Here is a 138,214-nt window from a genome sequence, read left to right as displayed (position 1 = left end):
GTGTTTACAAACTGTCCTGCCCCTCAAGGATGGTGGAGGGGTATCCTGGCCTGGCTCTGTGACTGTCCCTTTGGACCCAGGTTTTTCTGAACCAAAGCCCCTTGATCCTTCTGCTGTGTGCTGCTCTGGGCAGCGTCTTGGGTGGAGAACTCAGGGCGGTGGTAAAAGCCGTGGCAGGGTCAAGGCCTCTGCCCAGAGGTGGAGGGAAGGACATGGGGGGAGGAGGGTACTGAGGGGTAGGGATGGGATGTGGCAATTACCAGGCCTCGGGGAATTTTCTTAAAGGCCTGTGCACATCCCTCACCTGGAGGGAGGTTCGGGGTCCCCTGTGGGACCTCAGATCCTGACTTAGGGGCCATCTGGCTGGACACTAGTGGTCAGGACAGGTCAACCTCAGGGGAAGACTTCCGTGAGACTCTGGGGCTCGGTGAATCCTCCTCTCAGTAGGACCCAGCCCCTTACAACATTTTACTGCCTTTGCCCACGTGTTTCATTGTAGGCACTTAAGAAAATAATAGTCTGAGTCTCCACTCCTACCCTAGCTGCTGCTGCCCGTGGGGATTTATGTCTGGCCACAGGGGCTTGCTGGCCGTCCCTCCAACCGGCAGGCACCCACGATACAGAACCCCAGGCCCAGAAGGCACGGCGGGGCTGAGTTCTACCTACAGTGATGTGGGTGATGCTTTGTCTCTCCTGCTGTTCCCACCCAGCCTCTCCTGGCCCAAACCCCAGGTGGGATATGGGACAGATAATTCTGGAGCATCAGGGTCAGATGGAGCTTAGAGCCCAGATGCTGGGAGCCCAGAACTGGAGGCCAGTGTCACACTGGAGTTGGTGAGTGAGGAAGCTGGGTTGGTGGCCCAGTGTCCTGTCTCCTGGTCATCTGTGCTTCCCTGAGCGCCCCTCTTCACCTCCCCAGGCCCAGGTGTCTACACAGCCACACCAGTCTCCTCTCTGCCTGTTCTCTGCCTTCTGCATCAATGGCCTTAAAAAACTACTTATATTTAGCTCTCCTCTGATTCTAAAAGTAGCAGAGGCTGAGTATAGAAAAATCAAGAAAATACCGAAAAGCGTAAGAGCCAATAAAAACCATCTGGATTCTATTTCCCAGAGATCAGTTTGGCGCATTTTCCTCTAGATGTTTTTCTGTCTTTACGCACACGTGTGCCCTCACAGCCTCGATTCCCGTTCACTCCCTCCTCATATGCTCACACCCACACGGCCCGTAACCTTGGCATCCCGGCTTTGAATGCAGCCTTTCTCACAGGATGAGCAAATGACATCGCTGTGTTGCTGTAATTCCTCGCGACCCTCGCCAGTGATGGCTGCATTCAGCCCTGCTCTGGGTCGCTTTCTTCAGGATCTAGGGCTACCGCCACACTGCTCTTGAAAGAGGCAGGAAGGCACGTGCCTCCTGTGCGCCCCCTCACGATGTACCGCTAACAGTCCGACAAAGGAACAGACATTTGTCTCCAGTGGAACAGAAACGTTTTCCCGGCCCGGCTGGCCTGAGGGGTCATGACCTCAATGGCAGACTGAGGGTGGGTGTCCTTCCACCAGCAGATGGGGCACGAGAGAGCACCGAGGGGCTTGGAGACAGCCTTGCCCTCAGAAAAGCCATCCTTGACCTTGTTTTCTGGCATCGCTTCCCTGTTTCACACTTGTTCAACACTTATTGAGCACCTGCGGTGTGCCAGGCACTGCCCTGGACACCGGGGACACCAGAATGAGGAACGCTCAGCCTCGGCCTACTGGGGACACAGACCACGCCTGTGTAGCGTGGATGCACCTTCTCATTAGTGTATCCAATAGATTCTCTTACTGAGCGCAAGGATTGGGCATCCAGGGGGAGGCAGGCGGAGCTCGTGGGACAGTGTGCAGATGCAGTGGGGACCAGGAGAAGCAATCTGAAGTGGCTTCCTGGGGGAGGGGGCCTTTAGCCCAGAGCCAGCCAGGACCTTTGTGTTTGCTGTCTGCTCTGGCTGAGAAGGGCTTCTGGCCCATCAAATGGCCTCTCCTTTATGCCCTCCTCAAATATCGCTTCAGGGCCTGGTACCCCTGGACTTTTTACCCACCCACCCCCCCCGCCCTGCTTTATTCTCACCACAGTACCCCCGCCCCCAGGGCAGGGCCGTGTCTATCTTGTTCCCACAGCTGGCCCCGTACTTGGTGCACAGCAGGCCTTGGATAACTGTTTGTCTACTATTAGCTCAAAGTCTATCTCAAAGTCTACCTACCAGGAGGTCCCCTGAGATTGCTCTCACCCTGGTTTTCTCTCCTCTGGGCCCGGGTGTCCCCTATTTGCTAGCCCTGGATGGACTGTGGAGCATCCCTCCCCAGTGACAGACCCTGTCTGTGAGCCCCAAGGGGCTGCTGGGAAGGAGCAGAGGACCGGGGCCTTGAGGTCCTGCCCGGTTCTGGTATCTGGGCTTCTTTCTGGATTCGATGCTGAGTGGATCCTGACTGAGGTCGGGGAGGGGAGGCAGGTCTTGGACTGGCTGGTGGTCAGTCAAGGGAAACTGCCGGGGCGAAGGCCTGGGAGTGGGGCAACGAGGAGAGTCTGGGAGCCAGGCTGGGGGTCTCGTTGTTCTGAAGGCCCGACCGAGGCCGGGTGTTCAGGGTGCCAAGTTCACCACGGACATGGCGCCCGCTGTGTCCTGGGCCGGGGAACGAAGTGCAGATGTGGAACGGCGTGTCGCCCACGTCCTGGACACGCACCACATCCATCACGTGTCCAGCACATGAGAGGCAGCCGGGGGCCCAGGGAGGGTGCATCTTTGCCCGGGGTCACCGGGCCCTTTCCTGTTGAGCGGTGCTGTCTGGGCTTTGTGACCTGTTTCCAGACCAGTGCCAGTGGGGGCGGTAGAGAGGGGGCCTTCCAGCAGAGAGAACAGCCAGGGAAGAAGCCCCAGGTGGGAACGAATTGGCATTTTTGGAGGCCAGTGTGGCTCAGTAGAGTGAACGGAAGGAGGGAGGGGCTGTGGGGAGAGACCCTAAGAGGCCAGTGACACGGGGCTTTTTTCTCTTGGGAATCCTGAAGGCATTTTAATAAAAGGTGCAACACAGTCTCACTGGTGTTTTGAAAAGCCCCCTCTGGCTGCCTAGTGGTGAGGGACTGTGGGGGCAGGAGTGGTTCTGGGAGACCGGGGTGAGGGCAGGCAGGCACCATGAGTGGCCTGGACGAGAGGGTGGCAGACTCTCATGGCCAGGAGCTGACTGTGGGAGCTTCTGAGTTGTGCAGGAGAGGAGCTCTGGGCTGCTCTGGGCTGCTTTTCCTTCAAAACCCTTTTCTCCCCCCTTTCGACTTCAAGAGCTTTTAAAAACTATCGTATTTCCTCAATTCTCAGACATAATTTTAAAATTGTATTAAAAACAAGGTTTTTAAGGTTTCAGAAGTTGGGATGTGTCTCATAATTCAATGATTTTTTTCCCCCCTTGGAAAGCTGGTATGACTTTGATAGGAACAAGGCGGTGAGGGCACGCCTGCTGGGGAGGGAGCGCCCCCTGGTGGAGCGAGATGCGGTTACAGCCCCCGGCCGGTTCAGAGGCGCGGAGGAGGGGATTCATTCTTTCTCTGGGAGAGGAGTCGGGCTAGTGGCGGGGAGTGAGGGAGGTGGGGAACCTGTAGTTCTCCTTGGAGGCTGTTGAAGGGATGCGACTGGGCGGGGAGGGGGGGGCGAAGTAACTTTACAATTTGCCAGATGTTTTACACACAGTTTCTCGCAAGGTTCCTATGTCGTAGATCATCTATCCCCATTATACAGATGAGAAAACGGAGGCTCACACAGGATGAGTTGCCCAGGGCCACCTAACCAGGAAACGTCACAGCTAGGTTTCCAACCAGGGATTTTAGGTGTTTCTGCCGCTTCTGGGCCAAGATGCTCAGGATTTGGGGGTGCTGCCTTTGGGTGGGGCATCCCTTGGACACTGGAGACAGAAAAGTGGTGGAAAGATTCCTTATGACAGGAGACCTCCACCTCCTGTGGCAGGCAACGTCAAAGGTCAGGAAAGGGAGTGTCCAACCCATCTGGCCCATCCAGCCTCAATGTTCTCCTTGCCCACTCCATCACAGAAGCCAGCAAAACTGGACAGAAACGTCATCTTCTCCCAACATTCTCTCAGTCGTTACTTCTTCACACACAGAATTAAGTCCCCTGGGACCTCTTGATTTTATTTGTTTCAGGGTGATGGGTGGGCATGAATAGGTGGCATGTGTTGTAGCCCCTCCCTCCCCCCTCTTGCCCTTGGAAGACAACCTCCTCCCAGCCCCACTCTTGCCCTTGGAAGAAACACCACTGGATCATGCACTTTCTTGCAGAGCCCGCATATGACTTCAAACTCCTTTCCTAGGCAGCCCCTTCCAATCGATCCCAGCTGGCACTTGAGATTCAACTCAGTTATCCCAGCTGCCCAATCCCCCTGCAAGAGGTTAGTTTTACTCTGAAGTCAGTTCATGGGTGTCTCTGTTTAGACAGACAGGAAGCCAGAAAATAAAGCACATTACCACTATGGGCAATTAGAATTCAGTCCCTGCTGAAGTAGGATAGAATGTGCCTCTGTAGTGGGAATTTGATGAGATTATCGCAGTGCCTGGCATGGAAGAGTAACAATTTTTTATTGAGTAGTTATTTTGTACCAGGCGTGATCACATTTAACCATTATGACAATAGGACTCATAGAAGTTGGGTAACTGACTAAGGTTACATAGCTAGGAAGTAGCCATACTCCTAACCAGCCCTCTATGCTGCATCTGTGGTAATAATGACACATTTATCAAGCACATACTATGTGCCAGGCACTGTTCAAAAGACTTTACATGTTCTAACGTCTTTACTTAAAATATTTTTTTTTTAGAGAAATGATAGCTTAAAAAAATTTTTTTCCCTATGTTTATTCCTTTTTGAAAGACAGAGAGCACAGGCAGGGGTGGGGCGGAGAGAGGGGGGCGGGGACATAGAATCCGAAGCAGGCTCCAGGCTCTGAGCTGTCAGCACAGGGCCCAACACGGGGCTCGAACTCACAAACCGCGAGATCATGACCCGAGCCGAAGTCGGATGCTCAACCAACTGAGCCACCCAGGCGCCCCTAAAATATTTTTTTTAATGTTTATTTTTGAGAGAGAGAGAGAGAGAGAGAGAGAGAGAGAGAGAGAATGTGAGCAGGAGAGGGGCAGAAAGAAAGGGAGACACAGAATCTGAAGCAGGCTCCAGGCTCTGAGCTGTCAGCACAGAGCCTGACGCGTGGCTCAAACCCATGAACTGCGAGATCATGACCTGAGCTGAAGTCGGACACTTAACTGAGCCACCCAGGCGCCCTAAAGACTTTACTTTTAATCTTCACAATTTAAACAAGTGGATACTGATATTATCCAAATCTGCTACATAAGGAAACTGAGGCATGGAGAGGCACAGAGAAATGTGCCTGGTTAGTGGTGAGGTTGGGGTTCGAACCTGGGAAAAAGCCTGGCCGCAGAGCCTGCTTTGTGTTTTGTTTTGTTTTGTTTTGTTTTGTTTTCCTTTTCTGTTCTTTTTAAATAGGCTGTGTTTTTGATCAGCACATTATCTTGATTCTTTGAAGGTACTTACTGCCCCATAATTGTTTTATTGTGTTATTATTACTATCACTGTTATTACAGGTATAGGCTGGAGGCCTGGGGAGAGGGGCAAGTCGCCTGCAGGGCACCGACACGCTGAAAGAATCAGGTGTGTAGGCCGAAGATGGTTCCATGGTTCAGTGGGGAAGGGGTTAACAGCTCCTCTATGTGCCGGGAGGAGCCACGTCCTTTTTGGAAAGAATTCCATCAAGATAGAATAAACAGAGACGTGGCACCTGCCGGAGCTGGACCCTTGAGGGCAGGAAACTGACATGGAAATTCACATGGGTGACACCACCATGAAATGGTACCTGCCAACGCCCCTCCGATGTTTGTTGAGAACACTGTACCTCTTTACACGGCCTAATGGCTGCGGTCTTGTCTGAGCCTCAGAACAGCCCTTGCCAGGCAAAATGATTGCTCCATTTTATGGATTAGGAAACTGAGGCCCAGAGAGGAGTTTGACTTGTCCAATGGCACTCTGGCTTCCTGCACTGATTTCTACCCCCAGACTGGAATGCTCACACATGCAACGTGGGGCACAGCTACTCTGCTTTTACAGGAGACGGGTACGTAGAGGCCTGGGTCCTTGCCTCTGGTGTAGCTCCTGGTATTGAAGCCCACACAGGGTTTGACTGTTAGGCCCTCGCATGTCCAGTTTGCAGCTTCTTGAATCTTTATCCCAGCGATAGAATCACAGGAAGAAAAGGCTCAAGGAGGTCTGGCTTCATGTCCATTTTTGCCAGACATCCTGGGCGTCCTCAGGCGAGCCCTGGGCCTCTCTTAGCCTCAGTTTACCATGTGGGGCTTGAATTAGATTTGTGTTTCTCAAAGTGAGGACCTTGAACCATATATGGTACATGAGATGATTTTAGGTGGATGTGGGGTTAAATAACAGTCGATGTACACTTAGAACAAATATTTTGATTTTAGTTTTCTCATTTAAAAGATTTGCATAGATTGGTATTTCTTTTTTTATTAAGTTTTTTATTTTGATTCCAGTATAGTTACCATGCAGTGTTACATTAGTTTCAGGTGTACAATATGGTAATTCAACAATTGTATCCATTACTCAGTGCTCATCATGGTTAAGTATAGTTTTAATCCCCTTCACCCCGTTTCCCCCATCCTCCACCCACCTCCCCTCTGGTGACCACCAGTTGGTTCCCTGTAGTTGAGAGTCTGTTTCTTGGGTTGTCTCTTTTTTCTATTGCTCATTTGTTTTGTTTCTTTTTCTTAATTTTATTTTTTTTTAAATTTCCATCCAAATTAGTTAGCATCTAGTGCCAATGATTTCAGGAGTCGATTCCCCAGTGCCCCTTACCCACTTAGCCCATCCCCCCTCCCACAACCCCTCCAGCAACCCTCTGTTCATTCTCCACATTTATGAGTCTCTTGTGCTTTGTCCCCCTCCCTGTTTTTATATTCTTTTTGTTTCCCTTCCCTTATGTTCATCTGTTTTGTCTCTTAAAGTCCTCATATGAGTGAAGTCATCTGATTTTTGTCTTTCTCTGACTAATTTCACTTAGCATAATACCCTCCAGTTCCATCCACGTCGTTGCAAATGGCAAGATTTCATTCTTTTTGATGGCTGAGTAATAGTCCTGTGTGTGTGTGTGTGTGTGTGTGTGTGTGTGTGTATATACATGTATATATATGTGTGGTATATATATGTATATATATGCATGTATATATGAATATACATATATGAATATGAATATATATATGTATATATATGTATTATGAAAACATGAGACTCCATGTTTTCCAGAGTGGCTGCACCAGCTTGCATTCCCACATTTGTTTTGTTTCTTAAATTTCACATATGAGTGAGATCAAATGGTATTTGTATTTCTCTGACCAACTTATTTCACTTAGCATTGTACTCTCTAGCTCCATCCATGTTGTTGAAAATGCCAAGATTTCACTCTTTTCTCTGGCTGAATAATATTCCATTGTATACAGATACCATATCTTCTCTTTTTAAAAATAATTTATCTTTTGTTGGCGAGGATGCAGAGAAAGAGGAACCCTTTTATACTGCTGGTGGGAATGAAACTGGGGCAGCCACTCTGCAAAACGGTATGGAGCTTCCTCAAAAAACTAAAAATAGAACTACCCTACGACCCAGCAATTGCACTACTAGACATTTATCCACGGGATACAGGTGTGCCGTTTCGAAGGGACACATGCACCCCCATGTTTATAGCAGCACTATCAACAATAGCCAAAGGATGGAAAGAGCCCAAATGCCAAATGTCCATCAGTAGATGAATGGATAAAGAAGATATGATTGATATATATATATATATATATATATATATATAATACTCCATTGTGTATATGTATACACACACACATATACACAATGGAGTATTACTCGGCAATCAAGAAGAATGAAATCTTGCCATTTGCAACTACATGGATGGAACTGGAGGGTATTATGCTAAGTGAAATTAGTCAGAGAAAGACAAAAATCATATGACTTCACTCATATGAGGACTTTACGAGACAAAACAGATGAACATAAGGGAAGGGAAACAAAAAGAATATAAAAACAGGGAGGGGGACAAAACAGAAGAGACTCATAAATATGGAGAACAAACAGAGGGTTACAGGAAGGGTTGTGGGAGGCAGGATGGGCTAAATGGGTAAGGGGCATTAAGGAATTTACTCTTGAAATTATTGTTTCACTATATGCTAACTAACTTGGATGTAAATTAAAAATAAATAAATAAATAAGATATATTTTTTAAAGTTTATTTATTTATTTTTAATAATCTCTACACCCAAAATGGGGCTTCAACTCATGACCCTGAGATCAAGAGTCACATGCTCGGGGTACCTGGGTGGCTCAGTTGGTTGAGCAACTGACTGACTCTTGGTTTTGGCTCAGGTCATGATCTCATGGTTTTGTGAGTTCGAGCCCTGCGTAAGACTCTGCTCTGCCAGTGTGGAGCCTGATTGGGATTCTCTCTCTCCCCCTCACTCTCTGTCCTTCCCTCTGTCTCTCTCAAAGTAAATAAATAAACTTAAAAAAGAAGTCACATGTTCTTCTGACTGAGCTGGCCAGCGGCCTTGATACATCTTCTTTTTTTTTTTTTTTAAGTTTTTAACAAAATTATATTTTCAATTTTTAAAAAATATTTGTTTATTTTTGAGAGAGAGTTAGAGCACAAGGTGGGTAGGGCAGAGAGAGGGAAATATAGAATCTGAAGCAGGCTTCAGGCTCTGAGCTGTCCAAACAGAGCCCGACGCAGGGCTCAAACTCAGAAACTGTGAGATCATGACCTGGGATGAAGTTGGATGCCCAACTGACTGAGCCACCCAGGCGCCCCTAAAATTTATTTATTTTGAGAGAAAAAGAGAGAGTGGGGAAGAGGAAGAGAGAGGGAGAGAGAGAATCCCAATCAGGCTCTGCACAGTCAGTGTGGATCCCGATGTGGGGCTCAAACCCACAAACTGCGAGATCATGACCTGAGCTGAAACCAAGAGCCAGATGCTTAACTGACTGAGCCGCCCAGGTGTCCCATATCATATCTTTATCCATTTATCTATCGATGGACACTTTGGTTGCTTCCATAATTTGGCTGTTGTAATATGCTGCAACAAACACAGGGGTGCATGTATCCCTCTGAATTAGTGTGTTTTTAAGTTTTATTTTGAGGTAAATACCCAGTAGTACAATTACTGGTCATAGAATAGTTCTATGTTCAACTTTTTGAGGAACCTCCTTTTTCTCCTCGCCAACGCTTGTCTCTTGTGTTATTTATTTTAGCCATTTTGACAAGTGTGAGGTGATACCTCATTGCAGTTTTGACCTCTTCCCCTGATGATGAGTGATGTTGAGCATCTTTTCATGTGTCTGTTGGCCATCTGTACATCTTCTTTGGAGAAATGTATGTTCAAGTGTTCTGCCCATTTTTAAATTGGCTTATTTGTTTTTTTTGGGTGTTGGGTTGTATAAGTTCTTGATGTATTTTGAATACTAGCCCTTTATCGGATATGTCGTTGGCAAATATCTTCTCCCATTTGTCTTTTAGTTTTGCTGACTGTTTCCTTTGCCGTGCAGAAGTTTTTTATTTTGATGTAGTCCCAATAGGTTATTTTTGCTTTTGTTTCCCTTGCCTCAGGAGACATGTCTAGAAAGACGTTGCTATGGCCGATGTCAGAGAAATTACTGCCTGTGCTCTCTTCTAGAATTTTTATGGTTTCAGGTCTTACGTTTAGGTCTTCAAACCATTTTGAGTTTATTTTTGCGTATGGTGAAAGAAAGTGGTCCAGTTTCATTCTTTTGCATGTAGCTGTCCAGTTTTTCCAACACCATTTGTTAAAGAGACTCTTTTTCCCATTGCATATTCTTGCCTCAAAGATTAATTGACCATATAATTGCGGCTTTATTTCTGGGTTTTCTATTCTGTTGCATTGATCTATGTGTCTATTTTTATGCCAATACCATATTGTTTTTATTACCATAGCTTTGTAATATAACTTGAAGTCTGGGAATTGTCACACCTCTAGTTTTGTTGTTGTTGTTGTTGTTGTTTTTCAATATTGTTTTGACTTTTCAGGGTCTTTTGTGGTTCCCTAAAATTTTTAGGATTATTTGTTCTAGTTCTGTGAAAGATGCTATTGGTATTTTGATAGGGATTGCATTAAATCTGTAGCTTGCTTTGAGTAGTGTAGACATTTTACCAGTATTTGTTTTTCCAACCCATGAGCATGAAGTATCTTTCCATTTCTTTGTGTCGTCTTGAATTTCTTTCATCGGTGTTTTATAGTTTTCACCTGTTTGGTTAAGTTTATTCCTAGATATTTTATTGTTTTTGGGGCAATCATAAATGGGATTGTTTTCTTAATTTCACTTTCTGCTGCTTCATTATTAGTGTGTAGGAATACAACAGATTTCTGTACATTGATTTTGTATACTGCAACTTTACTGAATTCATTTATAAGTTCTAGTAGTTTTTTGGTGGAGTCTTTAGGATTTTCTATATATAGTATCATGTCATCTGCAAGTAGTGTGAGTTTTACTTCTTTTTCTTCCTTACCAATTTGGATGCCTTTAATTTCTTTTTCTTGTCCAATTGCTGTGGCTAGAACTTCCAGTACTATGTTGAATTAAAGTGGTGAGAGTGGACATCCTTGTTTCGTTTCTGATTTTAATTTTCTACCATTGAGTGTGATGTTAGCTGTGGGTTTTCATACAAGGCCTTTATTATGTTGAGGTATGTTCCCTTAAACTTACTTTGTTGAGGGGTTTTCATCATGAGTGGATGTTGTCAGAACTGATATTTCTTCCTTAAATGTCTGATAGATTTCACCAGTGGAAACATTTGGACTTGAAATTTAATTTCTTTGATAAATGACCATTCATATTTTCTATTTCTTCTTGAGTTCGTTTTGGTTATTTATGTTGTTAAAGAAATTTGTCCATTTCATCTAAGTTGTTGAATTTATTGGCACAAAATTATTCATGATATTCCCTCATTTTCCTTTTAATGTTTGTAGGATAGGTAGTGATGTCCCATTTAAATTTTTATATTGGTAATTTGTATCTTCTCTTTTCCCCCCTTGATTAGAAGAGCTAGAGGCATCAGTTTTCAATTTTTCTTTAATCCTTCTCATGAAGCTGAAAAGGAAGTCTATGTGTGGTGCTGATAATACTTCAAAAATAGCTCTGATGTTCACTACTTGTCTTTTTTTTTAAACGTTTTTATTTATTTTTGAGACAGAGAGAGACAGAGCATGAACAGGGGAGGGGCAGAGAGAGAGGGAGACACAGAATCTGAAACAGGCTCCAAGCTGTCAGCACAGAGCCTGACGCGGGGCTCGAACTCACTAACTGTGAGATCATGACCTGAGCTGAAGTCGGACGCTTAACCGACTGAGCCACCCAGGCGCCCCACTATTCGTCTTTTTAAAGAGGTGGAGGGAGGCAGGAAGGGAAGGAGAGGGGGAGAAGGGGAGAGGGAGAGCAAGCAGGTCAGGGCCTTTAGCATCCACCTACAGTTTAATTACGTTTTGGGGAAAGTTTACTCACTCTTCAGTTTGCTTTGTATCTCTGGAGAATAATTCTGATTTTCCATTCATACTAGGCAGCTACAGTTCCCTTTAAAAACAAATTTATTTAAGTAAAAAGGGAAATAGTTAATGTAAAAAAAACCTATTGAGTTAGCAAGAAGAGAGATAGCTCACAGACTTGCCCAAAGGAATGGCTGCAGTGGGGGCCACTGAGTTAGCTGATCTCACTAGCCAGGGCTAGGAGTCCTTGCACTTGGGCACCCTATCTTCCTGTCTGGGAAAGGGTAGGACGTAGGTTTGCACCAGGAGGTCCTGGGCCCTGAAGACAGTGACACTGGCTTGTCCCCAACAGCACCCTGACTGTGACTCACTTAAGAAAGTTATCTTCTGATGTTCCCTGCCTTGGTAAGTGGCTCCTGGGGCTCTGCCTGAGAGGCTGGGAAGAGGTGAAAGGTTTGTGGGGGATGAAAGGTTTGTCTAGAGGGGAAGGCAGTGGTGGGAGAGGTAGTCTCAAGTGTGCGTGTGTGTTTGTGGGGGGAGGGTCCAGAAAGGGACATCATTAGGGGAGGAAAACCCACCTGTTATCCTTGACTGAGCATATTACATGGACTCCGCCTTCGTGGGCATTTTTATGCTAATTTTTAGATGAGGAAACTGAGGCTCTGAGGAGTTATGTAGTTTTGTCTGGCTCCCTAAGGCATTAGAGGTGCTGGGAGTGAGGGAGTGGGATGTGCCTAAGGACCCTGGAGCCGGTGGTGTCTTGGGATTGAGCTGATGCTCTGCAGAATGCGGGCTGCAGAGCCGGACCAACTCATGCTCAAATCTTAGCTTCTCTACTCCTTCCTGGAATGACCCGAGGCCAGTGACTAAACCTCCCAGAAGCTCAGTTTCCATATTTATACACTGAGGATAAATGTTTGGTGGCTGAACTCCCTGGAGGGAAGGAGAAGGGGACGTGGCCTGGCAACAGAGATTCTGGGTTTCCATAGAGCCTGAGGTCGGCAGTGGATGGCCCTCAGTGCCACCTGTGCCCTCCCCTGGGGCCCCTAGTGCTAGAGCAGAGAGTGTGGGAGGAGAGATGGGTGATTATGAAGATATGGCCCTTGGGAAGCCAGTGAGTGGCCAATGGCTCGCCGGTCCTACTGCTTAGACTCCAGGTGGTGAGGGCTGCACAGGGGCACCCTGTCTTCCTGCTCCTTCCCTCATCATCCCTGCCTCAGTGGCCCTTAGGAAAGGCTTTGCTGGACCCTTCCCCACTGAGGTGCGAGTGACTGAGAGCAGCACAGAGCAGGTTCAGGGAGCTGTACTTCTAGGCAGATCACAGGACATCCCACAGGAAACTGAGGCTGGGAGGGCCCTGGGGGGCGGGGCATCACTCGGCAGCCTCTCTTTGCCTTGCCCCACCCTCCTTTGCAGGACCCAGTCCTCCAAGTCAAGTGTATGGCTTCTGGGTGCAAACTCACGGTCACCGTGGACACATCAGCTTCCAGACCTACCTCCTGCCTGCCCTTTCATTGCCTGAGCCCCAGGAAGCTGGGACTTGGGAGAAGCCACATGTTCTTCCAAACCCGCTGAGACAGGGGATCCCTCCCTACCCACTGCAGGGTATAGACACCTTAGGAATGCAGGGTCCTGTCCTGATGCCACTCACAGGGTTTGGGGGGAGGTGAGCTTTGTGTCCCTTGGTGGCTTCAGAACACAGACTTTGGTGCCTGACTGATCTGGGTCCAAATCCTGAGTTGCTGTGTGTCACGGGCAGGTTACTGCCCTTCGGTGGCCTCATCTGTCAAGTGGAGGAAAGCAGAAGCACCGACTTCCTGTGGCGGGGAGATAAAGCAGGTGACAGGCGTGGCTTGTCGCAGGGGCGGCATCTCTTATGACTGCCAAGGCAGTGCCGGGCAGGCAGTGCAAGGCACCGCAGGGCAGCCGGTCCCGCCAGCACTTCTGCCTGGTGCCGGGGACCCTTCTGGCTCATGTCCTGGGTACCGAGATGGTGGCGTCACCATGAAGATTACCCAAGTGAGCCCCCTGGGCACGGGCACCCCCGACTCCTGGCCCACTTGCATGCAGGAGCTCGGGGCTGTCTTAGGGCCCTGGCCTGCGGTGCCTCAGTCCTCCTGGGTGACAAGTGACAGCACTCTGCCTCTCTAGAGGCCTTTCCTACCTCTCATCACCCGGAGGAGGCCGGAGGGCAGAAATCAGCATGTCCTTTGCAGGTGCAGCGACTGAGGTCCAGAGGGAGTTGTGGCTGGACCCCAGGCCTTCCACCTTCCAGACCTGTCTCCCTCCTGCCTGTTTGCAGTGAGCCCCACGTTCTCCAAGCAATGCTACTGGCAAGACCCTGGCCCTAGACTTGGTGAGGACCCTCAGGGAGTGTCCCCTTGAGACTTGGGGGAAACCAGGCTGTGCCAAACCTGCCCATCTTAATGGGCCTTGTGCTACCCCAGTGCTCTGTTGCAAGTGAATGCCTTTGTTTGTTCCCGGATTCCCAGAGTCTGAGCCTATGCTGTCCCCACCGCAGCTCAGTGGTGTCAGCACCCCTCCTGTGTGAGGTTCACCCAGCAGGCTTTGTTTCTGGAGCACCCACGTATAAAGGCTTTGTGCTAGCTCAAGGGAGACAGCAGGGATAAGACCAACTCGGGCCTCACACGCAGCAAACGAGGGAGAAGAGTAAAAATGATCAAATGATGTAGAAGCCGATAAAGCCGGGGGTAGGCAAGACAATGAGGAGGTGGGAGGTGACAGAGCGTGAACTTGGACACATGATCAGGGAAGGCCTCTCTGAGCAGCTGAGCAGCAACCTGCAGGACCCAGGAGCCCGCTGGGTGACGTTCAGGGGAAGAGAGTTTCGGGCGGGGCATAGCTGAGACCTCACAGTGCTGCGGGAGTGAGGCCAGTTTCAAGCAGCAGCAAGGCGGCTGATGCAGAGCGAGCAGGGGTGGGGGATGGGGGGTGGGGGGAAGCAGGTGGGGAGAGGAGGTCAGCCAGGCAGGCAGGGCGTTGCAGATAAAGAGGAGTCTGGAGGTCAATCCAAGTAAGAGGGGTTTGGTCAGATTGGAGCGGAGCCAGGGAGGTGGAGCCCTGTGGGGAGGGGAGGGGAGTGGGGAGGTATTCAGGAGGAGGAGGCCGGTTGTACCCCTTTGCAGGAGCGAAGTGTGGGGAAGGGAGGCATCTCACTCAAATTTCTGGTGTTTGTCCTGACGCCCTGTGCACCGTAAGGTCCCCTGAGCTCCTGGAGAGGTGGGTGGTCTTTCTCCCACTTTATAGAAGAGAGTGGAGGCTCAGAGAGGGGAAGTGACTTGCCAAGGCCACCCAGCACAGAAGCCAGAGTGGGATTTGCACCCAGGCCAGGCTGACCCCTACACCTGGCTCTGCCCCTAGCTGGCTAGGTGACCATGGGCCTAAATCCTATGGCTAAATCTCTTCCAGCTTCATCTGGAAAGTGAAGCAGCCCCTTCTGGTGATTCCAATAAGAAATGCCAACGTCCAAATGGGTGGCCCTCGACACACCATCCGGGGCTGAGGACCCTTCAGGGAGGAGGAAGAAGGAGCCACCTCTAAAACCAGGTCTGAGAATCCACAGAATTCTGGGCTCCGGAGTAACCCCACCCCACACAGGCGTGCACACCTCCTGGGACAGGGGGCTCAGTCCCTGCACGGTTGGATTGTTAGAAAGTCCTTCCTTGGGTGGCATCCACTTCTACCTCCTGCTCCGGCCCAGCTCTGCCCAGGAGGGCCATGTGGGGTGGGGGTGTTCCCTCAGTTCCTCACAGGGGCAGCGGGAGAGAACCAGCCGTGCCAGCTTTCGGGGGCCCCGGCGCCTCCTGCCTCCCCCTCCCTGTGGACCCACAGCCACGGACCCCGATCCCTCCCAGCGCCTCCAGCAGCGACTCCAGAGCTAGACAGCCAGCCTTGAATTCCGGCTCCGCAGCTTACAAGCTGTGTGACCACACGCGGGCCACTTTCTAGTCCATTCCTCCAACGGCACCTCCCTCACGTGGACGTGAAGATACGCAGCAGGCGCCCAGCTCCAGGCCCAGGAGGTCCAGCCCTCCATGAAGGGTGCTTGTCATTTGTCCTTTGCATCTCCACCCACCCTTGCAAAGCCCAGGGTCTCAGAGCCTCCTGGGAATGCCACCTGGCTTATCTGTGCTGTTTGGAAAGGACCATCTGGGAACTTCTGTCCCACCCGAGAGGGGCCTTCTGGACGTCCAGACCCTCCCTCAGACACATGGCTGGCTGGTGGCATTGATGGTGAACAGGCTGGCAAGGAAAGAAAGGAGAGGTCACTGGGGAGCTTTGCTATTCTGAGCCCAGGGGACGGACCAGGCCTCCCCCTCCTCTCCTCTCCCACCTCAGACCCACTGCAAAAGCCGAGGGGCTCAGCGGACTCAGGGCTGCATGTTGGGGGGCAGAAGCTTGCTGACCCTGGGCAGGAGGCTGGCCTGAACCCTCCTGGAGCCCAGCCCCTGGAACTGCCCCCGAGAACGGAACAGACCAGGAGGTGGTTTGCCACCATTGTGGTAAAGGGGCAGCTTCTGTGTGTCCACAGACCAGGAGGATGTAGGGGTGCTGGGGGCCCCAGAGTCTAGGCCGGCCTTCCAGGCCTCCCAGAGCTTCCCATAAACCCTTGGGCCCCGTGAGTGAGAAGAGGGGTAGATGGAGCGCTTCCTTCTCGGACCCTTGCCTGTGACCATGATGCATGGTGACTAGCAGTATTGACTCCTCCTTTTTGGGTTAAGTCATCCCCAGAGTCCTGACAGGGTGACAGTGACTGGAAAACTGTATGGGGGCTTGGAGCCAGATTTGACTTGAGGGTAATGTGCTACTTCCTTCACTTTGTATGTGAGGGGTTTACACCCACCACCGCGGTCAAGGAGGACCAGCATTTTGGGGGCCTCAGGCCATCTCTGGCTGGGATGAGGTGAGGACTAGCCTCTCCTGGGTCCATATGGGGAAACCGAGGCTAACAAGGTGACTTCATCCGGGTCACACAGTGAGGGAGCACAGGCAGGGGTGAGGGCAGAGCTTTGTGTCATCACTGGTCCAGGGGTTTCTGAGTCTTGGAGAAGCCGAGGCCCCTCCCATCTGCCCTACCTAGCCTGGCGTCCGGGTATTAGTGGGATTAGCTCAAATCCTGCGGCTTGAGCTAGGCTTATCGGAGGTGGAGGCGCCATTCTGGGGGCCTTAGCGGCGTGGTTTGGCACCCTATACCTCCGGTTCTGCCTTGGTTGCTGCAGAGAGCTGACTCTCACCCTGGCCGGCAGCCCACTCCTCTGCTCCAGTCCCGTGGGTGGGCCAAGTGGCGGGCAGGCAGCCAGCCTTGTGCATTGTGGACCTGGACTGAGGGTGGGGGGAATGAAGCCTAGGGGTGGCCTTTGTTCTCCTGCAGGATGCTGCCACAGCAAGGAGCCCCTCCAGGGAAGGGACAGCCCCTGCCCCCTGCTGGGCTTAATGGGTTTCTGTTGTGGGTCTTGGATGAGACTGGGTCCCTCTCAGGGCCTGTCCCCTTATCTGTGCATTTAAGTGCACTGTGGACTGTACCAACCCAGAGCCCATTGACCTTGGAGGATGGGCTGTGCAGCAGGGGAAGGGGAGACACAGGTGAATAAAGGGAAGCCTGATCATCCAGGCGGGGGGCTGGGCTGAAGCCATGGGTGCCCTCATGAAGAGCAAGGCTCCCCGTGGATCAAGCGTCTTAGGAACTGCCTTTCTGTGCCATCTGTGTCATTGCACGGGGGACCGGGGTGGGATGAGGCGACCAGGCAGCTCTCGGGGCCCAGCTGGGACAAAATGCAGGAATCCTGCCTCTACTCATGGTTCCACGGTCGGTACACCCGAAGGTGCTGGAATTTGAAATGACTGTGAGAAGGGTTGAAGGGAGAGTAAGGGCTCTGGGGCCTGAGGGCTGGGCTGGTGTCACAGCCCTGCCATAACTCATTGTGTGACCTGAGGCAGTGGCTCTGCCTCTCCTAGGCCCGGTTCCTCATCTGCAGGGGTGCTGTGGGGACGAGATGAGGTGGTGGGTATGAGCACACTTGGGCATCATGGAATGTTTGTGGGGGTGACATGAACGTCCCTCCAGAACACTGGGGAGAATCTACCGGAATCCTCCAGAGGGTGGGGACCATGGAGGAGAGGAGTGCCATGTGAATGTCAAACAGCAGGGGTTTCCTCCACAGCTGCCCTAACCATAGAAAACCTCCCCGAGGGTAAAGATCCCATTGGCAATCTCCCTACCACTGGTAAAACATCCAGGATTAAATCTGACCAAAAAAGCGCAGAATTCATACGAAGAAAGCAATGACACGTTGCTAAAGCCGCCGAAGGAAAATCTGAAGACACAGAGAGAAGATTCCATGTTCCAGGAAGCGAGGACCTGACGTGGGCAAGAGCTTTACTCTCCCAGAAAGAATGCCACTTGGCTGACAAGCTGATTGGAAAGTTTGCCTGGCAGAGAAAGAGTCTGAGAAACAGAAATAAAGAGCGGGGTGCTCATGAAAGCACACACACCAACGTGTGTTCCAAAGCTAGAGTAACTCAAAAGGTATGGTGTTGGTGCGGGTGAGGTGGGGGGTTCGGTGAAGAAGAGACCAGAAGTTGTGCATTGACTCTGTTTCCAAGCTACGGAAGAAAGATAGTCTATTCAATAATGATACCATACTGTGGCCTTTGGGTAGTAATTTAGCAAAAATTAAACTAGACCCCTACCTCACACCATGCACAAAAATAAATTCCAGATGCACTGAAGAGCTTTTATACATCTGAACCTTGTGTGTGTGCACCACAGAGCATATCCATCATCTATCTATCACATATCTATTCTTACATATGTAATATTTATAATAAGATTAGTAGAAGAAAGAGGAGGAGTATATTGTTAGAATCTTGGAACTGGGCAGGTCCTTCCTGACAATGCATACAACTAAGAATCTATAAAGGAAAACATGATTTAACTACATAAAATTTTCAAAAATCCCTGCTGAACAAAATACACTCTAAACAAAGTTAAAAGACAAATTACTGGAAGAAAACATGTAGAACATCAGAGTGAGGCTGGGAGGGGCATTTGGAGGAGGAAGTGGGGTGTCTATGGCTCTGCTTTTCATCAAATCTTGGTACGGTATAGCTTTTTAATAACAAGAATGGTTCTCATAAAATCTACAGAAATAATGCCAGGTTGGATACTTGTCTCTCCCTGGTCCGCTGATTGCTGGTAGCAGCCAGAGAGTGGCAGGATTATGAGGTGACCCCTGAAGCCCATCCCACCATGGAGACCATTGGATGGCAGGTCCTGGGGCCAGGTGCTAGTGAGGAGCCTGGCAGATGTCCAGAGGGATAGATTCTGGCACAGGGCATGTGCCAGTCCAGCATGCCCTCCCAGGAGACAAGCACATTTCCGATTCATCCATCCTTCTAATGCCCAGCTGGACCCTTGCCAGCCTTTACACCTGCCTGCCCCTTCTCGTATGAATTCCCTCCCTTGCAGACTCCAGTCCCTGTGCCCTTTCCGGTTTGGTTAGCCTGTCCCCTTCTGGGGCCCTGCTTAGGGGCAGTGTCACCCCCTCTCCCCCCAGAGGACTGGGCCTCCTATCACCTGCATGGGGATGGAGGTTGACAATTACCTTGGTGATCATTTACCCAGCACCTACTGTGTGCCATGCTCCGTGTGAGAGCTCTGTGGACAGAGTCACGGTAGGTACAGTTTTTAGCATTTCTTTTTTAAAAAAATTTTTTTAATGCTTTATTTTTGAGAGAGAGACAGAGTGTGAGCAGGGAGGGGCCGAGAGAGGGAGTCACAAATCTGAAGCAGGCTCCAGGCTCTGAGCCATCAGTACAGAGCCCGACTCAGGGCTCGAAATCATGAACCACGAGCTGAAGTCGGATGCTTAACTGAGTCACCCAGACGCCCCTGTGTTTAGCATTTCTGTAAGCTCTTGAGTAAATACTAAACAGGTGGGACTCAGCTAAGGCAAAGATATTGCATGCAAAATATGAGTGACGGCTTCAGGGAACAGCAACTTAAAAAAATTTACATCTGCGTTTCTAATAGTATACAGTAATGACAGAATGTGCTATCAGAATTTATAGGATTTTCTTATGTTTCTGAAGTATCTCAAATTTTTTCCATTAAAGGATTTAAGGTATTTCATAGATTTTTTTTTCAAATTTTTATTGTGGTAAAATACACGCAATATAAAATTTACCATCTTAACTTCTAAAATTTACAGTTCAGTGGTATTAACTATATTCATACTAAAGTGCATCCGTCTCTGCCAGCCATCTCCACAGCTCTTTCCATTTTGTACAACGGGAACTCTCTACCACTAGACAATTAACTCTCCATTCTCCCCTACCCCCAGCCCCTGGCAGCCGTTCTACTTCCTGTCTCTGTGAATTTGGCTAAGGATCTCATGTAAGTGGAATCACACCATGTCTGTCTTTTTGTGACTGCCTTATTTCATCTGGCATAATGTCCTCAAGGTTCATCCATGTTGTAGCATGTTCCAGAATGTCCTTCCTCTTGAAAGCTGAATAATATTCCGTTGTATGTATATGTCAAATTTTATCTGTTCACCTGCTTTTGGACGCTGGGGTTGCTTCCATGTTTTAGCTGTTGCGAACAATGCTGTGACGAACGCGGGTGTTCAAATACCTCTTTGAGACTCTGCTTTCAATTCCTTTGGGTATAAACCTAGAAGCAAGATTGCTGGATTGTATGGTAATTCTATTTTTTTTAAGTTTATTTTATTTATTTTGAGAAAGAGAAAGAGCGTGCAAGGGAGGAGCAGAGAGAGAGAGAGAGAGAGAGAGAGAATCTCTCCGCACTGTCAGCACAGAGCCCCACTCAGGGAGGGGCTTGAACTCACAAACCAAGAGATCATGACCTGAGCCAAGATAAAGGGTTGGACGCTTAACCGACTGAGCCACCCAGGCGCCCCTGATAATTCTGTTTTCCACAGCGACTGTATTCTTCTACATTCTCATCAACAGTGCACAAGGGTTCTGATTTCTCCACATCCTCATCAACAATAAGCATTGATTTTGTTTTGTTTTGTAGTATCCTATTGGGTGTGAGGTGGGATCTCACTGGAGTTCTGATGTGCATTTCACTAATGATTAGTGACGTTGCATGTGCTTATTGGCCATTGCATATTTCTTGGGAGAAATGTCTATTCAAGTCCTTTGCCCATTTTTTATAAGTTCATTTATATATTTTGAGAGAGGGTGGGGGGAGAGAGAACACGAGTGGGAGAGGGGCAGAGAGAGAGAGAAAGGGAGGGAGAGAATCCCCAGCAGGCTCCTTGCTGTCAGCGCAGAGCCTGATGTGGGGCTCGAACTCATGAAATGAGAGATCATGACCTGAGCCAAGAGAAAGGGTTGGACGCTTAACCAACTGAGCCACCCAGGCGCTCCCTTTGCCCATTTTTGAATTGATTTTTTTGTTGTGGTGGTGGTTGAGTTTTAGGAGTCTATATGTTCCGGATGTGAATCCCTTATATAATTTGAAATGTTTTCTACCATTCCGTGGGTTGTCTTTTTACTTTGTTTACATACTATCTTTGGAGGCACAACATGGAATAGATATGTGTATACCTGGAAAAACTGAGGTCCAGAGAGGGTGTGTGTCCTGTCTGATGCCACCCAGTAAATGGTCTGTGTGATGTTGAAACACTCTGTGCTGGGCAAGGGTGGGACCTCTCATCTCCCACCTCATCTAATACAACAGCCATAATCTTGTTCCTGTTGTACACCTGGAGAGTGAGGCCCCGAGAGGGCTGGGTCTTTCCCAAAGTCGCCCCTGGTCAGGGGCAGAGCGTGACTCGAAGCCAGGGAGATGACGTATGTACAAGGATGAGACTGGCTGGGTTTGAATCCTGGTGCTGCCCTTTGTGAGCTGTGACCTCTGGCAAGTTTTTGCTCAGTGCCTTCACTGTCCCCATCTGTGAAATGGGGCCTCATGGGGCTGTTGCGAGGGTGCCTGGACACCCAGGATGAGACTGAGAATCGCTAAGTGTGGCCTCAGACGTCACATGCTAGCCCACCCTCACTCTTTGGAGCCAAAAAGACATTCCAACTTGGGCTGGGCTGCGAAGAATAAACTTTAATCTCTCTCTGGGTAGGAGCTCTGAGCAGGCTGCTCTCTAGAGCTGTCGAGGTGGGGTCACGGAGCCGTGCACGCGCACTCGGTACAGGCAGGTGAAGCGTGGGTTCCCCCAGTTGCTTGAGATCTTCACCTTGACGGCACCAAAAGCTCGGACAGGCTGGTTCTGGAAGAGTCACAGACATGGGGCCATTGGCCTCCACTCTGCCTGTCCAGAGAGGTGTTTGGGAGTGGAAGGGAACCCTCCTATTTCACAGGTGGAGAAACTGAGGCTCAGAGAGTGGAATGAACTGTCCCGAAGCCACACAGGAAGTTGGTACTCAGGGGTTGGGATGGAAGGTACTGAGGTGAGAAAGACAGGTATACCATGATGGGGAAAGTGTCCCAGCCTCGGGACCCTGGACAGATGGCTGTGGGACCCCGGGGCAAGTCACTGCCCCTCTTGGGGCTTCAGTTTCCCCAATCTGTAAGATGGGCTGGGGGGGGGTGGTAATATCTTCCCATGAGACCAGGCCCTGGAGCTAGCTGGCCTGTAGGAGATGCTCGGTGAGCACGCCTCCTCCTTGAGAGGGGACAGAGCCCGGTGCAGAAGCTGGGGCTTGGCCTCTGAGATCTCTCTGGATGCTCTTAACCTTCCAGGGAATTATACAAAGAGAGACTGAGGTGCAGAGACGAAGGGAATGGCCCAAGATCATGTAGATTTGTGGTACCAGGATTTGGAGCAGTATCACTGATTCCCAAGTGTTGACATTCCACTGAGTCTCAGGGCCATTCTAGCAGCCACCCTGCTGTGTCCTGCTCCTGTCCCCGACTCCCTCCCCTTCAGGCCCCAGTTTGCCCTGCTGTGGTTAGATCAGGTGCTGACAACGGGGCCTCCCAGTATGGAGATGCTAAAGCAGTCCCCCTGTTCAAGAGTTCCTGTCCACGGGAGGAACTGCCACGGGAGGAACTGCCACAGGAGTGCTCCTGGGCAAGTCAGGAAGACAATGCACTGCTAGAAGCTGGATGGGTCTCCTCCGGGTCCTACTTTTGGCCCTGGGCAGTGGCTCCATACTCTGAGCCTCAGTTTCCTCGTTTGTCACGTGAGTTAGTGACAAGTGTGCACTGCGAGGCTGTCGGTGGATGAAATGGGGCTCCCGGGGAAAGCCCTGCACATGGTGCACGTTTGCTGTGTGCTCAACGTAGGCAGCCTTTCTCAGGTACCTGGAGCGGGAACATCTGGATGATGTTTTCCGGCTGAAACTGAAACGCCCCCAGGAACACCTCCTCCTTGGGAGAGCCTTCCATGCCCTGTGGAACCAGAACCGAGGCAAAAGGGTCAGATGCGGGCAGGGCCTTCAGAGGGTGTTGCCCCTCTCCAGCTGAGACTTGCATACCTCCCAGGATGGGGAACTCCCTACCTCTTTGGGCACCACTGCATCGCAGCACAGAGGAATAGATAGGAAAGAGCACTGGATTGGGAATCAAAAGGCTGAGGGTCCTCTTCTAATTATGCCACTGAGTTGTAGGTTTTGGGTGTTTCCCTGACCCTTTTCTGGACCTCAGTTTCCTTATCAGTGTCTCTGAAGACTAAATTGGCTCTGAAAAGCTTGGGTTGAAATAAAGTGGCTGTTTATCTCCTATCCTTAAAGGCTGTGATCAACGCCGAACCTGGCCATTCTCAGCCTTAACTAAGCCTCATCCAGCCCCTCTAGCCTGCTTGGGTTGTGCAGACAGAGTGCCTAGAATCCCGCCAGACGAGGCTGTCTCCTTAGTTAGGCATTGCTCCCTGTGGGGGCGTGCTCACGTAAATGACAAAGTCCTTGGGAGCAGTGTCCAGGTTGCCCGACAGTGAGATGGTCTTGGGGATGTGCTGCAGCGTCAGGTTGGACAGGTAGACCTTCTGGGCCATTCGGATGGTCACCTGGCCTCGGTCACCCGAGAAGGCCCAGCAGTTGCCGGGTGTCACGTTGGGCTGGAAGGGGCAGGTGCGATGGGGGCCATGCTGGGTGGGTGGGTTAAGGTGAATTCCTCATCCCACCCTGGTTCCCCTAGACCTCCTTTGCCTCCTGGGTGAGCCGGATCCCTCCATCTACAAGGCTTGGCTCCAGCGCCACCAACTCCAGGAAGCTCCCCTGATTGCTGACGGTAAGAATGAACCTTCCCCTCAGCCCAGTGCAGGGCAGGCAGGGGCCTGCTTGGGGCTGCGAGGGTTCCTTGACCCTCAAGTCCTGAAGGGCCCCCTTCCAGTGCCAAAGCAGACTGTCCCTGCCCGGCGCCCACCCCTGCTCCTGCCCAGTCCCCCCGTGGTTCCTGCTGTCTATTCTTGCCTCTTGCCCCTATCGCGTCTCTGTCTCCTGTTCCTATCCCTAGCCCCACACCGGGCCTCCACCCACTTTGTGCGCACCCCCAGTGTCTGCTTCCAGGTCCTGCCCCCAGGACCCTGACACTCCCCCCGCCAGTCCCCCCATTCCCCCTGCCTCGAGGATCACGTCCGGGGGCTGCCCGTAGTTCCATAGCCGGATCCAGTTCCAGCAGGAGCGAGCCTTGTCGTAGTTGTATGTGGCAGACGTTTGCTCAAAGTCGATGGAGGCCCCTGTGTGGGAGTGACGGTGTCAGATTGGGCACTGACCACGTGCCGGGCGAACACTTTAGGTGAGTCACTGGCCCTCTGTAAACTTCAGACGTTCCCTGGGTGATGGGAGTAATAACAGAAGCCATAATCGTGATAACAACCCCCTACCTCACGGGGCTGTTGTGAGGTTGAGGTGAGTCAATACAACAAAGTCCTTCCCGCCAGCCTCATTATTATTTCCGTGGCTCTTGCTGTACCTGCTTCACAGAGGAGGGCACTCTGGCTCTGAGAGGTCGAGTGAGGCCCCGAGAGCGTAAGCCAGTGCCCTCTGACCCCCCGTGCCCCTGGGCCTGGGTCAGCTGGTGCTGCCTGGCCGGCCCCACCTCTCCTCCTTCCGTGTATCCCCGACACACTCCTGCTGCGCTGTCACAGGAGGACCGTTCACATGGGTTCCCCTGGGTCTGGAAGACTTTTCCCTCCTCTCCAGGTCTCAACTCAAACATCCTTCCACACAGGCCTCTGCCCAGGTCCCCTCCATGCCAGTCACCTGCTTCGGTTTTCCGCAACACTGATTCCCAACTACAACTGGGCCTGCGTTGGTTTTTTTAGACGGTCAGTCTCCCCGGCTCTGCCGGCCTCTGGGTTTGGAGGGGGGGGGAGTGGACGGGCGGAGTGGGGGGGAGTAGATGCGGGGCGGGGCGGGGGGGGAGTAGAGGGCCTCCCCTCCCCACCTCAGCCCCCTTTAGAGAAAATAGAAAATTGTAGCAAAAAAAAAGCCGTCTGGGGGCAGAGGCTAGCTCTGAGCATGAACTTGCCAGGAGCAGAGGATACCAGACCAGAACTGAAATCCACCCACTGAAGAGTTTCTGAGGACCCTTGAGGCAGGCTGTTGGGTGGGGGCGGTGAGGGGGAGTCGCTTACCTATAGACTTTAGGGCAAAGTCTGGCTTTTCAATATAATCTCCTTGTATCATCTTCATTATTTTCTGGGCCATTTTTTGCTGAGAAGGCAGAAAACACAAACTGTGTGCCGGTATGTTCTTATAGATCCTGTCCACGTGCGGGTTCGCACCCGGTGACAGGTGGCTGCAGATATCCTCGTGTCCCTAACTGCTTACCCCTGCCTGTGGAGGCCGTGGCTGGTCCTGGCACAAGACCACCGGTCACTACACTGTGAGGAGGCCCGGGTGACACGGTGCCATCGCTACCCCACCCACCGGGTCTATGACAGGGTCACACGTGGGACCAGAGTCTCAGGGAAGTTAAGGGCAGGGCGTCTGGAGTCAGACAGACTTTTACCGCTGTGGGGCTTTGGGCTAGTTACCGCCTCTCTGAGTCTTGACCTTGTTGTCTGTAACATGGGGATGATAATTACATCCTCCTCCTGCCGCTGTGAGGACTAGAGCTAACGCTTGTAAGGCTGCTACCGTGTGCCAGGACTGTCCTCAGTGTCACATAAGTCCACTCTTATCCCCTCACAGCAGCCCCAGGAGGTATGTGCTGTTATCACTTCCATTTTAAAGATGAGAATACTGGGGCACAAAAGGGTAAGGTGTCCAAGGTCACACAGCTGGTAAGAGGCAGAGCCAGGCAGTTTGGTTCCAGTGTTTGGGCTCTGAGCTACTACACTCTCCTGCCAGATAAAGATTGCAAAGCACTTAGCATGCTTGGTACTCAGTAAATGCTGGCCACTATTTTTTTTTTAACATGTATTTATTTTTGAGAGACAGAGAGAAACAGAGCACGAGCGGCAGAGGGGCAGACGCAGAGAGGGAAACACAGAATCCGAAGCAGGCTCCATGCTCTGAGCTGTCAGCACAGCCTGAGGCGGGGCTCGAACCCACGAACCGTGGGATCATGACCTGACCCGAAGTCGGCGCTTAACCAACTGAGCCACCGAGGTGCCCCAATGCTGGCTATTATTTTTATTAGACTCTTCAAAACTGTGGCCACAACCAGGTCTCCCACTCCACACCCTTCTTTCAGTATGACTTTGACACTCTTCCCATTGAGAGGTGGGGCTAAGGTTCCCTCCCATAAGTCTGGGGGGCCTGAGGCTATGGCAGAGGTGATGCCGTGTGACTTCTGGGCTAAGCCTAAAAGGGGATACAGCTCTATTTCATGGGGAGGCTCATTCTTGGAGCTGCCAAGCTGTGAGGAAGCCCACACAACACTGAGCGCCCACCTATGGTTGCATTAGTCAACAGCCCTGAGTTCCCAGCTGATAGCCAATGTCAACTTCTAGACATGTGAGTGAAGATGCTTCCAGATGGGTCCAGACCCAGATGCCAAGTCACCCCCAGCCTTCAAGTCTTCCCAGGTGAGGCCTCAGACATTGTGGAACAGTGACAAACCATCCCCACTGCACTCCGTTTGGATCCCTGACCCACGGAATCTCTGCGCATAATAAAACAATTGTTTTGCACCACTAAGTTTTGGAGTGGTTTGCTATGTGGCAGCAGTAACTAGACCAGCCACGGTGCTACAGGGCAGGGATTTGTTGATATGGAAACTCAGAAAGGTTGATGACCTGCCTAAGCTCCAAACGGTAAGAAAAAATGTTGTATCCATAAAACAAGAATATGGATCTATGAAAAAGAACACACAGAGAGCAAAAATGAAGTTCTTAGGAATTCAGACTATGTTAGCAGAAATGAAAAACTCAATAGAAGTTTTGGAAGATAAAGCTGAGACTATTTTCTCATATCATAACAAATAGAAGAAAACAGGAAGAAATGGGAGAAAGAGGATTAGTTCAAGAATTTAACATCCAGATAATAGGAGTTTCAAAAATGAGAATAAACCAAATATGGCTGGGAGGGGATACATCCATTTAATCACACAATTAAAGAACACTTTTTAGGACTAAAGGGCATGAGTTTCCAGATTGAAAGGGCCCCAAGGGTAGCTAGCCCATAGGCAAATTATCATAACATTTAAGATGTAAGGTGAGATGTAGGGCTTCCAGGGAAGATATAGTAAGTTACAGAGGATCAATGTTCCCACTAAAAACAACTAGTAAAACCAGATAGTTTACGAAATCATATTGTAAAGCCACCACTGAGCTATGCGGGCAATGAGGACCAGATGTATTAAAATTCTAGAGAGGAGAGAACCATTCCGAAATTCATGAACAATTTTTTAATGCCTGGGGGCATTTGATGATTCTGGGCATGGGCTGAAGACATGGGTATAGGCTGGACAATGGCTACTATTGGTGAAAGAGAAAGCAGCAAAGATTTTAATAGACACACAGGACTAAAAGGACAAAATTGGAGACTTGATGAACCTCAAATCTGAACAGTTTTCCCCATAAGATGTTAACTGAAACCCAGAACTATTGAAGAGGCCAAAGAGCTAACTTGAAAGCTTCTGAAAGACATATTAAAACTTCCCAGTCTCATAATGCTTAGAAACCAAGCCCCTTTCTGTGAAGGGACCCCAAAACAAAATAAGCAAGAGATTAAAGCCTTACAAACATCTTCTTAGTATATATCAGAAACATTGGAGGGCTTGTTGAAACATACATGATTGGCTCCCATCCTCAGTAGGTCTGAGGGGGCCCATTAATTTGAATTTCTAACATCTTCCCAGGTAATGCTGATGTTCCTGATATGGGAGCCACACTTTGAGAACCGCTGCCCTAGAAGGAGTGGTGAATCAATACTGAGAGGCTGTAGCCACACCTGGAGGCACTAAACCAATTATGGGCACAATTAGAGGCCGAGAATCCAAGCTTGCCCCTGGCAGAGAAGGTTACCACTAGGGCTGCAGATTTTGCATTCATGCAGGGCTGGGAGACAAAATTGGAGACTTGAGAGGGGTGCCTGGGTGGCTCAGTCCATTAAGTGTCCAACTCTTGATTTCGGCTCAGGTTGTGATCTCAGAGTGCGTGAGTTCAAGCCCAGCATCAGGCTCTGTTGCTGACAGTGTGGAGCCTGTTTGGGATTCTCTCTTTCCTACTCTCTCTTCCCCTCCTCTGTTCGTGCTCACTCCCTTTCTCTCTCATATTAAATAAATAAATTTAAAACAAACAAAAACTTTTTAAATTTTTTTTTAATTGGAGACTTGAGAAGCCTCAGACATATGGTCAGTCTTTCCCATCAAGATATCTACCAAAAGTTTGAAGCTGCATGGGAAGGACACTAAAGGGTTAAGCTGAAAAAATCTGACTAAATCTTACACAAATTGCCACCCAGGTTTGAAACAGCTCAATGAACATCTACATAGAAGTGATAAGTGTACTCATCTTCCTTACAAAGAAAATGGGGAACTCTCTCTAGTTGAAGTTATACCTATCTGGAGCACAGAGTTCTTTTGTATACAATGTCCAGAAAAACACTAAAAAAGTACTGGACATGAAAAGACAATACCATATGACTGATACTCCAAAGAAAAACAACAATAGAAAAAGATCATAGATGATCCAGATATTGGACTTAGAAGATAAGGATATAAAAATTACTACAACAATATATTAAATAAAAGAAAGAAAAAATGGACGACATAGGTAAGATGTTGGAGAATTAATCTATGGTTAATTCACCATAGAATTAAAATTTATGAAAAAGAATCAAATATGTATTCTAAAACAATGCAATATATGAAATTAAGAACTTAATGGAAAAATTTAACAGTAGATTGGACAGAACAGAATACAGGATTAGTAGCAAACTTAAAGAAATGTGAATAGAAAATATCAAAACTCAAGCACATGGAGAAAAAGAATGAAAATCAAACACATCAGGTGATCAAATACATCACTCTAACAGTCTAGCATAGATGTAACTGGAGTTCTAGGAGAGGAGATAGATAATGGGGAAGAAACAATATTTTAAGAAACAATAGCTAAGCATTTTTAGCAACTATTGAAGAAATAAATCTGTAGATCCAATAAGCTCAGCAATCCAATCCCAAGCAGGTTAAATATGCAACACTGTGGATAAAAAGAACATCATACAAACTCCCAGAGATAAAAAAACAGATCACACTCAATGGACCAATAATAAGAGCACTAATAGACTTCTCAAAAGCAGCAGTATAACTAGAACACAACAGTGGAATTCTTTCAAAATGTTCAGGGGAATATTTCCTATCTAGAATTCTATACCCAGCCAAACTATCAATCAAATGCAAGGGTAGAATAAAGATATTTTCAAGTGTGCAAGTTCTAAGCAAATTAATATGCCTCTTATTTAACTCTTTCCCAGGAAATTATTGGGGGATGTGCTCCACCAAAAGTTGGGAAATAGGAAAAAGGGCATCAAACAAAGAAGTCAGATGTTTGGGAGCAGAATGGCCAGTATCTCACCTCATCTGACATGGCTTCCATCAACTGGAGCTTGGCAATGAGTTGGGTCATGTTACCTCGGAGGTCCTGGATTTCCCCAGAGTGATGCTGCACCTTCTCCTGGTACATTCTTACAAGAAAGGAGTGAGAACATGGAGTGACTGATTTGCAATGCTGCTATTGTCACCCTTAGCTTCTATCTGTGTCAGTCAACCTACAAAGAACTAGCTTCACATTTCCTCACTCTTCTGGGCCCATCCCTGGCCCTACCCAGCAGGTTCTTGTCTCTTCCTCCTACTTGGAATACCTTTAAATTTAACTCATTCCTTCCAAATATTCCTATTTTGTTTGCAATTAAGGATGATGCCACCAGGTGGTATACTGTTGGTTAAAATTTCTTCTCAGCTTCCACTTGCTGAGTGTGATTTATTCAGGACAGTTGACATCTTTAACGTTCATAATTACCCAGAGCAAGGTGGGTGTTATGTCTCATCTCATAAATGAGGAGTTGAAGGCCCAGAGAGGTGAAGTGACTTGCAAAAGTTTAGCCAAGTAGGAAGTATGGGAGCTGGGATTTAAACCTAGGTTTATCTGACTGTGGAGCCCACATTCTTAGCCAATACCTTACAGGTCCTGGATATAGTTCTGTTTTTTAGGTGATAGTAAGATTATTTAGCAGATTCTTCTTACCTCAAGCTCTGCAGTGGACTATCTATGCTGTCATCCTGGTAGGGTGTTGCAGAAACAAGGGATCTTTTTCAGATGGCCTCATCTGGGCCCAATAGAACTTCCTCCATTCAATCTTCCACAACCATAAATCCATCCATTCATCTGCCTTCCCATTTACTCTTCCATCCATCCACTCAACTACCATCTATCCAAAATCCAGTGTATCCTCCATTTTAAGTCGATCCATCCAAATCCACATTCATCCACCCTTCCACCTATCCACCAGCCCATCCAACCACCCTTTCTCACACATATACTCCTCCATTTATCCAACCTGCCTCATCCCTCTTATCCACCCTCCCATTCATATAACTTACCTTATATATTGACCTTTTCATCAATCAATTCATCCTCCCATCTATCTACCCTCCCATCTATCCAAACTCCCATTAACTGTCTGTCCATCCATCCATCCATCCATCCACCCATCCATCCATCCATTTATCCATCCATATATCTAATCTGCCCTCCTATCTGTCCATCTGTCCATTTTCTCATCCATTCAGTCTTCCATTCATCCACCCATCTATCCTCCCAGCCATTTTCCCACATCCCTACATCCACCACTTCTATCGTCTCATCCATTCTCCCTCCATTCCACATTTCCATCTGATCATCCAATTAACCAATACCGATAGTGGCAACTTTCTGCCCAGTCCTGAGGTGGACATCACTGGAGTGAATTAGACGTGGCTCTGCCTTCAAGAGCACCCAAAAAAGTTGGGAAAATGTCATGATTGCTTTCATGATTAGAGAAAATTGTGGGAGGAAAGGGGAATGTCATCACCTTCACCCGGTATTTCTGGGGGAAGTGACATTTTAGCTGGATCTTGAAGTATATGGAGTTTATACAGAGAAAAGAGTAGAGGGAAGGACAAGCTCATCAGATCTCTTTTCTCCTTAAGCATTCTGAGACTCTTTGTTGTCCTCTGACAGGGAGCAATAGCCATGATTTCCTCCTCCTTTCTCCCCAGGAACCACAAAGCAAATGATCTCATTTCATTTGAACAGAACAAACTGCCTTGAGTAGAGAGAATTGTGTTCCATTCTCACTATCATTCTCTAGGAGGGAGATTTGATAAAGGAAATATAGGTCACCTCTGGGAGGGAGAGGCAGGAGAGCCATTCTGTAGGATGGACTATTGAATCTGGTCTTTAAAGCCACATTTTGGTGGGAGAGATGGGTTCCAGGTGGGTGGCATCGCAAAGACAGAGATTTGGGGCTGGAATGAGTCAGGAACTGATCAGGTTCCAGATGTGATGAGAGTAAGAGAAGCTGATGTAGGCAGCATTGACTAGTTGGGGTGCGGCCAGTCAGTGCTGAGGCCTGAAGAGAGCACACACTTACCTGCCAGACTTCCATTTTAGAAGGTACGTGCATAGAAAATATCCAGAATCCTGTGGGGCCAGGAGAATGAGAGTGAGACATTTAAGATGAAAGGTTAAAAGCTTAGGCTCTGGAGTTAAGGCATCTAGATTCAAATCCCAGCTTTGGCACTTACTAACATTGTACAACTTTGGAAGAATTTACTTAATCTCTCTATACCTCAATTTCCTCCTCTGAGAATTTCCTCCTCCTAAAATGGGACCAACAGTAATATCCACTTCATGATCAAATGATATCATATATGTAGAGTGTCTCACATAAACCAAATAATCCATGTCCCCTCTCTCTCCCCGGCTCCAATTCTACTGGGGATAATCGATGAAGAGAAGAAAATGGGATGATGTTCCCTGTATTTCATAATCTCTGTGTTGCCTTAAATCCTACCATTCAAACCATTATTAAAGCTCTTTAAAACCTATTCATTGTTAATGATAAAGCAATCAACAAATCAGGAATAGAATGGAACTCCCACAATCTGATAAAGCCCATTTATGAAAATCCCCCAGCTAAAAAACACTTAATGGTAAAATATTGGATGAATTCTTCTGCCACCCCCACCCCACTGCCCTGCCTCCTTGGGCCAGTGTACTCGAGAGGAGGGAGGAGACTCCTTTGCTTGAGAAAGCAAAGCTGTGACCTGGGAGGTGACAGCAGTGGTTGGAAGGAATCCGCTGAAGCTCAGAAACAAGTAATAACGATCATACCACGGTTGGGGGAGAACTTGAGTTTTCAGCGCTTTTCTTAGTGTTCAAAACATGTTCTTGGTCATCAGTTAATTTAATCCTCACAGCAATACTCATTAATAGCCTTCACTCTTTTCCTCCCCAGGTTGGGCAAGAGCGCAGGGATACCTCCACCTGGGATGGGGCAGGGCCCTGGAGACTTACCAAAAGCACAGAGGATGAGAACACCTGTCTTTTCCATGAGCTTCTGGAAGAGCAGCCTGCATCTGGAAGAGAGAGAAGCAGAGGTCAAGGTGAAGTGGGGTTTTGCGTAGGCTAGCAAGTCCTGGCCTGGCCCTTGTCCTCTTCCAACCCTGAAGGGCAGGGCCCTCCCTGGGCAGTGATACCCCCTCCAAGATGCTGACCACGTTCTGTGACTGCACAGCCTCACGGAGGAAAGAAAGCTCTCACCCCAGCATTTGGGGCCATCAGAGATACACTGACCGTGGTCCACCACGTCCTTTTCACACCCGTCTCCAGCTACGTACTGTCTGTTCCCTCCCTTCTGTCCTGGTGAGCGCACCCTTCAGGGTTCAGCTCAAACAAATGTCCCCTCCTCCTACGACCTTCAGAGTCAACACTGCCCACCCTCACCCTTAACACCGGGTTTGGTGTCTGCCTGCCTTCCCCTATTGGGAGCTCAGGAGTGGTGAGGGTCAAGGCTGGGCCCAGAGTAGGCATTAAGATGTTTAGGATACAGGCTCTAAATGGATGAATGAGGGGGAAAGCTTTGCAGCACTTGGGAGGAGTTTGCGTGGGACAGGAGAGTGAAGGGAAAGGAAGGGACAGGCATGCCAGGAAGAAAAACAGCCTGCGCCTGGTGCTGAGGTGGGAGCAGGAACGGCGGGCCCAGGGGGTGAGAGCCCTAGTCTTGCTGGCCCAATGGGTCCACAACAGGATGCAGAATGAGAGCAGCATGGAAAGAAAGGGTGGGGCAGGATTCCAGAAGGTTGCGGGCTGAGGTGCTGGAGCCCTGGGGAGCCACAGTGGGTTCTGAGGTGAGAGAATATGCTAAAAGCCAGGTTTGGGATGGCTGGTCTGGTCCGGTGATCAAGGGATCATTCAGACCAGTGAGGGGGCTGCCATAGGAACGGGCTGCGTGTTCCCAGCCCCCATCACCCTCCCCTCACCTGCCCCCACTCACCTGCAGTTGTTGAACAGAATCTGGTGAGCCTGAGTCCTCAGGAAGCAGGCCAGGCAGGTGATCCAGGCTGCAAAGGAGGCAGGAGAGCAGGGAGTAGCCACACCCTTGTTTTTATCCCACCAACCCTTGCAGGAGGCGAGGTCCTACTGCTGAGAGACCCTCTCAATTTTGTAATCGAGCCCAGGGTAGCCCTGCTCTGCTCACAGGTAAGCACCCGCTCAGAGGGAGGATGGGCCCTAGAGGTGGGCACGGCTTGCGACCGGCAGTTAATAGGCACCTAGCATAGACTCAGGGGCACACGAAGCCTGGGATGTGCCGATGCCCATTCCCAGACACTGGGGGCTTCTCAAGGGCAGAGTCCTTGTCTGGTTTATCCCCAGGTGCCCAGTGTTGCCCACCATGGAGCCAGGTAAAAAGTTGGGGTTCAGGATGGATGAGTAGGTGGGAGACACGTGAACGGACAGGAGAATGGTAAGAGAATGGTTTGGAAGGTGGATGAAACGGAAGACGGTTGAGAGGAAGGGCGGACGGAAGGATGGATGGAAGGACGGATGGGTGGGTGACTGGATGGGTGTGAGTAGTAACAAATAAAGGTACGGGTGGCCGATGGCTGACGCAGTGAACCCAGGGGGTGCGTGGATATTACAGCAGATGGATACGAGGACAGATGGCTGGAGAAATGACTGAGTGATGAGGAAATGGAGGGGTGGGTGGGTGAACACTGGCATAGAAGGCTGATCTTTAGGGGGTGGTCAGACCCCGTGCCCGAAGGGAGGGCACACTGCGTCACACCATTCCGTGGCTTCATCAGTGGCCCCAGGGGCCAGGCTGGCGGGAGAGTAGTGGAGGGCCCACAGTCAGCCCCTCCAAACAGCAAGTCTGCCTCCTATCCCCTCTCCCCAACCACCAAAGAGACTCTGGCTGGAATGATGCCCCTGCCACCTTCGCTGGGAAGTCCTCCAGGGTTCCTTCCCTCCCCTGCAGCCCAGTGCAGGCCTTACCCCCACCCAGGCCCACGTTGACGGCCAGGGCATCTCTTCGTTGTATACGTACAGATACAGGCCAGCACGCACTGGGCCAGGCTCAGGGCCGGGGCGTTGATGCGGATGGGCAACACTATGGCATCACCTGCAGAGAGCACGGGGCCTGTCACGTCAGCGCCCACAGACACGGGAGCACCCAGAACGTGGCGCGGCCACACCTGCTCCCTAGCCCGCCCCTTGCTGGGTGACTCCAGGCTGCCCATCTGACATCTCTGAGCCTCGGGCCCTTGCTGTTCACGAAGACCCCAGGGCCCCTCTCGTCCCTCCCTGCTCACTCGCGTTTGGCAAGGCGTCCTGAGCCGTCCTGCAGGTGTTCCGGCCTCTTTGGGCGACCCTGGGGATAACAAGATTCACAATTTCATTTTATAATTTTTTCAAGAAACGTGGTGTCCCCGCGTTCCAGATTGAGAGACTGAGTGGCGGACAAGTTCGCCCAAGACCACCAGCCTGCGAATCAGGGACATACCAGGTCTGACTGACCCCAAATGCAAGTCTGTTTTGAGGAGAGGACTCGGTTTGCGGTGGCAGTCACAGGTGGTTATCCCCGCAAAGCCAATCGCTCCTGTCACTGGCAGGAGGCTGATTTTGGTCCCGTCCACTCCTACCCCGTGTGATTTTAGACAATCCCGATCACTCCAAGCCCTGCTGTCACACTCCCAGTGCCTTTGCTGTGACTGGCTCTAGTGGGGCGGGGCGGGGGGGGAGTTCCCACGGGGTGAGATGTGGGGCTGGGCTGGGTATAGAGGCCTTGGGGGAAAGGCTTTCTCCTTGCTAAAATGAGACCCACAGGAAGCAATGTCTGCTCTCCTTGCACCCTATACAGCCATTCTTCTCCGTGCTTCTGGAACCCTGGTGGCCTGTGACAGAGAGGAGGCCGACAGGAAGAGCAAAAAGGTGGCAGGGACCTGGATCTTAGGGGACATTGCAGAACCACAGAACTAACGTGCTCTGGAACCACACATGTCTTGGGACCTCTTGGCATGTGAGATAACAAATTGTCTTTATTTCTTAAGGCAAAGGTCTCCAAACATTTATTATCATACTCCCCTGATGTATTTATGTTTATTTATGAAGCAATTTTATATATATAATACCATATATACACATATATGTGCATAGCTCCAAGTGTGCTAACATATTATTTACTTTTTCAAATATTTATATGTTCTTGAAGACTATAAATTAAAAGAGGGTGGGCTAAAAATATACGCTGAAGTTCGGATGATTTGTCCCCTCACCCCAGCAGATTGTTTTGTATATCCTCTTTTTAAAATTTTTTTTTTTTTTTAATTTTTTTTTTAACGTTTTATTTTTGAGACAGAGACAGACAGAGCATGAACGGGGGAGGGGCAGAGAGAGAGGGAGACACAGAATCGGAAGCAGGCTCCAGGCTCTGAGCCATCAGGCCAGAGCCCGATGCGGGGCTCGAACTCACGGACCGCGAGATCATGACCTGAGCTGAAGTCGGCCGCTTAACCGACTGAGCCACCCAGGCGCCCCTCTTTTTAAAATATTTTTAAAAATGTTTTTATTTTATTTCTGAGTGAGACAGAGTGTGAGTGGGGGAGGGGCAGAGAGCGAGGGAGACGCAGAATCGGAAGAAGGCTCCAGGCTCCGAGCTGTCAGCACAGAGCCCGATGCGGGGCTCGAACTCACAAACTGTGAGATCATGACCTGGGCTGAAGTCGAAGCCTTAACCAACTGAACCACGCAGGCGCCCCTGGTTTGTATACCCTCTTGGGATATACACCCCTTTTGGGGGCGCAGAGGTGGGCAGACAGATGGCAGAGGTGCTTGTTTGCCCATTTACCGTCTCCCTCACTGGACTGTGACCTCCGTGGGGGCAGGAAGCACTTCCGCCTGGCGCGGCCCTGTGTCCCCAGCCCCCTGCTTAGTGCTTAGCAGGTGCTCAATAAACACATGTGGAAAGGGTCTCCCTTGGCTGGGAGACTTTAGGAAAGCCACAGTCAGACCTCTCTGACCTCAGTAGCTGCCTCTGTCAAGTGCGGCCGGTGACCGCCCGCTCACCTCCAAGGAGAGGGCAAAGGCAGTTTGTAAACCACAAAGAACTGGGCAGAGAGGGGGGCTGCCGTCCTCACCTCCTGGGTCTGGCATTCTCAGGCGGGTCACACGGGTCCCTGGGGTTCCTCAAGGACCGTGGCATCAATTTCCTTCTCTAGGAAATCTAGGGAAACGGTGCTGGGGCTCTCTGGGAGTCGGCAAGGGGGAAGAGACTACCACTGCTGCCACCTCCTAGTGTTCCCTGGAAGGTGCCATGTGGGATCTAGCCGGGTCAAGTGGAGTCGTGGGCACTGTGACCTCACAGAGCAGGGGGTGGGGGTGGGGGCTCTGCCCAGTCTCCAGCTTGGCCCCAGAACTTCCCCTTGGATGAGCCCATTCTGACTCCCTTTCTACTTATAAGATGAGGAAATTGAGGTCCCAGGACGGGAAGGGCCATGCTAGGATCTCAGGGCCTGGGCAGGGGCGAGAACCGAGGCTCCCATATCCAGGCCATGCTTTGTTCTTGCCCCCAGACCCCTCCCTGCCTCCAGCTTCCCGGACTTGCTACCTGCTTAGGCTGTCCGTGAAGGTTTATAATGCTTGTCTTCTCGCTAGTGGAGGTTTTGCATAACACAAAATAATGTATATGTGGTTGCTTTAATCAAGTTCTACTTCTGCAGAAAAATAAACGCATAGCAGAGTGGAAATGTCTGGCTATAGATATTTTTTTTCCGTCAGCCCTGCCAATGGAGAGCCAATTTGGATTGTGAAGCTTAAAGGAACTCACTTTTGCCCCTTGATGGTAGTTGAGCAAATTGTAGGCTAAGTTCCGGCAGTCTGCAGAAGAAGGGTCCCTCAGGGAGTCCAGAATACAAAACCAGAATGTGTTTGTGTGTTAGGTTACAGAACAAAGATGTGACGCTTGCCGATGGGATTGAGGTTGCTAGTCAGCTGACCATGAGGTAGGAGAATATCCTAGATCACCCAGGCAGGCCCAGTGTAATCAGGGTCCTGTACCTGGCAGAGAGAGACAGATGGGAGAGGGTGGCTGCACCAGCAGCCCTCAGCCCTACTTGCTGGTTTGAAGGTGGAGGAAGAGGCTTTAAGGCATGCAGTGAAAACAGCCTCTGGAAGCTGGAAAAGGCAGAGAAACAAATCCTCCCCTAGAGTTTCTGGAAAGGAACAAAGCTCTGCCAATACCTTGACTTCAGCCCAGCGAGATCCATTTTGGACTTCTTGGACTTTTGACTTCCAGCGATATAAGACAAGAAATTTGTGTTTAAAGTCACGTTTGTCGTCATTTGTTACAGCAGCAATAGGAAACTAATACAGTACTCTTAAGAATTTTCGGTGAAGGGGAAGCCCTGAAATGCTGCCACTATAATTGTTCCAAGGGTCTTCCAAGTGTACACACATGCATTCGTTCCACAAATATTTACTGAGCACCCGGTATGTTCCAGGCACCGGCTGCAGAGGTGAGCAGAACCAGCTCCCATCCCTGGGAAGGAAGGTCAAGGGGCTAGATCACCCAGGATGCTACACTGTGCATGTAGCAGGCGCCTGCCCACGCTTGCCATTGCTGAAGGGAGGAGGGGCTGGTGAGAATCTCCCTCCTTTGTATCCACTGGTCGTCAGTCAGTGTCCCCGGTGCTGGATGTGTCGAGGAAGAGGAAGTGTTTGTGCTGAGAGCAAACACTGAGAGTGGCTTTGGTCAATATTTGTGCCCCTCTCCACTGTCAGCTATTTGCCCCGGCTACCGCGAGGGCCGGGCGGCCAGGAGTCGGATGTTAGGGAGCTTGTGGCTGGCATAAGAATAGGGCAGGGGAGCTCCCGTCCTTTCAGGGGAGGGCTTGCTGATGTCCGTGGTCCCTGTCAGTTCTGGGGGCACTCGTGGGGATCCAGCACAGGGTGGGCTTGGGCCTGGTATTTGGGCTGGTGTGGAGTCAGCGGGAGCCATGAAGGGCTCTGGAGTGGGGGAAGGCTCCAAGTCCCCTTGTGCCTACACTCCAGCTAAGCCACGCAGAGGAACACAGGGGCGCCCTGCGGTTGTGCTGTCACTTCCCGTGCGTATGTGTGTGTACACGCACAAACACGTATACACCCTCCCAATGCCAGGAAACAGTCAACTACTCACCCATGCACACACACACACACACACACGCTTGCAACACACACACTTTCCTCTGATGCTAGTGATTATTACCTAATGCACATGTGTATGTGTGACTACATGCACACAACCACATACTACACACACAGCCCTCATACACACATATATACAAACTTCTTCACGTATACACACAGCTCCTCGGGCCCCAGATGGCCCAGGTGGGGCCTGGAGTTTGTAATGTGGAAAGAGATGACGGGCCACACCCATGGCGCATGAAATATGCGTTCAGAGAGAGCCTGAGGTATTAGGTAGCAGGGACTCGGTCATCCACGCACCCTCTCATCCGTTGCCCTTTGAGTTAGGGTTCAGGGTGTGGCCAGGAGCAGGGCTCAGTCAGTGACTGGGGTCAGGGATCAGGTAGCCTCCTGCTCCTCCCAAAAGGGCCACGTTTCTGAGAGAGCTTAGAGCCACCAGGCCTGAGAGGTCGGTGAGTCGTGTCCCTGACTTTGGGCCTGGCCAGGCCCGGCTAGAGTGCTGAGGGGGCCCTGCGAAGAGTGGTCCTCTTTCCAGAGATCTCCTGGCCTAGGAGGCCCCAGGGTGGCCCATCCCCAGGGTCCTGCGGCGCTCGGCAGCAGCCCGGTTACGTGGCCGCCCCACCACATATAGGATGAAACACTTTGGCACAGGCCGTGTTTGCAGGGAAAACACTCGCAACCACAAGCAAACCTGCCCCTCCCTGGGTCCCTTTGCAGTGGGCCCCACACACCTGGGAGCCTCATAAAACAGCTTCCACACCTGCTAGGGTGTGAGGGGCTGAGAATCCACCCGTCCCAGAAAACCACCTGAGGTAGGAATGGGAATGGGGCTGGCACCCCTCCGGGGAGGAGCCTCGACTTCCCCATCTGTTTAAGGGGAATACGACTTCCAAGCGCCTTCCACAGAAGGGTCCATCCCCGGTCTTGTGGTGGGACTTTGGGCAAGTGCCACCTCGCTGGGCCTCCATTAGCCCATCTCAGCAGCGGCCCCTCATTCCTAAGTCAGACACAGATCCATCCGCTTGGCTGGGCTGGGTCTGGAGGGGTTTGGGGGCCATGCTAGAGGCCTGCATTTAGGACAGTCCTCAGCTGGTACAGGATAAGGTGAGGACAGGAGCCACCCTGGCTGGGTTCGAACAGCTGGACACTAGGATAGGCTGTCACACTGGGCTGGACTCCTGGCATCAGGAAGAACAGCCTTGGGCTTGGGGGTGGTGGGCCCGGGCTCTCTCCTTGGGGCGGGAGGCTGCTCTCAGTCTCCCTAACCGGGAATCTCCTCCACCTCCTCTGGCATGGCGTGGGTCCCACCGCCGGGCCTAGTTTGCTGTGTGGCCTTAGGCAAAGCCATGTCTTCTCTGGGCCTTGGGGCCTGCTTCCAGTCCAGATCCCCCTGTGGCTCCTGAGGAAGCAGGCTGGGAAGATGATACCTCCCAATGCAGAGATGCAAAATGGACGTGTGAGGGTCTCGGGTAGGGCTGCGATCACCACCCAGGGCTTGCGACCTCCGGGCTGGGGTGGGGTTCAAACGGCCAGCGGGGTGGGAACTCATTCTGGGCAAGCTTTCTGATGCTCGTCCCCGCCCCAGCCCACAGATCTCGGGGAGGCAGTGGCCAGGACAGCCATGGCTCCGGCACGCAGGGTGGGCCTGCTGCTGTCCCTGCTGCTGCCTGTGGTCAGCGCCTCCATGCCGGGCACCGTGGTCAGACTCAACAGGGCCGTGCTGAGCTACGGTAAGAGGCGTGCTGCCAGGCTACCCCGTGTGACAGGGCACGAGCATGGGCACAGTCCCAAGCGTGCCTGCGGATCTGTGAACTCAAAAGCCGTACGGGGACCTGGGTTTTATCTCCTGGGCCGCTGTGTCCCTGGCCCCCAGATAATGGCTGACGAAGTGCGGCTCGGCAAACGCTTATTAAGTAAATGCCCGAGCGGGGGTATATGTCCTGTCTGCCACGCGTGTGCGCACGCACGGCTGTACTCGTGTGGCCCCGCGAGGTGGGCAAGGGTTGGTGTACGTGTCTGCTTTTGCTCGTGCGTGTCTGCGTGCAAGCCTGAGAGTTCATGGAGATGTATATGCCCATGTGTGCGCCTGAGTGTCAGCACGTGTACTGACTTGTACGCGTGCAAGCGTCATGCACGTGCCTGGGTGTGAGCATACAGGTGTGGCTGCCAGGCCTGCACATGTACATGCGTGCGTGCAGGGTGGGCTGTAGGTGCACACACGTGTGCTGGGGGAAGGCACGTCTGGCACAGAACCGGAGCTGGAGCTCTGTGGGGTTCACAGGAAGAAGACCAGCGCTGCTCTGGGCCCCTCTCGGGCAAGGTCTCTATCCTACGACTCTGTCCGTCCTTCGAAGACCTGCTTCATCCCCCCGGGGAGGGCACAATGAAAAGACGTAGGCCCAGGGAGGGACAAAAGCTACCTCCCAGTTGCCCCCGGGATCCCACCAGAGCTGGGTCAGGGGTGAGAAATCAGAAGCCGTTTCCCCCAAGTCCAGACCAAATTCAGATTACAGCATGGGGCACTCAGGTCAGACAATAGAAGGGACTTTCAGCGGCCCAGGCCACGAAGCACGGAGGCAGCAGCGCCCCTGGCACACATACAGCCTTCCGGGACCTTGTATCCGGGCAGATAGGCAGGCAGTGAAAGGGGTCAGTGACCCTTGTTAGTCTGTCACTGGGGCATGGAGACGTGCGTGGAAACTACAGGCAGGGACATGAGGCTTGCTGCCTTCCGCTGGCCGTCATCGCTCTGCCTGTCCTGTGTGAGCCTCCTTTGTCCCCGAGAGCCATCCCAGGTGTACCTGCGTGTGCTCTTGGTGGAAATCCAGCAGGAGGCTCAGACCGCACACACCTCTTTCTAAGGTGGCGCTGGGTGGCTTGTTAACAGTGTCGCTCCAATCCCGTCTTGCAAACCTGTGTCAGGCGAGCACTGTAGGTGGAGTCTAGGGGCCTGGGTGTGAGTCTTGGCTCAGCCACAGAAGGTCAGGCTGGAGAGGAGTATCGAGAACATAGAGGCCACTGGCCATCTGCTCCAGGTCTAAGGAACACCAAGGTCCAGAGGGGCGCAGTGGTTTCCTGGTTCCCACAGTGAGTCTGAGTGAAGTCCAGGCTTCTGGACTCTTCATCTGGTGCTCCCTTCCAGCACCATTACCTCTCGTTTTCATCCCACTCATGTTGGATGGTTTAATGAGCACCTCCCTCGCCTGGCCGCACAGGTGCATGAGGAAGTTCAAGGGCTTGGAGGCCAGACGCCTCAGCTGATCCAGCATCCCCTTGCCAGATGTCCTCACTCTCAGTAAACCGGGCACAATGTAGTACCTACGTCATGGAACTGTGAGGAGAGGCAAAGCCCTCAGAACAGTGCTGGGCACAAAAGAGGTGCTAGAGAAGTGACAGTCATTATTATTATACAAATAAATAGCAGTGAAAGCTAACATTTACTGTGCATTGAGGCTTTACAAGGACGCTGTGTGACAGGTACCTTTATAATCATTGCAAATTTACAGACGGGGAAATGGAGGCACAGAGCAGCCACAGTGGTGGTGATAGCAGAGCTGGGATTTGTACCCAGAATCTGAGGGACTCCAGAATCCTCAGCCTCTGGCCCCCCAAGGACAGCACCCCCACTCTCTGTCCCACTCTACTGGGAAATGCTCCTTCTGCTTGGGGACTTGGGGGAAAGCTCCAGAAGAGATGGGATTCGATCAGAGTCTTGCAGAAGGGCAAAGGATGTTCTTGTTTATGAGGAGTGGGGCAGACAAGATTTAGAAAGGCAGGGGGCACCCGGGTGGCTCAGTCAGTTGGGCGTCCGACTTCAGCTCAGGTCATGATCTCGCGGTCCGTGAGTTCGAGCCCCGCGTCAGGCTCTGTGCTGACAGCTCAGAGCCTGGAGCCTGCTTCGGATTCTGTGTCTCCCTCGCTCTCTCTGCCCCTCCCCCGCTCTCTGTTTCTGTCTCTCAAAACTAAATAAACATTAAAAAAAAAAAAAGATTTCGAAAGGCAGAAGCAAGAAGGGGAAAGGCATGCCTTGCAGGGCCTGGTGTGAGTAACACTCATGGGGACCCAACTGCCTCCCCCACCCCTTCCCTGCCCGTGAGCAAATGTGACACCCTTCCAGTCTCCAAGTCCCCTCTGCCCAAGATGTGGGGCAGGCGGTGGTGGGTGGTGCGGTCTTGCTCAGCAGCTCCCGAGGACAGTCTGACCTCACCTGCTCTGACCCTGCAGTGTCTGAAATTGGGAAAGCCCCGCTCCAGCAGGCCCTGAACGTCACAGTCCCGTATTTCCTGGACTGGAATGGAGAGGTGCATCAGCCCACAAGGTGAGTGCTCCCACCTCCTGGGAGAAATGCTTCAGTCCACTAGATGAGTGCCCCACATATTGGGGAGTGCTCCCTACCAGCTCGAGGGGGGCTTCCCCCATCAGGTACGCCCACCCTTCAGGTGAGTGGTCACAAGATGATTGAGGAGCTGGGACCAAGGTGGAGACATGGGGGTGGGGGTGGTCCTGGGGCCTCTAAATTAGCAGATTTCTGCCCCCAGGAGTCAAGACTGTAGCTCCTGGGTCCCCAGGGCTGGCAAGAGCCTTGGCTACTTCCTCCAAAAGCGAGACACTGAGTTGAGACACAAGTCTGAGCCTAAGTACCCCCACACTCCTGTAATGAATAGAGACTCAAAGGCAGAGGTGGATGGGGGCCATCTCAAGCTCAGACACCCCCAGGGGCTGAGCCATCTGTCCCCATCCATGTGGGAACAGATTGACTATTGCCAGATCTCTGGATACCCAAGAGAAGTCATATATATATATTTAAAATCTATCAATTTTGGAGGTGCCTGGGTGGCTCAGTGGGTTAAGCAGCTGACTTCAGCTCAGGTCATGATCTCGCGGTCTGTGAGTTTGAGCCCCGCATCGGGCTCTGTGCTGACAGCTCAGAGCCTGGAGCCTGCTTCAGATTCTGTGGCTCCCTCTTTCTCTCTGCCCCTCCCCTGCTCATGCTCTGTCTCTTTCTCTCTCTCAAGAATAAACATTAAAAAAAAATGATAAAAAAATCTATAGATTTTGAATGATGGCAACTTACCAAAAAACACTTAAAACTTTAAAACACGATAAAACCACAGCTGGTGTGGAGGCCCCCAGTTTGAGACTCTTAGGGTAGGCCTGGGGCACTTCTCTTGGCTTACAGTGGAGAACTGAGAACGACATAAATACCCAAGAGTCAAGGATTCCTTAATGTTTTATAGTTGGCCACACGTGTCCTTGTTTGTAGAAGCGGGAAGACAGCCAAGGCGGATGTCAAGTGAAAAGAAGCAGGTTCTAGGTCAGCCTGTGTCCGAAAGAGAGTCACAGAAAGATGTCAGCTAAGTGCTAACAGTGAGACTGTTCGAGGGTGGAGTTTTGATGTGACTTTTAAAATTTATGTCATTTTGTATTGTCTGAATTCCCACCTCCAACTGTGCAAGGGAAAACATGACTCATTTAGGAAAAAAAGGAAAAGATAGCTAGTGCTTAGAGGGGGCACGTGGGTGGCTCAGTCGGTTAAGCTTCTGACTCTTGATTTCGGCTCAGATCATGACCTCACGGTTGTGAGATCAAGTCCCTGGATCAAGTCCCAGGCTCTGCACTGGGTGTGGAGGCTGCTTGGGATTCTCTCTCTCCCTCTCTCTGGCCCTGACCCCTGCTCTCTCTCTCTCTCAAAAAAAAAAAAAAAAAAAAAAAAAGTGCTTAGCGATCAGAATAGGCAGCTTTGAAGGGAATGAGTTTCCCATTCCTGGAGGGCTACAAGCCAAAGCTGTTGACTAGAATGCCATGGAGGGGAGTTTCTGCCTTCTGGAGCCCACCTTCCAAGATTTCCCCACTTCTGTCAGAAACCAAAATCTCTCCAAGACCCGAACAATCATCCCACTCACTTCTTGCCCAAGGCTGGGAATCCTCTCTGCATCCTTTCCCCACCAGCTGGTTGTCCAATAGTGACTTGCATGCCCCCTAGGATGGAGAACTCACTACCTCTTCCTCATGCCATGGTTCCCACAGTCAGAAAGTCCTTCTTTATAACATCAGCAGCGTGGCTCAGAACACCCACCCCAGAGGTGATTCCAAGGTTTAATGAGGCCACCCCATCACCTCCACTCCCACCCTACAGGATCCAGACGTTGAACATCCGTGTGCCTCACTTCCACCTGAAATTCGTTGCCGACTTCGGGGTGCGATTGTTGGTAGCAGCTAATTTTACTTTCAAGGTCTTTCGGTGAGCGAATCTCCCTAGGGGCAGGGGTGGGCAGCAGGATTTTCAGGGAAGCTCCAAGGGGCAGAGTGAGGGGAGGGGAGTTAGCAAGTCCCAGGACCTGCACCCAAGCTTTCCACTTCCTGTCCAGTGCTCCTTCCCACCCTCCAGTGGGGGAGCGAGACGATGAGAGAATTTCTGAGAACCTGGACCCTGCTCAACAGCTGTGTCCCCGGGGAAGCCATTTCACTCCTGCAGCCCTCAGTTTCCTCCTCTGTGAAGTGGGATGAAACTCTGCAGGATGACTGTGAGGGACACAGTGAACGGATCTGTTGCCGTAATTAAAATCACGCCTCCTACAGGTGCTCAGTAGATGTAGCTATCAGAATTATCCCCGTGTCCCAGGCACTTTATGTGTGTTTGATTTCCAAACTATCAGCGTGGGCATCCAGAGGGATCTCTTATTTCAACCCCTCTGCGCTGACACGAACACTGTATGAGTGCTCGCTGTGGGCCAGGCTCCACGCAGGGTGTTTTCACATGGCCACCTCATAGAAAGCTCAGCACAGCCCTGAGAGATGGGCACCGTCACGCTTATGTCCATTTCACAGAAGAGGAAACTGGGGCTCAGTATGGGGAGTGACTGGCCCAGGGTCTCGCAGTGAGAGGGTATGGGGAACCAGAGTTCAAGCCCATCTGCTGCAATGGCTGTGACCTTGAGTGGAGTGTGGAGGGCTCTGAGCCTGCCCCAGGCGGGGCCATCTCACACCTGCCCGCGTCAAGTGGAGGGCGGGCTCGGGCCGTGGGTGGGGGGGTTTGTAGGGTAGGCTCCGCTGGGTGGTGCCGCTGGGGCTCAGGAATGGTGTCCCACAGAGTCCCAGAGCCCCTGGAGCTGATGCTGCCCGTGGTAGTGCTGGCCGATGCCCATGTGGCCCAGGGCTCCATCGGGACCCCCGTGGTCAGCATCTCTGCCTGCTTCCCGCTCTTCAGCAACGCCAGTGTGTCCCATGGTAGTTCCAGGTGAGTGCCTGGTGAGGGCGGGGCTGCAGAGTCCCAGCTGCCCAGCCTGTGGTACCATTTCTCGAGTTTCCTGCTCAAGCTTTCATCCGATTGCCCCAAGGGGCTTAAGAGACCCCCAGTATCACACCTGTTTTATGGCTGAGGACACTGAGGCTCAGGGAGGGGAAGGGACTTGCCCAAGGCCACACGGCGAGGCCATGTCCCCTCCACTGCGCTCCCCCCCCCCCGACCCACAGCACATGACGATGCACAGCCATTACCATACTGCTCAGGGAGGATGCTGGCCTGATGTGGCTCTTAGGGACCTCAGAGGTCTCTCCCTGCAGAGATGGGGATTCTGAGGCCCAGGGAGCTGGGACCCGTCAACCTCACTGTGAGTCAGGGCTGCATCTAAAGCTGACAGGGGCTCCCACCTCCAGAGCACCTGCTGTGTGCTGTGCAGGTTCTAAGCCCTTCACGACGTCACAGTAGTCCTACCAGGAACATGTAAGTATTCCCTTGTTTTATGAGAGAACAAATGGAGACCCAGAACAGTTAAGTAACTTGTCCAAGTAACACAGCTGGCAAACGGTGGAGTGCGTTCAAACCCCCGTAGCCTGACTCACCTCCTGCATGATGTGTACCTTCTCACATGTGAGCTGGGTGGGCGTTTGGGATTGGCCTTTCTCCCCCCAGAGGGGGCTGGGCATAAGTCCGCCCATCTTGGGTTCCATGATCTTCACGTGTAACACATGACCCCTCGCCGTCCTCGCGGGCAGGGGCTGCTCATGGAGAGGAAAGCCCAGAAGTTAAAGACATTAGAAACACAGCTGTCCTTCTCCCACCTCCCTTGAGGTGCAGTTCAGTGAGCTTGGGCTGAGGCTTGGATCAACATTTATGAATGGATAAAGAAGATATAGCACACACACACACACACACACACACACACACTGGAATATTACTCAGCCATAAAAAAGAAAGAAATCTTACCATTTGCAATGACATGGATGCAAAACAAAATGAGTCAGTCAGAGAAAGGCAAATACCATATGATTTTACTCACATGTGAAATTTAACAAACAAAACAAACCAGCAAAGGGAAAAAGAGAGAGAGAGTCAAAATAAGAAACAGACTCTTAACTATAGAGAACACACTGATGGTTCCCAGAGGGGAGGGGGTGTGGGGGGGAAACAGGTGATGGGGAGGAAGGAGTGCACCTGCCTTGAGGAGTGCGGGGTGATGTACGGAAGTGTCGAGTCACTAACTTATACACCTGAAACTAATATGACACTGTATGTTAACTATACTGGAATTTAAATAAAAACTTAAAGTAAAAAACCCCGAAGAACTATAGTCCTATGGATCCCCACTGAGAAACAACTTAGACCCATCTCCCATTGTTCAGAGGGGAAACTGAGGCGCAGAATGAGGAAGGGACTCTCCTGGCTGTGTCACCGAGAACTGGAGCCTGAGCAGGAAGCACCCCCAGCTCCCTGGGCTCAGAGTGGCCATGAAGCCAGCGGGCCAAGGATGGGGCTGAGTCCGGCTTTCACAGCGTCTTCTCTGTCTCCCCTGAGCCTGACCTCATAATCACGTTTTGGCCACTTCCGAACCTCCAAACCAATGACCTCTTTTTTGAGGCTCAGTTTCCTCATCTGCGGGGACAATGGTGCCAGCACTGCGTCTGGCACATGGGAGTGAAGAATGGGATTCACTGGCCCCCCCTGGCTCAGGGGACACCCTTGTCTCTGAGACTGTGGGCCGGGAGAAACGGGCCAGAATGGGTGCCCCGGAGCTCAGGAGCGTTTTCTGTGACTCTCCCTCAGCGTGGCCCCGGGGCCGCTGGCCCTGGTGCAGAAGCACGTCAGAGCTGTCCTGCGGAACAAGGTAAATAGACCTCCTGCCAGATCTCCCCGGGGCCAGGCCATTGCTTCCCCGTGAAGGCGTGGTGCATGAATGGGGGACTGTAGGCATGGGGGCATTGGGACTGTCAGTGCTTTTTCTAAAATAGAAGGCCATGGGACTTCTCCAATTTTCCCACGAGGGCAGGAAAGAGGCTGAGGGGAAGGTCTGGGGCAGTGACAGAGAGGACAAAATAAGGGTGGATTTGGGGGCTGCGGGGAAGGGAGGCCCCTGCTCCTGGGCCAGCCCCAGTTCCATGCCGGAGGGTGGCGGGGAGGCAGTGCTATCAGGGGCCGTGGGGCTTGTGAAAAAGACAAAAGGAAGGTGGACAAGAGCATGGGCACTGGAGCCAGGTGTGGCCTGGGCTTGAATCCTGGTCCCCTCCTTCCCGGCTGTGACACTCGGACAAGTCACCGAACCTCCCTCGGACCCCATTTCCACATGCGCAGCACAGAGAGTAAACCTCCCTCTCCAGCCAGGTAGGGTGGAGTTGAGCACATTAACATCTATGAAGAGCTTCGAACAGTTTTGGCAGAGTGAGCGCTGTGATTCCTGTCGCTATTTCCAGCCTTGTCATTCGTCAGAGACAGTGCCTCTGGAGCTAGGGTCGCACTGCCAAGGGCGGGCCGCTTCTCCACCTCTGCCCCTTCCCATGCCACCCCATCTCCTGATTTGGTCCCTACAACCCCAAATCAACCCACTCGGTGCCATCCCACACCCAACAGAGGCGGGCCCCAGTGTTCCCATCTTGCAGATGGGAAGACTGAGGCCCAAGGGCTGAAGGCAGTACAGCCCGACCTGGCCCACTCCTCTGCCTCCTGGCCTCCCCTGGCCCAGCCCCAGCAGCTCTGTCTGGACCAGGCTGTGACCACCCTTGGCCTTGTGGGCTCTCCTTGCCCCACCTTCTATCACACTGACCCCGGCTTAATACACTTCTCGGGCTGCCCACTGTGCCCAGAACTCTGGACTTGCTCGCTGACCACTGTCTGCCCTCCCCATGTGCAGCACCCATCCCCCAGCTGGCCTCTGGGCCCCAGTGCAGCAGGCTCCTTGACCCGATTGTCCGGGCCCAGCTGTGGTCCCCTCCTGCTGTGTCCCACTGCCCCCGTTCTTTCCTCGACGCTCATGGGCCCCAACTTCTTTGAATCCTCAGTGCCCAGGAGAGGTGCTGGAAGATGCCCACTGGGTGGCCGAGGAAGGAAGGGATTCCAGACCTTGGTGGGCCAGAGGAGGCTTCCAGACTGGGACCCTAGACCCTCCCCGCCTCACCCCTCCAGCCCCAGTGCCACCCTAACCAGCCTCTGCCTCTGTCTTGCCACAGCTGTGCCTGAGTGTCTCCAACCTGGTGCAGGGCCTCAACGTCCACCTGGGCACTTTAATTGGTAAGAACTGGGGCCCAGGGGGAGGGTACTAGGGCCTCTGAGCCCCTTCTGGGGTCCCTAAGACCCTTCAAAGGGCCCCCCAGTCAGGGCTGACCTCTGGGAGATCAACCGTAGGATGACTGAACAATTATTGATGGACTTGGGGAATCTCCAAATTCTAGAATCACGTCTTCGAATGTTTGCCGTGTGCGTGCAAGTGTGCACATGCGTGTGGGGGCGGGGTGGGGGAGTACATTCAGTCTGCAGTTGCCTCCTCCCCTGCCTGGAGACTCAGAGACCCCATTGTCCCCTGGTTTTGTTCCCACATCTCCCACGTTCTTTGCCAGACTCTCCCCACTGGCAGTTTGGGGCTTCGTGTATTCTATTTCCCGCTGGACACCTTCTCCGGCAGGCTTCTCTGACTCAGCACATGAACTCAAGCTCGTCTGCTCCCAAGTGCCCCTGCCCCCACTTGCCTTCTCAGCCGCCATCCACCCATCCAGAGGCGAGCCTCCCTCTCCTCTCCATCTTCCGTCTGGCTTGTCGGCCTCTGATTTTTCCAGGGGTCTTCATATGCAGGAGTACTGGGAGTATACTAGGAGTAAGGCCTGTGGGGATAACCCCCCCCCCAAGCAGACCCTGAGACAAGCTGCTAGCCTATGTGGCCTGAATGGGGTGGGTCCTAGGGGTACTGGTTGGGGAGGGGTGCCTGTGGGAGGGGAAGGAAGGTGTATTCTTGAGCAGAGGCGCTATGGTGGGCAACTGGGGCTCATGCCACCGGGGGGCTCTTGGCGGCCGAGGCCAACGTGGCTGCATCCTGCCCGAGGGACAAGAGCTGGGGTGTTCATCTGCCAACACTGGTCACATCCCCACTGCCCCCCACGCTTGCCTCCGCTACCACGGCCGGGCTCCCAGGGCTCGGAGCCACAGTGCATGGTCCATGTGGAAGCATGGCTGCAGTAGTGACCTGAACAAGGCTGGGTCAGGACTTGATCTTACGACACAAAGCTAAAAGCTGTGAAAGCAGGCAGGCCTTGTTTTGTTCCAGCGGTTGTTTATCCGAATTAATGACACGCTGGCCCTGGTGGGGCGCCTGTGCGGCTCAGTCGGTTAAGCGTCCGACTTTGGCTCAGGTCATGATCTCACGGCTCTGGGTTCGATCCCTGCATCAGGCTCTGTGCTGACAGCTCGGAGCGTGGAGCCCGCTTCGGGTTCTGTGTCTCCCTGTCTCTCTGCCCCTCCCCCACTCTCTCTCTCTCTCTCTCTCTCTCTCTCTCTTAAAAGTAAATAAACATTAAAAAAGAAAAAAACCCACTCTGGCCATCACCTGCCCTGCCCTGGTCGGGTCAAAGAGTGCATCCTTTGTTGATCTGGGGGTTATATGTGCTCCTGAGCCTCAGCATAATCCAGGGCTCCCTCCGTTTCGCCGCAAACCTGTCTTAAAGATGCTCCTGTTGGAAGCACACCTTCCTCTATCTGAGCACTTTGCCCGGGACTCTAGTGCTTCTCCATGTCACCATCGCTGCCTCTGTAAAATCCAGAGGCGTTGACTGCCGGCAGATACGCCTTGCAATGGGAGTCAGGGCTTTACCTCTTAGCTGTCACGCGGTGTGGGACAGGTGTGCGGGGACAGGAGGCAGGGCGGCATGCTGGTGTCAGGTCCGGAGGGATGGCCGACAGGGTCCATGTTTATCTGTGGTGGGTTCTTCAGTGAAGACTTTCGTATCAGGGTAGCTTTGGCTTTCTTGGGCAAACGTTCAACAGCAGTCCCGTGAGGCGGCCTCCGTCCCCCCAGTTTCTAGACGGGAAATTGGAGGCTCCGAGTCTAAAATCCTCGGCACGGTGCTAGAACCACCCATGAGCTGGCTCACGCTGGCTTTCTCCTCCGCACGTGTCCACCCACTGCTCTGCCCATACGTCATGGCCCGACTCACCGTCCCCGCAGGGAACAGTCCTTGATTTGGCCTCCTCCCCTCATTGCTGCAGCCCCCCCCCCCATACTAACCTTAACAGGAGGCACCGAGACGTCAAGGAAACTGGACCTGGAACCAAAGGACATGAAGTTAAATCCTGGCTTTGTTGCTCAAATGCTGTGTGGTCTCAGGAAGTCACTCCACCTCTCTGAGCCTGACGAGTTCAATCCAAACAAACGGGGCTCAAAATCCCTATTTCTCCCATGTGCTGCTATGGGACAGCACAGGGTAAGTGCCTGGCAGGCAGTAGGCTCAACAGACATTAGTCCCTCCCTTCTCCCTCGTGGAGTTAGCGCCATCAAGATGCTTGTGGCTGGGCTCATAGCAAAGACCAGCTCTTGCCCTTTTCTTTGAGGAATTAAAAAAAATCTGGTAAAGGAAATCTAAACGTCCAGCCCTAGGAGACTCTTTATATGAGTCACGTACACCTACAGCGTGGAGTGACAGGAGCCATTAAAAGGCATAGCTTAAAAGGGCGTTTAATCACCCAGCAGCATGCCTGGCAAAATACAGTATAATAAAAGCTAATATTTACTGTAGTATTATTAGCTCCGTTTTACAGATGGAGAAACCGAGGCAGCCTGCCTTGAGAGCCGTGCTCTTGACTAAGCTATAACGCCACCCCGTAAAGAAACCACAGAAGGACCCACAGCCACACACGGCTTCAGTGCAGCTTTACTGAGGGGAGGACAGATGGCAGGGAGTTAGTCTCTGCAGGAGAAAATACCGACAAAAATAAATTTGAGATTCTGGGCTATATTTTTTCCATCTTTCAAAAAAAAAAAAAACCCTTCTGTATGTCCACAGTGCAGTATTTAAACATTTTTAATGTTTTTATTCATTTTGAAAACCTATAGTAATTTTCTCTTTTAAGTGTCCAGTCCTCTGAGTTCTGACAAATGCATACAATTGCGTAACCACCTCCAAACTTGAGCTACAGAACACCTCGCCAGCCCCGCAGATTCCTCTGGGCTGCCCCCCTCCTCCCACCCCAATCTTCTGACGGCCACGGAGCTGTAGAAATGGAGTCATACTATATTGCTTTTACAAGCACAAGAAATTTCCAGAATACTGAGGAAACAAAATTAAATCCGGAGGAGACATTAGAAAATCAGACCAAAATCTGATGGACACACACACACACGCATACACACACAACACACACTTTGGTCATTCAGAGCCTTGGAGGACCTATTGCTAAAAGCTGGGTTTTCTTGACCGCAGGGTTGAGCCTTCACCTGCCACGCCGGCTAGCCTAGCCGTGTCCAGAGATGTGGCTCCCACGAGTGACTCACCCTTTGCAACCTTCCCAGTCACAATATTCTGAGCTTTGGGAGAACTTGCCTTATAGCAATTGGACTGTAATTGGAACAAAAGTTTCCCTGAGGGTCTCTTGGGGAGCAGCACTGCTCTGCTCCCACAGTGCATGGTCCCAGGGGCATGTGCCTTTGGACTTTCTGTAGGAGGCTGTGTGATCAGGTGGAGAGAGACAGACAGGTATCCAGTCCTGGGCACAACTGAGCTCACCAAACTCTGTGTGTGTGTGTGTGTGTGTGTGTGTGTGTGTAAAACGGTCTCCTAACCTTACAGGCTCGTGGATTGAATGGGACAGTGTAAGTCAAATGTCCAGACCTTGACACATGTGAGCTCCGTTCTTTTTCTGCCGTCCCTTCTTGCTTTCTTCAGGGGATATCTGTGTCTAGAGTGACCCTTCCCTTTCCTTCTAACTTGGGGTCTCTAGTCTTCCATTGATTCGGAAAGCGAGAAACCAAAACTATTAGAATTGTGTGTAAAGTAAGAGTCCACAGGTTGTAAGCGGCTGAATCTTGGGTGTGTGCATTTTGTGACATAAGTTCACTTACTCAGAGACCTTTTTTTTTTCTTACCTCCTCGGCTTCTTGGCCTGGGTAGTCAGATAATTGAGTTTTCTGGATAGGTGAGGCGTTGGTAGGTAAGGCTAAGGATGCCATGTTTTCTTCTTCATCCCGCTTTCATTTAGGCCTCAACCCTGTGGGTCCAGAGTCCCAGATTCGCTACTCCATGATCAGTGTGCCCAACATCACTAAGGACTACATTTCCTTGGATATCAACGTAAGTGCCACCTTGTCAGCCCAGGGTCCTTGGGCTTGTTGCTTCTGGCGTCTTTGGACTACAGGAGGGGGGAGGAGCTGGAATGGCCTTCCAGGCGGGAGCAAGGCATGCGGGCAAAGGTGTGAGGCTGGACAGCATGTGACATATGGGTGGGTGGCATCTCAGAGCCCCAGGTTCTGTGATGGAGCCACCACCCTGCTGAGGCCCCATCGCTTTTCTCCCTCTCACCACCCCCCAACCCCATAGGCCGTTCTCTTCCTACTGGGCAAGCCCATTGTCCTGCCCGTGGACGCCACCCCCTTTGTGCTGCCACTGCACGTGGGTGCCAATGGAACCATGGCAACCGTGGGTCTCTCCCAGGACCTGTTTGACTCTGTCCTCCTGCTGCTGCAGAAGGCTGGTGCCCTCAACCTGGACATCACAGGGCAGCTGGTGAGGGTCGGACCTGCTGCCCAGGGCACGTGGGACAGGCACGCCCGGTGGCCCAGCCTGGGGAGGCCCCGCAAAGGTCAATCGAGATCTGGGGCCACGGGTTGGCTGTTGGAAAGGTTAAATGGGGGTTACGGGGAGGCAAAAGCTGGTCTCGCTTGGGGAGTGGCTGCCCTCAAACCTGTCGTGATGTGGGGTCTGATTTCAGGAGTCGGGTGACAACCTACTCAACACATCTGTGCTGGGCCAGCTCATCCCCGAGGTTGGTGACGTTTTCGGTCATTTCGGGGGCTGAGGCCCAGCTGGGACTGGAGTGGGGGAGTCTCTCTGGCTGTGGGGTCTCTGCTGGCTCGTATGTGTCCCATGCGGCCTTCAGTGTCTGTCCTTGTAGCTACACCTGCTCTATCTGAGGAGCGCCCCCAGCTCCTATGCTGTTTCCCTCCTATGCTCTCATCCAGGCACTGCCCTCTGCCCAGAAGGCCTTTTCTGCTTCCTTTTCTCTCATTCATCTTCAAGACCAAGCTTGGGGTTACCTCCTAGGGGAGGCTCCGACCCCTAGCCTGGTCCAGGAGCCTTCTCAAGCTCCCTCGGCCCCTGAATTCCTGTCCCTCCTGGCACAGATCACAAGGCTACCACCCCTTCAGGCGGGGTGTCCCTGAGGACGCCGGCCTGAGACCCAGTCACATCTGAGCAGAGACGGAGGGGTGAGGAGTGGAGAGTCCACCCAGCCTTTGCCCCTAGGTGCCCTCCTCCCTCTCTCCCTCCCCTCGTCCCCAGGTGGCCCGCTGGTTCCCCAAGCCCATGCCTGTGGCGCTCAAGGTGCAGCTGGGCGCCACGCCCGTGGTCACACTCCATACCCACAATGCCACGCTTCAGCTGCAGCCCTTCGTGGAGGTCCGGGCAGTGGCTTCCAACTCAGCTTTCCGGTCCCTTTTCTCCTTTGATATGGTGAGTGAGGTGGCCTGGTGGGACTGGCTGGGAGGGTGGTGACACCCAAGACCCCACTTCGGCACCACTTTCCTCACTTGCTCTGCTCTGCTCTGTTCACACTGGGCTCCTTGCTGTTCTTTCACTATGCCATGACATTCCTGCCACAGGACCTTTGCATGTGCTGTCCCCTGTGCCCAGGACACTCTTCCCCTAGCTCTTGGCATGGCTGGCTTCTCCTCTTTCAGGTCTCAGCTTAAAAGTTGCAACCCTTTTTTGGGGGTGTTTAGGTGGCTCAGTCAGTTAAGCGTCCGACTTCAGCTCAGGTTGTGATCTCAAGGTCTGTGAGTTCAAGCCCCGCATCGGACTCTGTGCTGACAGCTCAGAGCCTGGAGCCTGTTTCAGATTCTGTGTCTCCCTCTCTCTCTGCCCCTCTCCTGCTCATGCTCTGTCTCTCTCCGTCTCAAAAATAAATAAAAACATTAAAAAAATTTTTCTTTTAAAGTTTCAGCCCTTTTCAGGGCAGGCTTTTTGAACCACCCTGAGAAAGCTAGGCCCCACCAGCCCTCTCCATGCTACCTCTCTGCCTTCACAGCACCTGCCACTCTCTGCAAGGCCTTTGTCTGGTTACTTTGGTTATTGTTCACCTCCCCTGGCCTGTGAGCGTTCCCAAGGGCAGAGACCTGGTCTGTCTCGTTCACACTGTGTTTGTCCCAGGGCTGTGTGCAGGGCCCGGCACCTCCGGGGGCTCCACAAACACCTGAATCAGTCAGGGAAGGGGTGGGAGCTAGTGGCCAACTGAGGACTCCCACGTGGGTCTGTGCTCTTTGACCTTGCTCTCCCTCGTGCCAGGTTGTGAACCTGAGCCTCCAGCTCTCTGTGTCCAAGTTGAAGCTTCGGGGGACCACATCTGTGCTGGGGTAAGGAAGGCCTCTTGGATCCAGCAGCCTCAGTGTGTTCCTCTGTGCAATGGGCCTGCAGCCCCTTGTCACAGTGTCACCCATCAGTGTCCGGCAGGGGAGCCTGGAATGCAGCACGTGGTACATGGTGGGGGCAGGGGGTGGGGGGACTAGGCCCCAGCACTAACCCTCCTGCTTCTCTTCCAGGGATATCCAGCTCGCCGTGGCCTCTTCCAATGTGGGCTTCATTGATGTGAGTGTGGGGCTGGGGTCTCCAGAGACCCCCTCACTGGGTTGGGCAGGCCTTGAGCCGTGTGCTTGCACATGAGTGCACCTGTACGAACCACCGTGATCGAGCTTCCTCCTGGGGTGCCTGGGGACAGCGGCCAGTCTGTCTTGCCCAGGCTGTCTGTCGGCTGGTCAGTCGGTCCGTCAGCCTCGGTTCTTCAGTGGGGCCCGTCAGTTAGCCTGCCTGTCACTGCCTGGTGGTCGATGACCGGTCAGGCCAAGAATCACTGAGTCTGTCGGTAATCAGACAAGCCAGCGTTGGACAGGGTTGGCTGCTCCTTCAGTCATGTGCCGTGGCCGGGTCGTTAGCTACCACGCCGTCCTTTGCTGGCCGGCCTGTCAGTCACTACAGTCCATCAGTCTATCCACCATCAGTCCATCTGTCCATTGGTCAGCACCAATAAGGCAGCCGGTCCCCTGGCACTGGGCAGTCTGCCAGCCACCTGTTGGGCACACAGTGTCAGCCAGGTGCTGGTCTGTCTCCTCTCCCGAGAGCGGTTTCTGGGGGCCAGATGCTCAGAAAGCTGTCCTGACCCCAGGAGTAGCTGGGCTCTGCTTGGAGGCAGGACTGGGATGACCTGCCCTCCTCCCCACACCCGTCCCTCTGCCATTTGTGTGCCTGTCTGTGTCTGTCGTCGTGTTCATGTGTGGCCCATCTGTCCATCTCTCTCGGCCCCTCACTGGAGCGGGCCGACGGCCTCCCCGACTACGTGGCTGTAGACAGATCAAGTGCACCCACTCATGGACGCCGTGTTCAAGAAGCCCCTGCTGGATCACCTCAACGGTGAGCCCCGCCCTCCACGCCAGTAGGCCCCTACGGTCCCCTGCTGACCCTCCTCTACTCCAGGTTCCCTTCTAGCCCCCTACCCACCGCCAGGGCTCAGAGGTTATGAGGGTGGGCGTTTTTAAGTTTTTTTCCCCTCCCTAAGCCTCAGGTGTCCCTTCTGTAAAATGAGTCTAATAATAATGGCTCCCACTCCCTGGCTGTCTGTGGGACTCAGTCACGAGGCACGTGAGGACTTCAGCACGGGGTGGTGTTCCCTTGCGGCCCCCTGGCTGACCTGTTTCTCCTTCCCCTCCTGCAGCTCTCCTGGGCATGGGGATTGCCCTCCCCAACGTGGTCAACCTCCACTATGTCGACCCTGAGGTCTTTGTCTACGAGGTGAGAGCCTTTGGATGTGACCACATGGGCTTCCTCCTCCCTCGGGGGAAGGCTGGGCTCAGCGAGGCAGGGGTGCCTCCCACCCTTCTTTCCCAGTAGTATGAACAGTGGGGTCTCTGGGTCAGCCAGGCCTGGGATGTCCTCTGTTCCTGTCAAGACCATGCCATGAATCCTTGGCTGTAACGAGACGGAAAATTTCAGATGTTTAGAGACATTGGTACAAGGGTCCTCAACAAATATGCCAGGCCACATTAGGGGACTCAGTTATCCCACGATCTATGCCCGGGGCTGGGGGCACAACCTCTTTGGTGTCTGTGGAAGATGACACATACAGGCTTCTTCCGGTTTTATACACAAACCTCCATAGGCCGGATGGGGGACGGGGGCTTCCAGACCCTTCTAAAATCACCTTCCCTGTTGGGAAACTGTGGGCCCAGGGTGAAATTCCATCTTCACTGCCCAGGGTGAGACCTTACAACTTCTTGCCGTGTCACCTGAGATATAAATGATAATACTCTTTCTATTCACTCATCAAGACGTACAAAGGACAGAAAGCTTAGCCAAGGTCCCTCAAGCCCAACATCTGTGTGTGTTATTCACATCTTCTGAGTGGGACCATTGATGTTTTCCCAGGGATGATGCCCATGTTGCTTTAGAACTATGGTCCGAAGGCACTTGGGTGATCCACTCCCCCACCCCCCAAAAAAGGAACAACTATCACATGTTGGAACTTGGGCTATTAGTGAAAATTTCCCGGAGACTCTCCCAGATAGGCAAGGTCAGTGGCTGACCCACCCGCCGGGGTGCTCACCAATCTAGCCAACTGGGTCCAAAGTCAAAGGTCTCTAGACCAGCACTGTCCAAAAACACGTTCTGTGAGGATGGAAATCTGCACTGTCCAACACGGTAGCTGCTCTCAGCCCCTGGGCACAAGTGGCTGTTGGACACTTGAAATGTGGCCAGTACAACTAAGAAGCTGAATTGTAAATTTCATGTAATTTTAATTGGCTTTAATTTAATAATGGCTACTGCACCGGACCATGTATGAGCTACAGGTGGGCAGGGCCTGGGTCTGGCTTGTCTCCAGCACGTGGAACAGGGCTCGGCTTGCGGCAGATGCTCAATGAAGATTTGTGGAAGGAATGACTGGATGACTGGCAGGCCCTGGGCACGGTTCTGCAGTGCAGGGAGGGAGGATATAGGGAAGGCGTCTGGCTCTCCCGGGGAGACCCGGACGTGGAGAAGCTGGTCCCAACGGCGTCCACAAGCATGCACTGAGCCCCAACCCCATGCTGGGGGCTCTGCCCATGTGCCCTGGCTGCATCCTCGTTGTAGGCCTATAGAGTGGCCACTCCCAAGTGACAGCAGGAAGCTGAGTCCCAGAGAGGCAAAAGACGGCCCTCAGGATACCTGCAGCAAGAGTGGCAGAACATGAGCTCAAAGCCAGGCTGATGGGGCGGCTGGAGGTCCTACTGGCCCTCGTGTGGCCTCTGACCTGGCCCATGGTTTTCCTTGCCCTCCAGGGCTACGTCGTGATATCCAGCGGACTCTTATACCAGCGCTGAGGTGGGACCACCAGGGGAGCTGAGAGTGGGCCAGCTGCCTGCTTCAAGGTCTCTCTTACCTCAAGCCACTTGGGAAACTGAGGCAAAGCCACATTTAGCCATCACCGGCAAGCCAGATGATCCAGCCAGGCTGCTTAATCTCCACTGAGTGCCTGAGCTCCCCTCCCCCCTCCCCCCTCCCCTCTCCCTCTTTCCCCCTCCCCCGCCCTCCTTCCCTCCCCTCCTCCCGCCTCCATCCTCCATCCCTGTGAGCACAGACCATTTCTCCAGGCTGTACAGACCTGTCCCCTCTCGCATTAAACATTTTCTCGCTGCAACCTCCAGCCAGACCCAGTGAACTCTGTGCAAACCTGAGGCTAGTTGCCTACGTCCAATTATTGGGTCCTGTTTGTCCCCGGAGCCACCAGAGCCACCTGGCAGAAGAAGAGGATGTGACCACATCTCTGCTGACTGTATCTATTGACTCCCTCACCTCCTTGCCCCGGGAAGCTCATATTTTGAAAGGGGACCCTGGAGAGCAGCACAGATGGCTGGCAGTTACCAATGTCATAGTGGGACTTTAGGCACTGTGTCCTCCGCTGGTGGCATTTCCCCTCTACAGTGTCAAGTCCCGTCTTGCTCCTAGCACCTCAGAAGAGCCTCATGAGTCAGGCAGGCAGGCTGTGGGGTTTCATTTGCCAGATGCAGGGACTGAGGCCCAGCAAGGAGAGGAGCATGGCAAGTGGCAGAGTGGGATGGTGGCAGACTTCTAGGACAGGGCCCTTCCAGGACTCCAGGAATAAGATGTCCAGTGCCCTCTTCCATCACCAGCACCCCATCTGGGGTGTCCTTGGGTCACAAGCCTCAGGTGACAGGGAGTGCACTGCCTTCTTGGGCGGCATCTCTGTCTTTGGCTTACTGGGACACAGGTAAGGGTCTGTTGGAAGGAGGGGACTTGCCTCCTCCTGGGTCTGTGGTCTCAAGTGTGTCTAAGTCCTTTCCCTTTGAAAGCTCTTCAGACTCAGTGGCTCACGCACGACAAGATGGCCTAGGGAAGACCAAGGGACGCGAACCCTGGCAAGCCAAAGCCATGTGATTTTCTTCCCTTGACAAGCTAAGCTCTTAGCCAGACAGAGTGTTCCTTCCTGCCTAGATATATGGGATTCACATTCTGTTTATTTCTCTGCGGGAAAAGGCCTGAATTCCCACCAAGAACTTTGGTACAGTGTGACACTAACAGGTCACCCTCTAAGGGTTACAGGTTCATCCCGACTCAGTGTGACAGGCTGAGGGGCTTGGAGCGACCCCAGGGTCTGGGTGGTAGGGAGGGGCACGGGCAGCACTGAGAAAAGGGAAGGCCCGACCCTAACATCCAACCTCACGATTGTGCTCAGGACAGCACGGCTGTTATTTCATTTGCTTGCTTAGTGAATTCATTCATTAATCCTACTTTTATCTGGACTTAAAATAGGCTCAGTCCAGGGCTAGGTGATTTGGAATATGAGAAAGGCAAAAATTTTAAGAATACAGACCCAACCAGGAGAGAAAGTTAATAGCTTAGAAAAGGATTGTAAGCTCGGTATATAGGGTCCATCTATTAAGTGGCCAGTCCAGTGATCCAACCTTCCTTCCTTCCTTCCTTCCTTCCATCCATCCATCCATCCATCTGTCCATCCACATATCTACCCATTTATCCAATCAGCTTCCTCACCCAGATAGGCCTTTGTTTGTACCCATGATGTGCCTGGTTCTATAATAGATGCTCCTTTGAGAGGAAAGGATGAGCACTGGGGAGGTGGCGGCTGCATGCAGACACGTGTGGGTGCTTACAGAGGGAGGCCGGGCCCTGGCACTGGCAAGAGGCTTTCAGATCGGATGCACCAGAGGGGTGGGATGGGGGGTGAGGTAAGCGCTCTGGTTTGTTTGGAAAGGGCTGCAGAGAGCCTGTGCCAGGCTGAGGCTGCAGGGTGGCAGAGGGGGTCACATTCTGGGCCAGTTGGACGGTCTCGCAGCCACACGACTAAGTAAGTGCAGGAAGCCCCTTCCTCTTGCACGCCCCTCCCATGCCCGCAGCTGAGGGCACACTCACTCTAAAGGGGAAACGCTGAAACAAATCTGAGTGTGGGAGGGTGCATGCAGAGCAGTGGGACAGTCACTGCTGACACGTGGGGCAGAGAAGGCGAGACTGCGCCCTCTCAGGTCTGGTCTGGCTCCTTCACGGGTCGCGTCCCCCCGCCTCCCACACACACCTTGCACACACTTTCTCTCTGAGCCGTTGCTCTTTCTCCCCCTGGGACACCTGAATCTGAACCAGTTTACCCCTGTCCGCCAGCTCAAATGCAGTCTCCCCTGGCCACACCCAAACCCCTCCACCCTGGTGACTCTGACATGCTTCAATTTCAGACCACTGTCGTTGGGGCCTGTGGCTTCCCTCACAGAGCCTAGCATGGCAGGTGCATATAAATGTGTGGTTAGTGAGCTGCTGACCGTTGCATATGCTTGGTCCGGGCTTGCCCCAACCCCCAGCCCCAAGAAGCCGCGGGAGACCAAGCCCCGTAGGTAAATGGGGGAGCCACCTTTGTTGTGTCCCCAAAGCATCTCCAGAGAGGGGAAAGATGGCACCGAACCTCAGAACCAGCCCAGTCTTCTGTGTCAGAGACGTAGGGGGAGGAGGGGGGCTGGGAGGATTCCCTGGAGGAAGCAGGCTGAATCTGGAGCAGTGGTGGGCGGGTGTTATAGGGGACCAGGCAGGGCGATCCTGGGGTGTGTGGAAGGGAGGTCAGACGGGCAGGCGGGAGCCTTCTTGGGTGTGCCTTGGAAGGTCTTGGCCTGGGATCTGGAGTCCCTTGGATCCAGATTTAACTCCTGGTTGTGCCATCACTTGCTGTATGACCTTGAGCCTCAGTTTCTCCATCTGTAAAATGGAGAAAATTGCCAAAGTGCTCGTCTCATAGGGTGGTCCTAAGGTTTAAATGCTCTAGTGCAGATCAAACACTTAGCAGGATGCCTGGCGCAGGTCACGGGCGCAGTAAACGGCCCTCTTATTGCTTTTATTATTGGCTGAATGAAAGCTGGGTCAGAGCAGCTTTGAGAGGTCTAGCCACAAGCTTGCTGGGCCAGTATTCCCCGCGGGAACCCTGAAGCCACATGGCGACCCAGGGCCCCAGGAAAAACTCTCTGCTTCCTTACAATAATTTCATTTTTCGGGAGCTTGCCTCCTACCTGGCCATTGGAAGTCAGTTAGGACCAGTTTACTTTGAACTTGGGGGGACAGGGGATGACATGAAGGTCCTTTTCCCTCTCGGAAAGCGTCTTGTTATTCTTCTCACAATTATAGAGAGGATAAAACAGCAGCCAAGGCCACACTGTGGGGACAGTGGCTGGGGCTGGGGCCCAGATCGCTGACACTAGGCAGGGGGCTTCTCCAGCCTTCCCGCTCTCCCCACAGTACCTGGGATGGCCCTAGGGGGAGGCAAGGAAAGCCAGGTGACCTGAGGTACACCAGGGCAGATTTGCACTGCAGGGGGAGGGCAGGTGAGGCTTGTCTGTCCCTCTGTCTGTTGGGGGTGGATCAGCAGGGATAAAATGATGCTATCTGTAGACTGACTCCTCCAGCTCAGGGCTCGGATCAGGGTGAAGACTGGCTGGGCTGGCCCAAGCCCTTCTCTCCTCCTGTCCCAACCTGGCTTCAGTCCTGCTGATCTCAGGCAGGCCCTTGCCCCCTCTGGCCTCAGTGGCCTCATGTGCACATTGGGCACAGCAGCATCCTCCAACATTCAGACCTATGGGCTCCCTGTAGGTAGATGAGGAAAACCTCAGGCCTCCAGCACCCCCCTGCGACTCTCCCTCACTCTCGAGGTGCCCCCAGCCAGGCCCCCCGAGGGCCTCATGGTAAGCACACCAGAGGCTGGACACCCAAGGCCTGGGTTCCGGCCCCAGCTCTGTGGCCAGCCTGCGTGTGGCCCTGGGATCACTCTGCCTTCATTGTCCTCTAGGTTTGGAGCTCGAGAGAAGCTCACCTGGTATTTGCCAGCTCCTGGCATTTCCTCCAGGAGGGTCCCTCTGATGATAACCCACAGGGCCATTAGCTCCCGGTGCCCTGTATGAGTCTCAGATGCTCCAGGCAATGCTGACCAGGCCTTTGCATCGCCGGCACCTGCCTGAGACACCTGTCCACTGCCTTGAAGAGCTGGCTTTGCTCACCCTTCAGGCATCAGCTCCAACACCCTCTGCTCCAGGAATCTTTGGCTCTAATGTCAAGCCCTTTCTTCTCTTCCTATCCCATCCCCCTGGTTCAGCGGCTTCCACCACCCTTACCTCCCCAGGAATAGACCTGGCTCTATGATTATTGATTTGTCACATGCCCGTCTCCCACTATAGGCTCCATGAGGAGCCCCAACACCCTGTTCACTGCAGCACCCCTAGTAGGCCTGGCACACAGTAGGTTCTCAATCAATGTGGAAGAAACAGATGAGTGCCCACTATGTGTCCAGCCTGGTGGGAGGCGCTGAGTCCAGGGGAGGGGGCAACGTGAGCCCTGTGGCCTGCTAAGGCAACCGCATCCCCTCCCCAGTGCCCACCCTCATGCAGCCACCCAGGCTCCCCAGCCACTCTTCTCCTTTGTGCTATTTACATTGGAACGGACTAAAGCATCACGTGAACATCAGGGCTCTGTTCTTTGGACCTCTAGATAATTATCTGGGCCTTATTAAGCCCTTAATTATCCAAACAGCTAATCAGGCTCCCGAATATAAGGACTTTCTCACTCCTGGGTCAGGAGGCAGAGGTCGGTCATCTGCAGGATATCCTTGGGCTCAGCAAGGTAAGGACAGGCCCCACCTGTGGAACTCTCCCCAGAGAATGTCTTTTACAGTTGAGAACACTGGGGCCCAGAGACGGGAAGGGACTTGCCTGAGATCACACAGCAAGGGCTTGGATCTATGTCCTGACGGCTACCCAGTGCTCCCCACCTAACAGGAAGCCACTGGACATTGAAATCTTCAGATGCTGCAGGACTTAGGCAAGATCAAGGAGACAGAAGACCTGAGGGGCCTCCCTGGGCTCCATCTGAAGCTGAGGGAAGACCATGGAGGTCCTTCTTTGCAGGAGCTCACAGCTGAGCTGGGACAACAGCGGCAGGGAGCAGGCAGCTAGGCATTTGTCAGGCAAAGAGAGGGAGGAAGGGACTTCAGGTGGAGGAAAATGTGTGAGCAAAGGATGGGGTGGGGGCAGCAGGGAACACTCATCTTGGGTGGGATGGATTAAGAATACAATCAAGTTCAAGCTGTGATCTTTGAAACTGAGGGTGGTTGGGGATGGAGGGGAGGCTTCCCGGCGGAGGAGGCAAAGACTGAAATTAAGACTTGATGGACAGGCGGGCTGTGGATGGGTGGGGGGGGAGGGCATTCTAAGAGGATGGAACAGCTCAGGCAAAAGTCAAGCAAAGTCAGAAACAAAACCCTGGCATTGGCCGTTTGTCCTAGAAATGCCTGCGCGACGTTGTTACCCCAAGGGCAAAAAATCCTGCCCGAGTAGCCTTACTGCCTGGCAATAGGTCTGGCCTGGGAATGTGGAGACTGAGGTGGTGCTTTCTTGGGGCTCAGTCTCCCCAGCTGGGAGCCGGGGCTGGGGCTGGAGGAGACCTTCACCAAGCCCCTACCAGCTCTGACACCCTGACACCAAACTTCACAGTTCCCTTGGGGATGATTTTCAAAGACACTTGGCACTGGGCATGCATGTACCCGGCACATGCCCGTGGCACACGAGTGTGTGTGTCCACAGAGGTCAAGGAAACACCAAGAGTGATTATATTCAAGCCCAGATAGAGCTTTACAAATTGAATGGGATGAGAGAGAAGTAGATCACACTTTCATTTAGCAAATATTGTGATCATAGGCCTGAATGGTCTCCCTGGGGCGGTCGTTGTTGTTGTTGTTGTTGTTGTTTTACCGTTTATTTACTTTGAGAGAGAGAGAGAGAGCATGCACGAGAGAGTGGGGGAGGGGCAGGGAGAGAGGAAGAGAGAGAATCCCAAGCAGGCTCTACACTGTCAGTGCAGTGGGGCTCGAACTCACGAACTCTGAGATCAGGACCTGAGTGGAGGTCAAGAGTTGGATGCCCAACTGACGGAGCCGCCCAGGTGCCCCTCCCTGGCTTTTTAAAAGCTGCCTGCTTCTCATCCTTCAGACCTCAGCCTGAATATCTCCTCAGAGTCCTTCCCTGAGCACCCCACCCCATGCCCCGTGTGCACACACATACACAACTCATGCATTTTATCCCATTCTATCACTTCTCTTTAAGATTCAGGAGGAGCAGGACTCTCTCTGCCACGTGTACCTTGTAGTCCGGCCTGCCTGGCACATAGTAGGCACTCAATAAATGTGAGGCAAATGAATGAACGCAGGTATGGGCTCGGAGTGGGGAGGCGGCCCTGGTAGGCGCCCCTCTCTCTGGATCCGCGCAGCCCTCAGTGGCCAAGCCTGCTGTTAGCAGGAGTCCAACTAGAGCTCCCGTCTCTGGGTGACACGGGCCAGGCCCTGCGGTCCCTTCTGGATTCTTTTCAGCCACAGCTCAAACCTGAAATAAACACTTGGCCTCTGCTTGGGAGCATTTCAGGTCTCAGTAGATGAGAGGGAGGGGTTTCTGGGGGCCCAGGGTTGGGGGTGAGGCTTTTCTGGGCACCTTGAAGGGCCTGGAGTAGGAGGTCTACTCACTGCCTGTGGGACTGTGGGTGTGTGCCTCAGTTTCTCTTTTGGTGTGGTAATGTCTCATCTCAAGGGGTCTTAAGGGGCTGTAAGTTGAGATTTCTGGAGGTGAGACTGAGCTGGAGGGAGTGGGGGTGCCATTGGCTGTAGTGTCAGGGTCGGGGGAGCAGAGGGCCCCCATTCCCATGCTGCCTTGGGAGTTCCCAGTCCCCTCTGCGGCCCCAGCATTGCCTGGCACTGAGCTGCACTTGGACTCATGCAAAACTGCAGCTGAACCTCCCACCACCCCCTTTACGCGGGCTGGTCAGAACACGCATCACGCCGACCGATGGGGAAACTGAGGCTTAGAGGGGGAAGTGACCTTCCTGGGGTGACGCAGAGGCCCCGTGTTCAATCAGGACACTCTTTGACCCCTCTGGAAGTCAGTAATAAGGTTTGCTGAACTGGAGTTCAGAGGCCCCTGGACCCCCAAGACCATCCAGGGGGCCTGTTGTCTTCTGGAGCACAGGAGGTGCCCGGAGGAACCAGGGTCTAGGGGACCAGGGTCTAGGAACCAATTCAGGCCCCACGGCACAGGTGGAGCCATGCTGCGGATCCTGTTTCTGGCACTCTGTGGCCTGCTGACCCACACACGAGCTGACCCCGGGGCGCTGCTGCGGCTGGGCCTGGACATCATGAACCGCGGTAAGCTGGCGGGCCCAGGGCCGGGGCTGAGGGGCAGGTAGCGATCACTCATGTTTGCATGGCCGTGAACACCCTATGAGCCTCAAAACAAAGTGAGCAGCAATGATATTACTCTGCCATCTTACAGAGGAGGAAACTGAGGCCCAGAGAAAATGGGGTGATTTGGCCCAGGTCCCTCCACAAGTTGGAGGCAGAACAGGAAATCCTGCTTCCCCGGAGCCTCTCCTGGCCCCGACTGCAGGGCTGGTGGCCTAAGAGGGCTGTGGGGAAGACAGACGTGAGCCAAATCCCAGCTCAGCTACCGATTTGCTGTGTGACCTCAGGCAAAGTGTTACTGCTCTGTGTTACTGTTTGCTCATCTGTAAATATAAAATGTAAAGAAATGTAAAATAGGGTGACCGGTCCTTACTTGGGCAGATGAAATGAAATGTGAGATTAAAACCTCCTGGAGGGGCTTTAGTGAAACTTACTTCCCACCTCCCAGCTCCATGACTTTGAGGGAAATGAAGTCGCACGGAGGTGCAAAGAGGTGGTGACAGCTCTCCCGTCTCCGTGTTTGTCCCCTCTCTGGGAATCGGCCTATGACCATTGTGCAGGTGTTTGTTTCTGGCATCGTGGCATTCAGGGTTGGGGCCTCCTGGCCTGGGGAACCAGCAGAATCTGCATCTTTAACAAGCTGTCAGACGAGTTCCCTAGTCCCCCGGCTTTGAGAGTGGCTGGGCCACAGGATAAGGTCACCACTCTGGCTTGGGGTTTAGGGCCCCCTCTTGATACGCCTCCCCCCCGCCCCCCGCAAACTGTTCTAGTCTCTGTCATGCCCCTCCCCACCCTCCAGCCATGTTGGGTTTCTCACCCTTGCCTCACCCTGCCACCTTCTTCCCTGCTTCTCCACCTTTGCATTTTGTATGCCCACTGCCTGCAGTGGCCTCCTTTACCTCTTTGCTTCCTGGTGAAAATTCCTATCTTTCCTGCTCCTATCAGGACCAACTGAGATGGCACCGCCTCCTGGAAGCCTTCCCCACCTCTTCTCTTCTGGCCCAAACCCCTCCTGTGGTTCCTCCAGCTGCCCCAGTGTATTATGGCTCTTGTCACTTGTTACTGTCGTTGCTGGCAACTGTCTCCCCTGTGAGGCTGGAGGAGGACAGGGGTCAGGGATGATTCCTCTCTGGGTCTCTGGATCACCCAGCCCAGGGTGGGGCACAGTGACTCTGGACACGGAGTGGTGTCACTTGTGAGTGGCCCGTGCCTGGGATGCCTGAGAGGTTGGCCCAGGGCAGGAAAGTAGCGGGGAGACCAGCTAAGTGTCTCTCTGGATACCCCCCTTTTCCAGAGGTACAGAGTGCCATGGATGAGAGCCATATCCTGGAGCAGATGGCAGCTGAGGCCGGCAAGAAGCAGCCGGGAATGAAACCCATCAAGGGCATCACCAAGTGAGCAGGGGAAGGGCTTTGGGGGTGGCAGGGAGAGGGTGGTGGGGAATGCTGTGCCCAGGACCTGAGAAGGCAGGAGGGAGAGGTGAGGCAGGGCCTGGGGCCTCTGCCCTGCTTTGCCGGTGGCTTGCTGTGTGACCTTGGGTAGGTCACTGCTCCTACCTGGGCCTCAGTCATCCACTGGAGACAATTCCTGCCTCTTGTGAGCATTGGGAGGAGGAAGTAAGGTTGAGAAGTCAAATCCCAGCTCCCTGCATGCAGCCGGGACTCACTGAATGCACGTGAAATTGAAGGAAAATTTCTCAAATGACAGAGCCAGAAAGGTATCAACCACCATCTAATGATGAGGCAAATTGGTTCCATTGCAAGTGCTCGGTGGGATCCATTGGTAGGGGCTGCCTGGAATGAGGTGCTGGGGAGGGTGGGCTCTGTGGCACAGACTGTGATCAATTAGCAATGTCTGCCAAGAGCTCAGGAATGAAGGGATGGAGGGGAGGATTAGACGGCCACGTCTTTGTTATCCCGGATCTCAACTGGTGGTTTTCAGCCAGGGGCGTTTTGCCTCCAAGGGACATTCGGCAATGTCTGGAAACATTTTTGGTTATCGAGACTTGCTGGAGAGGGTAGGCAGAGGTGCATATGGTGCCTCCAGGGGTGGAAGCCAGGGATGCAACTAACCATCCTGCAAGGCACAGGTCAGCCCCCCACAGCAAAGAATTATTCTGCCCACATGTCAACGGTGCCACTGTTGAAAAGCCCTGATCCAGGCAAACCTCCCCATTTTGCCAGTGGGGAAACTGAGGCCCACCAAGGGGAAGGGTGCAGCCCCAGATTACCCGGCCAAGTCGTACACAAGTACTTCTGTGTACAAACTGGTTCGTGTTCAGCCCTTGCATTTCTCAATGGCCAGGCAGGCTTCTCCCTATGACATGAGATGGGGGATTAACGCAAGACTTCCCCAGCCAGGGGGTGGAGGAGTGAGTTAAGAGCCTGGCTCTCACCTGCCTGGTTTCATTGCTGTGGATGTCTGTCACCTCCCAGTCTGAAGGTGAAGGATGTGCAGCTGCCTGTCATCACACTGAGCTTCCTACCTGGGGTGGGCATCTTCCAGTGTGTGTCCACCGGCATGACCATCACTGGCAAGAGGTGAGTACAGCAGAGGAGGGCGGGAGGGAAGGGAGATGGCCTCGTCTTACTCTTACATGTACATGTATTGCATACCTACTGGGAGCCACCTGGGCACTGTGGTCTGAGATAGTGCATGTTGGGTTCCTGCATTTGTTGGGAACCAGACTTGAGCACAGACGATCACAGACTCAGTGACTAGCTTAGGACGGAGGAAGCACCGGCAGCGTGAGGGGAATCAGAAAAGGCTTTGGGGGAGATAATGATAGCTGAGTAGGGTTTTGAAGGATGTGTAGGAGGTTACCAAAGCAAGAGGGAACAGGAGAGACCCATTTTGTGACCTTGGGCAAGTCCATCTTCTTTTCTATCCTGTGGGGGTGGTGCCTCACCCTTTCCTCCTCCCAGAGCTGCTGAGACTGAGGGCAAAGAGGAGACAGGGAGAGTGGCCACAGTGGCAAAGATGCCCATGATGCCTGCTTGCCCTCTCCTCCAGCTTCATAGGTGGGAACATGGAGATCATCGTGGTTCTGAACATCACAGCCACCAACCGGCTTCTGCAGGATGAGAAAACGGGTCTCCCCACGTTCAAGAGTGAGGGCTGTGAGGTCGTCCTGGTCAGCGTGAAGACCAACCTGCCTAGCAAGTGAGGGGCTCTGTGGCTGGGGAGGAAGTAGGGGTCCACGCTACCACCCCTGCCCAGCTTCCCACTTCCCGAGCCACTGCACTTCCCCAGTTGTGTCCCTGAATGTCCTGTGCCTAATTTCCTGCCATCTGTGCCCTGTCCCCATCCTCTGCATCCAGCATGCTGCCTAAGGTTGTCAACAAGTTCCTGGACAGCACCCTACACAAAGTGCTTCCTAGCCTGGTGAGTACCAGGGCAAGTGTCAACCCACATCCATAGACGTGCTCAGACCATGGCGAGTGCGTTTTCCCTTGGCTGTGACCCTGACTGACTGACGGTAGCTGAGGAGGATTCTGAGGCTGTTGGTGTCTCTAGTGATGTCTGCCATGAGCACAGAGGAGAAAATGGCAGACTACACACCACAGCCTGCCCCCCCGCCCCGCCTCCATTACTCATTCCTCTCATTGGGGAATGAGTCTACTGATTTTCAGGCTGTGGTCAGGAGCTCTGGATTCTAGTCCAGGTTCTGCCATTGATTTTCCATGTGATGTGTAGACTCGGTTTCCCCTTCAGCCCTTGTCCCTCCAGGGCTCTTGGGTCTCCCCATGGAGTACCATTCAGCTGTGAGAAGTGAGGCCTTCCATGCAGGGGCCCCCTCAGCCCAGTACCTTCTCTGCTTCCAGATGTGTCCAGCCATCGACGCGGTCCTGGTGTATGTGAACAGGAAGTGGGCCAACCTGAATGGTGGGTAGCCCTAGCCATGCCTCGCTCACACATGGGGACATCAGGATGGCTGGACTTTGAGACCCCCGTTCTCCATTCAAGCACCTGCTCCAAGCCCAGGCTTGGGACTGAGGAGGTCTAAGGTCATGGTGTCCCTCCATCTGCCTACTGTCCAGATGGGAGGCCTGAGGCCCTGAGGGACTCTGGGCTTTTGGTCTCCGCCTTCCACCCAGTGTTCTATCCCTCACCCCCTAGACTCCAAGAACAGCAGCCATTGTAGGCTCATCCACAAAGCCTACACCCTGAATAGTAATCCTATAGTGGTGACCTCTAACTCTTTCCTTTGTCGAGGGGATTTACTGCCTCTGTTTTCTCAGGACTCATAGGGTTCCCTAGTCAGGTGAGAGGAGAGCCCAATGGCTGAGCCTGAAGAAAACTGGCTCGTATGCTCAGTAGTGTGGCCTGGAACAAATCATTTCATTCCTCTGAGCCTCAGTTTTCTCGTCTGAAAAACAGAGCCAATAATCTTAATCACGCCAGTCTATTGTGGGAACTGAGCCACAACACCCCTCGGGAACTCTCAAGCTCTGTGCCTGCAGAGAGGTGTGTGGGAGGAGGATTTCCAGGCCAGCCACCACGGCCTCCCTCCTACAGATGGAATTACTAAGACCCCGAGAGGCTCAAGTAACTTGCCTTGGGTCACACAGAGGGCAAGGGTTTCTGGCACCCAAGCCAGCTCAGGTGGCAGCTGACTGGTGCCAGCCTCTATGGCTTGCCCGCAGTTGGTGCCTCTCTGAGTAGAACCTCCTTTTGCACAGCTCCCATGCCCGTGGGCCAGATGGGCATCGTCAAATATGTCCTGACATCCATGCCAACCACCACAGCCAACTATCTCCAAGTAGCCTTCAGTGTAAGTGCCAGGGGGCCACCAGGGGACAGGGCTCTCACCAGCCTGCCTCTGCCAGGGGAGGTGGCTGGACTGGGTTGTGGAGGGTGCGAGGGCTCCTTGGGCCCTGGCAGACCAGGCCCGCCATGAAAGTGTTCCCCAAAACTGAAAGCTTCTCCCTCTTTCTGCTCTCAACATGAACCCTTAGTCCTGAGCTGACTTCCAGGACTGCTGACCCCACACATGCACCTTCTCCGAGGCTGTCTGCTTCTCCCAATGAGTGGCCCACCCCGTTGTACAGATGGGAATGCTGGGGCCCAGGGAGGAGGCAGGACTTGGTTAGGGTCTCACTGTGAGCTGGTGGCAGAGTTGGGTCCTCACTCAGGTCTCCAGATCTCCAGGTGACTAGGTGAGATGCCTCTTCCAGGAATGGGAAGAAAAATCCTGCAATGTCATCTCCCTGTGAAGTCTCCCTCCGGTGTGGTTCTTCCAGGCCCCACGTTGTTTGCTATTTACCTCTTCTGAGAATACACAGAAAGCAGGTCTGTATCAATGAGTGCTCCAACTGGTCAGTCAGACTAAATGAAGTTACTTAAGCAATCCCATCAGCAACCACCATCGATTAGTGACTGGTTCCCTTATCTTCACAGGTCCCAGTTTGCCCATCTGTACACTGGGAGGGTAGCCTGCTCTTGGCTCTCCCATCTAGGGACTTGCCAACTTGGAGGCTGATTTAGTTTTGAGGACAGAGCCTTGCCCACAGCCATAGTTCTTCATGGCCAAGGCTAAGCATATCTCTCCCCACTGTCCCACAGCCTGTGGTGCAGCAGCAAGAGGGCAACACCATCCAGCTTGCTGATGCCGGGGAGGCCCTCGAGTTCCCTGAGGGGTATGCTGAAGGCTCTTCACAGCTGCTGCTCTCGGCCACCTTCCTCACCACAGAGCTTGCCCTTCTGCAGAAGTCCTTTAATGTGAATGTCCAGGATATGAAGGTGAGCTGCCCTGTAATGACGGTCCTTGCCTGGTGTGTCTATTCTGAGAATTATCCTGGGGCCATGGGCAACACCAAGACTGGGAGATGCCAGGACTGATCTGGGTTTCTATCATCAGTTTGCCCCCAAACCTACCATCTCTCTGTCCATGTAACCACCATCTACTCATCTACCCATCCAACTGTTGACACAGCCAGGTATATATCCATCAACCTACAACTCTCATATACTGGCCATCCATCCACCTTCTTTTTATCCAGTCATCAGCTACTCATTCATTCATCTCGCTATCATATATTCATGCTGTAGACTCTAGCCTTCCAGCTAGTATCCATCCACCCTTTATGCCATCCATACCTAGAATAGGGTCTGGTACTACTGAATAAGTGAGTCCACGTATCTGACTTTGGTCACCCAAACACCCATCTATCCACCCAACTCTCCATTATTCATCCTCCTACTCATCTATCCATTCATCCGTCATCACTGATCGAGGCATTCATCCCCCCATCCATGTAACCACCATCCATCCATGTACTTTCTCATCCATCCTCCCACCAATCAATCCATTCATCATCCATTCTCCCCCTGTTTATCAGACCCTTCCACATCTTCATATCCACTCTCCTCCCATACATCATTCCTTTCATCCTTCCATCCACCCCCCACCTGCCCATCCATTATTCATTCTCCTCCATAAGTGTTCACCCATCCATCCATGCATCCATTCAGCACTCATTTGTTTATCCATTTCCCATTCATCTATCCATCCACAAAGCTGTCCACCCACCCCCTCTCATACATCACATCCATCCATCTGTCTGCCACTTTTTCATCCAACATTTTCTCAGCATCTGACATTACGCTAAGAGCCATGGGCATTGGGATGTATAAGCCACAGTCTGGGCTAGCCAGGGTCTCCTTACCTACTTAATCACAGAGTAATAAGGTTATGATGAAGGGAACCTCAGAGGGCATAATTTATAGAGTCTGTTAGGAAGGGTGGGGGAGGGCTTTAGTAGTCCTAACCTTGATTTTGTTTTGTAGATTGGTAAGCTGCCCCCACAAACCACTAAGACACTGGCTGGCTTCATCCCTAAAGTGAGTGCCCTGACCTGCCATGACCACCATGCCTACTTGGCCTTGTTTTCCAGTTGAAGGGACAAGGGATTTGAGAGGCATCTTTTCTTTTTTTCTTAAAAAAATTTTTTTTTGTTTAATGTTTATTTTTGAGAGAGACAGAGTGCAAGTCGGGGGTGGAGGGGGAGGCAGAGAGAGAGGGAGATACAGAAGCTGAAGCAGACTCCAGGCTCTGAGCTGTCAGCACAGAACCCAGTGCAGGGCTTGAACTCGTGAACTGTGAGATCATGACCTGAGCTGAAGTCAGACACTTAACTGACTGAACTGCCCAGGCACCCTTGGGAGGCAGCTTTTCAAGGCCACGTTTCCCTTGGCTGATGTGAAATCATCCCAACGTCTCCATAAAGTGCTCTTTGGGTCCAGCATAGAAGCAGCTCAGGTTTTGTGAGATTTACTTTCTATGTCCAATAAGAAATAGCCAGACTGTCTGTTTTGTTTATTTCCTGATAGACACATTCCAGCCCTTGCATGCCATGTTTCCTGTGTCCAAGGTACAAATCGCCTTATTTCAGGAGGGACTCCTGGTTTCAACTGAAGCCACCAGTTTGAGGTGGCATTCCCTGAGGAGAATTTCCTGCTTTCTGTAGGTAGCTAAGGCCTATCCCAAGCCGAAGCCCTTGGTGACCCAGATCAGGATAAACAAGCCCCCCAAGGTCACCATGAAGACAGGCAAGAGCCTGCTGCACCTCCATGGCACCCTGGAGATGTTTGCTGCTCGGAGGCGAGGGAAGGCTCCTGTATCCCTCTTTCTCCTGGAAACTGTGAGTAAAATCTGTTCCCCATTTAGGCCCAGCCTTGTGGCTATTCAAGACTGGAGTGTAGGATCTTAGTTAATAGCCAAGTAATGGATTGAAGAATCCTTAATTACTGTCATTTATGTGATCCTAACCTCCTGGGAACTGTCACCTGGTGTCTGATCCTTGGCTCTGCCACTAAACCTTTGAATGGCTAGAAAGATCAACAAACTGAGGTCAAGAGTTCAGTCCTTCCTTTCTCTCTCCTTCCTCTCTCCTTTTGTTCTCCCCCCCTTCCTCCCCCCCCCCCCCGCCCTTCATTAGCATCTACAAAGGCAGAGAAGGGCTCACCCAGGGGATTATGGGATCCTCAGAAGAACCCAAATCTAGTTGAGGAAATCACAGAGGACTTCCCAGAGGAGGTGATGCCTGAGCTGTGTTTTGAAGGTTGAGCAGGAGCTGGCCAGGGAAAGGGTTGATGCTGGGGAGGCTGGTGATGGAGGGCACTACAGGTAGAGATCACAGGATGTTCAAAGGCTGAAGCAATAATGCGGTGTGCACAAGGACCTACAAATGTGCTAGGTATTCTGAGAGTCTTGCCCTGGGGCAGCTACAGAGAAGATAAGGAGCCTGGGCTTGGGGCAAGGGGAGACTACTGGATTCAGTTCCTGCAGATAAGATGGGCAGAGAGGAAGACCTCTGCTTTGTTAAGGCAATGGTACTGGGAAGGTGGGGCCCCTGGTTTTACCACTGCCTTCTCCCTGCTTTTGTCCCCACCCGCCACCCACCAGCACTTCAACCTGAAAATCCACTACTCAGTTCGTGAGGACCGGCTGCTGATGCTCACCTCTCTGGACAGGTAGGAGTCTGCTGCCTGTGCCGGCGTCCCTGTATTCCCGCGTGGGCATTACCACCAGTGCTTGGTTTTCTGCTCCATAGTCTCCCACTGGTCCATCCAGCATGGCCCACACTGCCAGGCTGCTCTGGTCACTACCCCTGTCCTAAAATCCTCACTAGCTTGTTACCTGCATGATCTTGTCTCAAACCTTAGCCTGGCCCTCAAGTCCTTTCTCAAATTCTCCCACCAGTGCTCCCACTAGGCTCTTGCACAGCACGTCTGATCGTGGGTCCATGTCCCCTTTTCCCTTAATAGGCTTTTCCCTGTGCCACTTCAAATGCCTCCTCCTCCTGGAAGCCTGTCCTACTAGCAACAGCTAACATTTATATGGGAGCAGTGGCTACATATATTATACTCACTATCCTACTTCAACATCCTAGTTTTCCATCCAGTTACTCATTAATTTTTATATTTGTCTTAATCTTTGATCTGAATTGTATTCGTCCAGGATTCTTTCAGTGCAGGAGACAATTTCAACTTAACTGGCTTAAGCCCAAAAGGGAATCTTTGGGCTCACGTGATTGGAGACTCTAGTGGTAGATCTTAATTTCAGGCATGGCTAGATCTTAGGTGCCCAAAGTCCTCAGGATCTCCCTCCTCCCTTGGCCTTTGTTGTCCACTTTGTTGGCTAAATTCTCAGGCAGCCTCCCCCCCCCTCCCCCCCCCACCCCCCTCCCGGGTGGTGGCAAAGAGGCCAACAACAAAAGAGGCCTGTTGTCCAATAGTTCTAACTAAATTACCAAGGCTGCTTCTCATTGGTTTAGCGTGGACCACATGGCCAATCCTAAACTAATCACTGACACCAGAGATGGAATGCTCTGATGGGCCGGGTCTGGGTCATGTGCTCACGCTGCGACTCTGCAGGCCTTGGAATGAGAGTGGAAAATGGAGGGTCTGCTACTGGAATAAAGAATAGAATTTGGGAAGATAAAGCTCCCAGACGACCATCACGTGGCCTGTTCTGGTGCCATCATATATTAGTGCTTATTGGAGGCTGTGCAGGGAAGGAGGTCACGTGAAGGGTCCTAATCTTGTGCCCTGCAAGGATCTGGAGCTGACTGGTTGGGCAGCAAACCTCTGCATACCTGGCCTTGGGCAGGAGCAATAAATGTGACTGGGGGTCCCAGAGGGAAGAGTCAGGACCGATGAGATGAGGAAGTGATTTGAGCTGTGGCAAATAATATGGGCTACGATGAAAGGTGATGAGTGCCCCGTCATAGGTAGTATCCAAGCAGAGGCTTATGAGCACCTGGTCTGAAGGCTGTACAGGGACTTCTGCCTCAGAGAGGGGTTGTGGGTATTTGTGATCCCCTTTATCCATAGGGGCAGTGGCTCTGACTGTGCTGCCTGCTCCTTGTCCCCCTCAACACCCCATGCAGATTACTGAGCCTATCACGGGAGTCCTCCTCGATTGGTGCCTTCAGTGTAAGTATCTCAAGTTCTTCTGCCTGACCTGGTGTGGGGGCAAGACTGTGCCTATTCTCCCTCGGCACTGCGGGGACGGGCCCTGAAATGGAGGCAGAGTGAATAGAGCGACCACTGTGGGGCTTGGGGCAGCTGACGTGCTGTGTGACCCTGGGAAAGTCACTTAGCCTCTCTGAGTCCATCTCCTTTTCTGGATAGATTCTGGACTTCTCCCTGGATTGGTTTTGTTTTTTTTTTTTTTTTAACGTTTTATTTATTTTTGAAACAGAGAGAGATAGAGCATGAACGGGGGAGGGTCAGAGAGAGAGGGAGACACAGAATCTGAAGCAGGCTCCAGGCTTTGAGCAGTCAGCACAGAGCCCGACGCGGGGCTCGAACTCACAGACCGTGAGATCATGACCTGAGCCGAAGTCGGACGCTCAACCGACTGAGCCACCCAGGCGCCCCTCCCTGGATTGGTTTTAATAACACTGTCATACATAGCAGCAGCCTGAGGCTGGCTCGGTTGGCCCGGCTGTCATTTTCATTAGTCTCTGTAGCCTCAGGGCCCAAGGTGGAAGCTGAACAGCTGGTCAACAATAATAACAACAGCACTTGTTGAGTCCTCACTCTGCTCTGGGCTGTACCCAAACTCGCCGAATCCCTGTGCATAGGTGCTATTACATTCCACTTTCACAGATGGGGAAACTGAGGTACAGAGTGGTGGTGAGTGAATGACTGATTGCAACTACTGAATTTTCTGTAGGAGCAAAATGAAGTCCACAGGTCACCCACGGTGTCTTGAATTCCCCCTGCACTGTGACCCCAGGCCCATATGTCACTCAACAGGGACCAAGTGGAGGTATAGGGCATCAGCCTATAGTTAAGCAGGGTCCAGCCCAGTTTTGACGCTAGGTGGACAAATTATCTGATGTCTCTAATATGCATTCCTGTGGTCCCCAGACCCAGTCGAAGTGAGGGCTGCGAAAATCTAAGCATCAGATTTTCCTACTTCAACATCCTACTTTTCCATCCAGTTACTCACACTGGATGAATTGAATTGAAGTGAAGTGAAGTGAAGTGAATTGAAGTGAAGTGAACGATGGATGTGAGTATTCCCTCTCCTCTCTCACCCCCAGGAGAAGGAGTTGACTGGCTTCATCACTGATTATCTCCAAGAGGCGTATGTCCCAGTCGTCAATGGTGAGGGCTCCTGTAGGCTTTGATTTTGCTGGTTGTTAAGAAGCACTGTAAGCAGGAAGGGATGCCACCTGGGTGCTCTCAAGGCCCTTTCAGTGACCCCAGATAAGGGAGGCTAAATGGGAGTGAATAGTCATTGCTGGGTCTTTGAGGCTGATGTAGTCTAATGTCACCTACCTGGGGACAAAGGCCCCTCCCACAACTTGGGACCCTTGGCCCTTGACCCTATGCCATGGGTCCGATCTTGACCCAGGCCTGGGGTGAAAATACACGGTGGTGAGGCTTATGCGCTCTGTGCCTGTGCGGCTGGCAGACGTCATCCATCACTCACCGTGCTGTTTCCCACTACTCTGTTCCAGACAGCCAAGGAGTGGCTTTAAGGAGTAGTCAGCTACAGAGCAGTCGCTGAAATGACTCTTACTGTGTTTCTCAGATGTGCTCCAAGTCGGGTTCCCACTTCCAGACTTGCTGGACATAGATTACAACCTGGCGGAGCTGGACATAGTAGAGGTGAGGAAAGGAGCTGAGAAAAGCCGTGTCAGTCAATACGTTTGGCCAATGAATCAGGAGCAAAAGCCTTCCTCTCTCAGCCTGGGGGGAGGAGGCTTGAGGAGGGCAGTGGCCATCAGTACGATCCTGCCACTCCCTTGAGCAAGACCCTGCCCCTCAGGACTTGGGCCCCCTTTGGCCAGGGGCTCCCCAGGAGGGAACCTGGATTCTGCTGCCTTCCTTCTCCGTCACCTCGGGCAAATTACTTCACTTTTCTCTATCCCTCTGTCTTTCCGTTGATAATAGGGGTGCACCTACATCAGAGAGCTATTGAGATAGTTCACCTAAAGGCATACAGTAAGTGCTTAATAAATACCAGCTTTACGTTACATGCCAAGTATTGTGCTTGGGGCATTAAATGTACATTTTTCTTACTTGATCTCTCCACTCTGAGAGGGAGGGATGCTGTCCCCACCTGACCGTTGAGAAAACTGACACCCGGAGACACGAAGGGCCACAGGCCGGTCTAGTTTAGCCTCTGCTCCTGGCATCCATTTCCTGGCCATGAGCCCGACCGGTCCTATCCCCTGCCACGGCCACTCATCCCCACCTGGCCCTTTGCCTCCTGCCAGAATGCCCTGGTGCTGGTGCTCGACTTGAAGCTGGACTGACGGGGGCAGGGTCTGCCCGCATGCCACCGACCGGCTGTGCCCTCTGGAGGAGCCCCCGATTGGAGCCGGTGGGCCTGGCCCCTTCCCACCAGTGGACACCTCCTTTGAAGAGGAGTAAGCGGGGCAGGCCGGGCTGGGCCTTGTCAATAAACAGGAGAAAGATCCTCACAAACATCTGATGGTTTGATCTCTTTATTTGTAATAAATTGACGTCTGCCTTTTCTTCCCCCTCTGTGGGTTTTGGGGTATCAGACCAGCTTGGAGTCCGAGGGATGCTGGTCACGGCCTTGGGGGGCAGGCACGGGGTCCCTCTTGAAAACCTGCTGAATGCCATGTTCTGGCTTTACTTGTACTATCTCATTTCATCCACACAATAACCCTATGAGAGAAGGGCAACCATTGCCATTCCCACTTTACAGACGAGGAAGTTGAGGCACAGGGCCAGCTCCCTTTACCAGGTCACACAGTTTAGCAAATAACAAAACTCTTCGCAGCCCGTCTCATCTACTTGCCCCAAATCTTATCTTGAGGGTGGCTCTGACGACAGGGAGCCTGCAGAAGCCCAGTGTGTTCCCAGCTCTCCTGTGTCACCCCCTCCGATCCTCACAACAATTAAGGGAGGTGAGGACTGTACCTATTTCACAGATGAGGAGACCGAGGCTCAGAGAAGTAGAACTACTAGCCCAGTGCCACCTGGCAAGTCACAGGACAGGGCTCGAATTGGAATTTGGGCTCTCGACCCCGTCTGTCTGGGTTCAAACCCTGGCTCTGCCTCCTCACTGCTGTGTGCCCTGGGCAAGTCACTTCCCTCTCTGTTTTCTCACCTGGAAAATGGGAATGATGACGGTACTAACTTCTGCAGCATTGTCGTGAGGATTAAATGAATCAAGCGATGAAAAGTTCTTGTGCACACAGTAAGTGCTCAATAAGCGCTCAGCACAGATGAGTTTTTGAGGCCGAAAGAGGTGTGAACAGGTGTGTCTGGTCAGGGTCGGGGAAGGAGGGCTAACTGTGCAAAACCAAGTGCCAGCTTGTGTGTTTTCAAGCCCCCGTCAGTGTGTGAAGAGCCCACGGGTGGGGGCAGTGTGAGCCGTGTGTGCAGACGGGAAGGTCCGTTTGTAGAGGTTTGCGTGTGACAAGACCTCCGGTGTCCTGTCCACCCATGTCTGTGTGTCTGTGTGTTCCTGTGGACGTGGTCTGTGCCGGGGGCATTTCCGCGTCTCACAGACAACACTCGTGGGGGGATTGGCTCCCAATATTTGTCATATCTGCCCCATCACCTCTCCCGAGACTGGCACTGATCTTAGTCTCCAAATCGACTCCCCTTAATAGCAAATGTGGGACACTTCAATTTACACAAGGCAATAGGCCAAGTATATTTCAACTAAAAATAAAGAAATAAAGGAGCACCTGGGTGGCTCAGTCGATTAAGTGTCCGACTCGATTTCCGCTCAGGTTGTGATCTCCCAGTTTGTGATATCGAGCCCCACGTCGGGCTCTGTGCTGACAGCACGGAGCTGCTTGGGATTCTCTCTCTCTCTCTCTCTCTCCCCCTCTCTCTCTCTACCTCTCCACCACTCGTGCTTCCTCTTAAAAATAAATAAATAAACATTTTTTAAAAAGATATGAAAAAAAGAAAGAAAGAAAAAATAAAAGAAAATGTAGTTTATACATAATAAAGTGAACAATACATTTTAAAACAAGTGTCTTCTATGTGGACCCTCAAAATCAGTGTCTTTTGCTAGAAGGTAAAAAAAAAAAAAATCCGTAACTTTGAAAAAAAATGTACATGAGGGGAGATTGGTTGGTACTCCAGTTCTGGAAATTACTGGGGTGGTGGCCATGTGTCTGTATCTCTCGGTGTTGGTGCATGCGTCCGTTAGAATGTCTTTATCTCCCCTCTCGGGGATGAGTCTTTGTATATGGGGGGTCTGGGTGGGTCTGTGACGGTGGGGGGTCCATGTCTGGGCACACATAGGTGTCTGTGGGTGGTATGGTGTGGCCAGAGTCTGGTCAGGAGGCCAGCACTCCCGGAGCCTGTGGGGCCTGGACAGGTCCATCCTGTCCCATCCTGGCCCCAACCCATGCCTGCCACAGAGGAGGGAGGAGGGAGAGGAGAGGGGAGGGAGGAGAGAGGGTCCTCCTTGGCCCAGGCCCAGACGCCAGGGCTGTGTCTCCTTGTCTCCTGCCGCAGGCCTAATCCCATCACCCACCGTTTCCCCAGCGCTGGGACAATGGCAGCATTGAGGCAGGCCTGGCAGATACAGAGGCCTGTGTGATCCAGGGGTGGCTGATACTCTTCCCTGGATATGCCAGAGACGCCCCTTCCACTCCCCCAGTCCCGCCCTTGGATGTGCATACGGTACGCTTGTGGCCACCGGAGCCTCGCTGCCACCTTCCCCAGGCCCATGCTCAGGTGGAGAAACCAAGGCACAGATCTGTGGGAGTCAGGAGGCCTGGGCTCTCACCTTGGTACGACCAGGGGCACGTTGTGCGTGCCAGCTCCTCTCTGGACCTCAGTCTTCCCATCTGGGAAATGAGAGAGGGGTCAGATGCTCTCACCTCCACTCTGATTTCAACATCATATGAGTGGTCAGTTACCCTGGGCAGACATGGGGGCCGGGCTGGCAAGGGGAGCCCTGTGCTGTGACCCCACCCCCTGGGAAGGTAACGATGGAGGTTCTCTACCCATGTGCATGGCTCACCTTCCAAGACTCTCCCAGCCCTAGATGAGGAAGTGGAAGCTCAGAGGGGTGAAGTAAGCAGCCCAAGGGCATACGTGTGTGTGAATGGGACGTGAACCCTGTCTGCCCGAGTGTGAGTCTCCTCCTTCCTCCACACCCCACATTCAGTAGCAGGATGCATCATCCTCCTTTAAAGAAACGAAGTCCAGAGAAGGTGTGTGATTGGCTCAAGGTCACAGCGAGAGAAGGAAGCAGGTCTTTGATTCAGGTTGTTGTTGTTGTTCTTTAATGTTTATTTATTTTTGAGAGACAGAGAAAGAGAGAGCACAAGCAGGGGAGGGGCAGAGAGAGAGGGAGACACAGAATCGGAAGCAGGCTCCAGGCTCCGAGCTGTCAGCACAGAGCCCGACGTGAGGCTCGAACTCATAAACGGCGAGATCATGACCTGAGCTGAAACCAAGAGTCAGACGCTTAACTGACTGAACCACCCAGGCACCCCTAAAGTTGATTTTTAAAGAGTGATGTGATTGAGTAACCTGGCTCGGCGTCTGAAGTCATCAGGATGAACATTGTACAGGCAGGGGTTCTGAGATTATGGGGTGAATGAGGCAAATACTATCCCACCTTCCCATCTCACCAGGCAGCGGCTCAGGGCTCCATGCAGGAGACAGACCTACAAACACCCAGAAACAAGGCGACAGCCCTACGGGTCACAGACTCTGACAGAGGGAATCCCAGGGGGCTGTGGGATCACAGCCAGCTTGGGGGTCAGGAAGGCTTCCCGGAGGAGGGGATGCCTAAGCCAGTTCCCGGAGAAGAATGGCACACAAAAGCCTAAGACCCTACGTACATACAGTAGCCTGTAGGGCCCCATCGTGTCCTCGGCCATATGCTCCCCACTGCCCTTTGACCGCACAGGCCTCCCTGGTGTTCCTGGAACACAGTATCGCAGCCCTTTGTTCTTGCCCTTCTCTGTGCCTGGTGGGCTCTTCCCCAGACATCCTGGGCCCACTCCCTCTCGTCCTGCAGGTCAAAAGTCATGCCTGCTCCGGTACGAGCCCTCCTCTGACCACCATATTGAAAATTGCATCCCACCCCTGCTGTATTTTTGTCATTAGCCTCTGACTTACTGTATCACGGGTTTATCTGTTTCCTCCAGGGCTGCACTGTCCGATAGGGTGGCAATATCCCTAAAAGACAATCGAGCACTTGAAATGTGGTGAGTCTAAATTCGGCGTGCTGTTGGTAGATTTTATAGATACACTATGAGAAAAAGATTATAAATCATCTCATCAATAATTTTATACTGATTAAATGTTAAATGATAATATTTTGGATATATTGGGTTAAATAAACTGTACTATTAAAATTAGTGGACTTTGGGGCGCCTGGGTGGCTCAGTCGGTTAAGCAGCTGACTTCGGCTCAGGTCACGATCTCGCGGTCCATGAGTTCAAGCCCCGCATTGGGCTCTGTGCTGACGACTCGGAGCCTGCTTCAGATTCTGTGTCTCCCTCTCTCTCTGACCCTCCCCCGTTCATGCTCTGTCTCTGCCTCAAAAATAAATAAACGTTAAAAAAATTAAAAAAACAATAAAATTAGTGGACTTGTATGTTTTTACTTTTTTAAAAAAAGTGAGGGTGCCCAGGTGGCTCAGTCGGTTGAGTGCCCAACTTCAGCTCAGGTCATGATCTTGAGGTTCGTGAGCTCGAGCCCCACATCAGGCTCGCTGCTGTCAGCGCAGAGCCCTCTTTGAATCCTCAGTCTCCCTCTCTCTCTGCCCCTCCCCTACCCCCAGCTCATACTCTCTCAAAATGAATAAATACTTATTTTTAAAAATGTGGCTACTAGAACATTTAAAATTGCCTTGTATTTCTATCGGTCATCTCCTTCAGGGGTGGGGATTTGTTTCTCCTGTTTATTGCTGTATCCCCAGCACCTAACAAGTAGTAGTTACTCCACAAATGCCTGCTGAAGAATGTATGAATGAATGGATGAGTGAATGGATGGATGGATGGATGGATGAATGACGGATGATGGATGAGTGGATGAATGAATGAATTTCTCTCCACCATCATTGACACCAGCCTCAGGAATGGGGAAAAGTGCCTGTTCTGGAGCCCGGGGGACACGGGGCCTTGGGAGGTGGGGAGTGGGGGGGAGTTGGTGCCCCTCCCCCAAGTTGGTGCGGAGTTCCTCTCTCCAGGTCCCATGGCCATCTCCATGCCAGGCCTGGGGTAGGGGAGGCAGGGGTCTTCCTTTCTTCTCTTCCCTGGCCTTAGTTGGAGTAGGTGGGAGGCAGGGTAGATTCTGTGCCATCAGGGGGCCCTTGGAGAACCTTGGAAGGAGACTCCACAGGCGGGCAGAACGCCCCACCCTGCCCCCAGCTCTGGGAGGAGGTGGCTGCCTCCACAGCCCCAGACCTTCACTCCCGCCCCTGGGCACTAACCCCAGCCCCCGCCCGCTCCCCCTTCTCTCCCCCCAGAAGAAAGGCTTAGCCCAGGCCCTCAGGAAAAACCGCAATTTGCTTCTGACATGACACATTGACGGATTTCTGGCAGCTGTGCCCCTTTGTGTCCCCAGAGCTGATCTGGGCATATAAGGGCCGCCCCGGGGCCCAAGAGGGTGGAGGAGGCGGCAAGAGGCTGGGAGCCTCCACCCACCCCTCGTGGAGCTGCAGGTGTGGGTAAGGCAGCCTGCAGCAGCCCTAGCCTCATCCAGATCCCCAACCATTGACCCTGAGACCACCCGGCTATCCCATCTGAATAATGGGCACAGAACAAATTCACCATAGGAGGGCACTGGGGCTGCCTGGAGGGTGACAGGAGAAAAAGCCCATTTGCAGACGGGAAAACTGGGGCTCAGATGGGGGCAAAGGCAGGGATGTCCTATGGACAGGGCTCTAGGGGTGTGCATTTTTCTCTAAGCCATGGAAACCAACTGGTTTCCCATTGTGGGACTGTTTCCCTCCGCAAGGGACCCCGAGGTTACAGGGAGCCACTCTGGGATGAGTCTTGGAGACAGAAGACAGACACTGCTGAGACTGCTCCTGGTGCACATGGCACCCATATGTACCTTTGCGCAGATGAGGAAAAGCGCCCTCTCTGGGCAGACACAGCCTGTGCCAGGGCAAACAGTGGGCTAGTGAAATGCAGCTGAGTTTCCATCCCCTCTTGCCCCCTGAGCAAACACCCATCCAGCACACATCATGCACGGAAGCCCTAGATACAGTCTCTGCCCTCGGGGAGCTTAAAGAGATGGCAAACAAGGACACGAACACATAATGTATGATAGCATAATAGCACCTTAAAATAAATACGCCAAGCGATGCTTGGCAAACAGGCTTCTTTAGACAAGGTAAAGGAGGGAGGCTTCTCCAAGCTGGCAACATTTATTCAGAACCTGGGATGAGGAGCCAGTCATGCGAAGAACCAGAGGAAGAGCCTTCTTAACAGCAAGAACAGCATGTGCAAAGGCCCTGAGGTGGAAAGGGGCTTAGCATGTTTAAGACCGAGAAGGTCAAAAAGGCAGTCAGGGACCTAGTGGGGAATGGCAGGAAGCCTGGGTTGTATCCCAAGGGCAGTGGGAAGTGGGGTTTAAGCAGAGATTACATGAGGGGTTAGATGGATATGTGACCGCATTAGCAGTCACTCCACAAAGGCAAGTGCCATGCTATGAAACTAGTAAGTTAGCCCTGCTCTCACCTCCCATCTCGTTCCTTCCAACATGGAAGGATAGAGGCCAGGGAGGAGGGGAGAAATGGGGCCTGTTAATGGGGGGGTCCCCAGTCAGCCACACCTTCTGAAACGGTCTCATGAGCCAATGGGAAAGCAGGTCCAGGAAACAAAGCTCCCAATCCTGCTGTCCTGGAAAGGAAGGCCCCTCTGTCACTCTCCCTCCGAGGCCTGGCAGGTCCACGTTCGCCAGGGATGCAAAGGGCTGATGTGAGCTGCTGTTTTCCTGGGAGTGAGGCTGGATGGAGCCGCGCCGGGCAGGCGGGAGGGCCCCAGGCTGGTGATGCGGCACGGGGGTCAGGTGAGGTCTTGGGCACGAGCAGTGCCTCAGAGTTCCTGCTTCTGCCCCTGACAGGTGTGCCATCGATGATGTTGGGCATGTGGTCCTTGCTCCTCCTCTGGGGTCTGGCGACTCCGTGCCAGGGGCTACTTGAGACAGTGGGCACGCTGGCTCGGATTGACAAAGATGAACTTGGCAAAGGTGAGCCCAAGACAGGCAGTCTGTGAGGGGCCCAGCTGCAGTGTAGACATCCGCACGGTGATGCTAGAGTGGCTGCTTTAAGGAAGTGCTGGAAACAGGCTGTGATTCTCATCTGCTCGGAATGCTCAGGGGTTAAAATTTGCTTGCAGGCCCCCTTGGGTGATCAGTTGACCTCCTCCGGAGAGGAGGACTGGGTGAGGCCTGTGAGGGCTGTGTCTGCCGCAGGCATGGGGCCGGGTGGGATGGAGGAGGCTGGCGGGCCCAGCGTCTCTGCCCCACGTTTCCAGGGTGGGGGGACTCAACGAGGCATTGCATGCTCTGGGGCCCAATGGCCCAGGGTGACTGTCTCAGGGGTAGAATAGGGCAGTCGTGAACAGGAAACTCTTCAGGGAATCGGCCCGGCCTCCCCCAGCCCTCCCAAGGAGGCCTCTTCTGTCCTGCCTTTCTCTGCAGAGCCAGGCCAGGGGGCCCAGGAAGAGCAGGGGTCACCTCCTCCATTTTGGTCAAGCCCTGGTGGCTATGTGCTCCCTCCTTTGCTTCTGCCCTTTCTTTTGGTGCTATGAGGTGGCCCAGAGTCAAGGAGCCCTAGTCATACTATTGGCCCCAAACCCAACCTGCTGTATGAGCTTGAGCAAGTCTCTGCCCTCCTCTGGACCCTACTTCCCCTTCTGTAAAATGAACTTCCCCCTTCAATCCTCCCTGCAGCCATCCAGAACTCGCTGGTTGGAGGGCCCATTCTGCAGAACGTGCTGGGCACAGTCACATCTGTGAACCAGGGCCTCCTGGGCTCTGGGGGACTGCTCGGAGGAGGCGGCCTGCTGAGCTATGGAGGGATTTTTGGCGTTGTGGAAGAGCTTTCTGGGTGAGTCTTCACTGTGGCCTCTCAACTGCCCACATGTTATGTGTCCTACAGGAAGGCTGGTCTTTTTTCTTTCTTTCTTTCTTTTTTTTTGCTTCAGGGAAGAGAGGAGAAGTTGTCTTCGATTTGTTGGCAGGCAGTGGGGGTGATGTGGGGAGGCCTGCACAGGGAGTCCCAGGGCCTGAGTCAGAAAATAATGAGTCTACTGTGTACCAGGAAACACAGGAATGACAGCATGTCCCTGCGGTTGAGGGTTCCAGTTCTGGGTTGACTTCAGTTATTCACTGTGTGACCTAGGGCAAGTTGCCTAGTCTCTCTGGGCTAATCTAGGTATCTGCACGGCTCCCTCTCACCTCCTTTGGGTGTTTGCTCCAAAGAGCCCTATGCTGACCAGCCCCTCCTTTTCCCCTCCCCTGCCTTCAAGTTCTCCAGAAGATGCATCACTCCCCTGCACCCCCTATCTTTACTGGTTTGTTTCTTGCCTCCCCTGCTAGGTTATAAACCCCAGGAGGGGTAGGGCTTTCATCTGGCCTGTTCATTGCCATATCCCTAATATCATTAATATCATTAATACGTAATAGATATTCAAAAAATATTTTTGAATGAATGAATGAAATCACATAATAGCTAATATTTATAACTTAATCACTGCTTAGCCGGGTTTTCTATGTAACCAGCACTGTGCTGAACACTGTAAATTAATCATCCCATGTAATCCAGAAGTAGGACTGTTATCAATGGCATTTAACAGGTGAGATTGAGGCCCCCGGCAGTGAGGGGGCCTGCCCAAGTTCACCCAGGTAGGGAGTGGTGGGTGGGGGTGCAGGTGGTTAATCACCGGCCCTACAGCCTGCCCCAGGTGGGTAGGAACCATTCCCTCGTTGGTGGTGAATCAGGGGAAGGTCAATCTGGATAGCCAGGAGGAGTTAGTTAGCTGAAGGCAGATGCAGAGTGGAAGGAAAGTCAAAGGAAAAGTGTTCTAGACAGAAGGAACAGTCTGGGCAGAGGCTCAGAAGACAGAGAAAACAATCAGCTGTCTTGAACACACAAGGAGCTGTGTTCAAGAAGCCACCTGAGTTGCACATGCATGAGCCTGGAGATAGGAGTAGGGAGACAATGGTCCAGGTCAGAGACTGAACCAGGACTGAGGCCATGGGGATGGGGTGGGGAGAACACTTTAATACACTGAGCCTCTAATGCGGATGATATTACGTTTATTGAACACACGCTGTACCAGCGTCAGCACCCACATCGTCTTACTTGTCTTTGCAACATTTGAGGTGGGTGCTTGTATTGTCCCACCTTCCAGATGAAGAAACTGAGGCCCAGAGAGGTGAAGTCATTGGGCACACAGTTGAATTTATGAGTTACAGATGGGATCTGGGATACACATCCCCCCCCCCCTCCCCGGAGGGTCTAGGCACCACCTGGTCTGAGATGGCCCAGGCACTAAGGGACTGACACTGGAAGATGGCTGGGAGTGAGTGGCCCTCCCCCTGACTCCTGTCGCCGTCCCAGGCTGAAGATTGAGGAGCTCACACTGCCGAAGGTGTCGCTGAAGCTGCTGCCTGGGTTTGGGGTGCAGCTGAGCCTGCACACCAAGGTGGGCCTGCATGGCTCTGGGTGAGTGCGTCCCGGGGAACCTCTACCCCACTGCTCCCCAGCCCAGCCCACTGCTCCACTGGGGACCCCCATTCTGTTGTCCTGTCACCCCCATCTCACTGACCCCCCCCCCCATTTCCTCCCAGCCTACTTCCTCCCGAAGGGACACCCACCATATTGGATCTCCCCCCTCTCCCCCCCATTTCCCCTCCCGGAGACCTCCATCACACTGTTCTCCAGCAACTTCCATCTCACTTTCCTGGAGACCCCTGCCCCGTGGCTCAGGGCTCACTCGAGGAGGTGGGAGAAGAGGATGCAGGAACATGAAAATGGGGCAGGGAGTGGCAGGAAGGCGTGGGGACCAGCCAGCTCGCAGGGGCCCTACTCACTCCTCAGGGCCCTAGCAGCCCCCGGGGGGGGGGGGGGGGGGGGGGGGGGGGGGGGGGGGGGCCTGGGCGGGCGCTGTCTGGTGGGCCGGGCAGCCTGGCCACGCCCCCAGCAGCGGGTCTCGCAGGCCCCTGGGGGGCCTCCTGCAGCTGGCCGCGGAGGTGAACGTGTCATCGCGGGTGGCTCTGGGCGTGAGCTCTCGGGGCACGCCCACGCTCGTCCTCAAGCGCTGCAGCACGCTCCTGGGCCACATCAGCCTGCTCTCGGGGTGAGTCCGCAGGCTCGAGCCCACAGAGGGCGGCTTCCATGCCTGCACGTGCGGGGGTATGTGTGGGGGGCTCCTCGAGGGGCTCCTCTCCGGGGCGCACACTGGGGCATCTCCTGGGTCTCCGGCTGGGCGGGTCCTGATATCACCCAGCTTCCTGTCGGTCCGGCCAAGTTCAGCCGGCTTCGCGGACCCGCAGACTGAGGCCCAGCACCGACAGGGGGTACTGCCCAGCCCCTAGCTAGCATCACCCACTCCTGGGCGTCCCCCTTCTCCACCCCAGCCACCCTGGCCTGAGATCCTGTAGTCCCCTCTCCCAGATAGAGCAGACCCTGGCCATCTCAGTTCCCCAACTCAGTACATCAGAGACCCAGCTCTGCCTGTGACTTGTGTGACCCCAGAGGAGCCTCCTCCTCTGGGCCCGTCTGTATAATGAAGACCTAAATTTGATGATCCAGAAGGCTCTGGCACTTTTACCTCCCTCCCTTTCCCCAACTGTTCAGGACACAGTGGCCCTCCCTACACCTGTGTTGAACCATCACTCCTATGAGACAACTAAGGCCCAAAGAGGGCAAGAGACTTGTCAAAGGTCTCACACAGATTGCAGCAAGGATGGACACAGGCTGGTCTCTGGACTCATCCAAGGCTTTTCCCCAGGGCTCTGCACCCACCCCACACCCCTGGGGCACCTACCCCTCCCCTGCCTCACACTTTGCACCGCCCCATTAGTTTCTAGATTCCAGGCTGATTCCCACACTGCCAGCCCATCTTTGCTGGGTGGCTGTAGCCGCGAGGGGCAATCCGACAGCTCTGTGTTAGCTCCCATAAATAGGGGGAACTAGGGATGCCTATGTTTCCAGAAGGGCCTTCCAGAGTTTCTAGGTGGGGCCTTTGGGCTCCTTAAATTCCAGTGGCTCCCTCCTGCTCCTCTGGGCTGGAGGCGGCCTTGGAGGAAGTAGAGCCTGGATGGCGTTGGCGACCTGTGGTTGTGGTTCTGTGGTTGCCACTCCTGCTCTCCAGGCTCCCCTAGGATCCAAACAGACCTGGACATCTTCTTCTTATTCATTCAGTCGTTCAATCATTCAACAAATGTTCATGAATTCACTCAACAGATATTTATTGAGCCCCCGCTCTAACCCAGGTCCTGTTCTGGACCCAAATGTCATTTGTCTATAAATGTTGGAGGAGACGCAGGGAACAGACATTTACGGAGCACAGACTGTATACCAGACATGAGTACATTCCCACTTAATCTCGGCAGCCAACAATTCTTTAAGGTGGGCATTGTACAGATGGGTAAACTAAAGTCATCCCCCTGCTTTCCATGGCAAGACAGAGCCAAGATTTAAACCCAGGTCTCCAAAGCCTGAGTCAACCCCCTCAGCCCCAGGAGAGGAGACAGGAGACCTCCAGAGCCCCCAGTGCCCACTCTGCCTTGTCATCCCAGTTGGTGCTGTCCCTGTGTGGTGGCCACACCCTCACACTTCTCTCTCTACCCAGGCTGCTGCCCGCACCGCTCTTTGGGGTCGTGGAGCAGACCCTCTTCAAGGTGCTCCCGGGATTGGTGAGTGTGTGAGTCCCGGGCCAGGCATGCCCCTCCCCATGACTGTGCCTCTCCTTCCTCGGCTTTGAGTAAATCTGGGCGCCAGGCAGGATTAGGCTGTTCCTCCCTTCCACGCCCACTGGGTAATCCCATCCTGGCCCGCCCACGAGTCCCCCAGGTGCCTCCGGCAAGTCTGCAGGTGGCAGGACACAATCCATCCCCAGCCTTCCGGATCCTGACTTTATAGCTCCAGATGACCTGAGTCCCCTGCTCCCAAATCCAAGCCCCTTTCTTCCTCCCTGCTCTGTCTTTTTGCCTCCTACATTATTGACTTAATAGTTTTCTTGATTTCTTTTTTTTTTAGGTTTATTTATTAATTTTGAGGGAGAGAAAGAGAGAGCAAGAGGGGGCAGAGAGAGAGGGAGAGAGAGAATCCCAAGCCGGCTCCACACCGTCAGCGCAGAGCCCGGCACAGGGCTTGATCCCACAAACCCTGAGATCGTGACCCGAGCCGAAATCAAGAGTTGGACACTTAACCGACTGAGCCACCCAGGCGCCCCTATGGTTTTCTTTAAACTAACTTTGAATTAAATTAAAGCAGAGCCCTGGGCTTGGCAAAGATGTTCAGGAAACTGCACACACATATATTGATACATCAGAAGTTAAACGTGTTATAATTAAACTGCTCTAGGATGCCTGCTCATGGCCTGCCCCAGCCGTCCTCGTTTCCTCCAGGGGACGTGAGCCACACCTGAGAAAAGCTGGTCTGTCCACAGCCCCCTTTCACCGAGGCCAGTGAGGGGATGGTCTTGCTGGGGTCATACAGCCAGCAAAGGGCGGCCAGACCTCCAGACCCACAGTTCTGGCAGGACCTCTCTTACGAGTCCTTGTGAGGAATAGCTGTGGGAGCCTGTGGTTGGCAAAACTGGCCTGGGCTTGACAAAGCCAGTTGGGAACGAAGTGCAGGAGGAGGAGAGAAGGTCCCAGCTGCAAGGACCCTGACCCAGGCCCATTTCAGGCGGATTTCAACAAGCGGGAGTGGGTACGTTTAAATCACCGTCCCTAGGGACACCTGGGTAGCTCAGTGGGTTGAGCGTCCAACTTCGGCTCAGGTCATGATCTCGCCGTCCGTGAGTTTGAGCCCCCCGTCGGGCTCTGTGCTGACAGCTCGGAGCCTGGCGCCTGCTTCAGATTCTGTGCCTCCCTCTCTCGCTCTCTCTGCCCCAACCCACTCGCCTTCTGTCTCTGTCTCTCAAAAATAAATAAACATTAAAAATAAATAAATAAATAAATAAATCACCGCCCCTAACCTGGACAACTGACTGCAAAGCAGGATTTGTGTAGCTCTAAGAGGTTTTAAAAATAAGTCTTAGTTACTAGCATTTAGAGATTGGAGGTTTCTCGTAGCAATCCAATTTCTGGCTTCTCTGGTGCAGCCAGCCACCCTAGCCGCACAGAGCCTCCTTCCTGCGGGTGACACGCACCGGCACCCAGGAAGGAGTTGCTCCTGCCCGGCCTGGGCCCTCTGGTCTCCTCCTCCTGTTTCTGTGACATGCCTGACCCCAGAAGCCCTGGAGTTGGGGGCCCTGAGTGTAATGAAAACGCAGCCCTCTCTTGTCTCTCTGTGACCTTCTTGTCTCTCTGGGACCTTGGGCCGGTCACCTTTCTTCTCCTGTCCCAGCTGTAGAATGAAGGGGCTGGACTGGGTCACTCTGGGGTTCCTGCTCCAGTGGACTCAGATTCTATGACTTCCAGTCCTGGGATTCTGGAAGCCACACCACTGTCTCTCTGTCCTCAGAGCCCAGCGAACACACAGTGGTGTTGTGTGTGCAGCAGATGCCCCAGGGCACAGGCCTGACTCTCTGGGGCTGCCCCCCCCCCTCAGTGTCTGAATCCTAGGTTGCCCAGTGCCCCCCCGGATAGCGGGAGGGGCCCGAGACCTCAAAGGGGGCAGCTGCCTTTGCTCCACAGTGGAGGGCTCTGTCCCCACACCCCAGCTGGCCTCTGAACAGTGCCTCCCCCTCTCCTCCGGCATCCTTCGAGGTTTTCTGAGGGGGCCCATGGAACTGGCCCTCTGTACCACCCCCTGCCCCTTCGGACGCTTCAGGCTCCAGTCCCCCCCTTGCCTCCCGCCCGTGTGTCCCCCAATCTGTCTCACGTTCTGACTTGCCTTGGTCCCCAGGACCACAGAACAAATCATCTAGAGAAAATGTAGCCTGTCCCCTGCACTGGGCTGGGGCCACTTCCATTTTCCTGTAACACTTGTCTCTTCCGGACACAGCTGTGCCCCATGGTGGACAGTGTGCTGGGCGTGGTGAATGAGCTCCTGGGGACTGCGCTGAGTAAGCAGGGGCCCAACCCCCTCCCCCTTGCCTCTTCTCCTACCCTTCCCTCCTATCACCCCGGTGGGTGGGGGTACCAAGGGAAACAGGAAGGGGCAGACTTCCGGGACCTTTCACTCCCTCCTCAGACTGATGAGGCCGCCACATGGAAGAGGTCTAATGGTGGGGTTCCGGGCCGAGGCCAGTTCAGCAGGGCTTAGAGGCCCTGAGCCACCCAGGCCTCTCCCTGCCAGGGGCTGCAGGCCACTTGTCCACACCGATGGCATGTTTGGCACCGTCCAGAGCACGAGGCAGATATTATTATCTGGACAGACCAGATGACTGAGGCCCAGAGCTTAATTTAAGTCAGGAACCCAAAGTCCCACAGCAGCAGTGGTCCCCAGTCTCCCTGAGCCTTACAGAGACAGGGATGCCTTTGAAAAATACCAAACGGCAGAACCAGGATAAGGAGAGAGAATTAGGGGCACCTCTGTCTCTATATGTGGCATTGTGTGACCTTGAGCTGGTGACTTCTCTGCCTGAGCCTCAGTTTCTTTATCTATAAAATGGGGACGACCATAGTGTTCAGGTGAATGCTTAGTGGAAGGCCAGGCACTCAATAAATAGTAGTTGGGCCTATTGTTATTGGGGGCTGGGCTCACGGCGTCTTTCTCCCTCCTCCCCTCCCCATACAGGCCTGGTGCCCATTGGGGCTCTTGGGTCCGTGGAATTTACTCTGGCCACGCTGCCTCTTATCTCTAACCAGTACATAGAGTTGGATATCAACGTGAGTCCCCGTCAAGGCCCTGCCCACAGCCGGGGTGTGCTGGGGCGCTGGCAGAGGCTGGGTAGGAGATGCTGGCTCAGAGCGAGGTGGATAAGCCATTCTGTCTCCTCCCATACAGCCCATCGTGAAAAGCGTAGCCGGTGACATCATCGACTTCCCCAAGCCCCCGAAACCCATCAAGGTGCCCCCCAAGGATGACCACACATCTCAGGTGGTTGTGCCTCTGTACCTCTTCAACACTGTGTTTGGGCTTCTGCAGGCCAACGGTGCCCTCGACATAGACATCACCCCCGAGCTGGTAAGTGTGGCTCCCTGTCCCACTATGGTTTGGCAGTGCTAGTGATGAGCTAGTCACATCATCACTGGTCAGCCTTGACTAGCCCTCTTCTCTATAGTTGGAGAGGGCTGGACAATTTATGGCATGCATGTGCCCACTCTTGTCCTTGTGGCAGGCATCGCTAATCGATAATGGCCCTCTGCTTGGCTAAATCTGAATGGGACCTCTGAATCCTTCTCAACGTGGCACTCCAGGAAGTGACCTTCGATTGGTCAGAACTGGCATATGAAATGTAGCTAGTTTTCCATCCCTGTACCTTATAAGTTCTTCTGGAGTCAGAGCCCGATTTTATACTAAAGTGTGAGTGGTTCACATTTCCACTGCTTTCTCAAGAGCAGAGTTGAGTTGGAAAAAAGAAAACTAGGGCTGGACTATACCAAAGGTCACTCGGACATTGTTCTAAAGCTTCTCGGACCTGTCTGCTTCCATTCTGGCCCTTTTCATACCCTCACGGATGTCTGGAAGGCCTAATCCCCAGGAGCCCCACCCAGAGACATTTTTCTTGGTCTCACCCTTTCCAAAGGCAGTGAGTCTGAGCCACCTGGGGCCCTTGCCTGCAGCTCAGGCTGAAGGGAGCAAGGGTTGATCACTCACTTCCTGAAGGTGGGGGTCCAGAGAGCACTGTCAAGGCCTATGGGAGGTGGGAATAGGGCCCTAAGCCGGGAGCCAGGTGTCTTCTAGCTGGGGGGAGGAGACTGGGAAGGCCAGGGAGAGACCGAGTGTGAAAATGTGTGTGTCCGAGCAGCTTGTGGGTGTGTGTGGGTGGCAGGAGAAAGGGACCATAGTGGCTGTGTTCTGGTGCTGTCCTCCCCTGTGGGTGATAGCTGTGTGTTGGGTAAGTGTCTGGGAATCCTCTGGTCAGGAGAGAACGTGTGTATATATTTATCCTGTGTGAACAGGCATGTTCTGAGAAGTAGGCACGTGTAGTTCAGGGACCTCAACCATCAGGGCTGGGGGCGCTGGGCCATTATCAGTGAAAGCCTGCCTGATGGGACTGTAGTGAACGAGGGAGCCTGTGCCTGCCTGCCACTCAGCTTCCCCAAGGGGATGGGGTACAGGCCCTGTGTGACCAGGTTTTCCAACTTTTTAGCCAGAGCCTGGCAAATTTATATGAAATTTCTTGATTTGATAACACTGGAAGCAAACTCATCATTTTTGAAAATACTGTTTGGATAAAGGGCAGAAATGTCTGGGACCAGATCCCTGGACCTTCAGATTGTGAGCTCTGGCAGAGGAGTTTAAAAATTCTGGAGTTAGCCTGCCCAGGTCAAATCCTGCAGTACGACTCACCAGCTTATGACCTTGGGCAGGAGCATCAGGCTTCCCGTCTGTAAAATGGGAGTAATCATAGCACCTACCTCTCTGAGCTAATGTCATAGATGCGGAAATGAGCAAAGGCACACAAAACCCTTAGCGTGTGCCTGGCGAGTAGTAAACACTCATCGTTGGCCAATAAGAGGAACATGAGTGTGTGTAGGGTTGTGTGTGCGTAATTGGCAGGGGTGGGGTGGGGTGTGGGCACAACAGCTTTGTGTGCGCTCAAGAATTCCTGTCTTGTCTCTGTATTCACCCTACACCCCATTTGGTCTTGGGTCCAGGTTCCCAGCAACGTGCCATTGACAACGACAGACCTGGCAGCTTTGGTCCCCGAGGTGAGTGACCCTCTCATGGGCTTTGATCCTTGTAGCTCTTTCCCAATGAGCCTGAGTGAACTCCAGAATCTTTCCCAATACAGCTCTCCAGAGAGCTGCAATTGAATGTTGAGTCCAAATCCCCACTCAAGTTTGAATCCCTTACACTTAAACTTTCCTGACAGCAGATTTTTGCTTGGAGAGGAAAGGATCAGAGTTTAACTGCCCAGAAGTCAGCTGGGTATTTGTCCTCTCCATGACAGAGGACAGGAGATTCTTCCCCTCTTTCCACCTGCCCAGCTTCATCCTGGTCTCAGTCTTCTCTGCCCCCAGGGAGAAGACTCTGGGTGCTGGCCTGGAGGAGGGAAGGAAAAGGAGAGGACTTGGCAGGGGGGGTTGACTAGTGCACATCAATCAGTGTGTGGCTTCAGGGCCTGGCTTCAGCTTTCCTGACTGTTCCACTAGGGCTGGACCAGCCACTTGCTAGCCGTGGGCATCTGAACTCATACTGAAGTTGAAATGACTCCTGCAAGGTCCTTATGTAATAGCAGATTCTGATAGAGGTGGGGGTGAGGCCCAGAAGGTTTCCACTGGGGAAGATCGAGGGGGCAGCTGAGTTTGGAGACACAGAGGACAAATTGAACTCTTGGTGGTGGTGATTCAGATCAGCCTTGGTGGATGTCGTAGAAGCCTCTGCTTTTTGGAGTCCTTGGCTAAAGGGCACAGGAGTCTTAGGCAAAGGAAGAGATGGGGCTAGACATTCAGAAGAACCTCCTGAGAGCAGGAGTTGTAAGATGGAGAAGACTTGGGGAGGCAGAAGTGGCAGGAATGGGGACCCATGCCTGCAGTAAGCCGGGCCACGTCCCTCCAGCTCGGGGAGGCTGGGCCTGTCTCGGGAGGTTGTAGCCTTTGTTCTCACAGCGTCAGAGCCCCATGGCCCCCGCTCTCAATCTGGTTCCGTGGCTTCAGAACCTGTGGACACATAAGGATGGAATCTGGTGACTCCCTGTCCTTATGACCCTGCAACTCTGGGAGTCTGGGCTTGGATTGGTCCCCGGATCCCAGTATTCAAGTGATTCTAAGCTTGATTCTGTGATTCTGTGGTTCCCAGCACTTCTATCATTCTATGACGTCATGATTATGAAACTTGGACTCTCCTGAGTGTGTGATTCATACAGTCAGTCAACTACCATTCACTGAGAACCTACTAAGTCCCAGGCCCTGTGCTAGGTACTGGGCACACAGACGGAGCAAAAGACAAAAAGCAGACAAAAGGCCTCTGCTTCAGGAGCTGCCGTCCTGGTGGGGGTGACAGACAAATGAATAAGTAGAATATACATAGCATCAGAAGGTGGAAGAGAATGGGGCAGTGAAGGCAGATTAGGAAGGTGGGGATAGTGCTTTTAAACAGGGTGCTCTGCAAAGGCCTCACCAAGGTGACATTTGACCAGTAGGCTGAAGGAGCTGAGGGAGGGAAGCACGCAAGTACCTGGGGGAGACATTTCCAGCAGAGGAAACAGCAAGTGCAAAGGCCCTGAGGTAGGAGTATACCTAGCAGGTTGGAGGGACAGCAGAGTGGCCAGTGAGTCTGGAGAGGAGAACGAGGGGTCAGTGGTTGGAGGTAAGATGGAGAGGAGGGCAGAGGACGGGTCATGTAGAGCCTGTGGCTCTTGCAGGGGATTTTGACTGCGAGGTAGGAGTCTGATTCAGCTGTCCCATGGGTTGATGTCTCCCCACTTGAATGTTAGCCTCAGAGGGCCGGGAGCAAGACAGTCTGGTTCAGGCTATAACCTTAGCACCCAGCATGGTGCTCAGGGCCCATTAGGTGCTCAGTGAGTGTTTGTTGACTGATTCTATTATCGGGGCATTGAAGCTGCCCTCGTGCCCCCTGCCCGGCCCCTGCCTCTCTCCAGGCCCTGGGAAAGTTGCCCCCGGGCCAGCAGCTCCTGCTCTTGATACGGGTGAAAGAGGCAGCCTCGGTCACTCTCCAGAACAAGAAGGCCACAGTGTCTATCCCAGCTAACATCCGTGTGCTGTCCTACCGCCCTAAAGGGACCCCTGAAGCCTTCTTCGAGCTGAATGCGGTGAGTGCCTGAGGGGGCCCTGCACCGGGGTTCTGAGCAGGGCTGCCCTCTCCGGGATGCTGGGGGGCCTTACCCCTGATTTCAGAGTGGGACACCCTGCGTGGCACAGCACAGGAAGTGCCCCCTGCCATTGTCATCGTCTGGGCCAAGCCCCAGCACCCGCTTAGACTCCTGCCTGCTCCCGTCACACATCTGTCCTGGCCCGAGTCCCATCCGCTCTGCTTTCCTCAGAGCAGGGAGTCTCAGGAGAGACTCCCCATGTCCTCAGCCTCTGTGTGCTCAGACGTCTCTCGGGTGATCCTCGGGCTTCCTCCCGGCCCTCCACCTCTGCTAGTTTTCCCCAAGGCACCTCGGGGCAGAGGCAGGTCCTTCCCCTGCTCACTCTCTGCCCTGCCCCCCCAGGACCAAGCACCTTCACCTGGCACTCAGTGCCCTCCTGCCTCATCCTCTGCCTTTCCTTCTCCCGAAGCCACAGTTACTCAGGGCCACCAGGTGCCAGCTCCCCACCTTTGTCGGGTAGGGTCCACCACCTGCAGTGCCATCCCCTCCCCCCACACTTGGTTTCATCTTTCAAGATTCAGTTCAGGCGTCACCTCACTGGGGACACCTTTCCTCGCTGTAGGCTGGATTGAGGGTCTCTCCAGGCTCCTGGAGGCCCCGAGCTTCCTCTCATACAATGTCAGTCACTCTCAGTCCTCCGGTTTTTGAACACCAGAACCTTCAAGCTACCTCCTCAGAGCCCAGCACGGGCCCTAACACACAAGAGGGCCATAGCAAGGATTTGTGGAGGGAACGGGGTGGGTCCCTTGTTGGCCCAAGGGGACCTGCCCTCAAGCTCCTCCTGCTGAATTCATGGGTAACCTCCACCTGCTTTCCCCATGCAGGTTTTGACTTTAAATGCCCAGCTGGCCCCCTCGGCTACCAAGCTGCGCCTCTCGCTGTCCCTGGAACGGTAACATTGGGTCCTGGGCCTTGTCTTTGGGAACAAGAATGAGGGACCCGCTAGAACCGCCTCCCATTCACTGAGCATCAACTAAGTTACCAGCATCTTCCTTGCCTCCAGGACCTGCCAGGGAGGGGTCGGTGTTAGCCCATTTTACAGATGAGACAATAGGGGCTCAGGGAAGCAGGATCCGGAGCAGGCTTCTTCCATCGCACCTGCTCCAAATCTGACCCTGGGAGATGCACCTGCTGCCAGGACACGGAGTCTGAACTTCTGAGTGATCAGCCACAGAGGCTAGCCACAGAGATGGCTGTGCCGTGCTTTGTTATTCATGCAGGCTGCGTACTTCTCTCAAGGGCCCACCCCCGTGGTAACTAGGCCCCATGGTAATCATAAGATCCGAGAGGGTGATGTTGGTGGTAGTCCTTCCCGACACACGCCCAGCACTTTACAGTCAGCAAAGCCCAGGCTCACACAGTGGATTGTCCCCAGAAGCAGGTCTGCGGTCTGGGCCTCCGCTCTCCAGGCCCAGTGCTGTCACGTTGGTCTGAGGCCTGGGGACCTGCCTGTCCCTCCCCTGGGTGCGGGGGATTTCCCAGGGGCCTCTGGGATCTGCCTGTCCTGAACCGTAGGCCCCCAGTGCTCACCTGACCCCACGTTAGTGTCCCCTGCACCCCCCTGCAAGGCTCCATTACCACCATTTCTAAACTTGCCCGCTGCCTGGGTTTGCCTCCCCTTCCTGGTGGCAGTTCATGCCTCAGGCTTCAGGAAATAGAGGCGTGCATCCGGGCTCTGGCCCTGGCCCTGCATTTGGGTCAGCTGGGATCCGTCGGTGTTGCTGTCTTTAGTGCTCGCGTGTTGGATGCGGGGAACCCTGTGCCCAGAGCTTGGTCTGTGGGAGGGCCACTGCTTAGAGAGGTTCAGCCACTGGCCCGGGGCCAGCTGGGAGTGACACCAAGGCTCCAGGGCCAGAGCATCAGAGGGGGCAGTCATGATATCTCAGAAGAAGTTAGATCCCTTCAGGCCCATTTTACAGGTGAGAAAACTGAGTCTCTGAGTCGAGGCCAGATAGAGGCAGAGTTGGAGCTGTCACCCTGTTTCCTGATCCTGGAGAGCTAGGAGTGGGGCGCACTGGGGGTGTGGTGGGCAGTGGGGCCCCCCAACACCTCTCTTCTCTCCGCCAGGCTTCGTGTCAAGCTGGCCTCCTCCTTTGCCCACGCCTTTGATGTAAGTTCCTGGGAGAGTGAGCAGCTTTCCAGTGGTGAGGGTCTTCAAGTAGGGGGTAGAAAGGGGTAGGATGAGTCACGGTCGTACGACTGAGCTGGCCTCAGTCTGGGCTCTGCCCCAGCAAGCCAGAGTGGCCAAACATCAGAGCAGGTGTGCATGTGCGTGTATGTGTGTGTGAAAGAGTCATCGTCTTAGGAAGGTGAATCTCATCGTCTTGCAAAGTCTTGGAAGCTCACAAATCATAAACATCCAGAATCTCACAAGGGTTCAAAATTCTGGAACTTTGCACAAGTAACAATGTTCTGGAACTCAGAAAGTTCTAGCGCTTCAGAGCCCCAGAGAGCCCTTAGTGTCCTGCTTCTCAGAGTTCTGAGGTCCTGGAGTCTCTCAATGGTCTCAGGTTCTAGAACATTCTAAGGGTCCCTAAATGAATAGAAATCTAAGAGCAGACCGCTCAAAGTTCTACTGGAGCTGGACATAGGAGCTGGCATGTTTTCTGCTCTCTTTCGCAGGCACTGCCCCTTCCAGGCCCCACAGACCCTTCCTCTAGGAAGGCAACTTTTCGAAGCTTGTGGGGCCTGCGTGAAGCTGTCCTAAATCAGAGTCCCCTTTGGGGTCATTGGCAGCCACCCCAGTGGGCCCTGTGCCCACCAGGAACTGTGTCCTCAGGCTTTGGGGAGGCTCAGAAGCTGGATCTCTGGATTCCCTCCCTGGGGAGGGGTGTGCTGCTCCCTGTGAAGCCACACCTCCCAGCCGTCCCTGTGCTCTGTTGCAGGCATCCCATTTAGAAGAATGGCTCAGTGATGTGGTCCGGGTGGCCTACGTGCCGAAGCTCAATGGTATGGGAGGACTTTGCTATCTTCTTGGAAACGTGGAGTGTCTGAACTCAGGATGGTTCATTGCTCTGATAGAGACACTGAGGCTGGAGGGGGGTTGATCCCCATTTCCAAGATGCAGAAACTGAGGCACCAATGTTCCATTTCAAACCACATCGATTAGTACCTCCATCACACCAGACCCCGGGCCCTGAGAGCTATCTGACCAGTGTGCTGTCCTCAGGCTCACAATCCAGAGGGAAATAGTCATATAAACGAATGACTAGAATATGGACTCAGGGGCTTTTGCGTGGCTCAGTCGGTGAAGGGTCCGACTTCGGCTCGTGTCATGATCTCACCGTCCGTGAGTTCGAGCCCCACGTTGGGCTCTGTGCTGACAGCTCAGAGCCTGGAGCCTGCTTCAGATTCTGTGTCTCCCCCGTCTGCCCCTCCCCTGCTCCCACTCTGTCTTTCTCTCTCAAAAATAAATAAACATTTAAAGAATTAAAAAAAAAAGAATATAGATGACTCAGAGTGTGCAGGGGGCTGACAGAACCTGAGGGGAGACACTGATGATATAGATAAAGAAAAGGAGCACTTTTGTTTGGGTTTAGTAGGATGGGTATGAGTCCGCCAATAAGGGAAACTGAGTCCCCAAGAACAGAAATGGCTGGCCTAAGGACACTGGTCCCAGCCCCCACGTACCTTTGCTTTTAACCATTTCCTTTTCGCAGTGGACCTGGATGTTGGAATTCCCCTGCCTAAGGTTCTCAATGTCAATTTTGCCACTGCAGCCCTGGAGATCATAGAGGTGAGCCTCCCGTACAGGTGTGGCCTCGCCGGGCCTTCATCTTGTCTCTGGAGAGCCTCACTTAAAACTCCTGACACTGTCCATCGGTCACAGAGTCCCTTCCTGTTGAATTCAGACAAGTGTCTGACCTATAGAATGGACTCTCAGATTCGCTCCCAGAACCACAGCTCTGCTGGCCCAGGGGTGGCAAATACATGTCCTGTCTCTCCTTGACCCTGTGCCTGTGGCAGGCACGGCTAGAAGGTCTTGACACTTTTTTTTCTTGCTCAATAGCAACATGGCCTCACAATCCTTTTCAGTGTTGAGTCTTGGAATGGCTGTGGGAGGTGGGCAGAGCCAGGAGTTATGGATCCATTTCTCAGATGAGGATCAGGGATAAAGGAGGCCAAATTTCTGGCCCAAGGCCACACAGGAAATTAGCAGGAGAAATGGCCCATGAACTTGGGTCTCTTGACTTAAGTTCGAAAGTCAGTGACCTCTCCCGCACTGGATGTCATTCATTCATTCATGCATTCGCTCATTCATCCCGTTCCTGAGTGCCTGCTGTGCTCCAGGTTCAGTGCTAACTCCAGGGCGCGGGACCAAGGGGAGGATTAGGAGGACGACACAGAGGTGGCTGCAGGGATAGAGGGCATGGCAGGGGTCTTGGGCACAAGGACCCAGATGATGTAATTGAGAACCATCGCTCCTTGCAGAATGCTGTTGTGCTGACCGTGGCATCCTGAAGCTGAGAGACGGCCACCTTCCCTCCCCATTCACTGCCAGAGTCTGTACACCTGCCCACTCTGCCTCAGTTTCCCTCCCAGCCTCTAGCCTGCGTCGGTGACAGTATTAGTGTCCCTTACCCACCCAGGACCACCTAGGACCACCCAGGTGCTCTGGCCCTGCAGCTCTGCCCCCGGCCTGGGGTGGGGACTACAGGGCTGGCCACAGGACTCCGCTTTGAAGAGAGCTCTGGCCTCAGGGGAGAGTTGTGAGCTTTCAATAAACCACTCCTCTATCTCAGTACCTCCCGGCTGGTTTGTTCCCCAGTCACACAGGGGCTGCCTTGGCCTCTGTTTCTGGACCCTCTCCAGCTCCAGTCCAGGGCTCCTGGGAGGTGAGGGACTTGGGGCCTGGTCTTTGTAGCTTTGCATCCCAGACTTACCCAGTTGGCCTGGGAAGCCTCTGTGTCTTGTCCTGCCTTCCTTCACCTCTGCCTCGAGCTCCTCCTGTCCCCTCCCCTGTCCTTTACTCCCCTCCCCCCTGTCTGTTTTTCAGGACCTGTGTCTTTCACCCTGTCTCTCTGAGCTGTCTGATTCTGAGTCTGTCTCTGTGTCTCTGAGACAGAATGGGACTTCTCTCTGAGCCAAAGGGTGAATAGGAGTCCTCTAGGGAGCAAAGGAGCCAGCATTCCAGGAAGCAAGGGTGACCTGGTCCTGCCCTGGAGGGATTCCTACTGTCTGCACATTGGCGGTGGACTTACCTGGGGACAGAACAAAGCTACACTAAATGCTCATAGTGCGGATGGGGAAACTGTTGGCGGACCCCAGACCATACAGCGGCCGAGTTGGGGTGGGAAACTGGGGGTCCAGCCTCGGTCCTGGCTCCTCCCCATTGCTCAGGATGGGCCTCCTGAGTCCTGGGGAATGGCCTCAAGTTGGCATTTATGGGTGGGCTCAAGGTGCCAATAAAGTTTTGGGAAGTGACTCAGGATCTGGGGAGGCAGAAGAGTTAGAGCCCATCTCAAAGTTTGTCCACCATAGGAATGACCCTGTGACCACCCATCAACCCTCCCACCTTCCCACCCTCCTTCCCTCCCTCCCTTCTGCCCCCCTTTATCCACTCAGCCTACAATTATGGGAACCTATCGGCATGTATGCCAAGCCCGGTGCGAAGTGGCATGTTGGGATTTATCTTTGACTCTTTTCCCTCTTCCATTGTCCCCCCACTCCTGTCCAGAGCAGGGCAATGGTTAACTGAGTGGCCCGGATTAGCTGTCCGAGTTCAAATCCCATCCTACCTGCTGATTAGCCACGTGACTTTGGGCACGTCATTCAGTCTCTCTGACTCTTGGTTCTTCATCAGTAACTTGAGGATAATAGTAATAAGGTTTTGAGGGTTACCCAGCACTTAGCATGGTGAGCTCATGCACTGCTCTGCCCTCTCACCATGGCTTCATCTACTCCCTCCTCTCCGCCTGCACCCCGCACACCCTCCTCATCAATCTGTCCCTCCCTTCTCTCTCCCGTCCCATCCTCCACCAGCCCCCCCTTGTCCTCATCTGACCATCTCATCACCGCTGACAGCCCTTCATTGTCTGGATTCTCACTGCCAGCAGGAAATCATCCAAAATCCCAGGGTGGCATTTGAGACCGCCCGTGACCTGGCCTCCGTCGACTCCTCTGGGAGCACGAAGGAGCAGAGTCGTCTCTGTGTCTCAGGCTCCTCATCTGTGAAATGGGAACACTCTCGGACTTACTCAGAGGTCATCTGAGGATTAAATGAGAAAATGTGAGGCACAGAGAAGAGCTCCTGGCCTGTGGTAAATGCACGTGATGTGGAGCCAGGCCCTTGGATGGCATTTCCGTCTTCCTGAGCACCAGACACTCCCCCCAAGTGTGCCTGGCAAACTTGCTGTCCCTCAACACGCAGGGCACCTCAGCCCCCAGCCTCTCTGTGCCACAGGCAGGGTCCATTATTGTACCCACCACATTGGATTGTCACCCCTTGGTCCCATTGTCCCGCTCGACCAAGAGCGCTGCCAGGTCAGGTATCTGCTTCATTATGGTGAGTCCTGTGGCCTCATGGAGTAGCAGTGAGAGAAGCTTGTCTCCACTGAGCCCCAAGCGTGTATCAGTCTCGTGTTACAGGCTTCACACCCCTTACCTCACTTCATTTTTATCGCGATCATAATCCGTGGACAGGGTCTCTCTATTTTACATGTGAGGGAACGGAGGCTCAGAGACGCGAAATTGGACAGCTTCTCAGTGGCGGAGCCAGGACTTGAACCAGATCCTTCTGACCCTAGTTCCAAAGCCTGGATTTTTTCACTGCTATGCTCTAAAAGTAATACTTGCTGCATTTGTCCAAGTGCTTTAGATACACCATGTTTTCGACTCTGTGAACCAACCGTGCTTTCTAGGAACTGTTTTTACCCTCATTCCATAAGTGAGGATGCTGAGGCACAGAGAGGTTAAGTGACTTACCCACAGCCACACAGCTGGGAGGTGACAAGACCAGGATTTGAACGCAGGCCCCCCTGGCTCCACAGCCCAGCTCTGAACCTCTGCACTTAGAGTAGAAGCCTGAAATGAGATGTGCAGGGAGCCCCCCCCCCCACCATGGACAGCTCCCTTGCAGCCCTGGCCGCTGACCATTCATGACAGGAACAGGCTGAAGGAGGGGTCAGGAATGGGAGCGGTTCTGTTTCCTGCTCCCTCAGCCCCCCCTGCGTGAGCCCCCCACTTGGCCCCCTGCGTGACTCAGTCACCTCCCAGGGCCTGGCTGCTTCAGGCCCAGACAAAGGAGCCTTTTGGACACTAAGTCCAGGTGATCTCCCTGGCGCCAGTGCTGTACTAATCCTCTTGGTGCCCCAGGGGACAGGCCAGCCTCATGGCCACCAGGGTCTGGCTGGTCTCGGGACTGAGGAGGGCACAGAGCCTCAGGCGACTGAGAACCACCTTCCTGTGTGCACCGCCCTCTATAGTTTACAGTGCAACCGGTGGGTAGTGAGAGCATGCGTGGTCCGTTCCCTACACTGGTGTCTGTGCCTGTGCTGGCTGGCGGTGGGGCACACTCCTGGTTCGCCAGAGCCACACCATATCACATGGGCTGTCGAAGGTGCTGGGTGGGCCAAGGAAGGGGGGCAGGCTTGGGGTTGTCACAGAAAGCTTTGCAGAGCAGCTGACATTTCTGTATGACTATGATCAGTGGAGTCTAGAGAAGGGTGTTCTGTGGCAAATATTGCACGTGCAAAGGCCCAGAGACGGGGAACGGAGGTGGGGAGTGGAGAGAGGAGCAGACTTACCTTGGATGCCAAGGAAGGGACCTGGGCTGTGTCCCAGCAGGTCTTGGAGGGGCAGTGGCTGCCTCTGGAGGCGTTGCCTGGGAAGGGGCAGGAGGGAACATTCTGGGGTGATGGAAAGTTCTATATTGAGACAGGGGTGTGGGCTCCATCGTTGAATAAAATTGTCAAAGTTCAACAAATAAACACTTGGGACTTGTGCATTTCACTGTCTGTAAGCTTTACACCCAAAGAAAACAATCGCAATGGCATACGTATTGAAGTGTTTACGGGGAAATGTACCGTTCCCTGCAGTTTACAGTTCTTCCAAATTCACTGTATGTGTGAACAGTTCATAATGAAATATTGGGAGAAAAATCTTCAGGTCAAAAGAAGCCCATCTACTTGTTCCCTTCACACCAGCCCCAAGTTTGGAGAGTCAGCTCTATATACATCTCCCTGAATCTTCAAATCAGTCCTGTGAAGCAGGTGTTATACCCATTTAGCAGATGGAAACGATGAGAAGCACAGAGAAGGGAAGTGGCTGGCCCAAGGTCATGTGGCGAGTTGGGGGTTGAGCTGAGTCTGAATCTGAGTTAGCCTGCTGCTGAGTCCAGTCTGGGGGCACTTCCTGGCTGCCCAGGCCATCTGGAGTGGCAACCAGATGCAACTGTAGGTGTTTTTGGTTCCCCCACGTGGAGGCCTAGCTGGAGTCTCCAGTAACGTGTCTGGACCAGGGGCTGATAAACCTCAGCTCATGTGACACCATCCGGGAGTGAGTGAACGTAGCTCTCAGAATTAGCCACAAACCGCAGCTATTTGTGGTTTTGGAGCTCAATGTCTGATTTGCAGAGCAAATCTGGATTCCAGTCTCTCATAATTACATGGTGTTTCCCTCTCTAGGTCTGGACTCAGACCCAGCTGCTATATAAGGCCAGCCTCTGAATAGATTCAGGCAAAAGCAGAGGGCCTGGTGAACAGGACCTCTCAAGACTGAGCTGCCAGGACCTTGCAGGGTAAGGAGGAGCCCCTTCCCTATTCAGTGTCTGGGCAGTGGGGACGCTGAGGCCTCAGGAAGCAATGAGGAGAGTCTTAGACTGGAAACCTGCCTGCGTAACCCCTCTCTGAGCCTCTTCTGTCTTTCCTATAACATGGACATAGAAAAGCCTCTCAGGGAGGCTCTGAAAAGGGCCTGAGTCACCCCAGTGACCTGAGTTAACAGAGCTGCATTTACAATTCTCAGGGATTTGGGGTATCTGGTGCCTTTGCTATTTCTCTGAGACTCCTCAGCTGCTTGCCAGATCTCCCTCCATTGGTGCCATCTTTTTAACCGAAGGTGATGATCCCTCTTTGAACAGAGAACTTTCTGGGTAGTGGGTTAGGATGAGGTAAGGAAACCAGAAAAAGATTTTTTTGCACATATTAACCCTTCATATTCTAGTATAAATGAGTGCTTCCAATATTCTGGGAGTAGATGGAGTGGGGAAAAAACCTGGAGGCTTTGGAAAAGGGAAGAGGGTGCATAAGTGGAGGGGGCTGAAGCCAATGATTTTACAATGTGGCCCAGAGGAGAGTCCATGGTGCTCTGAAGCTGATGACTAGGTAGACTGAGTTGACAGAGTGAGAGAAGTGGGTGAGGGCATGGAGGCAGCAAAATAAGGTTTCTTAAAGACTGAGCAGCTTATCCCAAAATGCATGCTTCCTCGCTCCCAATCGATAACACTCCACACCCACTTCCTTTTTTTTTAATGTTTGTTTATTTTTGAGAGAGAGAGAGAGCGAGTGTGAGCAGGGGAGGGGCAGAGAGGGAGGGAGACACAGAATCCCAAGCAGGCTCCAGGCTCTGAGCTGTCAGCAGAGAGCCTGATGTGGGGCTCGAACTCATGGACCGCAAGATCATGACCTGAGCCGAAGTCGGACGCTTAACCGACTGAGCCACCCAGGCGCCCCCCACCCACTTCTTAGGGGTCTAAAATAATAGTGCCAAAACAGTAACAGTAACTGCTGTTTGTTGCCTACTACGTACCAGAAACAGTGTGTTAGTGATTAGGAGGCAGAGGTTCAAAAATGTAAACTCTCTTGTCTAAGGATTAGAACCCAGATAGCTCTGATCCAGAGCTCTTAATCTCAAGTACCTGGTAGAGAACTGTCTCCTTCAAAGAGGTAGGAGTGATTTTTGGCTGGATGGATGCTTGAAATTGTGGCTAGATGAATGTGTTGATAGACGGATGAACTGATAAGAGGATGGATAGATGGATAGATGGATGGATGGATGGATGGATGGATGGATTTATGAAGGGGTGGATGGGTAGACAGAAGGATGGATGGACAGATGGATGGAAGGAAGGAAGGAAGGACAGATGAAAGGAAGGGAGGAAGGAAGGAAGGAAGGAAGGAAGGAAGGATGAGTGGATGGGAGGATGGATGGATTGGTGGGTGAACAGACGGGTAGATGCTGGAGAGATTCTCCCTAGAGTCTGCCTGCTGTGAGTTTGCTATTTTGGTTGGAGTCCTCATGACCTCTCTCCCTGATGCTCCATTTGGAAATTTCATCCTGGGGGATAATCAGATATCCATGTTTCTAGGACAGTTTGGTTAATGGGTCTGCTCTGTGTCTCCAGATTCATTTCATTCATTCAACTTAGAAGATGGTATTGGGAATTCTGGACCCTGCCCCGTATGTCCCTGAGCCTCGGGATCCCGATACGATTCTTGGCAGGGAGTACCTAGCTCCACCTGCTTCCAGGGTGGTGACTCTGATGCACTGTCTCCTCAGCAGGGAAGCAGTGCCAGAATGTGGACAGCCTGGTGCGTGGCTGCTCTGTCTGTGGCAGCTCTCTGTGGCACCCGCGCAGAAACAAACACTGTCCTCAGGGTTACCAAAGACGTGCTGAGCAATGGTGAGTCCAGGCCTGCGGCAGTCAGGGGTGACGTGGGGTGGGCAGGGCAGTCCAGCCAACTCTGAAATCCCAAGGACCCTCTTCACATCAGGTGGGTGGGTAAATTATTCCCCTTTTGCTTTTGGTTACCATTCCCAACACACTTACACCATGTTGAGGACTTCATGCCTGAGGCGGTAGAAGCAGTGACTAAGAGCTTGGGTCCTCGAGTCAGCCTTCCCAGGGTTCAAATACTGACCGACCTTAAGTCCACAACTTGAATTCTCTGAGCCTCAGTTTTCTCGTCTGCAACATGGATGTGATTGTGGCCCCCGTCATAGAGGACTGGTTTGAGAATGAATGAGGTAGCCTTCTGAAAACGTGGTCCCATTCCTGGTACATACATTGAAGGCCTTCAAATGTGGGGGCTGTAATTATTCCCCCCTTTAATTCTTGGGAGCTCATTTTTGTCATCTGGCAAACAAAGACCTGCTCTGATGCCATCCAAGCAGGTTTATAAGCTCTAAAGTGTGGAGCACTTGAAAGGGAGTAGAAGGAAGAAAATCTTTCCAGGTTTGGTGAATGATGTTGAAATCTAGTTAAAGCAAGAGCAGGTCCAGGTTAGCAGTCAGTGAGCCCACCTGAATGTCAGGGCTGGATTGGCCTGGGGGAGTCTCCCCATTCGACCTTGACATTCTACCGGTGGGAAAGGTGGGGCCCAGAGAGCCAAGGAGTGGGCCAGAGGTGGCGCCTGGGGGAGGAAGCCCTCACTAATGCCTTTGCTTCTCTGCAGCCATTTCAGGCACCCTGCAGCAGAGTGATGCTCTCCGCTCAGCCCTGAGAGAGGTGCCCATGGGTAAAGCTGGTGGTGATGGTGGAGGACCTCTCCTGGGGGGTCTGCTTGGTGGAAGTGGAGGTGGTGGGAGCGGTGGCCTTCTGGGGGGCCTGCTTGGTGGTGGGAGCGGAGGGGGTGGTGGTGACCTGTTGGGTGGGGTTGGGGGAGGCTTATTGGGTGGCGGAGGCAGCAATGGCGGGGGGCTTTTGGGTGGCAGTGGCGGGGGGCTGTTGGGTGGCGGAGGCAGCAATGGCGGGGGGCTTTTGGGTGGCAGTGGCGGGGGGCTGTTGGGTGGCGGAGGCAGCAATGGCAGGGGGCTCTTGGGTGGCAGAGGCAGCAATGGCAGGGGGCTCTTGGGTGGCAGTGGCGGGGGCTGTTGGGTGGCGGAGGCAGCAATGGCGGGGGGCTCTTGGGTGGCAGTGGTGGGGGGCTGTTGGGCGGCGGAGGCAGCAATGGCAGGGGGCTCTTGGGTGGCAGTGGTGGGGGGCTGTTGGGCGGCGGAGGCAGCAATGGCAGGGGGCTCTTGGGTGGCAGTGGCGGGGGGCTGTTGGGTGGCGGAGGCAGCAATGGCGGGGGGCTCTTGGGTGGCAGTGGTGGGGGGCTCTTGGGTGGCAGTGGTGGTGGTCTCTTGGGTGGCGGTGGTGGTCTTCTGGGTGGTGGCCGACACCATTACGATGACTACAGACGCGTTGAATTCCCCCGAGGTGTCGGTGGCATTCCCTACAACGATTTCCATGTTCGAGAGCGCCCCCCCAAATATACCAATGGCAAGCAGCTTGGCGGTAATTACAAGTATGGTCACATCGAGACCAATGACAACACTGCCCAGCTGGGGGGCAAATACAGATACGGTGAGATCCTTGAGTCAGATGGAAGCATCAGGGACCTCCGAAAAGGTGACTACCGCAATGCTGACAATGCATATGGCGGCCACAGGGGCCGTGGGCAGTACAGGTCGGCCGAAGGTGCGGCAGCCGTGGGCAGGCTTCACCGGAGGGAGCTGCGGCCCGGAGAGATACCACCCGGTGTAGCCACTGGGGCGCTGGGCCCAGGTGGTTTGCTGGGCACTGGGGGCATGCTGGCAGCCGATGGCATCCTGTCGGGCCAAGGTGGTCTGCTCGGAGGAGGTGGTCTCCTTGGTGATGGAGGACTTCTCGGAGGAGGTGGAGTCCTGGGCGTGCTTGGCGAGGGCGGCATCCTCAGCACCGTGCAGGGCATCACCGGGTAAGGAGGGGCCAGGCTCTCCCTATCAAGCCCAAACGATGAACTTAACAAACATGGTGATCATCCCAGGGGCCTAGAGTTGGAGGGGTGACAGTCTTCAGAGCCCCATGCACTTCAAGACTTGGCCTCAGGACTGGACATCTTGAGAGTCCCAAGTTGTGTGGCTTTGGGTCTAGTCACTAAACAGCCCTGAATTTGAGTCACAGCTCACCTTTTTATGTATGTGTGTGACTTTGGGCCATTGTTTTCTTCTCTCTGAGTCTCAATTTCCTCAGCTACAGAATGGTCATCATCATAGTTAAAGTAGAAAATGTGCAAGGATTTAAAACTACACACATATAATTTCAGCTATGCCCAGTCTCCTTCTCATATTCTCATAGTCACTATTTAATTCAACAAATACTGAGCACGTCTCCTATGTGCAGGCCACTGTGTTGGCACTGGGGACAAGGACACATGGTTAGCCAAGAAAAGACACATCTCCAGTCCACACAGAGCTTGCAGGCCAATGGGGTATATGGGCTTTGATAAAGATGCCTGAAAATAATCATGCAGTTATAACACTGGTTAGCAGCTCATGGAGAAATAAGGATGTGTATAGTGGGGGAGGTCAGGGAAGGCTTCCTGGAGGAAGAGGGTCTTAAACTGAAGCAGAGAATTTGTAGGAAGGAACCAGGAAAAGAAGGGCAAGGATAAGCAGGGAGAATGGCATCTTTACAAGAAAAAAATTCAAAGGAAACACAAGGAAATGTAAACAGTGGGCCTCTAGGCAATGAGAGTGTGGGTCATGGCATTTTTTCCCTGTCACTTCTCTGTGTTTTCCAAGTTCTATCCACAAACCTCAGGTCTCTTTAGAGTTAGGGGGAATGAATGTGGCACAGAGAAGGGGGTGTATGACACAGGGCACCCCCAGTGAAGCGTGGCAGACCCCGGGGATGACCATCTCACCAGCCTGGGTCCTATGCAGGCTGCGCATCGTGGAGCTGACCCTCCCCCGAGTGTCCGTGCGGCTCCTGCCTGGTGTGGGCGTCTACCTGAGCTTGTACACCCGCGTGGCCATCAATGGGAAGAGGTGTGTACCCTCAGCCCTGGAGGGGTCCCCACCACCCGAGGTCCTGGATGAAAGATCTTGAGCAGGTCATTTCCCCTGTCTGCACCCCAGCCTCTTTGTCTGTAATGTGAGGAATACTAACACCGAATGTGTTACCGGCACCTGACTTATACCCTTGGGCTCGGGCCATCTTCGGGTCCCGGTCAGCAGTGAAGGTAGCCTGCATGGGTGTTAAGATCTGGGAGGCTAGAGACAGGTGACAGCCTGGCTTTGAATCCTGACTCTATTACAAGCTGTGTGACCTCTGGTCAGCCCCTAATGTCACCAAGTCTTAGTGTCTTCACCTGCCACGGACGTAGTGACATGCCCTTTTCCAGGTGGCTGTGGCCGCAAGGGAGGGAAAGCAAGAAAATGTCTCCCTGATAGTGCCCGCCACAAAGTAGGTGCTTAGCGGAGGACTTTAGAGAGTGGACTTTTGTGCTGATTTCTCCCCATGGGATGAGGTCCTGTCTATAAGGCTAGGTCAGTGGGTAGTCACTTTGAAAACCAGAATTTATGTGTAGAGTTCATTTATTGACTCTTGTTCCCAGCCTTTGAGGCTCTCTCATTGACTAAGTGGGAGATGGATTTGTTCATGGATGTAGAGGGACCTGGGAAGCCTTCTGGTTTGGGACCCCTAGAGATGAGCAAGGTGCAGAATAGATGCACGACAGCAAGGGGCGGGACAGCAAAGACAGCCCAAGGTGCAAGGTGCTGGGTAGAACTGAATGAGGCTGGAGGCCTGGAGGCTGAGGTTGACTAGCCGTCTCCCTGGCCCCACGACCTCCTCTAGTCTCATTGGCTTTCTGGACATCGCGGTGGAAGTGAACATCACGGCCAAGGTCCGGCTGACCATGGACCGCACAGGCTACCCTCGGCTAGTTGTAGAGCGATGTGACACCCTCCTGGGGGGTATCAAAGTCAAGCTGCTTCGAGGGTGAGTACCGGTGGGCAGTGGAGTGCCTCGGTGGACGGTGGAGCGGTCTATCTTTGATAAACCATGTGGTCAGGAGCAGAGGCTCTAGAAGCAGCCTGCGGTTCAACCTCCACGATTCCTTGCTGTGTGACTTTGAGCAATTCTGTTGCCCTCTGCATCTGAGCTCCACTTGCTGTGTCTGTGAAATGGGCTAATTCTCTTTCCCTTTGGAATGGAGATAACGAATGCAAAACAGTACAGAACCTGGCACATTTTAAGTTTTCTGAAGAGGGGCGCCTGGGTGGCTCAGATGATTACACCTCCAACTCTAGATTTCGGCTCGCCTCATGATCTCACGGTTTGTGGCTTCGAGCCCCATGTTGGGCTCTGTGCTGACAGTGCAGAGCCTGCTTGGGATGCTTCCTCTCCCTTTCTCTGCCCTTTCTCCCCTCTAAAAATAAATAAATATTTTGAAAAAGAGTTTTCTGGGGCGCCTGGGTGGCTCAGTTGGTTTAAGCATCCGACTTCAGCTCAGGTCATGATCTCGCAGTTTGGGGGTTCGAGCCCTACATCAGCTCGGTGCTGACAGCTCAGAGACTAGAGCCTACTTCAGATTCTGTGTCTCCCTCTGTCTCTCTCTCTGCCCCTCCCCCGCTCATTTTCTCTCTCTCTCTCTCTCTCTCTCTCTCTCAAAAATGAATAAAAATTAAAAAAAAAATTTAAGAGTTTTCTGAATATATGTCTAGCAGGAATTTTCTGTCCCTTGGAGCCCCAACTCATGGGGAAGTTTCCCAGTTGGTTCTATCCAATGCAACCTTGGTTAGGGGTTGGGTTTTTTCTATCATATCCTCCCCACAAAATGGCCAACACAACCAGAGAGGTTCCAAGTGAGTGTGTATTGAGGGGTACGCTGCCTCCAGGTGATGGTCTTGGATGAGGGCACACCAGAGCAGCTCAGAGCTGAGCCCCTTTCTCCTCCCTCCCTGGCCTTCATCATGGGAAAGGTGTCTTTGGCTTCTCCCATTGAGGCCTCTGGCTGCCTGCTCCTCCCCCTCCTGTCTTATCAATCTCTTTGCCCCTGTCACTCCAGTGCTCATCTTATCTAGACTTTGGGAGCAGATAACCTCACTGTACGACTTGACCCCAAGAATTTCTGATTCATGTGAGCTTCTCTGAGTCTTTGTTTCTGCTCTAGAGTGGGTAAGGACAGAGAAAATTGGCCCCTGATATTTTGGTGAGAAGAGGAGGGGAGAGAAGCACCCAGAAACCTCAAAGATTGATTTTTTTAAGTTTATTTATTTATTGTGAGTGAGAGGGTGCGATGCTTGAACCCATGAACCGCGAGGTCATGACCTGAGCCAAAATCAAGAGCTGGATGCTTATTCGACTGAGCCACCCAGGCGTCCTAAAACCTCACAGATTTTTTTAATTTTCTAGGAAATATTTTTGGTAGTACATGGTTCAAAGATATAAAAAAAAATACAAAGGCACAGACTGGAGAGCCCCCTCTCACCCTGTCTCCCATCTCCCCGCTCCCCCCCCCCCACAAGCTCACTGTGCTTGTTTCTTGATTCTCCTTCCAATTCTTTTCTACAAATGAAGCAAACATGAACATAGAGTCTCATTCCCCACCCTCCTTTTAACACAAGTGTACACATACTATAAACATCATCTTGCACTTTTTCATTTACTCTATTTGGAGCTTTTCCTGTATTTGGACATTGAGAGCTTCCTTTTTGTTTAACTTTTTACAGCTGTGTGGTACTCCGTTGTCCGGATGAGCCATCATGTATTCGTCCAGTCCCCTGGTGTGGGGACATTGCAATTTGTCTAATCTTCTGCTCTGACGAATAGGTTACAGTGAATTATGTACATTTTAAACATGGGCCGATGTATCTGTTGGATAATTTCTCAGAAGGAGACAACAGTCTGTGCCCTGAATGGACATAGGTTAAATTCAAATTACCCCCCACACACACACATATGCACACACACGCATGCATGCACCCATGCATGGATAAATTCTCAAGGGCCTTATCATCCACAGAGCATTGGAACCAACACAAGGTCCCTTAAGCTGTGAATCCACCTAAGAAGGAGACCAAAACGTGTACAGAAATGTTCTAATTAGGACATGATCTCAAGAAACGCTTTGCTCTGTCAAGCTGGCAAGCGTTGGACACAAGCTGGGAGGGTGCAGGCAGGGCAGTGTTCAGTGGGGACAGAGGGGCGGATTTTTAAGGGGCCAAGCTATCGGTGACACTGCGTGAGGATGACCATGTTTCGCTCACCTTCTCATCACTGCGGGGCCTCGGGAAATAAACCCTTGCCCTACAAGTCTGTCTGTCTGTCCATCTATGTGTCTTGCCTATGCATCAATACTATGATCTCTTTCCCCCCTTAACCAACTGGTTAGGACGGTTTGTTTACAGCTGGATGATGCACTTGGACCACTTCTCCAGAGCTGTTTCCTTGTCTGTAGAACCAATCCCATCTCCCAGACTTTCAACAGCAACAGCTCGTTGTCTCCTGTGGACCCCATGAGCACATTTTGTCGGCCAGTATTTCTCCTCCCCTCCCTTCCACACACATTTATCGAGCACGTACTGTGCTGGGTGCTTGGACAGAGGAATATGTTCGTTTTCCTGCAGCAAGCAGCCCGCTAGAGGGGCAGATGAGCAGGAGGGAGTGACTTCTGCACACAGGAGCATCCCAGCCTGGGCCTAGCCCAGTGCAGAGTTCAAGGAGCATCTGTTGAATGAACAGATGGATGGATGGATGGATGAGTGAATGAGTGAATGAAAAGCCAAGCAATTTGCCTGGGCAGCCTGTCCGGCCAGGTCTGTGGTGAATGTACATTGTCTGTCTGGCTTTCGGAACAATTTTCCAGCACTCAGGGGTTCTCGCTGCCCAGGGCCTGGCTCAGGACGCTGCGTGGACAAGCTTGGTGAGCTCCCTCCTCCTCCCCCACTCCTCTCTCCTCAGGCTTCTCCCCAACCTTGTGGACAACTTAGTGAACCGAGTCCTGGCCAACGTCCTCCCTGACTTGGTAAGAACCTATCCTGGGATGGGGAGCAAGGAGCACAGACTTTCCCCAGACGGAGGGAGCGCAGTCCAGCCTCCATCCCTGCGGGCATGCAGGTGACCCAGAGGAGCCAGAGGGCTGGGGCCTGTTCTTGGGGGTCTGGGGAGGACCCTGACGAATGTGGAGGGACAGATGAGTGACGGGATAAGGAAGTGGAGCTTAAGAGTCACACAGTTCTGGTTTGAATCCCAGCTCGGGCACTTCCGAGCCACGTGACCAAATCCTATCACCTCTCTGATCTCGGTTTTCCCATCTATAAAATGGGGATCAGGAGAGCGCCTTCCCCACAGGGCTGTGGGGAGGACAGTGCCAGGCACAGAGCACGCAGGCAGTAAACGCAGCTATTGTCATTGCTATTCCTGCGCCCCGCGCCCCAGCGCCCAGCCCCGGCTCCAGAACCTCATGCCATCTCTCCCCCCACAGCTCTGCCCCATCGTGGATGTGGTGCTGGGTCTTGTCAACGACCAGCTGGGTCTCGTGGACTGTAAGTCCTTCCTGTTTTGCTTCATTCAGCCAGCGTCTTCCAGCCCTGATTCGGGCCCAGCCAGGGAAGGCGCCGGGGGGGCATAGCATGTCTGGGAGGAAGGTCCAGTGTGGTGGGGGCACCAGGCCCCTCTCGGGCCCTTAGAGCGCGGTGTGGCTGATGTCACAGGAGAGAGGCTACCTGGCCTTCCCTCTTGGCGCCAGACATGCCCCCGGAGGGAGGAGCATCCCACCTGGCACGGTGGCTAAGTTTCTGGACAGAGACAGTGAGGCTGGTCAGAGCCCTGGCTCTTTCCTGACAGCTGTGTGGACTTGGAAAGACTCCTTCCAGTTTCCTCAACTCTAATATGGGGGGCTAGCTTCAGCCCACAGAGGGATTGGAGAGTGAATAACAGGAGACACCATGAATACCGTTCAGGTCCCTAGAACCAGGTTCCGATACCAGCCGTGGTCCACGATTTCTGAGTGAACATTACTGGAGGCAAGCCTGCCCCGTATGGTTGTGTGGTTCACACACAGCAGGATGGCAGGGACCTCCTTTGACATAGACTGCAACATAACGGAGGCACGTGACTTGTGAGGTGCATAGTATCTATAGTCATACAGGGCAGCCCTCTTGGGTGGCGCTCCCGTCTCTCTGGGACCCCAGGAAGTTTGGGGATGGCTTTTGCAGACGGGTGAAATTCTGTCCTTTTGTGGCCAGGAACAAGGGAGGGAGAGCCCAGAGGATGGGGCTGTTGGCCATAAGCAGTCAGGGAAATGCCAGCTTCAACTAAGCACCACGTTGTGGAACCTTAAAACTTCCTCCCTGGTCACAGTACTCCACAGTTTACAAAGCTTATAAATATCCAGAATCCCACAGACACCACAATATAGTCCAAGGAGTTACACAAACCTATTTTACAGAGGAAGAAACTGAGGTTCAGAGAGGCACAGTGTCTTGCCTGAGGTCACACAGCAAGGAAGAGGCAGAGGTGGGATTTGAACCCAGAACTCTTGCTCTTTTCATGCTACTGTCTGGAGCTGGAGCCTTGCTGCCCCGCCCCCTTTGGGGCATAAGAAGGGAAGGCATCTGGGAGGATGAAGGGGACTCCCTATGACCCCACCTTTTCCTGCAGCTCTGGTTCCTCTGGGGATATTGGGAAGTGTTCAGTATACCTTCTCCAGCCTCCCGCTCGTGACCGGGGAATTCCTGGAGCTGGACCTCAACGTGAGTGCCGGGGCCTCAGGGAAGGGAAGGCAGGCAAGGGTGTGAGCGCCAGACCCATGGGCTTCTACTCAGTGTCTGGGAAGCAGTGTTGGACCAGGACCCTCTTCTGATTACTTGAAGACCTTCCAGAAGCCACATCAGGAAACACAATCACAGCCAACACTTACCAAGTGTTCGCTGCGTGGCAGGCACGTTCCAAGTGCTTTATGTAGATTGACTCCGTCTGTCTTCACAGCCACTGTATGACATAATAAGGTGACCTCCGTGCTGATGTCCATGCTCTAAAGACTCCCACCATGGCCAGTTTCAAGCTACTAACTTTATATCACATGCATGGAGCTTTTGCTCTTCCGAGCTGGCGTGAGCGGGTTCCAGCACACCACTGAATCTGACCCCTACCTGTGCACGGGGCACACACACACATTCTTCCCCCACCAGCCTGTACCAACATGGGTGCTTCCCCTGCTGCTCTATCAGCTACAGAACTGCGGGTGAACCCCACGCTGCCACGTACACAGGATACGTGTGAACACATATACGTGCCCCCCAGTCTATTCACAAACAGTAGTCATTCAAGAGGTGTTTGTCGGTTACCTGCTGTGTGCCAGACTCCGTGCTGGGGCTGGGCGTGCACCGTGAACAAGGCAAGACCTCTGCCTTAATGGAGCTTACAATCCGTTGGAGGGGCTAGGCTATCCAAGAGTCACTCAAACAAATACACAATTAAAGATCATCAGTTCTGTGCAAGAGGGTCCCAGGATATCAGAGACTATAGCAAGGAGTCAGGCTGTATCCAGGGAGGTCATGAAGGGCTTCCTGGAGGAAGTGACATGTAAGCTGAGACCTGCCAGTAAGTGGGCCATAATAAGAGAAGAGCGTGGGTCAGGGAACAGTATGTGGGAAGGAGCCACGGTGGGAGTAGTGAGGTGGTGGCAGGGACTGACCAGGGGCAGTAGGGACAGAGTGGCTCTCAACGAGGCGGAGAAGTCCCCACGGGCAGACCACACAGCATCTGTAGAGCAGGTAGAGGGGTCTGGTCTTCAGGGAGTAGATACGCCATGGGCACTGTGCGGACACATAATTAGCTCCTTTTGGCAGGGTGGAGGGGCAAGAATCCATGTTGGACACGTATTTAAAATAAAGGGCGATAGCTCATGGCTGTAAGTGGTCATAAAGTGAGAACTGCAGGAGGTTCCATGCCATCACAAATGAAGAAAAGCCAGGGACCATAAAAGAAAGGGTAACTCAGACCCAGTGGGTTTAATCGAGGAAGGCTGCCAGGACGTCACCCCAGTCTCAGCCTCCTCCGCTCATCTCCCTGTAACCCTCTCTGTGACCCCTTTCCTCTCTGCTTCCCCAGACTCTGGTCGGGGAGGCTGGAGGCGAGCTCATTGACTATCCACTGGGGCGACCAGCCATGACTCCCAGACAAAAGATGCCAGAATTACCCCCCATGGGCGACAACACCAACTCCCAACTGGCCATTTCTGCCAACTTCCTGGGCTCAGTGTTGGCCCTCCTGCAGAAGCAGGGGGCACTGGATATCGACATCACCGACGGCATGGTGAGTCATGGTCCCATCCGGAGGTGGGCTGGGCCGGGCAGCAAACAGCTCCCCGTTGGTCCTGTCTAGTCCCCACAGCCTTGGGCAAATTGCTTTCAAGTGAGAACAGTAAGTAGACAGTGTGCCCCTGACTCATTTCGCACTCACGGGCATGTATTGGTCATGTCAGTGTTTACCAAAGCACGGTGACTGAGATGATTTTAGGTGATTCATAGGCATGGCATTAAAGAACATCAAATCATATGATGATGATCTCTATTCAGTTCTATTTAATTTTATGTCACTCCTTCTTTAAAATCATAGTATATATTCTTACATACGTATCTCAATATAAATGCTTAGGATCCTTTTACTTGGTAAACATTGATATTAAATAACTAAAAGATACATAAGAATAAGGTATGCTCCAGAATGATTTTCTTTCCAAACGTTTTCTTCTAAAAATGTCAAGCCTTCAGAAAAGTTACAAAATAGCACAATCAGTGCCCAAATATCCTTCACCTAGATTCACCAGTTAATATTTTGCCATATTTGCTTCATGTCTACGGATCCATCCATCTGCTCACCCCCTGATCTACCCACCTACTCATCCATGCTTCCTTCCTCCCTCCCTTCCTCCCCTCTTCCCTCCCTCCCTTCCTCCCTTCCTCCCTCCCTCCCTCCCTTCCTCCCACCTACTCATCCATGCTTCCTTCCTCCCTCCCTTCCTCCCCTCTTCCCTCCCTCCCTTCCTCCCTCCCTCCCTTCCTTCCTTCCTCCCTTCCTCCCTCCTTTCCTTCCTCCCTCCCTTCCTTCTTTCCTTCCTTCCTTCCTTCCATCATTCCATTCATCCACCTATCTAACCTATCTATCAGCAAGCTAGCTAGCTATTGTTGAACAATTTAAGTTTTTAGAAACATGACATCCCACTCCATAAATTTGTGTGTGTCTCCTAAGAACAAGCTATTCTCCAAAAACCCACCATATGAATTATGTCCATCTTGATTCCACCAAGAAGTCTCCATTTGGTGCTAGTATATAGTTAATCTTCTCTTGTACTTTTAAGTGTTCTCTTTGTAACTGAGAGAGAACAGGACTCACCCCCCTCAAAGCCCTCCACAGACAACAAGATCCATGGAGAATATAATGGCACTGTTTCATTTTTATTGCATTTACTTTCACAGTTGCCATTTCTTTCTGCCAAATGGTACTGACTTTTCATTTTTTAGTATTTGAGGTTTTCAAAAGCAGATCTTTGGATATGGCAGAATTATGCATTTAGTGGACACTGGGTTATGCACATGGACTCACCGATGTTCACCTTGTTTTGATAAAGAATTACATTTAGGCACGCCTGGGTGGCTCAGTCGGTTAAGCATCTGACTCTTGGTTTTGACTCAGGTCATGATCTCACGATTTGTGGGTTCAAGGCCCACGTGGGGCTCCAAGCTGGCGTGCAGAGCCTGCTTAGGATTCTCTCTCCTTCTCTTTCTGCCTCTTTCTCTCTTTCTCTGAATGAATGAATAAATAAATGAATAAATAAATAAATAAATAAATAAATAAAATCAACAAAAAAAGTTAAGAATTACATCTAGAGGAGAAAGAGTCAGGTCTTTTCTTACCTCCTGCCCCATAAAGTCATGCCTATAGTAAGCTTAAGTGGCTGGCCCTGTCCCCTTAACCACAAAACGGCTGCCATGATTAGTATGTGGGTTGCCATTGGACAGGCAGGACCTCCCAAGGGATCTTTGAAGGGAAGAAGATGCCCCTGCTGGTTGCCTGAGGGTGTGTAGGAGTTTAAGCACTGTGTTAGCAACTCCTGTCTGTCCCTGCAGCCTCAGGGACTCACATGCCCCTTCTTGCCCTGCAGTTTGAAGAACTTCCTCCTCTCACCACGTCCACGCTGGGAGCTCTGATTCCCAAGGTACGTAAAGCAGACGCGTCCCCTTGTCTTCAGCCCTCCCCTCCTTCTAGGTGTCCCAGGAACTGGGTCAGAAGGGGAGACGCCCACAACCAGGGTGGGGTGATCCGAGTGCAGTGACAAAGGTGTGGTGTCCAAATCCCCATGCCAGGAGGGCATGGAGGGTTGAGGTGGAAAGACCCTGAGCTGTAGCAGTGGGCTGGTCTGCACATTTCTAATCCTCGTCTGGCTACTTCATCGCTGTGTGTCTTCAGGCAAGAGTCTTAACATCTCTGAGCCTTGGCTTCCTCATCGGTAAAAAAAGGATGCGAGCTCCTACTCCACACCTTCGTCTAGGAGAGTGAAGGAGATGAAGGTGATGATGGTTCACGTAAAGGTGCTGACACGCGCAGGTGCATGGTGGCTCAGATGGGAGGAGCCAGATTTTTGGAGCAAACATGAACTTGAATTCCAGCTAAGCATGTCTCAACCATACTACCATAGGCAAATGACGTCTCTCTGAGCCTCCGTTTTCTCCTCTGGGAAATGGGGCTAACAATGCCCACTTCACCGTGTGGCTGTGAACCTGGGAGTTGAACATAAGCACAGAGTAGGCATTTGATAAATGTTCACTATTATTGTTCTTGTTCATAATAACAAAGTCTTTTTTTTAAAAAAAAAAAAAAGGGCAAGTGTGCTCTTGTCAGATTATTAGCTATATATGGTTGGAACAAAGGCCTTTCCGATCCCAGTTCTTGTCCCAGCGCTGGTCCAAAACCTGTTAACCTGCACCTGGCAGCAGAGAGCTTCTTACACAGTAAGCGCTATGCAGGTACAAAGGATTGCTGTAACCTACGACCATTTTAGACATTTTTCATCTCTTTTCTACCTGTTCTGTTCTGCTCCTGGTTCGACTTCAGAAGCAGGAAAGGAGACCCAAGTCAACAAATGATCACTATCGCCCTCATGCGGTTGGAAGCTGAATGGCATAGCACCATTATCTGAGGTCAAAAACAGCGGCAGGTCCCAGGGGCAGGTAGAGTTCTATCAAATGGACCTTTTATTTACTGGACCACTTCTATGTCCACTGCACTTTACAGTTTATGAAAAAAATTAATAATCCCCTCTTTTATTTGGTTTTAATCATCCCCCTCATTCATGGGGCCGGAAAAGGGGAGCAATCCATTTCAAGACAGGGAAACAGAGGCTCAGAGAAGTCACACAACATGGCAAATGCTGTGCTGGCACAAAGACTCAGACCTTGAAATTGGACTCTGGGTCTGCAGCAGCGGAGATTCAGGCTAGACACGGGAGAGTGTCCCCCGGAGATCCAGGCTTAATCAGAGCTGGGGTGTGCATCCTGGGTCTCCTGCTGCTGTGGGGAGAGTTTGAGGTAACCTCTCCGCATCCCTGTGAAGGAAGGTGTTGCTAATTATTGGAGACCGTGTATGTTGGGGTTGGCTCCTCCAGGTATCCCCAAAATCCCCTTGTGAAAAGCCAGTTACCACATTATTGATTTGTTGAAAGCCAATTTGCCAAAGGGTGAATTCGCTCAGTGGTCATTTGGCTAAATCTACTAGATTCGCCAACAGATCAAGAGTTTGTTTAAAAGAATTTCACCTTGGGGTGCCTGGGCGGCTCAGTCGGATGCGGTTAGTTAAGCATCTGACTCTTGATTTTGGCTCAGGTCATGATCTCTCCGTTCGTGAGTTTGAGCCCTGCATCGGGCTCTGTGCTGAAAGCATGGAGCCTGCTTGGGATTCTCTCTCCCTCCCTCTCTGTCTGCTCTTACCCCGCTTGTGCTCTCTCAAAATAAATAAATAAACTTTACAAAAACTTTTTAAAAATAAGTAAGAATAAATAAAAGAATTTCGCCTTGACAATGTGTTCAAGAACATGAGTAGAATCTTCTTAGTTCCAGGATCCACACTGCTGCATTGCCTGTGGAGAAGTTTCCATTTACATGGATTTCCTTTTAAAGTCACTTTGTAGTTTTTCCCATATAGTTAAATTCATTTAATATATATTTTTAAAAAATTTTTTAATGTTTAGTTTTGAAGGAGAGAGACACAGAGCGTGAGTGGGGGAGGGGCAGAGAGAGAGGGAGACACAGAATCCGAACCAGGCTCCAGGCTCCGAGCCGTCAGCCCAGAGCCCGACGTGGGGCTCGAACTCACAAACCACGAGATCATGACCTGAGCTGAAGTCGGGCACCTAACCGACTGAGCCACCCAGGCGCCCCCATTTAGTATATTTAAGAAAAGTGTTCCTTTGGGGCATCTGGCTGGCTCAGTCAGAAGAGCATGCAACTCTTCATCTTGGGGGTCATGAATGTGAGCCCCACGCTGGGTGTAGAGATTAAAGTATTTTTTAAAAAAAGAAAGAAGAAAGAAGAATGTTCCTTAAAATAAAGTTTTTGGTAAAGCAGTAATTCAGCACATATGGGAACTGACTTTTTGATGAACCGTCCCTTTAGCTCATTAGCTTTTGGGGAGTCCATTCACGGCAAACAGGCTCAGATTCCTCCCACCTGGGGGGCTCCAGAGACCCCTGCAAACCCAGGTAGGCTGTGCCTTGCTCTGAGTTTTCACTGTGAGGTGCCCCAAAATACAAACTTTCTCATTCCAGGTGGGGTGTCCAGAGGCAGCAGGAGGGGAGATGGGCCCTGGGCTTCTCAGTGACACAGCCCTGGGCTGCCATCTCAGCTCGCCTGCTGACTTTGGACAATTTGCTTGAACCTCAGTGTTTTAACTCTGTCACACGGAGAAAATAATACCCTATGGATTTGTTGTAATGATTCGATGTGATCGTGAATGTCCGGACAAACCCATCTTGCTCAGTTGCAAATTCTGAGCATTTCCATGCATCGGGCATTGAGCTCGAGGCTTTGCCAGCACCCCACATTTAATTCTCGTAGCAACCCCCTGTGAGGGGCTCGGAGAGGGCAGCCCCCTCCCCAAACGCAGCAGCAGGTGAGAGCCCTCACATGCATGCAGGGCTCGGGCATTGCTGCAGGTGCCCAGGGTGACACCCTGTGCCGTGTGTTTAGAGTTGGCTGCTGACCCCGCTACCCAGGGCCCCACTCACTCTGGCCTGGTGTCCCCTCCGCAAGGTGTTCCAGCAGTACCCCGAGTCCCGCCCACTCACCATCAGGATCCAGGTACCGAACCCGCCTTCAGTGACGCTGCAGAAGGACAAGGCACTGGTGAGGGTGTTCGCCACCTCCGAGGTCATGGTCTCCCAGCCCAATGACGTTGAGACCACCATCTGCCTCATCGATGTGGTGAGTATCAGTGGGGGGGAGGGGGCGCCGAGTGGTCTTCCGGAGTCCCCAGACCCCCTCAGATCCCCATAAAACCAACCGTAGTGACTATAAGCCCAACTTGGGGCCAGATGATCTGATTCAAATTCAACCTTTAGCACTTTTAGCTATGTGAGCTTGGATGCGTCTCTCTCTCTCTCTCTCTATCTCTGCCTCTCTTGCGTTACTTGGTTTGTAGCCTTAACCTGACACTATAAAATGCATTTGTTAGTTTATTTCTGGACAGAGATGTAATTTGTCTTATTCACTACAGCATCCTCAGAGCCTAGCCACAGAGTGCTACACATAGTAGGTGCTCAGTAAAGCACCTATTTGTTGAAGCAATGTGCTGTGTTAAGTGCCATTTCCCCCTTGGTGGTTAAAGCTCAAGATTCAGACACTTAGGGTTCTGCCCCATCTGCTATGTCTTCTCAGTCTTTCCTCCCAGGGCTCAAGACCAAATGAGCCACTTCTAATCCGGGAAGTGGGTATTCTCAGCTAGACCATGCCAAGCCATGGTGTATTGGGGTCCTTTCTGGGCATCACCAGATGTCAGATTCAAAGGGCTGGTTCTCACCCAGGGAGTGGACATGGCTGTGCCTGATTCAGTCCCCTGTTGATCAGCCCCTACTGTGTGGAAATTTTTCCATCAATAGCCTAAATGTCTGTATGATCCAGCTCAGAGTCCTGCCATGGCTCTCCAGTGCCTCCAGGATGCAGCCTTGATTTTTCTGGTCCTGCCCGATCTGGCCCCTTCCCACTCAGTCTCCTGCAGCCCTCTTACCTCCTTGCTCTCCGGCTTTCTCTCTTCCATCTAACGCCATCCTCTTTCCTGCCCCAGGGCTTTGGCACATACCCTTCCCACTGCCTGGATCACTCTCACACCTTCTTTTTCATCTGGCCGAGTGAGCGTTACGGGGGCCTCGGCCGGCCCGTAAAAGGAGGTTTGGCCAAGACCTCGGGGAACAGCCTGTGTTACGCTGAGTGCTGACCCAGCGCCCAGCCAGCGCCTGGTGCACAGAGCGCTCCCAGTGGCCACACTTCGTTCTCATCCCTCTTTCCTCCAGGACACAGAACTCTTGGCCATGTTTTCCGTGGAGGGGGATAAGCTGATGATCGACGCCAAGCTGGACAAGTAAGGGGGTTGCAGACTCGGGCCCCTGCTGCTCAGAAAGTCCTCCTTGGTGCTGCCGTGCCTGGTGCCAGCTCCTGAAGGGACATCTGGGAGGTCACCGGAGGTCCCCCAGCGTGGCTGTCAGGGCTGGGTAAATCCAAGAGGCTGCAAAGGTGAAAATCGGCTGTGACCGCCAAGGCCGCTGGCGCAAGCTAGGCAGTGGGGGTGATGCCGTGAGCTTGCTAGAAGGAACCTACTGCCAACAACAACTACCATATCAATAATAATAATGACGGCCGTGATGATGATGGGCCAGGCTTTGCACTAGGTATTTATGTGCATTCTCTTGTTCAGCCTTGCAATGGCCCTGCGGCATCTCCCATCTTAAAGAGGAGACAACTAGGGCTTAGAGAGGCGGGTTGCCTTACTCAGGCCCACGCAGCAGGTCCAGAGACGGGCTCTGGGCCAGCCCAGGTCTGTCTGAGCTGGAGCTGCATCGCGTGGTTACAAGTGCAGGCTTTGGAGCCAGGCCATATGAGCTCAGATCCTAACGTGACCACTGACAGGCTGTGTGACAAAGGCCAAGTGACTTTGCCTCTCTGAAACTCAGCTTTCTCATCTGAAAATGGGGATAATAGTCCCTACCTCATAGGACTCATAATAACACTACGTGCCAGGCATTCAGCTAAGCCCTGAATGTGTCTCAATTCATTTCATTCTTGACCTCAGCCTATGGCAGTAAGTACTATTCTCATTCCCACTTCAAGATAAGTGAGACTGTGTGTAAAATTGTCAGCGTGTGCCTCGTTCATTATCACTTTTTCTTCTTATGACAGTTGATCAAGCCCAACAATGGGAATTACTCAAAATAAGACATGACTCAGAGCCATCCAAGAGTTTCTAAGGAGGTGATGCCCGACCTAAGGCCTGGATGATGAGAAGGGGCCAGTGGGGGCTTGGGGGCAGCCAGAGCAGTCCAGGCAAACTTTAAAGGGCAGGAAAAAGCTGCGGTGTTGTGGATGGAGGGGCTGAGGGAAAAGGAGGGAAAGGAATGGAAGTCGGCAGTAAAACACTGGTTTCTGTCCTGCTGGATGCCCTACGGCCCCAATGGCTTTGCCCCATGGGTGAGTCTGGTCTGGCCGCAGGTAGGGCTGTGGGTTTGCAGGTGAGATTCGGGTGCAGTGAGACTGAGACCCTCACAGCACAGACAGGGACCTCAAACCCAGGCCTTGAGCCTCCCTCCTCAGAATAGCCCAGCAGCCAAAAACGCACCTCAGGGCAGAGTCCTGGGCTCTCCCCTCTGAGCTCTGTGGCCATGGTCAGTTACCCCGGGAGCTTCAGGTTACTCCCAGACAGGGTTGCCGGAAGGATCCGGCGAGGTAGGGATGATTGCTTATGTGTGCATGGCACGCACCATGTACCAGGCACGGGCTTGACTTGGATGATTCCTTTAGTCCTTGTAGCCACTCACTTTGCAGACGAGGAAACTGAGGCATAGAGAGGCTAAGTACTTTGGCCAAGGACATACAGCCAATAGGAGTCACAGTTATGATTTGAGCCTTATGTACAGACAGTCCCTCCTTATCCGCAGGGGATACGTTCCAAGACCCCCAGCAGATGCCTGAAAGTGCAGACGGTACTGAACCCCACCTCTACTGGGTCTGGGTCTTCCGGTACAAATGTACCTGTGATAACGTTCAATTTATAAACTAGGCCCGGTAAGAGATTAACAACAACCATAATAAAAGAGGACAATTATAACAACACCCCATAATAAAATTTCCGTCTCTCTTTCTCAAAATACTGTGCTGTACTCACCCGCCTTCTGGTGATGATGCGAGACGATAAAATGCCTAGGTGCCGAGATGAATGAAGCCGGGTGAATGATGTAGGCACTGTGATGTAGCATTAGGCTACCACTGACCTTCAGCAGCACATCAGAAGGGGGATCATCTCCTCCAGACTGCAGCTGAGTGCGGGTCACTGAGACCATGGAAAACAAAACCTCCGCTAAGGGGCTCCTGTGTAGAGTATAAAAGCCTCTGCGTCGCGTCTAATACATAGTTGGTGCTCAATACGCGGAGATCAATGTCGTTCTTACTGACTGCCCCCCGGGTCAAGCAAGGTCTTTGTGAGGATGTTCGCGGAGGGGCTTTCGATAGTTTATGGGAATATAAACCCCATATGATTCTCAGGCAATCACCACTTCTAACATGTCGTTTGCTTTATTGGCAGGACTCACCTCAACCTCAGAACCTCAAACGTAGGCAACTTTGATGTAAGTACTAAGCGCAAGCTCAAGGGCAAGATATTCTGGGAACGGTGTCCCCACGTGGCTAGCGGGGGCCGAGGGAGTCTGTGAATTCCTAAACATTGGCACCATCTCTGCCAGGCCTCCTTTACAGGTGGGGAAACTGAGGCCCCAAAGCCAGTGAGGGGCAGAGTACACACTCACAGCTCCAACTCTGCCAATGAGGCTGTCCCATTTTAATGGTTTTTATTTTTTATTTTTGAGAGAGAGAGAAAGAGAGAGAGCATCAGTGGGGAGGGGCAGAGAGAGGGAGACACAGAATTGGAAGCAGGCTTCAGGCTCCGAGGTGTCAGCACAGAGCCCGAAGCGGGGCTCGAACTCATGAACCGCGAGATCATGACCTGAGTCGAAGTCGGATGCCAAACCAACTGAGCCAACCAGGCGCCCGAGGCTGTCCCATTTTAAACCACCTGCTCTAATGGAGGCAACCTAGCCCAAATCCCTCTGCTCTGAAGCAGGGGGGCGGTAGGGACAGCCACGTCCCAGGACCCCTTCCTTTCTGGATCTGGAGGCTTGGCTTTGCCACTGACTCCTATGTGACTTTGGGCAATACCAACCCACTCCGAGCCTCAGTTTCCTCATCTGTAAAGCAAACAGTCCCGGATATGTTTCTAACCACCCCTTTACCACCACGTTCCGAAATTCTGCCTTTCTAACCAGAGAAGCTCAGATTCTAGGGGTGGGTCCCGTTTCATCTGTTTATTCTTGGGTCCCCCCCACACCATTTCTTGGGTCTCCAGAAATGCCCCTCTTCTCTTTTACAAATTGACAACAGATGTTTGCTTTCTAGAACAGTCGTGGTGAGACTTCCATGTGCACGGAGAGAGTCAAATACCTACCGTGTTGCCCATTTTTGGGTTTTTCCACCCCCAGCCTCCACAACCCATGTTGCTGGTGTCACCAGCCGCATTTTATAGATGGAGAAGCTGGGGCCCAGGGCTGGGCAGCGACGTGCCTCACAGCTGCCTGGGGCACAGCTGGGACCAGAACTGGCATCTCTGGACTCCGAGAAGAAAAGAAGCTTGCACAGTGTGAAATTAGAGACCACAGAGACTGGCACCAAATTAAGCTTCTTCTTTTTTTTTTTAACCAAATTTTTCTCATTTAATCCTCACAATAAACTTATGATTTGGGTAGAGCTATTAGCCCGTTTTCCAGATAAGGCAGCCCAATGCAGAGAAGCTGGGGGGCTTGCCCAAGATCACAGCGCTGGGATGAAAGTCCCGTGCTCTTGTCACGGCCACACCATGCGGTTCTACAGCAAGGCGGGGACTTTACACGGAGGAGTTTACATTCGGCTTTTACAACCACTGTACGAGAAAGGAGTATTCACTCCTATCTTCAGCTGTGGAAACCAGGGCTTAGAGAAGTCAAGAGTGTGCGCACATGAGAAGTCTCAAGGCCAGATATTTTACCTGATCTGCCTGTGATCCTCGCCGCATCCTTGCAGGCTGGGCTTGCTGGCCCATTTTACAGCTGAGGAAACTGAGGGTCAGAGAGGTGAGAGAGACTTCTCAGAGGCCCATGGAGACTGAGCTGGGATGGAACCCCAGAGTGTTGGCTACACAGCCCGAGGGCCTTCCATGACACCAGGGTGGCTGCAGAGCGAGCCATGGTAGACCAGTGCTCCGGGCCTCCCCCAGTCCCTGCCTCACCATGAGCCTGGGACCGGTGCTTGCCCTGCTCTGGGCCTCAGTCTCCCCAACTACACCGAGAGCAGGTGCACAGATGCGCCTTGCGGCTGTCTACCTAGGTGGTTCTAAAGTCACGGCAGCTCCCAGATTCTCCCAGAGCAGCTCTGCGCCTTCCGGCCACAGGGCAGGGCCTCAAGGGGCCCCCGGGATCTGAGCGAACCACTGCCTGGGTTGAGTTCTCGTCCTTTCCCTGCAGGTTGGCCTCTTGGAGGTGCTGGTGGGGAAGATCTTCGACCTGGCATTTCTGCCCGCCATGAACGGTGAGAGCGGTGCCTGTGCCTCTGCGGGGGTGGGGGGTGGCTTGGGGACCTGGTGGCTGCTGGTCATGTTTGACACACAGCCATTCTACCTCAACCGTATTCCTGAGAACTTCATTCTAAGCTTATTTATTTAACCCTCTGAGTGCAAATGTTGCCCCAAGGGTGCATCAACTTCCATATTTGCTGCTTCTGCCGCCTTCTTCTCTCCTTCTCCTCCTTCTCCTCCTTTTTCTCTCCTTCTCCTCCTCCTTCTCCTCCCCCTCCTCCTCCTCTTCCTCCTCCCTTTCCTTCTTCTTCACTTATTTGGCTGATTTTTCTGATTATCCATGTAAAATTCTGATCACACATGAAAATTATATGTGTGTAAGTTTTAGAAAGTCCTGAACAGTTTAAAAGGTAAAATCTCGGAGCGCCTGGGCGGCTTTGTCGGTTAAGTGTCCGACTTCGGCTCAGGTCATGATCTCACGGTCCGTGAGTTCGAGCCCCACATCGGGCTCTGCTGACAGCTCAGAGCCTGGAGCCTGTTTCAGATTCTGTGTCTCCCTCTCTCTCTGCCCCTCCCCTGTTCATGCTCTGTCTCTCTCTGTCTCAAAAATAAATAAATGTTAAAAAAATTTTTTTAAATAAATAAAAAATAAATAAAAGGTAAAATCTCACCTCCCAGAGGCAATTAGTCTCGACCCCTGGTTATATTTCCTATTAAACTCTTTTTTCTCCATTAAAAAAATATATATGGCATAAGATATTTCCTGTAATCTTTGAGGTTTATTTTTAGTCATGGTAAAATACCCATAATGTGAGATTTACCTTCTTAATCATTTTTAGGTATATAGTTTAGTATTATTAGGTATATTGACATTGTTATGTCCTTGATTGATTTTTGTTTTTGTTTTTTGTGTTTTGTGTTTTGTGTTTTTTTTATCTTTGATATCACGTATTTAATTTTACATGCAGAGACAGTGTGAATACATTATTGTTGTAGAAAGTTTCATCAGTACAGATAAAGCTAAAGTTGCTCTTACTGATCTCCCCAGCCTCCTAACCCAGAATCCGCCCCCTAGGCAGCCACATTATCATGAGAGGGTTTTCTTGCCCAACTTCATAAAAAGAAGGGACTGAGCATGATTCCCCCTCTCTGTGGTGCCTCAAGGATGTTATCAGGAAGCCACCTGACCTGCAGGGCCACTGGAGGCTGGGGTAGCTGAACCCCGTTTTAACTGGAAACCTCGCCCCCAAGGCCTCTGCCGGTCTGGCCGCACCCTCCCTCTCCCTGCTTCTGCATCATGGAGAAGAGGACAGAGAAGGGCTGCTGTGAGCTCTACCAGCGAGGGTTCGTTGGGGGTGCTCTTGATGTCAGATGGACCTTTATCCCGAAAACTATCACCAGAGGAGGCCAAATCTCAATCACAGAAAAGCCCTGGTCACCAAGGCCAGGCACGTTCGCCAGCGGGAGAGGACGATGTCAGGAGCTAGGCTGGGCTGGGCTGACCTGTGAGGCAAAAGGCGGAGACTCTCACCCTGGCTTGGTCACTAAGAGGTGGTGTGAACTGGGCAGCAGGCCCCTTGGTCTCGCTGTAATGCAATTTGCCATTCTCAAAAGTGAGAGATTGGAGAAGAGCCAGGATTCTCAAAGTGGGTTCCGTGAAAAAATTCGTCCCATAAGATACTCTTAAGGAAAGGGTTCCGTGGCGCCAAGCAAGTTTGGGAAATTCTGAATATACTACTCTGGGGTAGGTTTACAATGTCCCTTGCTCTCTGAAAAGTCCTGCTGGAGGCAGAAAATCTGTTTGACTTCATTTAATCCAGATTCCTTCACTTGTCTTTTCATCCCTCTCTTCCTTCTTATGTTTTTTCCTCCCTTCCTTCCTTCTTCCTTTCCTTCCTTCCTCCTTTCCTTCCTTCCTTCTCTCCTCCCTTCCTTCCTTCCTTCTCTCCTTCCTTCCTTCTCTCCTTCCTTCCTTCTCTCCTTCCTTCCTTCTCTCCTCCCTTCCTTCCTCCCTTCCTTCCTTCCTTCTCTCCTTCCTTCCTTCCTTCCTTCTTCCTTCCTTCTCTCCTTCCTTCCTTCCTCCCTTCCTTCCTTCTCTCCTTCCTTCCTTATCTCCTCCCTTCCTTCCTCCCTTCCTTCCTTCCTTCTCTCCTTCCTTCCTTCTCTCCTCCCTTCCTTCCTTCCTCCCTTCCTTCCTTCCTTCCTTCTCTCCTTCCTTCCTTCCTTCCTTCCTCCCTTCCTTCCTTCCTTCCTTCTCTCCTTCCTTCCTTCCTTCCTTCCTCCCTTCCTTCCTTCCTTCCTTCTCTCCTTCCTTCTTTCCTTCCTTCCTTCCTTCTTTCCTTCCTTCCCAGAACATGAATCACTATGAATCTACTTCAGTTCTGCCAATCTGAAAGCAAACAGCACATCCCATGGCAGTCACTTGTTGGGGCCCCATGTGTATCCTTCCATACCTCCATTCAGCAAACATCTGTCCACTCCTCTGTGCCCAGCCCAGGGCTGGGTGACACCGGGGACACAGTCCTTGCCTGCAAGAAACTCACAAGACAGGTAGAGGTGACAGATGTGGAAGCAGAGAATTAACATTCTGTGATTTCAATAATGGTGGGGGGGTGCAGTTTGAGGGAGAGGCAGGAGCCCAAGGTTGCTCGGCCTGGGGTGGAGGAAATCTCATAGAGGGCATGACATCCAAACAGTCCCGGGGAAGGCTCAGAACCTGGCAGGCAGTCAAGGGTGAGGGAGTGTGCTCTAGGTGGGAGCATCTACAAGGACAAAGGCCTAGAGATGGAGGAGAAATGGCTGGTTTCCTTGAAAATATTGGTAGCCTCCTGTGTGGCTGACACGTCTTAGCCACGCTGACTGTGCCTGACCGTTTTGTTGTTGTCTCTTTTCACAGCCGTGCTGGGCTCTGGCGTCCCTCTCCCCAAAATCCTCAACATTGATTTCAGCAATGCAGACATCGACGTCTTGGAGGTAAGGGAGGAAGAGCTCTTTTCGCTCTCCGCTCCATGCCCAGGAATTGGGAGGAGGAAGAGAAGGGAGGTGAAGGGTGGGGCAAGAGGGGCTTGTTTCCTCAAAGGGCGGGGCTGGGGGAACAGGACACCAAGCTTAAGAACCCTTAAATAAAGTTTTCCAACCCACCATCTCATTTCGTCCTCATGGCAGACGTCCTCGCCTCCATCTCCCAGATGGGAATACTGAGGCTCAGAGCAGTAAGGGGCTCACCCAAAGTGGAAGTGTGATGTAGTTCATTGGAAAAACTTTTACTGAGCACCTTCTGAGTGCCAAATAATGTGCAAGGGGCTGGGAATACAGCAGTGAGCAAAATGTACAACCCTGACCCTTGCAAAGCTCACCCAGCCAGTGGGAAGATGGGCCTTTGGATAAATATTCCTGAAGTAATTGCTAATTATAATCATGGCAGTTGCCTTGAAATTCAAATGCAGGGGGTCTTTTTCCACTATAAAAACCGCATATGCTCATTATCTGCAATTTGGAAAATACAGAAAAGATTAAACAAACACCTGTTTATCCTCTTAGACATATTTGCAACCTAGAAATGAACATTTAGAGCATTTCGCTGTTTCATCCCAGTCTTTCTGGAGTTTTATTTTTAAACACAATTTTGATCAGTAGGGCAGTAGCATTAAAGAATGAGGATGCTAGAACCCAACAGCCTGGGTTCAAATCCTGCCTCTGCCAGTATCCTGCTGGATGACTCCAGATAAGTTACTTAACTTCTCTGAGCCTGTTTTCTCCTCTGTAAAAAGGGGCTAACCATAGTACCTAACTATAGGGCTACTTTTAGAATAAAGTGAGATTCTACGTGTAAAGTGCCTTAAACAGCCCCTGGCACACAGTGAGGAGTCTAGAAGGGTCCATCATCCTCAGTGTCCTCATTGTAATAAAGATCGTGGTGCACAAAGGTGTTTCTGGGTCTGGGATTCAGTATGCTCCTCAGAACACACTTCCAGAAATGGAAAGAATGGGCTTTTCCCCCAGAACAACCATTTCCTTTTCAAAAGATGGCCCCGTCCACACCGCCTCCAGCAGCGTGCAGAGAGCCCAGCTCCTCACACACCTGTTGGGCTTGGGTCTCAGCCCAGGGGTGGCCCCCACCACCACCTCAGGAGAGCAAAGGAGGCGGGCAGTGACCTTGAAGGGACAGTGCGGACAGAGGTCAGATGTAGGCGCTGGGATGGTCCTCAGTGGTGCGTGTCCTGGTCCCATCTCTTGAGCTCCTGGAGGGCCTCAGTGCTGCCCTGAGCCTCAGTTTCCTCATCTGAAAATGGGGACGGTAATGCCCCTTTCATAGGGTTTGTGATGAGAGATTAAATGAGATACAGCATTTTATTTATTTATTTATTTATTTATTTAGAGCTCCTGCATGTGAGCAGAGGTGAGGGGCAGAGGGAGAGGGAGAGCCTGCTCAAGATTCTCTCTCCCTCTATGTATCCCTCCTGTATCCCTTGGATAAATTCCTAGTAGCAGAACCACTGATTTAAAGACCCAGTCCAGTCTTGGTCTCATACAACCTCTGTACATAGTAGCTAATTCTTCTCCTTCTCTTCTCCTCCTTCTTCCTCTTCCTCTTTCTTCTTGTTATTATTATATGGGTCTAGCCATGTATTTTAATTTTTCATTTTCTTTTTTTGTTGTTGAGAGAGAGAGAGGGGGCGCAAGTGAGCAAGGGGCAGAGAGAGGAAGAATCCCAGAAGGGGAGAGAGAGAGAGAGAGAGAGAGAGAGAGAGAGAAGCAGGGATCACCCGAAGCAGGGTTCATCTTTTACCTGAAGTGGGCTCGTGTTCACCCAAAGCAGGGCTTGAGCTCACCCGATGTGGGACTTGAACTCACCAACTGTGAGATCATGACCTGAGCCAAAGTCAGATGCTTAACAACTGAGCCACCAAGGCGCTCCTAATTTTTCATTTTCAAACAATTTTAGACTTACAGAAGAGTTGAAAAAATAGTACACAGAGCACTAGAACACTCTTCACTCAGTTTCCCCTAATGTTGCCATCTTATATACCCAGAGTATAATGATCAAAACCAGGAAGTTCACACTGATACAAAACTATTAACTGATCTACAGGCCTTCCTTGACAGTTTTCCCACTGATGTCCTTTGTCTGGTTTAGGATCCAGGATCCCACTTTGCATTTGGTCATCAGTCCAAATCTGCGACAGCGTCCTCCAATGTGTGACAGCTGCTAAATTTTCCCTTGTGTTTTATGACCTTGACATTTCTGATGAGTCTGGCCCGTTGTGTGGGGTGCCCTACAATTTGGATTTGACAGATGTTTTCTCATGATTAGATTGAGGTTATGTATTTTTGGCAAGAACACCACTGAAGCGATGCTGTGTGCCTTCTCAGTGCACCGTATCAGGGGCACACAATGTCAACGCCTTCTTCCCAGGGATATTGACTTTGGTCATGTGGTTAAGGTGGTTCCTGCCAGTTTCCCCACTGTTAAGTTACGATTTTTCCCATTGTAACTAATAAATATCTCACAAGGAGATACTTGGAGATGACCCAAATATCCTACTTCTCATCATGCTTTCTGCCATTCATTTTAGCATTCTTTAATGGTTCTTGTCTGCAACAGTTATTAGTGCAATGTTTGCCCAATGGAGACTCTATAACTCCTTTCACATTTATTAGGTAGAAATCTCCTACGAGGAAGAACCATACCTGCTCACCATTTATTTATTGATCCAATAATTTATATCAGTACAGACTCATGGGTATTTATTTTGTTCTGTGGGTTAAACTTATTATTTACTTTGTTGTAGGTATTTTTAGTTGTGGAAATTGGATTTGGGGAGAGCGTGGACAGAGGCCCAGGCCTGCTTCTCTTATCTGGGAGAAGAAAGAGATGAGGGGTGGGGAGGGAAGTGTCTTGCCCAATATTCCCCTGTACAGGGCAAGCCAATGACATGGCCAGGGTGATCTTCAGACCCCTTGCCCCCAATTGTCTCCTCTCTTCAGAACTGCTCCTTCCCAGAAATGTGACTTGCCCAATCCAAAGGCAGGTGACTACTAGGCTGCAGGCAGAAGTCATCTCATCCATTAACTGGATTCTCTCTTCTGTTCTCCAAGGACCTTCTGGTGCTGAGTGCCTGAACAACAGAAGCAGAGATGCTGCCGAAGCCCTGGAAGAAGCCAGAACCAGCCCTGGAAAGGCTCTGACTAACACAGCCCCTGGCCCCGAGTCCCTTCAGCCCCCTATGACAGTCCTTCCCCAGCCCTGCAACCCTCTTCCCACATGCCCCCACCCAAAAAAGGAACCAGCCATTGGCCCTGTGGGCAAACAGTCCCACCCACGGTTAGCCTTACAGTCAGCACCCACAGGGGGAAGGAGGTCACCTGGAGGACTGAGGCCTTTTGGACTCCATGCCAGACTCCACACCGCATACTTTACACTTTCAATAAAAGATTCCAATTTCTCTGCAGTTGGGGCAAGTCTCCACAAAGACCTTCCCTCAGGGTCTGGGTGTTTCTTCCCTCGATGGCTGGCCAGGGGCAGCTGGCAGCTGTAGCTATGACCTGATGGAGGATGGTTCAGGTCATGAGTGAAAAAAATGTCAGATACCTATGAGGACCCTACAGATGGACAGGAGGGGATTTAATTCAGTTCTCACTGCCTTGGTTCAGGGCTCAATTTGGCTGATTCCTCTTGCCTCGGTTTCCCCCACCACTCCTCAGCACACAGGGAGGGCCCAGACTCAGAAGCAACAAGTTCAGAATCATCAGGCTCCACACTGCCAGAGGAACTGCCGTCTAGCCTACCTCCCGTGTGCCATGATGACGAGGGTCTCCTCTCCTTCCTCAGCTTTCAGCTGCTTTCTCCCTTCCTTTCCTCTTCTGTGTCCCCAGAAAGACTTTCCCAGATCCTAAAGGGTGGATGGCTGTATCCCAGATCCCAGGGCACAAAAAAAAGATACCCTTCTGCCCCATCTTTCTGAGAGCTCATGTCCGTCAAGGGCTTAACTACCTGCCGAGCCCTGCACTCAGGCTTTGTGTCTTGATCTCATTTAACCTCATGAGAGCACCATGAGGTAGGTACCAGGTGGGTCCCTATTTTGCAGATGGGGAAACCGAGGAACCAAGAAATGCAGGGACTTGCCCAAGGTCACACAGCTGCAAAGTGGCAGAGCTGGGGTTGGAACCTGATGAGTGAGCTCCAGAGCCCATGTCTTAACCACCCACCACACTGATTCTGTTCATAAGCTGCAGGGAGAAGCCCCACTGAGTTTGGCCCCAAAACTGTATAGTCCTGAGCAGAAAGAAAGCACAGAGAGTCACACACCTGTACTGCTCCCATGCATCTGCTAGGAAGAGAGGCATATCACTTCTTTTCATATTTCATTGGCCAAAGCAGGTCACATGACCCTGCCTGACCTCAAGGGGTAGGGAAGTATGATCCTTTCCTGTGGTGAGGAAGGGGAGGAAAACCAGACATATTGCTGAGCACAGGCACTATGTTCCATGCTCTCCCATGTCCTCCTGGGGAGATGAGGCTAGGACAGGGGGATAGCGAGACTCCTGTTGCACAGAGATTCTACAGAAACCCAAGGCACCTCATGCCTTCAGGTACAAACTGGGGAGGCCCAGATGCAGCAGTAGCCCAGAAAATGAGGTTCACAAACTGGTCCTTCTCATGCATGCCCTTGGTTTCTAGAAATAAAGCCCAATGACTCCAGGTTCACTGAAGCCCAGACCCTGCCAATGTATTGTCAGTTCAGAGTACCTGTTTGGCTAACCCACACCCAAAGGCTCCTGGAAACCCTATCTGCCAGACAGCGAGGGGAACAGCCAGTGTCTTCATGTTCAAAACAATCACACGGCATTCTACAGAGAGGTTCCCCTGCCAACAAGACAGCTTTGTGCGTCACTAAACTCAACTCTGGTGTCAGGAGGTCACTAGAGAATAAGCATCTTGGCGTCAGAAGGATGGGGCTCTTCCCTCTCTGCCAGTTGGTTGACTTGGTGAGACCCTTAGCCTTCTGAACTTCGGTTTTCCCATCTGTAAAATGGATAATAATTGTTATTACACTCTAAGTGTGAAGCTATTTAAATGAGATTTTTTTTTTCTGAAGTGTTTGGCACTAAGGCTGGCACACAGTTAAGCACTCAATCTGGGCTTGCTGTGGTTAGTGCTAGTGTCACAAGTGTGAGCCCTCGGGGCCCCTTGCCTCTGATCAGAGCTAAACTGAGAACAAGGAAGGGCATTTGACATGCTGGCAAGAGAGTGCCCAAGGAACCCCTCCCAGAGCAAGGCAGAGGCTGCTCTCCCAAACGGCTCCATGGCTATGTTTAGAGCCACAGGGCACATTCAGAGTGGTTTCAGCAGAGCTATTTGATCCAAGCTTCCAGCCTTGAGAGGGCACAGAAACACTGAAGTCCCTTTTACAGAATTAAGATAGCTTTTCCTCCCAGGGATTTTTTTTAAAGACTTTTTTTGTTGTTGTTTTTGTTTGTTGGTTTGGTTTGGTTTGGTTTTTCCCAATAGTTTATGTAACTCAATAGTGTATTGGGTGTATTCCTGGCTGCTTCCTTCCTTCCTTCCTTCCTTCCTTCTCTGAGTGCCCATTCTGCCCTCACGAAGTTTAGAAGCTTAGATTCTAGTCCGCAAGATACACCTTAAATAATAAGGCCGACGAAAACAATAAGCAAATGACCAAAAAGGCTATTTTGAGATTGTCTTGAGGGTCATAAAGGGAGGGAATAAACAGGGACACGTATCAGAGAGGGAAAGGAGAGGGGGAGGCACCATTGGGTGGTCAAGGAAGGTCAATCTCTCCAAAGAGGAAACACACCATCATCAGACAGACCTCTCTGGGGCAGAAGTTTAATTTCTTCTGCCATTTAATTTTCTACGGGATTTTTAAAACTTTTTTTTTTTTGAAACTTTTGTATTATCACTCTTCTTCCTAGCGGAAGGATCTAGGGTCTCTTTCTCCCCTGGTCTCCTTGGTAACGCCCAAATCCTAGCCCCAGAGATGGCGGGGGGGGCGGGGGGGGCGCGCTCAGAGAGAAGTGGGGCAGGACTTCCTGTCCAGTCTGTTCTGGGAAAGGCTAGAGGAGAAGAAGTCCCGCCTTAGAGGGCGGTGTCTGTGAAGAGAATCCGGAACTTGGTTCCCAGGCGGATGGGTTATACATGGCTTTGCTGTTCCTACTGCCATTGTGTTAGAATCAACTCCTGTAATTCCCATGAATTCGTCCATTTGTTTCTATTTCTACCTCCACCTTGGTTCCTCCCATCATCTCTCTTCTGAACCATTCCAACTTTGTCATTGGTCTCTGCTCTTCCAGGCTGGCACATACTATCCATTTTCCACTCAGTGGCCAGAAGGTTTTTGTAACTGCAGACATCCAATCACCTCCTTTCCCTGCTTCAAGCCCTTCTATGGGCTTTTCATGGCATCCAGAGCAAAATCCAAATCCCACATCACTGTCCACAAGGACCCCTGTAGGGTCTGCCCCCAGCCATGTGTCCCCTGGTCCTCCCTGGAGGAGGGGCAGTGAAGCTCTCCATAGGCCCCTTACAACCCCTCCTCAGACATTAAAACACACCCGTATGCTCCAACAAGTTTAATTTCTTCTGCTATTTAATTTTCTAAAACTTTGGGGGGGGGTGTAGAACTTTTGGATTAT

At 52.4% G+C, this 138,214-nt stretch overlaps 5 protein-coding genes across 6 annotated transcripts; 4 read left to right on the top strand and 1 right to left on the bottom strand.

The window, feature by feature from the left end:
• Window positions 1-21,722: 21,722 nt before the first annotated feature.
• Window positions 21,723-36,889, bottom strand: SUN5 (Sad1 and UNC84 domain containing 5). Its single transcript, XM_007073567.2, is given in 14 exon segments — window positions 21,723-21,773; window positions 21,775-21,888; window positions 22,926-23,012; window positions 23,509-23,676; window positions 24,182-24,297; window positions 25,198-25,276; window positions 29,587-29,695; window positions 30,256-30,290; window positions 31,643-31,692; window positions 32,569-32,630; window positions 33,548-33,614; window positions 34,601-34,675; window positions 34,866-34,924; window positions 36,690-36,889. Coding segments are annotated over 14 exon segments (1,137 nt in total). The 5' UTR covers window positions 36,755-36,889.
• Window positions 36,890-40,323: 3,434 nt separating this feature from the next.
• On the top strand, window positions 40,324-58,550 carry BPIFB2 (BPI fold containing family B member 2). The gene is made up of 15 exons (XM_007073568.2): window positions 40,324-40,466; window positions 42,961-43,054; window positions 44,873-44,977; window positions 45,827-45,973; window positions 47,780-47,840; window positions 49,177-49,237; window positions 53,189-53,280; window positions 53,527-53,712; window positions 53,918-53,971; window positions 54,487-54,657; window positions 55,489-55,556; window positions 55,743-55,788; window positions 56,544-56,607; window positions 56,909-56,985; window positions 58,509-58,550. Exons 1-15 carry the CDS (start codon window positions 40,358-40,360, stop codon window positions 58,548-58,550), a joined length of 1,377 nt encoding a protein of 458 aa, XP_007073630.2. The 5' UTR covers window positions 40,324-40,357.
• A 658-nt stretch (window positions 58,551-59,208) lies between these two features.
• Window positions 59,209-78,350, top strand: BPIFB6 (BPI fold containing family B member 6). 2 transcript variants are annotated; one of them, XM_042979714.1, is made up of 16 exons: window positions 59,209-59,458; window positions 65,810-65,917; window positions 67,248-67,347; window positions 68,389-68,493; window positions 68,966-69,115; window positions 69,274-69,337; window positions 69,778-69,838; window positions 70,636-70,727; window positions 71,519-71,695; window positions 72,743-72,796; window positions 73,423-73,596; window positions 74,361-74,428; window positions 75,847-75,892; window positions 77,011-77,074; window positions 77,505-77,581; window positions 78,193-78,350. In XM_042979714.1, exons 2-16 carry the CDS (start codon window positions 65,818-65,820, stop codon window positions 78,229-78,231), a joined length of 1,371 nt encoding a protein of 456 aa, XP_042835648.1. In that variant the 5' UTR covers window positions 59,209-59,458; window positions 65,810-65,817; the 3' UTR covers window positions 78,232-78,350. The 2 variants fall into 2 exon arrangements, with proteins under 2 accessions (XP_042835648.1, XP_042835647.1); XM_042979713.1 differs by lacking the exon at window positions 59,209-59,458 and having other exon boundaries at window positions 65,757-65,917.
• A 6,661-nt stretch (window positions 78,351-85,011) lies between these two features.
• On the top strand, window positions 85,012-101,746 carry BPIFB3 (BPI fold containing family B member 3). Its single transcript, XM_042979712.1, has 15 exons — window positions 85,012-85,129; window positions 85,835-85,991; window positions 87,507-87,611; window positions 88,105-88,245; window positions 89,743-89,806; window positions 92,067-92,127; window positions 92,802-92,893; window positions 93,012-93,191; window positions 94,829-94,882; window positions 96,775-96,945; window positions 97,830-97,897; window positions 99,073-99,115; window positions 99,891-99,954; window positions 100,665-100,741; window positions 101,437-101,746. Exons 1-15 carry the CDS (start codon window positions 85,015-85,017, stop codon window positions 101,464-101,466), a joined length of 1,422 nt encoding a protein of 473 aa, XP_042835646.1. The 5' UTR covers window positions 85,012-85,014; the 3' UTR covers window positions 101,467-101,746.
• Window positions 101,747-107,520: 5,774 nt separating this feature from the next.
• On the top strand, window positions 107,521-134,951 carry BPIFB4 (BPI fold containing family B member 4). Its single transcript, XM_007073570.3, has 16 exons — window positions 107,521-107,626; window positions 108,399-108,461; window positions 109,145-109,664; window positions 110,632-110,736; window positions 111,548-111,691; window positions 114,656-114,719; window positions 115,179-115,239; window positions 116,357-116,448; window positions 117,809-118,012; window positions 119,862-119,915; window positions 123,004-123,174; window positions 124,260-124,327; window positions 126,542-126,584; window positions 128,508-128,571; window positions 131,454-131,530; window positions 134,657-134,951. The coding sequence occupies exons 1-16, from the start codon at window positions 107,521-107,523 to the stop codon at window positions 134,678-134,680; spliced, it is 1,860 nt and encodes a 619-aa protein (XP_007073632.1). The 3' UTR covers window positions 134,681-134,951.
• The last annotated feature ends 3,263 nt before the right edge of the window (window positions 134,952-138,214 follow it).

The sequence above is a fragment of the Panthera tigris genome, chromosome A3 (assembly GCF_018350195.1).
Source record: "Panthera tigris isolate Pti1 chromosome A3, P.tigris_Pti1_mat1.1, whole genome shotgun sequence".
NCBI classification, from domain to species: Eukaryota; Metazoa; Chordata; class Mammalia; order Carnivora; family Felidae; genus Panthera; species Panthera tigris.
The sequence above is the reverse complement of the archived record's forward strand: the minus strand, read 5'-3'. Positions and strand labels throughout refer to the sequence as shown.

Coding starts and splice junctions, on each gene's coding strand:
- BPIFB2 (XM_007073568.2), top strand. CDS start 40,358: ATGGCTCCGGCACGCAGGGTGGGCCTGCTGCTGTCCCTGCTGCTGCCT. Junction 47,841..49,176: donor GAGCTGTCCTGCGGAACAAG/GTAAATAGACCT, acceptor GTCTTGCCACAG/CTGTGCCTGAGTGTCTCCAA. Junction 55,557..55,742: donor GGGACCACATCTGTGCTGGG/GTAAGGAAGGCC, acceptor CTTCTCTTCCAG/GGATATCCAGCTCGCCGTGG.
- BPIFB6 (XM_042979714.1), top strand. CDS start 65,818: ATGCTGCGGATCCTGTTTCTGGCACTCTGTGGCCTGCTGACCCACACA. Junction 65,918..67,247: donor CCTGGACATCATGAACCGCG/GTAAGCTGGCGG, acceptor CCCCTTTTCCAG/AGGTACAGAGTGCCATGGAT. Junction 72,797..73,422: donor TGGCTGGCTTCATCCCTAAA/GTGAGTGCCCTG, acceptor TGCTTTCTGTAG/GTAGCTAAGGCCTATCCCAA.
- BPIFB3 (XM_042979712.1), top strand. CDS start 85,015: ATGATGTTGGGCATGTGGTCCTTGCTCCTCCTCTGGGGTCTGGCGACT. Junction 92,128..92,801: donor GCTCCTGGGGACTGCGCTGA/GTAAGCAGGGGC, acceptor CTCCCCATACAG/GCCTGGTGCCCATTGGGGCT. Junction 94,883..96,774: donor TGGCAGCTTTGGTCCCCGAG/GTGAGTGACCCT, acceptor GCCTCTCTCCAG/GCCCTGGGAAAGTTGCCCCC.
- BPIFB4 (XM_007073570.3), top strand. CDS start 107,521: ATGTGGACAGCCTGGTGCGTGGCTGCTCTGTCTGTGGCAGCTCTCTGT. Junction 119,916..123,003: donor TGGGAGCTCTGATTCCCAAG/GTACGTAAAGCA, acceptor CCCCTCCGCAAG/GTGTTCCAGCAGTACCCCGA. Junction 124,328..126,541: donor ATCGACGCCAAGCTGGACAA/GTAAGGGGGTTG, acceptor CTTTATTGGCAG/GACTCACCTCAACCTCAGAA.